Source organism: Myxocyprinus asiaticus, chromosome 30 (assembly GCF_019703515.2).
Source record: "Myxocyprinus asiaticus isolate MX2 ecotype Aquarium Trade chromosome 30, UBuf_Myxa_2, whole genome shotgun sequence".
In the NCBI taxonomy this organism is placed as follows: Eukaryota; Metazoa; Chordata; class Actinopteri; order Cypriniformes; family Catostomidae; genus Myxocyprinus; species Myxocyprinus asiaticus.
This window is the reverse complement of record NC_059373.1, coordinates 10,193,650-10,337,828: the sequence shown is the minus strand read 5'-3', so window position 1 is coordinate 10,337,828 and position 144,179 is coordinate 10,193,650. Positions and strand designations below refer to the sequence as shown.

Below are 144,179 nucleotides of genomic sequence, written 5' to 3'. Positions count from 1 at the left end.
CCCATTTCTTACGAAAGCAAGCTGCGACCGCAACGTTGCCACGGTCATGTTCTCGCAATGAAGACATGACTCATCTATGAACGATATCTCTGAGTGGGCAGTGCCCAGATATGTAAGACAGCGATCGTGTCCATCAGATGCAGAGAAATAACGACCGCCACCATGAATAACACACAAATGGAAAGGCATCTTTAAAAAGACATTCCGTGTGTGTGCCGCTCTTTTTTGTGAATGAAAATATACTCTTTTAGAATATACTCTCTTATTTTTGCTCTGCCGAAGCACCCAGGGGTGTTCTCTGCACTCCACGGGTGCAGAGGGGGAGAAGCCACTGAAATGCGCCGTAAATCCAGCAGTTTTGAGGTGCGTCTTTGGAGGGAATTGAATTCAGTGCACTGAATACAACCGCTCGGCTCCGAAGAGAAAATCTGAATGAGTGATTGCATACCTGTTCCTTTTATACCCGTATGTCCGGGTGAGTGTCATGCAAATTCCACTCGCCAATTCTCATTGGCCTTTTTTCAAAAAAGCAGAGGTGTTTGGGGCTCCCAAGAGTGACCCCTAGTGTCACTACATCGAACCACAGCTAACCCCCCTACCAATAGTCCTGGGGGAACTAAAAAAGTTACAACCAGTTGGAGAAAGTTCAGAGAGAGGGCTTAGCTCGCCAACATTAAGCCATGTTTCCGTGAGAAATAAGAAATCCAAATAAATAATTTAGAATAAAAGATTTGTTGGAAAGGAACCTTGCATTGTCCAGCCCCATCATCACAGAAGTTGAGTCCTGACTCTGGTGTAGAGATGTACCAGGTGTATCTGCCATGCTTCTGTGTCCCGGGGAGCATAAGATGTTCAAATTTACTCCTCTGTCACAATTCCATGATCTTGCCGGAATGATGTACGATGTTGGCACAGACAGAACCGGGAAGACAGACAACAGGCAAGAATGCCTAGAAGCCACAGCCATCTGAACACCATCCTCTACGAAGTTCTCAGGCTCTGCAAACACAGTTCTCAGGCTCATCTTTGCCCTCACTAAGGTGCTGGCTCGTTTACCATGTCTCCTGTGATGTTTTTTCTCTGGAGCGCAGACCCGACCAAGTGCCACACACTCGCCGGTATTGGTGACACAAACTCCGGACGAAAACACCATTCACCTCCAGGGTTCTGACCACATTGATCCACAACAGACGACCTAATATTAAGCAGTGTTTGGCGATCATAAACTAGGTTGGAACAAACTATGTAAGTGAAAAAAATGCAACAGAAGAATGAACAGGAACAGTAGCACTGGTAAGGAGCAATGGCATGCCAACACACCTGGCGCCATCTTTACTCCACTCATTGAACAAACTGAACATCTCTGGACATTGTAAGACGCAATTCTTGCTAAATTAATGTCTGTGTTGGAAGGTTGTTTTTATTGTGTAGCCGGTGGGTTGTAAAGAAACAACACAGGATACAAAAATATCTTTTGGGGTTTTATTCTGACGGCTGTTTATAAAAAAAAAAAGAAAAAAAAAGAAAAAAAAGTAAATGGGGCCATATAGAAAATGAGAATAATAATAAAAAAAATATATGAACTGTGGTTTTTGTACTTATTTGAAGAATGAAAAATTAGATTACAATCCAGGAGTTTTCTGACAATTTGTAAATGTGACTCAAAAAGAACAATGTCTCAAATGAGAGAAAAAATGATTCACTGAATTTCATCACAAAGAAAAATCATTAGAAAGAAATAGAGATGAAATACGGTTCAACAAAATACGGTAGAGGCTAACGTTAAATTACAACACAAACAGGGCATTAGCATACCCACATGCCTCAAAACATACTTAATACATGCTTATATAATTCACAGCTTTTTATGCATTTAAGTACTTGCTTAAATCACTCAAAGCATTTTATTTATTTTTAACCAGGCTTTAAGGACATGTATTGCAGTTCAAAACAATAGAATTCTCATTACACATGGTCTCATTACACGTTTCCCCATATAACACGTATTACACTGGACACGTAAACACTCTGGGCTACAAATCATTAAATAAGATATGATTCATTCTAATTTTGCATACCCAGTTCTTGCACGTGTGCACAAACTTGGTCAGACTACACACATGTAATCTATATGCATCCTTCAAAAATGATCCATAACAAACACTCAATTTCAAAATACAACTCTTCTGAACACATATTTAATGCAATTTATGAGCATTTTGTGTAAAATTTTATATTTGCCCAAATAATTCTCAACTGCTGAACAAAACCGTGCGCTCTCTTGCCCACCCTATGCTCTCAGGTTCTAACAGCACATGTGTGTAACACAGCCGGCGTCGTAAAACTCTTAAAGGGGCCACGTCCAATTTATGACCAAAGTTAAATTACATGAAATTTCTCCACTTGGCTACAATTGTAATAATTTTTAAATTATAATATGTCAGACAATAAATCACATTGCCTGTTGCTGTCAGCAGGGTTTCTCTCTCTAGTAATAATACTTCATAATCGGGTATGCTTTGCATTTTTACCCCTCAGAATCACATCCTCAGGAATCTACAAGAAAGGCCGTAAAATAGCAGAGCCCCTCACCCATGATGGGCATGTCTATTGATTTTCAATTAATGCAATTCATTCAACATGTTTACAGTGTATTTGCTGCATTGCAGCTGTCTGGCCCTATATGCAGGGTTGGGAGGTTTACTTTTGAAATGTATTCCACTACAGATTACAGAATACATGCTGTAAAATGCAGTTTGTAATTTATTTCGTTAGATTACTCAAGGTCAGTAAAGTATTCTAAATACTTTGGATTACTTCTTCAGCACTGGTAGATTTTTTCACTTGTTTTGACTATAAAAACTCTGCCAGTACAGTAAGACAAAATACACATGTTAAAAATACATTCTCTGAAAAACCTAAATATCTTATGCAATGTTGTTTCTAAAACAAGATAAATCAAACTGATCTTGTTTTAAGGATTTTTAAATATTTTTACAGGAAAACAATAAAAAAATTATTATCAAGAATACGATTTTTGCCCTAATATCAAAGGTCTTACTAGAAGAAAAGAAATTGAATTTTCTTGATAAAAAATATGATCGTGCCTGGTAACGTGCATGTAAAATGGCTAGAAATAGCATTTTAGCTTAGCATAAAGCTGGCAATTTACACAAGGTTTATTTCTATTTCTTCTGCTCCAAACTTACTTCAAACTTACTTCTCTGTCTGCTTGTATGAATGTAACACATCATAAGAAAGTGTTTCACCGCTGTTCAAATGCACTTTGGATCGCATCATTTATATGTATAAATATTTTCCATCTGAAAGGACTAAATATTAAATGAAACAAATGATAATAAAATGCAAAGTAATCTCTTCAGTAATCAAAATTCTTTTTGAATGTAACTGTATTCTAATTACCAATGATTTAAATTGTAACTGTAGTGGAATACAGTTACTTATATTCTGATTTTAAATACGTAATCCCGTTACATGTATTCCGTTACTCCCCAACCCTGCCTATATGGTACAAACTCAACAATATTATTTGATACTTAGAATTTTGGGAGGACTCTGTGGGAACTTCAAAGCATTATTTTATGATCGATGTAAGACATTTTTTTTATTAAACTGTGGAGGAAGGAACTACTAAGCCTCCGTGATAACACTGTAGATTTGAATGAGATCAGTGTTGCTGTGACGAAGAAAATTGTGATAAATTAAGTGGCCCTGTTTGATTTGCAATTAAATTAGAGTGGCATTACTTGGTATTTACAGAGTAAGCATGCTTAACCCCATTCAACAGCTGGTATAATCAGTGACAGTAAATATTCTACATACTGCACCACCGTTTCACGGCAGGATGAGTTACTTTACTGATGACAGTGATAGTGTTTCGATTTCATGGTAGGAAATGAAACCACAGAGTTGAAACTCCCTCTAGCAATACATAAGCAACTGTATGAGGTTGGTACACATCTGAGCATGTCAGTTCCCCACTGACGCCTGAAAAAAAAAAAAATCCAAGGAAATGGTCTCGAAAGCAAGACACAGATTTGGTTGAATGGAGAAGTGTGGAATAAAGGATTTTTTTTTTTCGAATAGCTGCTCCATTTGACAGTTCATTTGCACCTACGAAGTCGGCAATCTGATGGCTACCATGCGTTCCTTAGCTTTATTTCAAAACACTACCCAATGACCCACTTTAAGGATTACATTTGAATAGAAACGATAAGATATTGATCACGGAGTCAGCCCTTAGCAGATGAAAAAGGCAAAGCATTTGCAAAATGTGTCATTCTTAATGAACTAGAATGGACAGAAAATGTAAAACGTTGCCAGTATGCCCGTGGAAAAGCACAGACGCCTGCGAGGGTGACAAAATCTCCCATCAAACCATCACTGTACTCTCTTCACAAGATATCTGTACTGTTATCTGATAATGACAAAAGATATCGACCCATCAATCACAGCTAGGATGCCTCCAGCAACTGTCAAAGAGGAAGACTCAGTGAGAGAGAGCGGGAGGGGGGAAAACATTCTCAGGGACTGTGAGATGAGAGATGGCGGTGACACATGCATGATTCCGTTCTGCTCTGTTCCAGTCCCCTCACACAGCTACGGCCAGTCGGCCCTGCGAGGAGATGGAGATGTACTCGAATCGCAGGTGCACAGAGGTAGATGCTAATGAATCTGTTTCAGCATGATGTTAATTAAGATTAATGAGGGGAAAAGCCCTGGGAGCAAACAGTGTCCAACAATAGAAAATCATGTGAATCATGTGAATAACCATGAAGTTAAAAAAAGGAGGCTGAGGCACATAGGTTACACTGACTCAAAATAAGTGTAAAAAATGACATTGTAATGCGTGTTTGCCAGGCTTTACAATATGGCTGTTTGGACTAGGTTTAAAGGAATATTCTGCAAATTAACACAAGTTAAATTTGGTAAAGAGCGTTTGTGGCATAATGTTGATTGCCACGAAGATGAATTTCAAATCGTCCCTCCTTTTTTTAAATTATTATTTAATTTTTATATATAAAAAAAAAGGTTACAGTGAGGCACTTACAATGGAAGTGAGTGGGGCCAATTTTTGGAGGGTTTAAAGGCAGAAATGTAAAGCTTATAATTTTATAAAAGCACTTACATGAATTCTTCTGTTGAAATATTATTTGAGCTTTAAAATTGTTTAAATCATCATTTTTGTGAGATTAAGGGGTTTCCGGAGTTATGTCATCATCATGACAATAAAGTTGTAAAATTGGATATAAGATTACACAGAAAAGGTTAGTAAGCAATTTTAATCACACTAAAATCATGTTAACATGCATTATTGTTTACTTCTGGTGGCTTAACTTTTAAAACAGAGTATTTTAACATTTACAGACTGGCCCAAGTCACTTCCATTATAACACAGATTTTTTTTTTTTTTTAAGGAGGGACAATTAATTTTTGTGGTAATCAACATTATGCCACAAATGTTGTCGATTGAGCTTAACTTGTATTGAACCCGGAATATTCCTTTAAGATAAACCTACAGGGGAAACAAATATCAGGTGGATGGATGAAATGCACATTTCTAGGTGTGCATTTATTTTTGTTCGATGTCCAATTTAACAAATCTGAAAAGATTCCAGCGAATACTTTAAAATTGTCACTGTAAAACTGAAAAACTTGGAAACATTCCAAAGTTTACAGTGCAACATAGTGAAAAGTTACATTGAACTTGACTGAAACAGTGAATGGTGAATGCCTGGGAGAGATAATTAGATTTAAAAATCCAATTTTAGATTGGCCTCACAGAAACTGTATATGTGTATGTTTTTTTTATTTATTTTTTATCACAGGCAGATGCTAAAATGGACTCTGAGGAAAATGACTTCTCACTGAAGGGGTGAGCTGAAGGAAGGGATGTTGCTTTGAATATGAATTATTTCATTAAGGCATTCTGGCACTAACTGGCACTCCCCTAAGCACTGTAATCAATATAATAAATTTAATATGGGTTGACAAAACACACACTGGAGTGGCAACTAGATATTTGATAGCAAATTATTCTTGTAATGGCACCATTTCAGAGAAATATATCTTATATAGAGCAACTGTTTTGCAGTGTATAGTCAACAGTTCAGTAAAAAAGTAGCCTTTAAATGGCATTTTAAAATATGATTTTGATGTACTATTAAATGTATACAAGTTAATGTGGGACATGGTTACATATTAATGCCTATTCAGTATTCAGCAACCTGGTCCACCCTGATCAATAATGGTGTAGTTTTCACTTGCAAAAAGGTTAACCAATTAAAAGAGAGGGCATTTATACAGAAGTTGTAAAGGTGCAGTTGCAAAAACAGTATGTTTAATTCTAAGGGTCATGGAGAGGGTGCAAAACTACAACTATTTGGGGTACAAGAAACATTGACTAACATTATAGGCTTCAGGAAAAAAAAAAAAAAGCTAGAAATGTTTAGAATATGGCCCATTTAAGGGAATGTAAATTCTCTTAGTCACCTGTAAGAGTTTTTAGATAGAGTTTTCTTTGCCAAACTTTCTCTTTAGAATATATTTATCTGAAGGTTTCGCTCATGAACTTAAATGAGCACTCTCCTAATAGAAACCACTGCAGATGTTATTAAAAGATGAGCCCAAAGAAAAGAAAAAGGGAGAGATAGAGTAAGAGAGAAAACAGACAGGGAGTGGTGGGGGAGATTAAGCCGCATTCCCTAAGGGAGAAGGCCGGGTCTTCTGCTCAATGGGCTAATCATGAAGCCCATCAGTGCTACTACAGCATTCAGTTACAGGTTCAAGACCTTTGGGACTGCCTCTGATGCATAAAGCTGTGAACTCTTTGACAAATATGGCTGCCTAGCTCAGTGTTGATTTTGTAAGACAAATTATCAGGGCAAATCACTCTCTGCTGTGCCAAATTGCATTACACCAGAGCACTTGATTGCTCCTTTTCCGTGCTCAAATGTGATGATTGATAATTAGAACTGGGGTGGGGACAAATCAGAGCATTTCCCCAGGATATGTTTGGATGTGCAAGGAAATATATATATATATATATATATATATATATATATAGTTGAAGTCAGAAGTTTTTAACAATTCCTGACATCTCATCGTAGAAAACATTCCCTGTCTTAGGTCAGTTAGGATCACTACTTTATTTTAAGAATGTGAAATGTCAGAATAATAGTAGAGAGAATGATTTTATTTCAGCTTTTATATTCAGCTTTCATCACATTCCCAGTGGGTCAGACGTTTACATACAATTTGTTAGTATTTGGTAACATTGCCTTTAAATTGTTTAACTTGGGTCAAATGTTTTGGGTAGCCTTCCACAAGCTTCTCACAATAAGTTGCTGGAATTTTGGCCCATTCCTCCAGACAGAACTGGTGTAACTGAGTCAGGTTTATAGGCCTCCATGCTCGCACATGCTTTTTCAGTTCTGCCCACAAATTTTCTATCAGCTTGAGGGCAGGGCTTTGTGATGGCCACTCCAATATGTTGACTTTGTTGTCCTTAAGTCATTTTGCCACAACTTTGGAGGTATGCTTGGGGTCATTGTCCATTTGGAAGACCCATTTGCGCCCGAGCTTTAACTTCTTGGCTGATGTCTTGAGATGTTGCTTCAATATATCCACATAATTTTCCTTCCTCATGATACCATCTATTTTGTGAAGTGCACCAGTCCCTCCTGCAGCAAAGCACCCCCACAACATAATGCTGCCACCCCCATGCTTCACGGTTGGGATGGTGTTCTTCGGCTTGCAAGCCTCTCCCTTTTTCCTCCAAACATAACGATGGTCATTATGGACAAAAAGTTCCATTTTTGTTTTATCAGACCAGAGGAAATTTCTCCAAAAAGTAAGATCTTTGTCCCCATGTGCACTTGCAAACTGTAGTCTGGATTTTTTATGGTGGTTTTGGAGCATTGGCTTCTTCCTTGCTGAGCAGCCTTTCAGGTTATGTCAATATTAGAGCCCGACCGATATGGGATTTTTGAGACCGATACCGATACCGATTTTAGAGAGGGAAAATTCACTGATTACCGATATGGTGACCGATATAGCTAATTTTTGAGCTGGAATGAAAACAAACCTTTTCTATGTGGATTGTGCACCGATTTTGCACCGATATGACTATGCAAAGGTACTCAGAAGGCTGCTTTCTTAAACAAATATTTTTATCAAAGAACATTTGACATTATTATTATACATTGTCAACAAATTCTAGAAATGAACACTGAGAAAAGAAAGAATAAATAAAAATACAATAAATAGCTTAATAAACATCAGTACTGTTAGTATAAGTCAATTGCTGACCATTTAAATAAAGAATAAATAAAAATACAATAAATAGCTAAATAAAAATCAGTACTGTATGTTTAGTATGTCAATTGCTGACCATTTAAATAAAGAATAAAAATACAATAAATAGCTAAATAAACATCAGTACTGTTTAGTATAAGTCAAATGCTGACCATTAAAATAAAGAATAAATTAAAATAAAATAAATAGCTAAATAAACATCAGTATTACTGTTTAGTATCAATCAAATGCTGACCATTAAAATAATGAATATATAAAAATAAAATAAATAGCTAAATAAACATCAGTACTGTTTAGTATCAGTCAAATGCTGACCATTTAAATAAATAATAAATTAAAATAAAATAAATAGCTAAATAAACATCAGGGGCCGGTTGCACCAGCTATACGTACGTTACAAAGCCTAGTTGTGGCGTAAATGGGCACTAAGTCACAATTTACGCACTACTAAATATTTGAACATTGCACCATTAAATGTATGTAGGACATAACCCTACGTATAAACTAAATATTTACGGAAGCCTCCGACCAGGAGTAACTGATGGAATAAAAAAGCAGACTGATATTTAATGACATCAACGAGCTCATGTTTTGGTTGACAGGCATTAGTCCTTTCGAAATATATGATGGTGTTGGCATTTACACTCATTTACATTTAGGAGAGAGAGAAAAAAAACAACTTACTTTTAAGTGGCTCTTCAGCATGAAACCGATCTAACGGTGCCGTTTTTAGGGTGCGTCGTCTCGGTGTCAAGCTTCAACACATTCAAAATATATATATATAGGATATTAAAATGAATAAATGTCTATTTTTCCAGCCTGTTGTATTAGTATGTATCACCCCTCATTTATTTTGGATACAGTTCCTATATATAATTATTTACACAGGGCAAATATACTATTTATTTAATCTACTTTTATTACGTATCCTATTTTAATATCTGGGAAACCAGACTTCTAAATATTACATTTTGTAAATGCAACGACTGGAATTGTTCAGATGAAGGGGGTACCAAACTGTGAATCCTGAACAAAACATTTTGGTGAATACATGTTTACTCATTAGCTTCCACTCAGCTGACAAGCAATGAAAGTAGCTACGTGATTAGCTAGTTAGCTGTAAGCTCGTTGTCACGGAGAGTAAACGATGGACTTTATTTACTTTCAGGCATTGTGTCTCACTAACTAGGCAACAGCAAAGCATGAAATCAACACTCGCCACTCACAATCCACCACTGCACCGTTGTCTGCTGAGCTGCAAAAAGATGCTCTGATGTTTAACTTTCAATCTGCTACATTACTGACTGCACTGACAAACTATAGCTGGCTAACAGCAAACGGATGTGATAAACATGAGTGACATGGTTGTCAGGGACAGGGTTAACGTTAAATTAGTTATATAAAATGATGGGGTAATTTTTTATTAACTTTCCAGTATGTATTTCACAAACTAATTAGCAATTTAATGACAAGAGATCGCTCAAATCCACACCGTTTATCTCTGCCCTGTCTGCAGAGCCACCGTCAGCTCAGAGTCAGAATAAAAAGTAACAGTCAGTATCTGGTCTGGCCACCAGCTGCATTAAGTACTGCTGTGCATCTCCTCCTCATGAACTGCACCAGATTTGCCAGTTCTTGCTGTGAGATGTTACCCCACTCTTCCACAAAGGCACTTGCAAGTTCCCGGACATCCTGTACCTGTCCCGCAGGTGTGATATTCTGATGTACCGATCCTGTGCAGGTGTTGTTATACGTGGTCTGCCACTGCGAGGACGATCAGCTGTCCTTCCTGTCTCCCTGTAGCACTGTCTTAGGCGTCTCACAGTACAATCATTGCAATTTATTGCCCTGGCCACATCTGCAGTCCTTATGTCTCCATGCAACATGCCTAAGGCATGTTCACGCAGATGAGCAGGGACCCTGGGCAACTTTCTTTTGGTGTTTTTCAGAGTCAGTAGAAAGGTCTCTTTAGTGTCCTAAGTTTTTATAACTGTGACCTTAATTGCCTACCATCTGTAAGCTGTTAGCGTCTTAATGACTGTTCCACTGGTGCATGTTCATGAATTGTTTATGGTTCACTGAACAAGCATGGAAAACATTGTTTAAACCCTTTACAATAAAGATCTGTAAAGTTATTTGGATTTTTACAAAATTAACTTTAAATACAGTGTCCTGAAAAAAGCATCCCAGGGTGATACCTCAAGAAGTTGGTTGAGAAAATGTCAAGAGTACATGTCTGCAAATTCTAGGTAAAGGGTGACTACTTTGAAGATGCTAAAATATAACACAGTTCTGATTTATTTTGGATTTTGTTTAGTCACAACATAATTCCCATAGTTATTCCATAGTTTTGATGACTTTACTATTATTCTAAAATGTGAAGAAAAAAAAGAGTGAGTGGCCCGCAGAGACTTCAAGGTCTGCTGACTCCAAAGGAGGAGGCGGCGGGCGAGTTGCGACATGCAACGCAAGCATACACCGCCTTGGCGGTTTATGTATGCTACGGTCACTGTGTTGTTGGTTCGGACCAACACATGCTTGCCCTGATTCAATGGCCAGAGCCTCCTCAGGGCCAGCAATACTGCCAGCAACTCTAAGCAGTTTATGTGCCATTGGAGTCAGGGCCCCGTCCAGAGCCCCAACACTGCCAGCCCATTGCACACGGCGCCCCAGCCCGAGTTCGTCATGACCACGACGCACCTTGAGACCTGCTCTAGGGGAACACCTGCCCATAGAAACACCAGGTCCAACCAAGGTCTGAAAGTCTGACGGCACTGTGGCGTGATGGTCACACGCCGGGTGCCGTGGCGCCATGCCCACCTCGGGACTCGAGTCTGTAGCCAGTGCTGAAGCGGTCTCATATGCATAAACCCAAGGGGGAGAACCACCGCCGAGGATGCCATATGCCCCAGGAGCCTCTGAAATTGTTTCACTAGCACCGCTGCCTTCTGCCTGAAGACCGAGTCCAACTCCATGCTGAGAAAAGAGATTCTCTGCACAGGGGAGAGCTTGCTCTTCTCCCAGTTGACCTGAAGCCTGAGTCGGTCGAGGTGCTGAAGCACAAGGTCCCTGTGCGCACACAACAGATCTCGTGAGTGAGTTAGGATTAGCCAGTCGTCAAGATAATTGAGAATGCGAATGCCCTTCTCCCACAGCGGGGCCAGGGCAGCCTCTGCGACCTTGGTAAAGATGCAAGGAGACAGGGACAGACCGAAAGGGAGGACCTTGTACTGGTATGCTCGTCCCTCGAAGGCAAACCGAAGAAAGGGTCTGTGTCAAGGAAGGATCTATACATGAAAGTACGCGTCCTTCAGGTTGATGGCCGTGAACCAATCCTGATGTCGTACTGACACCAGGATGAGCTTCTGCGTTAACATCCTGAACGGAAGCCTGTGTAAAGCCTTGTTCAGGGCATGCAGGTCCAAGATTGGGCGCGACCCTCCCCCTCTTTTGGGCACGATAAAATAAGGGCTGTAGAAGCCCTTGCGCAACTCGGCTACGGGGATGGGCTCTATTACTCCCTTTGCCAGAAGGGTGGAAACTTCTGCCCGGAGGACGGAGGCACCCTCGCCCTGCACCATAGTGGAGAGGATGCCACTGAACCGGAGCAGGCGTTTGGTGAACTGGATCACGTAGCCGAGGTGAATCGTCCTGATGAGTCACCGTGAGGGGCTGGAGAGCTCTAACCAGGCCTCCAGTCTCCGTGACAGCAGCACCAGGGGGACAACTGGATTTACTATGCCCGGGCAGGGTGGTTCGTGGCAAGGCAAAGCAGGCGCCCCACCTGGAAGACAGCCCAGGGGGGACGTGCTGCACCGCAAGCCCACAATGGTGGCCGGTGACTGGGGCGGGTGAGCGGCCCCAGAGACCAGCACACTTACCAGATCGCTGGCTGTCTCTTGATGGAGAACGAAGGAACGGGAAGTACTCGCATTCACCTGATTGACTGGAAAGACTTCCAGCGCCTGGACGATGCGAGTACGCTGGCCCAGGGAATGAGGAAACTGCTCTTTTATTGACCATGTGGGTGCCGAGGCCCAGAGGGCACGCAGCGATGTTATACTCACCACGCTACATATCCCTTAGCCGCTCCGCCGTCGAGGGTAGTCAGAGTGGACGAGCCCGCGAAGCGTGTACGGGCAGTAAAAGTTGCCTTCCACAACTTCGATAGCTCCTCGTGCACTTTTGGGAAGAAAGGCATCGGGGCCAGAAACCAATCATCCAGCCACAAACGCTCAGGGCAGGGTGGAGGGTTCCACTTCATCCCGATGTTCGCAGCCACCCGGGCAAGCACGGCTGCCATCTCAGCGTCTGCCTCATCCTGTGCTCTACTGCCTGTGGGCGGGAGCTCAGAAGATTCATCTGCTTCCGATAGCAGAAGCCCACCCTCTGATGCCGTGACCGAAAGCTCATCCTCGTCACGAGCCACGAACGACACATTAAACCCGCCCTGAGGCAGACTGCCTGCATCGCTCGACAGCTCGTCCAGACAGAACGAGCATGCCGGGGGATGGGAGGTCCGCGGGGGCTGAGCCGGCGGAAACGCTCCCATGTCCACATCTGAGCGTCAGCCCAGGACGGACCAGGTTAGGGAGCAGCCGCGGTGGCTCCTTGCTTCACGAAGAAGGAAGTGAGCAGCGACCGCAATGTTCTCATGAGCATGTTCTCGCAATGAGAACACAACCCTTCCACAAATGCTGCCTCGGTATGCTGGCGCCCCAGACACTCGAGGCAGATTTCATGGGTATCCGGAGGGGAGAGATAATGGCCACATCCAGTAGCGCAATAGGTTGCGAGAGGCTGGACTGCGGGCTTGTAGGCCTGTTGTAAGGCAGGTCCTTACCAGACATTACCGGCAACAATGTCGCCTATGGGCACAAACCCACCTTTGCTGGACCAGACAGGACTGGCAAAAAGTGCTCTTCACTGACGAGTCGCAGTTTTGTCTCACCAGGGGTGATGGTCGGACTTGCGTTTATCGTCGAAGGAATGAGCATTACACCGAGGCCTGTACTCTGGAGCGGGATTGATTTGTAGGTGGAGGGTCCATTGTGGTCTGGGGCAGTGTGTCACAGCATCATCGGACTGAGCTTGTTGTCATTGCAGGCAATCTCAACATTGTGCATTACAGGGAAGACATCCTCCTCCCTCATGTGGTACCCTTCCTGCAGGCTGATCCTGACATGACCCTCCAGCATGACAATGCCACCAGCCATACTGCTCATTCTGTGCGTGATTCCCTGCCAGACAGGAATGTCAGTGTTCTACCATGGCCGGCGAAGAGCCCGGATCTCAATCCCATTGAGCACGTCTGGGACCTATTGGATCGGAGGATGAGGGCTAGGGCCATTCCCCCCAGAATTGTCAGGGAACTTGCAAGTGCCTTGGTGGAAGAGTGGGGTAACATCTCACAGCAAGAACTGGCAAATCTGGTGCAGTCCATGAGGAGGAAATGCACTGCAGTACTTAATGCAGCTGGTGGCCACACCAGATACTGACTATAACTTTTGATTTGGACCCCCCCCTTTGTTCAGGGACACATAATTCCATTTCTGTTAGTTACATGTCTGTGAAACTTGTTCAATTTATGTCTTAGTTGTTGAATCTTTTTATGTTCATACAAATATTTACACATGTTAAATTTGCTGAAAATAAAAGCAGTTGAAAGTTTTTGCTGAGTTTATTTACACCAGGCAAGTAAGCTATTGTTCTGAAAGCAGGCTGTCATCTGCTCAACCGCACAGCAAGACCAATGCAAAGCAGACACATTTACTCACGCGATCCTCCACTGCAGCGCTGCTAAGCCTGATGTGTGTCATGCATTGAGCGGCTCGTGATGAGCAGTGGTCGTGTGAACGGTTTGTACGGGCTGCGCGCTTCTGCTGACTAGCGCTGTTTAGTCACACTTGATTTGGCATGCAGCTGCGAAGGACTTCAACATGTCGATAGACTAAAATTCATACTCCTCTCTCTCGCTGTCGCTCGCATGCAAGTAAATGATTATTACAAATGCCAATGGTGGATCAAACAATATATACGTATTTATATATACACAAGGTTGGGGAGTAATGGAATACATGTAACGGGAATACTGTAACATCGGTGTCTAGGAGTGGAAGAGGAAGAGAGGAGACGCAGGAGTAGAATCTTTAAATCCTTTAATTATAAACGCTGAAGTGGAACAAACGATAGAGCTAACTTCACAAAATAACAAAACAAGGAAACACTTTATCAAAATAGCAATACACTTCTTAAACTCAACGCAACACTTCAGTAACTCAGCGTAACACTTCAAGAACTGACAACTGACTGAACAAAACTAGAGGGTATTTATACACAGAAAACTAATGAGGGAATGGAAGGCAGGTGAGGATGACGATGAACAGATGGAAGTGATTAGGGCAGTGAATTCTGGGAAATGTAGTGCAGGGGGAAACTTCAAAATAAGAGTCCTTGAAGAACATGATGGAGGCAGACTGTGACAAATATGTATTTAAAATACAAAATATAAGTAACCGTATTCCACTACAGTTACAATTTAAATCATTGATATTTAGAATACAGTTACATTCAAAAAGTATTTTGATTACTGAAGAGATTACTTTGCATTTTATTGTCATTTGTTTAATTTAATATTTAGTCCTTTCAGATGGAAAACATTTATACATATAAATGATGCGATCCAAAGAGTGTTTTGAGCAGCGGTGAAACACTTTCTTATGATGTGTTACATTCATACGAGCAGACAGAGAAGTAAGTTTGAAGTAAGTCTGGAGCAGAAGAAATAGAAATAAACCTTGTGTAAATTGTCAGCTTTACGCTAAGCTAAAATGCTATTTCTAACCATTTTACATGCACATTACCAGGCACGATCATATTTTTTATCAAGAAAATTCACGTTGGATCATAATTTCATTTTTTCTAGTAAGACCTTTGATATTAGGGCAAAAATCATATTCTTGATAATAAGTTTTGTATTGTTTTCCTGTAAAAATATCTAAAAATCCTTAAAACAAGATCAATTTGATTTATCATGTTTTAGAAACAACACTGCATAAGATATTTAGGTTTTTCAGAGAATGCATTTTTAACATGTGTATTTTATCTTACTGTACTGGCAGAGTTTTTATAGTCAAAACAAGTGAACAAATCTACCAGTGCTGAAGAAGTAATCCAAAGTATTTAGAATACATTACTGACCTTGAGTAATCTAACGAAATACATTACAAATTACATTTTACAGCATGTATTCTGTAATCTGTAGTGGAATGCATTTCAAAAGTAACCCTCCCAACCCTGTATGTATATATATATATATATATAGATAGATAGATAGATAGATAGATAGATAGATAGATATAGATATTAATATAGATATAGATAGATAGATAGATATTAGTTTTTACTTAACTAGAACTCTAGGGTTTTCTTTTAGAAACACACACTTCCATCATATGCAAAAGAGTTGACAAATATGAAAATGGTGTTATGCACAATATTTTTAATTAAATTAAAGATGCATCCATGACACCGTATTACTTAAAATGTTGACAAGTAGAAGCAGGATTTTTACAAATATTTATTGTAATTAAATGTATGTATGTGTTAAGTGTTTGTGCGTGTATGTGTGCATGAACTGAAAGATAATATTAGGAACCTATTCAAAGAAATCTGATGAGAAAATGAAGATATTATATGGCTCTGGGTTCAGCTGATGTTTTTTGTAGGTTAATATACTGTTACAGTATATACTTAATATTAACCTTTTAAAGAAACAAAACCTTTGGTTTAAGGATTTGTTTTTTTTAGTGAACCTTATGTTCTACTCTCATCTATAATCCTGATATCAGCTCTAAAGTCAATGTAAAATGCTATGCGTAAAACCAATTTTACTTCCGTAAATCTGACGTATTTTGTAGGTGAAATGGGATATTCAACGTCTATTATATCAAACGTTATTGGTTTTCATGTGATCATCGTGGGAACATGCACAAGCCACTCAAATCTTTTTGTTTAAATCTCAAAGCTCCAATCTTTTTTTTATTTTTATTTTTTTTTATCCTACGCACAACCTCAAACTGAATGTTTCAAGTGACAAGCTAATTTGTTACTGAACGTTTTTCTTCTGTACTTATAGTGACCATTTTATACTGGGGGAAACTAATTTAGAAACAGCACTCTCATTCTTTGCTTTAATGTGAAACAGCTAAGATGGTTCACCACGGTAATCCTATAAATGTGCTGATTTTGTTATTGGGCTTAAAATAATGACAAAAATGCCATTGATACAGACAGATGAACGCATAATCAAAATATAAAATATAGGGTGTGGGTGGGTGTTACATATCATAATGAAGGAGAATGTTTTCCCCAGGTGTTGGAAAATAAGAGGGATTTGTTGTTTCAAGGGAATATAACTGATAAAATATTACAAAAACAAACATTTTAAGTTGGAAAAACATGCACAGAATGAATCATGCACGATAAGTCCTTGAACGTACGGTATATTAAGAGAGTAAATTTGCCTTTTTGGTCAATTTAGATTTTATTTTGACTTTAAAGGGATAGTTCACCCAAAAATTAAACTTTTCTCATTATTTACTCACCCTCATGATATCCCAGGTGAGTATGACCAGAGACTATTTAGCAGAGATGGGCCACTTCTGTTTAAATGAATAGGAGAAATTGGAACGCCCAAACAAGAAGCTCTAGCGCCCAGTGGTCAAGGGATGTAGAAAGGAAGTCCTGCCTTACAAGTAAAAGAGCCAATCACCTTTTAGATACAGACATCACCTGTCAATCAACTCGCTAACGCACATGAGCATTAGCTATACAAGCCGAGAAAATTGCGTGTTTCAGCGTAATATGAGGTAAAGAATCAAAATTTATGATTCCAGTATTATCCAATTTTATTGCTGATTTGAAATATGTTCTTTGATCGTAATCTTGACCAACCATTTTTGAGATTTTGGTCTTTCACCATTCAAGTAGATAGGAGCTGCACTGGCATGACTGGAAATAGCCTACTGAGAGCATTCCAAATATGGCCAACAATGGACTGACTTGCTAGAAAGAATTTGGTATGACTTTCTTTCTTCACCAGAACACATTTGAAGAAAAACAGAAAAATATCTTAGCTCATTAGGTCCTTAAAATGCAAGTGAATGGAGATTTATCTTTTGAAGCTCCAAAAATTACAGACAGTCAGCATAAACATCATCGATATGACACCAGAGGTTAAATTAATGTCTTCTAAAGTGATACGATCACTTTTGGTGCAAAAAAGTTCAATATTTAAGTACAAACATTCCAATTCAATATTGGAATGTGGAAAAGGATAGCCTGCTTTGGCTTGCTGTCCATAATAGAGGTGCTTGACCATGAAACTTGACTCTCTGGAGATCCTCTCAGAAACAGTATACAGAGAATAATGGGAGTTAGTTAGGAGAAGGTTTGCTGGAGGAATAGTCAGAAAGACTGAAGTAACTGGGTGTTTAAAAGCCTTAGGAAATATGAATGAAAAGATTATTCAAACAAACTAAGATATTCTGAATAGGCTACCATAATAATGTGAATGCACCTTTACTGTAAAAACAGCAATGAATATAGAACATTGACACACTCGTAATATCCAACTCAAATCCTAATCTGGGTACTTTTTCTGTGATCGCAATCCCACGGTTCATAAATAATATACTCACTGTAAACAAAATAATATGCACAAGATTAGTGCAAAGCCCCAAAGCCCCCTAGCTGTTTGTATTTGTGTAAATCAATAACCTTGAAAATAAATTTCTGCTGTTTTTACTAATAAAAGATGTCAAAACTAATAAATAACTCAATCACTTAATTCCTGTCTGAGCCTGTAAAATAATAAAGCTAAACTGTAAAGTACAAGTAGTCTGAAGGAATGTCAGTACATATCTGCAAATGCCACTGTTTTCTATTAAGTATTATTAAGCATGTTACATGCACATTTGACACATCAGCATATTACTTTTCATTGTTCCTCCACTTGTGTGCCTTAAAGAAATAGTTCACCCAAAAATTAAAATTCTGTCATTATTACTATCATGCCATTCAAAACCTGTATTATTTTATTTCTTCCGTAAAAAAAATAAAAAAATGTAAAAAAAGTATTACACAGAATGTCTCGTGACAATGCACAATAAATACAATTCAAACGAGATGGTGAAATCATAAGATTACTTATACAAAAAGGTATTAGTTTTATTCTCATACAGACCAACCAGTCAACAAACAGTAATTCAAATCAATACAATACAGGCACCAAATTTTAGCAAGCCTCCTATTCATCAGTTTCTTTTTTAGAAATGTCAGTGAACTAATTCAGCTAGGGAACTCATTCTATCTTTATTTATGCAGCACAAATGACTGATTTATGTAAATAACATGTCCTATGCTTCCCTCGTCTCGTTCCAAACCCGGTGTTTTCTTTCTTTTGTGGTACACAAAAATCCTTTAGTTTAGGGATTGGGTAAGGGGTTACATTTTCTGGATATGTTTTGGTTTGGGTTAGGGGTTAAAAATCATGATAACATACTGTAGTTTATTGGTTTGTTTATTTTTCTCAATGGGAATGAAAGTTGTATGTTTTTGTACTAAAAAGGAAACATATTATGCATGCCATATTTGAAGTAATATACTATACAACTCTAATCTTCTATTCTATCATAATTTGTAAAATATGTATTCTGTTGTTTAGAACTGAAAAAACAAAGATATTTAAAAAACCAAAACAACACCCCCCCCCCCCCCCCATCAATCATCATGTTATCATATATATATATATATATTTTTTTTATTATCTTGTATTTCTATCTTAAAATTTGGTCTGCTATGTGTTCAACAGATCCAATCCATGTTCAATGGAAATTATTTAGGCATACTGTTAGCACAATAAAAATCTTTCTACATTTTTAAAGCATATTTCCTAAGCAAAACAGTGATCTGAAGACAAAATAATGTAAGTGCCAAAATATTGTTATTGGCCTATAATTTTTTGTTAAAATTGGTATCAGTATCGGCTAAAGATTTTCACTTTTGTGCATCCATAATTTCTATAAACATCCTCGAAGACTGCATGTTTCAAAATAAAATGATACTGATTTGGGATTAAATGGTTTTTCTCTGTACTCTGACTGTATTATTCTTCAGAAACAGCACACTCAGTCTTTGCTATAATGTAAGACTTTTGATAAGATGGTTCACCACTATAATCCTGGAAAGGTGCTGATTTTGCTGTCTGACTTAAAGTAATGACTTTAAGCATCAGAGATGAATAAGCCATTAATATACATAGATGGACATGTATTCACTATTTAACAAAAAATAAACAAGTGCCATATCATCTGTAGAGAATGAATATTATCGCACAATTCTTAACTATTTCAGAGACCCTTCTTACTTGCTTGACACTTGTTAAAATATTCACTTGTCTCAAACCAAAAAAAATTGTAGTAGGGAGACACTTAGAAAAGCTTCACATCCAAATTTTATGCAGGTAGTGTGCAATTTTCATCACATTCGCATTAGTTCTGCACAGTTCTTCTGCACAATCCCTTTTCCTGGAGCTGCGCTAGGGATTTCTTCTCAAAACTGTATACTGGGTCGGCTCAGATTCCATGTTCACTGATTTGTGTATCCTTGTAGTGACACGGATTGGGCTCTGTCTCCACTGTATAAAAATATTTTCAATGTTCATCATTCCACCACTGCCAACAGAGGTCACTGCCCTGTCCTCCAATTACCGGCTAAACCATAAACAAACGAGAATGTGAGTCCTGTGCTTTTTCAATTAATTAGGGCTATTTTTAATATTTGAAGGAAACTGAAGGCTGCTAGGTTTTTTTATGGACAAATCCAGACAGATGAAAATATGATCGTTTGTGGCTTTTTGGAATACACAAAATCACACCCACAATCAAGGGCGTAGATTTGGCTTGTACGCTGGGGGGATGCAGCAAGAAGCATTTACTTGGGGGGTTGCACTTACTTGTTATGATTATTAGGGGTTGTATTTACTTGTTTTGATTATGGGGGGGGGGGGGGGGGTAGGATGTTGTATTTACTTGTTTTGATTATGGTTGGGGGGGGTTACCTCCCCCTCACCCCGCCGGAATCTACGCCCCTGCCCAAAATCCCCCTCTCAGTCTTGTTTGTGCACACACCTAGACACAAACTCACACACACATTTGAATACAGTGTCAGTCTGTCACACAAACATGACACACAGACACACCTCTTTGCCTGTCTCTCTCTCTCTATTTCTTTCTCTGACACATACACACTTTCGAACTCTATCAACCGATTCTGTCAGTCACAATAAATAGCCTTGCACCAGACAAAACCCATTTGGTTTTCTCATAATGAACGATTTCTAACATGACTTTGATAGTATTTTATGAAAGAAAAGGACCAAGAATGGGAATTCAGCACCAGGAAAGTGGACAGCACAAATCTGTGGTGAAATTCAATGGTAATGCCGAGGTTAGATAACAAAATAACACACGTCTGGACGTAATTACGCCAGTTTTTTTTTTGTTTTGTTTTTGTTGTTGTTGTTTTTATTTTTATTTTTTTATACATAGCTATGTTGTTTCTCCTTTAAGCAGGCTAGATGCTAAGTTGTGTCTCAAGAATGCGGAAGCATTCCAGTTTGGAGTTTAATGACGGGAAGAGGTGAGGTTATAATAACTATCTTGATTGCCAAGTGATACGCTACAGAGCCGTGTACAGCCGCTTTTAAAAATATTCCAGCAACAGTCCACAACGACAAGTTTAGCATTCAACACGTGTCGCGCGAGTGATGGAGAGAGAGAGAGAGAGAGAGAGAGAGAGAGAGAGAGAGAGAGAGAGAGAGAGAGAGGTTGCTAGGTGACGGGGCGTATATACTGAATTTTAACAAAATAACTGGAGAGAGAGAGTGAGGGAGAAAGGGGGTTGGTAAGGAAGGTGAGAGAGAGCTAGTCAGCAACATGTAGGCAGGCTGAGTAAAGAGTGGTCGAGACTGTGTACGTACAATATTTTTTTCTTTTTTTTAACCTCACCGGTTGGAAACGTCGTGGAAATGTGCAGCTGTGGAATGGATGTACAGGGGACGAAGTGCCGCAGGGAGACCAGAGTATCAGGATCCTGAAAAACAGTGAGTAGGACGATTTTTGTCTTTCTTATGGGGTGTTTTCTGAAGTCCTCAACGGATTTTTTGCCCTTCAAATCGCTAAAGGCGGCAAGCGCGAGAGACGCGTCTGCGTCAGCGCCGGTTAGAAGACTCGTGCTTCTTGTGCGGATATCCACAGGATAGGAGACAACCGGCCGGTGCGCGAGGGGTTTGACCCCTCTGTCATTGATACGCGTGCACAGAACGCAAGGTCTCTCGCGCGCTCTCTCTTCTCTGGCTAGACACCCTAAACACACATAGGCTAGGAGTTACTCTCACAAATAGTGTCTCTGTGGGTCTCAACTTTACATCACTGACAAGGGTAGAGCCTAGTATGCTTCCTCAGGGAGAGAGAAAGAGAGTCAGCAGCAGTACACGGGGGAGAACACGTATGTACAGCCATTCCGTATTCTGAGACATGTATGTGTGACAAGTTGTCGCCCGAATTTCAGTGATAGACTTAATATAAAGAGAGATATATTTTCATTTAATTTTTTTCTCTCTCATTATAATCTTATATGGAAACACTGCAGTTTTAATGCAGTCATTCATTTCTCCTTGTGTGTTTTTGAGTTGCGATCAAATGATTAATCAGTTTTCGTCATGTTGTATGTAGGCAGCAAGTGCAAAAATAAACCGGTTTCAAACAGTTTATTCTCCCTCGTATTTATAATACATAAAAATTATGCCCTTGCCGAAACTCAAAGGTTTGCTTTGAGAGTTTAGCTTATTCAAACAGGGCACAGTATTGTTTATTGGCAAACATTTAAAGACACAAAATGTATATGAATTATATATAATACGAATTTCAAATTTATTTAAAATAGTATTTAATTTGAGTGCCAGTGCACTGAGTGTAGTAACTGATGTGGTTTTATTCTTGTAGCTCAGATTGCCTCCATTTCTGTGCCACTTGTTACTGGGCAATCAAGATTCAAGGAATCTGCATGTCACAGGCTTATTAAGAGGAATGAGCGGACTTTGATTGTTTAGTTGGCTTTTAAATTGCTACAAATGTCGTAATGCTTTGAATGTCTTGAATGTCATTATGCCATATTTGTGTCGTAGGTTTAATTACTTTTGGTGTGGCCGGCTTTCGACTTCCCTGTCACCGTGCTCTCCTCTGAAACACCCAGCTCTCAATGTTCAGACCTTGTTTAGGGTAAACACAGTATTTGACAGCCCTTCTCTAAGCGACCCCCATCTCTTCCCCAAACGTTGAAGTTGTGGTGGTGACCTGTCTGAGACAGAGTTGCCTTGACAGTCTTAGACGAGTCCCCATGGGAAAGCCGGCTTGTGCAGGAGCCACCTAAAGGCTCGTCTGACAGGTTTGAAGGTGGCAGGAAGGCAGTGGTGGTGGAACAGGAGGAGGGGGTGCGCTTGGGCTGTCTTTCAGATTGCTGCTTCAAAGTCCCCAGGTTACAGCTGTTGAGTCAGAGTACATAACCCCCCTCCTCACAAACACACACATACACAAATAAAAAGAAAAACTCACTTGCTACAGTTGAAACGGCACAGCTTGAGGGCATCTTGGGACGGCTGCCCTATAGGAAGCTGGCCTAGAGGTCTAGAAAAGGCACAAGGGGAGAGAGTAGCTAAATTGTGTCCTGTTTTCCCCTTGCCTTTTCAAGCCCCCTCCCCAAGGGATTCAGCACTTGCCAGACCCCAGCTGTTCTGAAGAGCCACCACCTACGTCGAGCCCTGTCATGTCTATGCATCAGAGCTGTGTTACATCACCCGACAAACAAGAGAGACTGACTGATATTTTTTACAAGACTTCAGAGCTGTTGAATATTGAATACATTATCCAACATGATGTAGCACTCACTGAATTGTTTGTGCTAGAACAATATCTAGTTCGGAAATACAGCCTGTACTAAATAGGGATAAATAGGTCCAGTCCGATCATATTAACCATTTTGACACATTTAGAACAATCACATTTCAAAATAATTTGAAACAGAACAAATTAACTTGCTTCTTGGACATGCTTGTATTTTGCAGAACATGGTTTACCACATCACTGCTGAATGAGGAAACCCGGTCACATGACAAGTCATAGTAGTATGAGATAGTGAAATCATATGAGTTAGCTTTTACAAAAACTTGTGACTTACAGTATACTTCCATAGAGAAAATATACAAACCAACAAACAATGTTACTAGGATTTTTTCTAAGTTTAAAGGGGCACTCAGTAATGTTTTTAAGTATGTCGAAGTGACTTACATTGGCTTACAGTGACACCTAGTAGCCTGGAAGCTGCATCATTCAAACACAGTAGTTTTCAGTTACCAGTGCCATTGTAGAAATTCACTATGCACAGTAAACCAGGATTAATTTAATCCATGAATGAAAGTGTCCAATAACAGGGCATTTACTGAGATAAAGTATGCAGCTGGTCATGTGATCCTAATATGGCTGCCCCCATGAGGGCACCCCCACCCCATGTAGAATAAAAGAGCTTTTATAAGGTTACTGATATGACTGAACTCTTCATCTCAAATGAGTGGTCATGATTTCATACATAGGTTTCAATATTACTATTCATTCATTTAAAAGTAAAACATTTTAAATGAGGAAGAAAATTGGCCTACTGAGTGCACCTTAAACTCCTAAATCAAACCTAAAACCTAACCATGATATTAAAAGGAAAATAATTCTTGTTTAACATGGAAGGAAAACACTGGTGTTTAGAATGAGACAAGGTACAGTAAAGTGTATAACAGATTTCAGCATTTCGTATGAATTAATACGGCTAACAGTTGTCATGAGACTATTTTGCAGTTAGAGTGTGGATAGTCTTTTCAATGCCTCTTAGACAGAATGCACCTCTATTGGCTCTTTAGTCAGTAGTATGTTAATACTGGTCACAATAGATTTTAGCCATAACCAAAAAAACCAAACAAAAAACAAAAAAATACCTAGAAGGACTTACCTTGCCCTTTAAATTTAATGTCAAAAAGAGATATAGGAGCAATTAGCCTCTCTATATTCCAAAGCATGTCTCAACAAGTGCCCAAAAATGGGCATCTAAAACCCACAAAGACGCTGGTTATTTCAGTATCCATTCTTTAACCACTGGAATAAGACTGGCAAAAGATTGTAAAAAGCAGAACCATTAAGGGTTTGCAAAGTTCAAGGAATATGTCGCATTCCATAGTCAGACCCTGGTTTCACCGTGACACATTTAAATAAAGCATATAGCTCTTTTCTTGCTGTCTGAAACTCATAGGGATAAAAACTAGCATTGAATCTAAATGAAGGGGATGGTAGCAGCCAGTTTCACTTTCACAGGTTAGCATAGGATTTGTCAACATCACTATCCAAAGTAAGACTTAAAATCTTGACAGTGTAGCTTCTTGGAGATCTAGAGTGCTTATGATCTTCAGCAGCTCTGCATCCTGCTTTTCCTGTTCCTCTGCTTGACGGTACGCATTTGTTGATATTGCCTTCTCATAGCTCGGCGGCGAGACCACTTTATGGAGTCTCAGACGCTGGTTGCATCTGAAAATAAAACATTTTAAAAACTCATTGCCGTATGTTTGCAACTGCGGAAGATGCTGAAACAGCAAAACTGGTGGCTTTGAAGCATGTAAAAGGCATATACTTACTGTATGAGAGTAGTATTTCTGTGATATGTTTGCCAAGATTTCTAAAGCCCAGGGCTCACAGCAAAATTGAAAATATTTGCCTTTCCTTTATAGGATTAGAGCAAAATTAAGCATCAAGCAGACCAGACATCGTCCACTTTTAGCTAATGAGAATAAATTAAGTCAGTGGTATTATGCACTACAACATGATGAACCAAACTGTTTTGGAAGCCCTCCAAAAGAGTAATTTCGTAGTTTAAATGTGTTGTTTAAATAAATGGGAACCATTGTCTCATTGGCTACGTTTACATGCACCCTCATAATGCGATTACAATGCGATTAAGGCAATACTGCGATTAAACTGTTTCTCATGTAAACAGACTATTGCGACTGTGATATTGTGATTACTCTAATGATAAGAGTAATGGTAAATCACAGTAAGATATGTGGAGTACTATTTTAAATCGCTTTATACTGGCATTTAAACGCTTTAATCACATTTCTTCCACTCTGACCGAAGTGCACCAGTGGTGCAGACGGATGTTATGCTAAAGTACAGGTTCAAAAACATCACGAAACAAAAGCTGCACTTCTCGGCCGCATGCGAAACTGCAGTTTCTTGCGCTGTTTTCCAGCTGTGGTGCTCCACAACTGCAGAATCGACAGCCACAAGGAAAAATAATTTTTTCCCAAGTTGTAAATGTCCGTTTGCAGTCTGAATGAAATGTTGGTGAGATAAAAAGACTGTATACCACAAAAAAAAATCTTTCAAATCATCTTTCCGCAGGCGGAACACAACAACATCCAGACGCTTATGAACCGATTCTTTTTAGTGTATCAAAACAGACAGCGCATCCAGTGTAGTTGAAAATGACGATTTTTAAAGTCATTCAAAAAGACTCACAAACTGACTAATTTTCCTTATACCAAGCTGTATTTAAAGATACATATTTGCAACAAGATGTTTTTTTGTAATAAGTTTATAAAATTGCATTAAAACATCACATTTCACAGCAAATAATCAGCGTATTGGCAAGTAGCATGTAAACTGGATTGAAGAGGTTTGCCCAAATCATAAACATCTTAATCTAATTATTCCTTATACTCTGATTATTGCAATGTAAATGTAGCCAATGACAATTTTAGACACAGTTTCACCTTACCTTTTCTTTTTTTCCCCTCTGTTTATAAACTCCTGTTCCCAGACAATCATGGTGCTGCTCACACTCCCAGGGTACTCTCAGAAAACAATGGATTCGACTTTCGATCCAACTTTGTCAAATCAGGGTTTCGACTCATCCGCAAGGTCGACCTCAAAGGCATGCGACAGGAAGTCAATGGTGCAATGAAGTCACAGTCCCAAATAACTTTAGCCTTCCATCATTTTATGTTATACTCTCAGTGACACCATTCTGATTGCCAGCACTGAAACATATTTGCTGTAACGTTGCTGGCACTGACGAAGACGTGAAGATGAGAACCCAAGTGCAGTTTATTTACAAAAGTGATAACCAATAACCCAAACTACAAATGTGAAACATGGGCTGGGCTGGGCTGGGCTGGGCTGGGCTGGGCTGGGCTGGGCTGGGCTGGGCACATACATTCACATTCAATACTTGACAAAGACACAATGGAAAACATGAGGCTTAAATACATGGACATGAGGGAACATAAACCAATGAACAGACAGAACTGATAACAAGCTAACAAGACAATTAACCAATAAACCAATGAAAACATGACACATGAACATGGAGGGAAAACATGAAATCACATGACAAGGGAACAGGAACTAAACTTTTCAAAATAAAAGACATGAATCAACAAAATACACATGACATATGCACAAAAAGTGCAAATATTATAACGTATAACCTTTAATGAAATCCCTATAAAATACAAAAGCTATACCCCTTCAGTTCTTTAACCAATGTCTCAAAAATCAAGGGGATAGTTTACACAAAAATGAAAACTTTGTCATAATTTGCTCACGCTCATGTTGTTTTAAACCCATACTAATGTGGAACACAAGAGATTTTAGACAGAATGAAAACCTCAGTCACAGTTTACTTTTATTGGATGGACAAAAAATGTAATGAAATGATGCTACAAGTCCTTTTGTGAACATGAGGGAGAGTATCATAAATGTTGAGAGAATTTTCATTTTTGGGTAAACTATCCCTATGGGTAACAATTTCACCCTTTTTAAATTTTATGAGGAAGTGATGATGTAGTGCAAAAGATGTAGCTTTATATACAATTTCTAGCTATTCTATATTCTGTTTTTGGTATATTTGGCAGTGAAAACACAGAGACCAGTTACTGTGTGCCTTGACAGAGTTGTATGATATTTAAACATAATCTCTCTCAATGTGCAACAGACATTTTCTGTCTAATGGCCCTGCACTATAGGCTGCCTGGCAGCCGGCATCATTCTGCACGCTTTCACCCACTGGTCTTTCCCCCCAAGCTGCTGAAGAATCGCACCCAACCCAGATGCGTTCAGATCACTGTAAATTCATAACTCTACATTTCTTTCTCAGTACCAACAGAGACTCCCCAGATGTATTTATTCATCTGTTACATTCAACCTAGTCTCATAGAATTACGTTTCAATATCTACATTTTTGCAAAATGATTTTTATATTTTTAAGTTAGTTTCCTGCTGAAAGAAACACTAGAGGCATTACAATGTCATTGACTTTTATTCACAGTCACACAAATCATGAGTAAAATGGCAGATTGTCAGTTCATAAACACTTATTTGTACGCCCTGTTCCTCACACAATGCCACCTTGACACCTGAACACTATAGGGCTTGATGTATTACATAACCAACTACATTTACAAGTTTGTTTGAGTTCGATCAAATTGCGCTGAAGCTGAACTGATTGAGCACTGCACTTGTGATGGAAAGGACAACAAAATGATGTTGCTTCAGCTTTCATGACACTATCGGTAAGGTTTCAGTTTAAGGTTTAGGGTAGGGAGGTCGGATTTGTTGATTAAAAACTTGATAGACCTTTAACCCTAAAACCCTCATCTATTTGGGAGAACATTTAACTTGCTTTTATCGCCACATAGTGGGCATCACACCTCTGAACAGCCGCGATGTATAATGAACCACCTAATATAATTTTGCAAAAATATTGCCACAGTCACGTAATTTTTATGAGATCTGGATGGCTCCAATTTCTAGTTTGATTCTAGTAGGTTTATTACCCTTATTTTATGGCTTTGTATGAACTTGATGCCCATTGATTTTGTCTCTAATTTTTAGCTTTTTGCTCAAGTTGTTTTTTGCAGTCTCAAGCAACATATAGTGGAATGAGGTCTTTGTCTTTTGACCGCTGGGGTTGATTGCTCATCATAATAAGTACCTTAGTGAAAAAGGAACAAAGGCGAAACTCTATTTCGCACTCTGTTAACAGTGGGGCTTGAAATCAGCCTGCAAATTATGGCTTCCTTATTGGTCAGGCATTAATGCTTTTTTTTTTCTCAGGCCATTAATTGTAAATCCCTTTTTGTTCCAATGTGAACTGTTGTTTCATACGCACACTTGACCTGATGAAGTTTGCGATTTGAACAGTGAAGCATGTCCTAAGCGGTGAAAATGAAGCTAGCCAGCCTCATCCTGGGTTCGAATTAATTCGACATGGAGTCTTGTAGGGGCGGGCAGATGGGGGTGGGGGGTTGTAGGGATTCCCTCCTTCTCTTTCCTCTAAGCGAGACAGACAGAAACCGGCTCCCTGCGAACATCCGAAATTAAATCTCAGGGGCCTCCACAGATGCAGGGCAATATGGCTTGCTGCCGCCACTGTCACTTTTACTCTTTGTTGCTCCTCTCTCTCTTCTCTCCCACTGGGCTTAAAGGTATGATTCAAATTAAGCTCCTCACCTTTGGAAGGTTTTTTTCTTTTTCTTGAGTGAGATACGGCTCTGTGTTTGATGAGATACATGAGGTTTTTTTTCTCCCTTTTTCTTGAGGAGACATTAACTTATTGTGGATTTACAGGAAGAGTGTTGTTTGATTTGGAAAAGGCTGTTTTCTGTTTCTTTTCTGACTGACAGTAAAGGAAAACGTATTGATCTCTATTGTCAGTTTACTGAGGTACAATCAAAGAAGGACTCCCAGATGAAAATAATATAGCTCAGAGGTTGCTCAGTCATAGCTTTCATAAAAATTGATAGCCAAAATTGTTCATACACACAAATTCAGCATATAGGAATTTACTCTACACTGTAATATTTGTTCTTCTTTCTCTTCCTTTTGCCCACCCAAAAATATTTTATTGTTATGAGATTGCTCTTCAATGCTCATGAGACTTAATGGAGATTTCAGTTTCATTTAAGTATCATGTTAAATGAAACTGTCTCAGATATTTCCCCTAAAATTCCTTAGAAGTAATTAAAATTCAAACAAATGGAGTTATACAGTGAGAGTATAGATAATTTGGTTTTGGAAGGTCAAGGAAGCTTATTCTAGACAAGAACAGACATGACGGGGCAGTCTGACCATCATGTAAAACGACCAATCACTGTTTGCTTGATTTTACGTGATGTTATAAAATCCATTATAATAATAGGGTTACCAAAATGTTGGCTTCGGGATGATACCAGCCCTGGTACCTTGGTATCGATACTAACTTGATACTTAGGCAACAAATGTTTGATGGAATTACAAAGAAACTCACTTGACTAAAAGAACTGCATAAAGTATTATAGATATAAAGTATGCCTTTTCCCTTAAATTTTTTTGGATTCCATGTAAAATGTTTTAATTAAATGTTATGCTCAAATTGTATTTAATCAAATACATACTGTACAGCTTTAATCAAATGAAAATAATCTATCTATCTATCTATCTATCTATCTATCTATCTATATCTATATATATATATATATATATATATATATATATATATATATATATATATATATATATATATATTTGTTAAAAAACAAAAAAGATGCACAACAGAGCTTGCTGATATTCAGTACACTTGCTTTTGTGATATTGCTTACAGATAATAATACTAATAATATAACCATTTAATATTATATTATTGTTATTGTTATTATGAATATTATTGTGACTACTTTGAATATTGCTCTTTTGTATAGTAGTAATATTTTGCTGTCATAATGTCTTCAATTTCACGAATCCAGTTGAATAGAGTTCAGTTGGACTTTTATTTTGAAAGACCTTTGAAGTTTTTCCTGTTTTTGAAGTGTTCGTTATATCAAGCTTCCCCTGACTCGCAAGCTGAAATCTCCGAGCTGCAATGGTGAAAAAGGTAATTTCAGAGTTCACAGCCGTTTATACACTAAACACTGCTCTGCAGATGGATACTATTGGACACTGCTTGAAAATCAAGTATTAGTAGTGTGTGCACGACTGTGTGCCTGTTTGTGTGAAGATGACAAAGCAGAGACTCTCATTCATTCTGTGGTGGGCATGTGACTATATTGTTTCATTGAATGACATCCTTCTGCTGTTTAATGATCACATCTGGCCATATCAAGACTTTATTTTATTATTATTATCAAATAGTCTTTGATTTCATCTTAGTATACCATGCAACCTTATATAACAATATCAATTATTATTATTACAATTATTAATGTTATTATCATTATAACAGTTATTATTATTATGTTTAAAACTGATAATCTTAACAAGAGTGAAATAAAAATAAACCATTTCAGTATTTATTGTCCATCCATCCATCCATCTTCTGTAGCCACTTGTCCTATATAGGGTTGTGGGTAATATTTATTGTGTGAAAATTATAAATATATATATATATATATATATATATATATATATATATATATATATTACACACACACACGCTGGTGGCCAGTAGTTTGGAATAATGTACAGTTTTTGCTGTTTCGGAAGAAATTGTTATTTATTTCACCAAAGTCAGGACATTACTGATGTAAAAAAACAGCACCATCACTATTTGAAGAAAGTCATTTTTGATCAAATCTAGACAGGCCCCATTTCCAGCAGCCATCACTCCAACACCTTATCCTTGAGTAATCATGCTAAATTGCTAATTTGGTACTAGAAAATCACTTGCCATTATATCAAACCCAGTTGAAAGCTATTTGGTTTATTAAATTAAGCTTAACATTGTCTTTGTGTTTGTTTTTGAGTTGCCACAGTATGCAATAGACTGGCATGTCTTAAGGTCAATATTAGGTCAAAAATAGAAAAAAAAGAAACAGCTTTCTCTAGAAACTCATCAGTCAATCATTCTTTTGAGGAATGAATGCTATACAGTGCTTTAAATTGCCAAAAAACTGAAGATTTCACACAAAGATGTACACTACAGTCTTCAAAGACAAAGGACAACTGGCTCTAACAAGGTCAGGAAGAGATGTGGAAGGACAGATGTACAACTAAACAAGAGGATAAGTACATCAGAGTCTCTAGTTTGAGAAATAGACGCCTCACATGTCCTCAGCTGACAGCTTCATTGAATTCTACCCACTCAACATCAGTTTCATGTACAACAGTAAAGAGAAGACTCAGGGGTACAGGCCTTATGGGAAGGATTGCAAAGAAAAAGCCACTTTTGAAAGAAAAACAAAAAGAAAAGGTTAGAGTGGGCAAAGAAACACAGACATTGGTCAACAGATAATTGGAAAAGAGTGTTATGGATCTTAATCCCATTGAGCTTTTGTGGGATCAGCTAGACTGTAAGGTGTGTGAGAAGTGCCCCACAAGACTACAGATTGTGCTACAGGAAGCGTGGGGTGAAATGTCACCTGAGTATCTGGACAAACTGACAGCTAGAATGCCAAGGATCTGCAAAGCTGTCATTGCTGCACGTGGAGGATTTTTTGATGAGAACTCTTTGAAGTAGTTTAAGAAGTTCTGAATTTTTTTTTTCAAATTGTAATAGTAATTGTTCACGTTATTAATGTCCTGACTATATATTGTGATCAGTTGAATGCCACTTTGGTGAATAAAAGTACCAATTTATTTTCAAAAGAGCAAAATCTGTACATTATTCCAAACTTTTGGCCACCAGTGTATATATATATATATATATATATATATATATATATTAAAACACTACCGGTCAAAAGTTTTGAAACACATGACTGAAATGTTTCTCATGATCTTAAAAATCTTTTGATCCGAAGTCATATGCTTAAATGTTTGAAATTAGTTTTGTAGACAAAAATATAATTGTGCCACCATATACATTTATTTCATTATAATAATAAAATTTAATAAAAATAAAAAAAAAGTTTTTGAAATTGATGACTTGGACCAAATAATAAAGAAAAGCGGCCAATAAGTCCTTCAATAATGTTTAAAAAGCATCCCAGGGTGATACCTCCAGAAGTTGGTTGAGAAAATGTCGAGTACATGTCTGCAAATTCTAGGCAAAAGGTGACTACTTTGAAGATGCTAAAATATAACACAGTTTTGATTTATCTTGGATTTTGTTTAATCACAACATAATTCCCATAGTTCCATTTATGTTATTCCATAGTTTTGATGGCTGTACTATTATTCTAAAATGTGAAAAAAAAAAAAATATATATATATATATATATATAAAATAAAGAATGAGTAAGTTTTTCAAAACTTTTGACTGGTAGTGTGTGTGTGTGTGTGTGTATGTGTATATATATATATATATATATATATATATATATATATATATATATATATATATAATATTATTATTATTATTATTATTATTATTATTTCAAATATAAAAATTATGACTGTCCCAAAGTGGTGGTGTCATTTCCACCACACCAAACAATTTTCCCCTAATAAGGTTTTTCAAAAGTTTGTGTACTTGTTACCTAAGCCGATAAAAGTGTTGATGAAGAGTACACTTGAGTGTTCATAAGTGAAGTGTTAAGAACCTAAAGTTAAATACAACTTAACTTAAGCAGAACATTATATATATATATTTTCAGTCATTCTGCAGTTTTGCCAAATTATGCAAAAAGTGTGAAAATAAAATGTTGTTGTGTGTGAATTTAGGATACATAAAATGTTTTGTCTGATATTAGCCTTAGGAAAAGAGTTAGCCATTTTATTTCAGCAACATTAAAAATGTAATTTCCATTTCGATTAAACACATATTAAATGCGGTGGAAATTACACTGTGGTGGAAGTTTTCTTGAATTTCAAATAATAATATTAATAATATTGCCACAAATGATTTTTTTTTTTTTAATGAGACTTTACTTTCTAGAAGTCCACAGTGATAAAAGTGCCTGAAGGTGAAGAACACATATGCAAATATGGGTGTACCTATTTTCCCCCCCACTCCGAGCACTGTCTAAACCTGAAATAGCTTGGAACAAATAGCAGGCTAGCATACAGAAACGAGTCAGGTTTACTCGTCAGATCCACACTTAAAGTGATTGTATTGAAGATGAAGGAACCTAGTTGACAGATAAATCCGATGACATCAGTATCAAAGGATGAGAAGAGTGACTACGAAGCATTCATCTGTAACACTCACCCCTGGATTGTTTCTCATTAGCTCTAATAAAGTGCAGGGTCCTTGTGTAATTAAATAAGCCTTCAGGTGTTGTTGTCAATGCTTTTCTGTTTATTATTTATCATCCCCCATTTTATTACTTTACTCCACTTCACACCAACAATGCTCTCAAAGTAGAGCATCACAGCCAGATGTTTCAGCCCAGTCCATTACTCACCATCTTCACTGAAGTGCATAGCACAACCACACCGTTCACGACATGGCTGAAACCTGTCTTTGTGTGTGCATTTTTTTTGTTCAATGCCTGAATGTTATCTCAGAGTCTGGGAATGCTATCTATAGTAGAGTCTGGGCAGGGACAGATATATCACAACAAACTGCAGGTGCCTGGAATATATAGTTTTGGAATATATAGTTTTTTAGTAGATGTACAGTATCTCCATAAACATTGTCCATATGCATTTTTAAAGTCAGGGTCTAAAGGTCGAGAGAAGATACAGTAACAGACTTCAGCAACACCAGTGTGATTGCACGATAAAAATTGAGATTAGAATGAAGGTTGAATTTACTTTAGTGTGAAGACACTGGGGTGCATACTGATTGTGCTGAATACTGTCTTACTCATTTTTAATGTCAATAGTACATGCTCTTTGACCCCATATACATGGAAAGTGGATTAGGCTATGTCAAGAATCCCTTTTAGTTGTCCCTACAAATATTTGGTTGAATTCTGAATATATCTGACTTCTTTTTTTATCCTCGCTATGTCGTTACCTTTCCTGAATCCTGATTGAGAATTTCTCAATTTGTACAAATCTCAATTTGTTGGGATTCTAGGTGAGCAGCTGCCAGTTTCATACGTCAGTGAGCGAGGTGACCCGCTCCACTGATGCTGGAAAAGTTATCGCTTCAGGTTGCCTGTCTGGACTGAGATTGTAAGCTAGTGGCAAGCCATAAATAAATTTAGTGATACATTCTAACATAAAGACCCCCATATCTGGGTATAATTTATTCATGAAGCATTCATAATTATCTAAATATCTGTAGCATGCATTTTCCATTTATTAGTAGATATTATGGACTGTATGCATGGAACGTATCCTACGTATTTCTGGTCAAATCTCGGGGGCCTAACAGTCTTCCGGTATCGTATCCTGCTAACGCAGAAGTGTCAAGATTTGTAGCAAACTACAATTCTTTCTAAAATTAAGCGATTTATCACAACAAATGTGATTTTATTTAGTAAAAGAATAAAAAAAGATCTCAGTAATGAGCTCCAATAGTGTAATATATTAGACCTGGAGCTTGCAGAACTGCCAAGCACTGCTATAGGGGTGTAGATTCCAGAGGGGATGGGGGGAGGTAACCCCCACAATAATCAAAACAAGAAAGTACAACCCCTCCACTATTTATACCATAATCAATGAAAACATGTAAATGCTTCACACTGCAACCCTCCCAATGTTCAAGCCAAATCTACACCCTTGGCTATACTGTTGTGCAAGGTTTCCTCTGTGTGCAAAGTATTTACATCCAGTGATTGTACAATGATTTACAAGTAAAAAATACAGCAACACAAGCGATTCAAGAGCACAAACAATCACCTGAAGACGATGTGGGACAATTGCTCCATTGCTCAACTGAGAACACTACACACAGTACTGATTTTTTTGTAAATTATTAAGCATGAGATTACACATGAGTAAAGCATTACTGAGAAGAAGAAAAAAACTTAAAGTTGAGGATTAATTCGTTTTTATTCATATAATCTGTAATATCACACCACAATATTCCTAAATAAAAGTAAAGATACAATTACACAGTTAGTAACACTTTACAATAAGGTTATTTGTTAACAACATTAGTTAACATGAATTAAAAATTATACTTTGACATAATTTATTAATCTTAGTAAATGTTAATTTCAACATACTCATACATTTTAAAATCAAAAGTTGTATATAACATTAGTTAATGCACTGTTAACTAACATAAACTAACAATGAACAATTCTATTTTTATTAACTATTTTTGACAAAGATGAATAAACACTGTAAAAATGTATTGTTAATTGTTTGTTCATGATACCCAATACATTAATGCATGTTAATGAATGGAACCTTATTGTAAAGTGTTAACACACAATTTAATCTATATTTAGGCTATTGTGTCAAATTACTGCATCAATTAACGTATATTATACTGAAAGTGAAAATGATATTATACTGCAAATAGAATACAATAAACTAATATTGACCACTATTAGACAAATTGTATGGTTAAAGTAAGAGTCAGTATGTTAAGAACTATATGATCGTTCACTCCAGCAATTGTCATATTATATTAACTTATAATATCACAGAGGGCCATACTTAATCTAGCAAAATGACTCAAAGTAATTACATGTGTAATACAGTCAGAAACAGGGACCTTGCTAAGCCAGTGCTGGTCTATGGCTTGTGAATATTCACCCTCATTGTGGTCGATATAACGTAAAATACATGTTGTTAAACCCCTTCTTCCTTTTACTGGATGGAGCAACAGTTCCGTGTCTCAATGTGTGATGGATATTGTACAATGTCATCCGCAGAAACTTGTGTAAATAACACGTGTGAAAATTAATTTCCAACCGAGTCGTCTCGACAGCATTAATAAGCGTAGAAAGACATAGTTTCCTGTGCTGCGCCAGAAGTAAGTGTGCCACCTGAGGCAAAACGTGGAAGTGACCGTGCATAGAGTCCATTAGTGAAGAGCAAGGCAATCAAAGTAGCAGTGCAGATTATGGATTAGACTAGTTTTAAAAGTGTCTAAGGGACATTTTGTGTTATTAAAAAGTTAATACAATGCTCAATAGGAGTCCAAATGTTGACTACGGGTCTGACTGTAGCCAACAGTAGAGAATGGAACAGATACAGTGTGTGGTTAAACTAAACAAACCACAATTATGGTAACAAACATGAAGATATGCTACAAACTTAGTAAAACTAAACTTTAAAATGAAGATATCAGAATAAACATACACTGATAAATATATATAAAAAAGCAGCTAACTGACCTAAAATCAGATTTAGCATGCAGTAATTAACTCTTCACTGGAATATTTTTTTTTTTACTTTTTCTCTTTCTTTGTTGTCTCAGAGGAAGATTTTTTTGCTTGGAGGTTGCTCTTCATAGCTCATGAGAATAAACATTTTCAGTTTTCAGTTAATGTTAAAATGTTTTAGTTTTAAGTAACTTAGTTGTCTCTCAGATTTTTCTCCTAAATTTCCTTACGAGAAATAAAAATAGTCAAAAATTAGTCAATTGTTGACATGCGGTAAACACAGTATATAGAAATATAACATTATTGTGGATAGCATAGCCCAGATAATTTATTTCTGAATAATTTGATGAAAAAATGTAGGTTCAAATTGAAAACTTTGGACTTTTAAATGCAGACTTGGTGAAATCTGAGCACAGTTTGAGACATTGTATCAAGCTGGGGTTTTCAAAGTATTTGAGGCCATGGACCCCTAAATATAATGATTCCTTTGAGAGGGACCCCTTCCAAATATATAAAGGCAGCTATATATTTTAATGTATAAAAACCCATTTATATTTATAAAATATTTATATGTGTGAGGAAAATAGTAAATGTGATATTATAAAGATGACATAGTTTGTAAAAGGAAATAACTGGTTTTTATAGTGTTCTAAAGCTAAAAGTAATTATTCAAATATTATATTAAACATATTTACTTTGTATTTAGTTGACTATGTATACCTACTGTACCTGTTTTCTACCAACTATTAATGTAATTTTTGATTGTAAACCATGAAGAAACATTTTTTAATTAATTTAAATTTATTTTAAGCCTTTTGCAAGCAGAATGAGACAGTAAGTAAAGTCAAATTTTGTAAATGATAATTTATAAATCTTTTTTCCTTTTACATTTTCTGTGGAAACCCCTAGCACCCTTTTCCACCACCCTGGGGTGTAAAAAACAAAATAGTTTGTAAAAACACCTGCTTTAGAGTTGTTGACTGGGTTTTTTTTTTTCAGAAGAAGAAAATCTGAGCAAAGTAGCAAAAAGTTCCTATCTGCTCTGAAATGGGCTACATTCACACAGTCAGTGTTTGGGATTGACGACCACATTTACTTACAGGTGTGAGTCTTGAAATGTCCTGTTCAAAGAATATCTTTCAGTAGCAGTTTGAATACTGTCTTTATGAACGATAAACTGAAGTCAAGCCTGTATTCTAACACCTGTAACCATAGTGACAGTAACTAAAATAAATATCAAAAGCTGCTTTTCCACCATCAGGCGAACAGTTCTCATCACAAAATCGTGCTTTTGCGTGCCGATCCAGGCCAGCTGGCGTGGTAACGGTTTCTTTTTCCACTGTGGTACAGTGAAATTAGGAGTATGTACGTTACAGATCCATCTTATGGTGACGGCATAAGAGGTAAACATTGGAGCAAGTGCACTATGGAGGATGATTGCATATTCCAGTTTTTAGGACTGGTTTTTCCCTGGTTTTTCCTCAGCTAATACACAAGAAAGACATGTCCCACGTTGAGAAAAAGTGAAAGGTTTATCATAATTTGCTGAGGGTTTGTGTATGCCACTGGACACGAACATGCACAAAGGTATAGTTCCCAGACTAGCTAAAAAGGATATTTATTGACAAATAATTATATAAGTATTATTTGAAAATAGTGTATGAGTATATATTGATACATTTTGGGTTTTAATGAGCTAGTAATTTACTTCCCTGACAAAAAGAGGCATGTTAAATAAATATAAGCTACAGTACTAAACCATCATCATAAAATCATGAAGATTCACTAAACATACACTATTTTTATTAACTTTTATTAAATTTCCCCAAATATTAGTGAACTTGGAGAGCTAGAAACAACTGAAAGAGCTATAAGTTACCTTGGTGTTCCACCAGTACGGTTGAGAAGAGTGGAGAACCATGCTGAGAATGGTGGAAAAGTGTCTAAAGATGGTGACAACAATAACACTGGTATGTCTTAGCACAATTGACGCCACGTTATTTAATAAGCAAGTCATTTATAAAACTTTCAGATCATAATTATCTGGCAGCAGCTTTGAATGCTTTGAATGTGGCTTTGAAACCGAGTGCAGAGTGCAGCATTTGTGTCCCACACAAGCAGCTGTGGTGGAAGACAGTGGCTGGAACTTTGAATGATATGCAGCTTAAATTTCCGTCACTGTGAGATTATGAAACCCGTCATGATTAATACGATGCTCTCTTACATTATATGATGTGACAGACAACTAGTTGTCCAGTACAGTTCCGTTCACACAGCACAGGTTTGCCGTAATGCAGTTGTGAGTCCTGAAAATTTGCAGGTGTCAGTTTGTTTATAGAATGCGGTTGTCACTCTTGTAAATAACTGTGTGAATGTAACCATATTAAGCACTCAAATACAAGACTGACAACCGTAATCTGCTGCTGTGTGAACACGGCCATAGTCTCATTAAGTGCGTTAACAGGCACGTTCTTATACCCCTTATTCTTAAAGCTGCGCTACGTGGGATTTTTTTGGTTACAATTACCAAAAGTTCATTATTGAGCGAGTGCATAAAAAAATCCATGTTCAAAACCCTGTCCTTGTTTTACCCTAAATCACTACGAAAGCCTTCAAAAATGAATTTTATTTAGAGCTGTCTGTTCAGATTTGCCACAAAATCGCGGGCATACATCATACATCCTAGCATGTTTACGTCATGTCCGTAAGCTCAGAAAGAAGGTCCGGTTGTGTCGCATGTGTATCTGGGAAGCAAGTGCGATGGTTGTTCAATCAGGGCAACAGTGACGTGACATCACTCCTAATTAATTTTTTAACTGTTTTTAACAGTTTGGCAAAGTTGTTTAACTGCTATTGCTTGGATATGTTTTCTGGTAGGGTTGTTGAAGCTTATATTGGTTGTCATGCTTTAATGAATCGCACATTACTCATGTGTATCAATCATGGTGTGTTTATAAGTTTCCCATTTTCAATCGGTGAATATACTGTAACATGTATACTAATATTCACGACTTTTTTAGAACTTTGTGCTGCTGTTTTCTTAGTGTTTTTGATTATTATTTGACCTCAGTCACAGAAAAGTTGTTGTAACTTTCCATTGTCCTTTTGCAGAAAAATGAAAAATTATTATTTTTCTTTCTTTCTTTTTTTTTTTTTTTTTTTTTTTGCCTGACGAAAACATAATGGTCTAAACGTTGCAAGCAAGTGTAAGCCAATAAAGTATTTTTGAAGCAATAAATCAGTGTGTGGACACTTACAATTTTTCCTCTTAGCAGACAGCCTGTTTTAACAGATCTAAAAGTCACTGTTGGTACAAGGTTGATCCCAATGAATGTATGCTCATCTCATGTTGTTTATAATGTACCAATTTTATAGCACAGTAATGTATATTCATTTGTTTAGTGTAACTATCTCTTTATTATAACTTTACTGCCATATAAACGATTAAACATTTATTACTGTAATTGTTATATTGCATATTTCTGCATATTATTTTCATGTTTATTAAAATATATTACATCATTATTGAATCCTCATTTTGCATTTTTAATATATTACAGTCATATTGTTTGCAATGCATAGGCCAATTAATGTAGTATTACTGTTCACTTGCATTGTCCACTTAGGCTGTAGATTGTAATTTAAAAATAAGTGTCTTCAATTGAACCTATATCAGCCATTTCACAAGTTACACCTCTTAGCCTAATTGATATGTGAAGTACAATCCAAACATTAATGTGTAATGTATTGTGCAGTGGATAAAACACTTGTAATTGAATAATCAATTAAGAGTGTTGTTTATCTTCCTCAAATTAAGTAATGTATCGGTTATAAATGTTGAAACAAATAACATAATATCAACATGAAAATAGCATGTCATGAATCTGGCTTTGCAGGTAAATATCTCAGAGTCCTCAAACCATGAGATTCGTCCGTGCAGAAGAGCAATGCCCAATCACAACTCACGTAAAATGTTTCTCCGCAAGTAACTTGCAGTTTTATGCTTCAACCACTAGACGGTCAAAAGCTAAATAAAATGGCATAAGAATAAACTGATATACACGGTTAGATTTTTGCCCATTACCCCGATTTTGCGTGGCATATAAACAATTTAACTGGAGATTCTTACCCGCTTATCCAATGTACGCATGGGTTTTGTGCATGCCTCTTCACGTTTTGACGTCAAAAGCAAAGAATAACGTGATTACTTAAGTTTCAATTAAAAGTTACTAATTCTTAAAAGTGTAATGGCCATAATAACATTTTGTTTGATACATTTTGTTTGATTAAGGGTGTGTTCACACTTGTAGTTCGGTTCTCTTGGTCCTCTTCGTCCGGACCAAAAAAGAAAATGATACATTTAGTCCTGGTTCGCTTAGCATTCACACTGACATTTTTAACACCGAACCTAACGATACAAAACCAAAGGCATCAGGAAAAAGTCACAACCTGATTGGACAGCTTTTATGACGTTTATTTTTTTACAGAACTTGCCAATCATCCCAAACAATGCTGGCTGCTGGGCGAAATGCGCTTGTTATATTTATATTTGTATATATGGTGGTATTTTTACCAGCTGAGAACAAATGAAGAGCTAATAAAATGTGTAAAGGAGTCAAAACAGTGCCAGAAATTCCTCCGTTGCACACACAAACGAAGATATGCTGCAAGGACGGCTGACGGCGGTTCTGACGCCTGTACCGAACTGTAATGGGCAACATAGCTCCTATGATGAGAAGAACCAGGTATGCTTGAGGTCAGTATTAGGCAAATTACTTCCTGTTTTTGGTCCGTTTAGACGTCTTTGGTCCATGTTGCGTTCATATATCAATCGAACCGCACCAGAGTTCATTTGGAAGCGGACCGAGACCCACTATCCAGGCGGTCTCGGTCTGCTTGTTTGGTGCGCACCAAGGTTCCGATGGCAGCGTTCACACTTGTTCAAATGAACCGCACCAACAGAGCAATCGCACCAGAGTTCGTTTTAATCTAACCAAACCTGCCAAGTGTGAACACACCCTAAGTCCATTTTTATGATTCCAGGTATGGCGGTGAACTTAACATGTGCCTGTTTGCTGTTTACCTTGACTGCAGAATTTCATTAAATTTGAAATAGTCGAGTGTGGTTGTAAATCGGCATTGCAGGTACTGACCCCACTTAAGTGTGAGAGTTACATCTGCATGTTGAAGTGGGCCCCGAAGCCCCGCTCGGCCTGCAATTCCCAGCAGCTCTCCTTAAGAGCATGTGTCTGAGCCAGCTAAAAATCAACTCATTAGCTCAGGCAAATGGGACAGCAATAAAAAAAGAAAAGAAAAAGAAAGAATACTGATTTCATTGAAACCCTGATGAGAAGCAGAGAAAACATGTGAGAGGCAGAAGATTGGAAAGAGAGTTTTTTAGTCTTTCTTCCCACAAGTTTTGCTTGTTTTTCCTGTCTCAGACCATTCTGTCCTTATTCTGTCCTCATATCTCTTCCTCATCCCGTTCCTCCCCTCTCTCTCTACCTGATTTTTCGTGCCTTTGTCCCTCTCTGTTTGTGGCCTATATCTGTTGCTTTCCTTCTTTTGTTCCATTTGTAACCTTTCACCTTTGCAATCTGTAATTTCCTGGAAAATACAGCTGTGCTGAATTTTGCCCCCATCTCCTCAAGCCTCTTTTTAAATCTAATTAAGTAAATGGTTGTTAAGAATACTGGAAACAAGGTCATGACAAGACTGTTGATTACCTTCCCCTTGTTAAATAAAGTAGGGCTGGACATTATGTGGGGATGCACGCCATATGTACACGGAGATGCTTGGAGGAAAGAAAGTTTAACAAAGGCCATAACACTCTTTTTCCTTTCCATTTTTTCCTAAGAACTTATTTATAACATCAATATGCATTGCATCACATCATCCTTTTGTTGATGCAGACGACTGTACCAGTGACCCACCAACTGAGACATTCTTGTACCCACAGTGTATCATATTGTATTTCTTCTGCTTTGACTTTGACTTTCTCTCACAGCGGCACGCTCGCAAAGAATATGCATGAAGTAATGCGTCTGTGGTGAAATAAATTGCAATGTCGTGCTCCTCATGCTGGTGGAGAGATGCCAAACCTTGTGGAAGACCAAATGAAGATAGAACCGATTTTGCCATTTGGTTCTCCAAAAGAGAAATGGAAGTTTGCACGGAGGAACTAATGATGTTGTAGGTATATGTGATTAGATAATAATTAAACACTTGAGTGTCTAGGCACACTTGAAACTTAGTGGCTGTTGCCTCAGGAATGGAGGTGCCCTGAAGCGGACTGGAATATTGGCATATGAATTAGTGTTTTAGGTGTGTGTAGTGCACAGAGTGTCATCCCTCTTGCGAGGAATAAGGCTAGGCCTGAGTAAGAGGAAGCCATCTTTAGTTGTATGACATTTCATCTCTGTCAGAACTGGGTCCCTGCAGTGCCATGGAAAGCAGTTCGGTCTTGACAGAATTTATTTAGTTTTTCTTTACTTTTCTCTAATTTTCTTTTGGGTTGAGGCTGTACAATATGTTGCTAAGAGGATGGTTTTGTTGAGAGGGGATCTTCAGCTTGATTGTGAATCCAAATGTAATACATCGTTATAGAAGGTTTTTTCCTTTTTTTCCAAGAGAATGTAATTGCACAGTGTTAGAGAGCACTTGTGTGTTCTTTTGCAAGACCTAAGGGGATGACAGCTTACGTCAAGTTTCCGGTCTGTAATGTATTCAGTGAATAGGTCCATGCTCTGTTAATTATCCAAAGTAATTAACAGCAGGTTTTCAAGGTATTGCATATTATTATGTCATTAAAACTCTCCTTTGTGGAAGCGTATGAGACGGTGGTTGACTGCGCGACCTCTGGACATCTGGATTGATCGTGGGTGGACATTTTCTTGGTGGACAATAATATAACTCTGAACTCTATGTAGTAATCACATATAGCCTAGCCTTCTACTTTGGTAAAAAAAAAAAAAAAAAAAAAAGGAACGTTTTGAAAAGGAGGAAAAAGAATGCATCTTGTTGATCCAAGTCAACATGAAATCAAAATTGCCCCATATACTTTCTCAAAACACGTTCCTGATATTTTTCTCTAGGGCTGGGTATCGATACAGATTTTCTGATTCAATTTGATTAGATTCCAATTAATTTGAGTATATTTCTGTTATAATTTCCATTTTGCTTACATATGAAAGTAATCTAAAGATTCCCAATACTAAATTCTTAGGTATAATACAAATCAACTTAGAGCTCGAGCCGAGCCACATGCTCAAGACCTTTATGCTCGAGCCCTTCCTTTATGGACAGCAAACCAAATTTGTTTACCCTTAACAATCTGTTTACCACTTCAAGGTGGACATGCAAACTTATGAAAATTTTAATTCATATTCACAACAGCGGCAGGTCAGTTAGACTGCATTACACCTCAAGTCCAATATTTTGATCCGTTTACTTTCACTTTAGACACAACTGACTGTGTTTACATTAATAATTTCACCAAGACAGACATTTTGCACATTTTAATTTTTTTTACATTTTTTTTTTTTACTGTTTAAGTGCATATACGCATTACTGCAACTCTGTAGATGCTCTCAGAGCACACACAGATTGGTCGATCGTGATCAACATAATGAGCATCCCTGGCATAGAGTAACAGATCGATGTTGTGATTTTAAGAATCAATATATGGATCATTCAAATAAAGATTGCAATTAATCAGAAAATCATATTTTTTACCCAGCCCTACTTTGTCCGATTCATTAGTGCACATATTCCAAAGGAAAAAACATATCTGTAGTCTTTCATCAAAATGTAAAATCTTGCTCCGTCTCTCAAACAACATTAATTATTATCTGACATCACCAATCCCTCCTATTTCCCCTCAACCCTTCCCTTCCAACCACCTGGCTCCATTCTGGTATTTACCAACCACTTTTCATGAGCCAGTCAATTGACTCTTGAATGCATGCTGTGGATTGAACTACTGTATGTGTCAGCCTTTATTCATGATTATGTATAACATCAGTAAGTACCCCTGTATTTGTTCTATGAAAATTCATGTTAATAAGGTTGATTCATTTACATATTCATTCAGGTCATAGTAGAGGTGATAGTAACTGCAGTTAGAGTATCATAGTGTCTATGTTTTAGAAACATTATTAAGGACAGTACTGTTCACTTACACTAATGCAATCAGTTTTAATCGCTATCAAATGAGACTCATCTCTTCTCAGTTGACTGATAAGCTTTTGCCATGATTCTAATTCTCAGTCTCCGCAGATAATCATGGTTGTGCATAATTTAACAATTCCTTTAAAGAAATATGGCAGACAAAAAGCTTTGCAATATTACACTTTATTCCATCCTACATAAGAATAATATCCATTCAGTTTTTATGAGCACATAGTGAAAATTGCACTCATTACTACTGGACCTTTGTAAACCTTGCCTGAGTGAGTACAATGGGGGCAAAGCTTAGTGAATGGTTATTTCCCAACCTGGTTTCAAAGAATCACATTACTATAAAAATCATTTTACATATGATTTTAACGTGCCTTGGTGCTTCAGTTTACTGGTGAAATAAACCCTAGAGATGCTACAGTATTACTTCTATTCACTTTCACACAAATCATGAGTAAAATGTCATATTATCAGCCTGTTCACCCTGTTCCTCACACAATGCTAATTTATGACATCAGAATCAGATTGAGCTTTAGTGCCAAGTGTTCTCACGTACACAAGGAATTAAATTTTTTGGTAATAGGAGAAACAAGCGCACACGGAACATAACAGTGAGACAGAATATAAAACAAGGTAAGAGTATAAATAGACATACAAATAAAAGGACATATAACATAGAATGGTATTATGTACATGTGCAAGTATTGCACTATGGGGGAGTCCTGAAGGCAGTTTAATTGTTCATGTGGAAAATGGTCTGAGGGTAAAAAATGACATCAAAATACTTTTACTATAGCGAATGACTTGTAAAGTGATGCATTTTAATATTTGCATTACATAACCAACTACATTTACAAGCTTATTCGGGCAGTGATGTCAAAAGTATCGGCACTTCGGTACCAAGTCGGTACCGACTCAATCCGATACCCGCAAGCAAATTTTGGGGAAAAAATAAAATGCACAGTTAATCAAATTAAAATCATGACATGTCCTTGTGCAACTGATACATGGCATAAGAACGCAATTTAAGTCTACATGAGCTGCGTGCTTAAAAGTGAATGTGTGAAGCAGCCTGCTCATAACACCAAACTCCACAGAATCAATGCGCGCTGTGTGTTGAACGAAATGACAGCAAAGCAGCTATCCACCGTGCAGCGCAGGCAAACTATATATTTATATAATTAGATCACAGCATTTGTGCATTAATGATCACACTGGGCCATGTAGCGAACCGTTTATCCGGACAAGTAAAGCTTCCGTCAAAACACGTCAACATAAAAGCTTGCATCAAAATAAAAGCTAGACGCCTGAAATTGAAGAAATTGCAACAGAAATATATTACAAGTGTATAGTAAAATGTAATATTCACTGTAGTAGTAGTAGTAATAATAATAATAATAATAATAATGATTAATAATTATAATTATAATAGAAAAAATTAAGCAATACATCACAAGCAAAAGTGCTGTTGTACTGAAAAAAAAAATGCAATGATATTTTGAAAAGTAATTTTTCTATATGCATCGGTTAAACATTTTAGGAATTAATTTGATTAGACACTATTTTGATGAAGAAATTAAATTAGACTTTAAAACAAAAAATAAAATAAAATGGAAAACACTGAATTTAGGAAAAAATAAAACAGATTTCAGTAGGGCCCTTCTTAAAAACACTTAAGCAATGCATACTTCATATGAGAAACACTTAAAGGACATATGCATATGTTTTAATTTATTATTTACATTGAAATGTAACATTTTAAAAAGGCTAAAGGAGTGTGATCAATAACACATTACCATATTAGCATATTTTTGCTGTGGTATCGATATTGGTATCGAGAACCATGAAACTTTACTGGTATCGGTACAGACTTCTGAAATTTTGGTAAAGAAGCCCCACAAAATGACATGGTTGCTTCAGCAATTGCGTTTTTCATCTCACATTTGCTTTTATGACTCTATTTGTTAGGTTTAGGTTTAAGTTAGGGTGGTTGGTTTTGTTCATTTAAAACTCGATAGAACATTAAATTAAAAACCTCATCTGTTCAAAAAAAAAAAAAATTTTACTTTTATGACACTATCGATTTGGTTTAAGTTTAAGGTTTAGGTAGTGAGGTAGGTTTTGTTGATTTGAAACTCGATAGAGCATTAACCTTAAAGGTCCATTCAGTTATTTTTTTCTTCATTAAATAGTTTACTTCTCAAGAAATTAATCATAACTTTGAAACATACAGTATGTTTAAAATCATGACCACAAACATATGATGAAGACTACAGTCACATCAGTAACCTTATTAAAGCTGTTTTATTTTACACGTAGAGGGTCCCCTCATGGGGGCTGCCATCTTAGGATCACACGAACAGCCAAATACTACTCGCTTAATCTCAGTAATCAGCCTGATTTTGGACCAAAAATTAAATTAACCATGGCTGACTGTGAATAGTGAATTTCTACAATGGTATCAGTAACTGATAACTATGAGTTTAAATGATGTTGCATCCAAGTCCCAGACAACATGAACCAAAAAATTACTGAGTGCACCTTTAAAAACATTAGGGGAGGAATTCATAAGTTGTGCCCGGCAAAAGTGCTGGTAATTTTATGCACTGTCTGTGCTGGTTTAGCACCTGATTCTCTAAAGGAATTATGCAGATCAGGCAAGGGCGTAAACGCGTCTAAAAAATCATTGCTGAACACAGTTTCCAAACACAATTCCAATTTTGCGTCCCGATTCTGAACGCTAGGCCTATTAAGGAAATACTGCTGATATGATTGATAAAAATGTACACAAACATCTCTTTTAAATAAAATTCTGTGAACCGCCTGCAGCCGTCTGCCAGTAACAGTGCGATGTAAACTGCAGCGGGAAATTTTTGTGAATGATGCACAATTAATAAGCCTAAATGACATACAAAGGAGGTGTGTTTTAGCAGAAAGGACTTAATGACTTAATTTGAATACACAAGACGCAGTGCAGTTTCAGTGCTGATTGTGTCAGCTTAAACTAGATTGCAGGTGGTTAGTTAGTGAATTAGATGCAGGTTTTTGCTCTGTAATACCATGCGCAGAAGTCTCAACTGTTTAGTGAATTCGCTCCCAGCTGTATGGGAGAAAATTTGGCTCGCTTTTAGCACCACACAGTGGACATTTCACCTCAGAACTGCTGTGTAACGTACAATAAACCATGTAATATTATTTTGCAAAAATGGTGCCACAGTCACATAATTTTTATGAGGTCCGGTTGTTAATAGAGCTGTTCAGGTTGTAGTCCAAAAACTGGGAAGAGAATTCGCCCTGGGTTCCCTCTGGATTTTATTTTGAGTTTTATTTATGGCAGTTTTGGATTTATGAGTTAAACAAGGTTGCCTACAAATTGACATCACAGCTGAACATTTAAGTTGGATAATATTAAGTACCGCCCTAAATCAGGGCTCTGCAGTGTGACCATTTTAGTCGTATTTGCGACTGAAAATGACTGTGTGTAACTGTGAAAATATATTTAGGTTTACCGGTGCGAGTGACCTGATTGAAGCAGGGGTGGGAGAAAAAATCTATAATCCGATGAATCAATTCTGAGAACGTAGCAGCGCAGTGGCGCTTATGCACGCACCAAAGACAGATGTGAGAAACACGCGCATATCCTAAAGCCAAGCGTTTCCTACAAAACTGATCGCAGACTGGATGTATCAACCACACACCATTCGTCTCCTAATGAAACTACGATCCCGAAATTAATTCACAAACTTGCGCACATGGCAACGGGAGAGTTGATTTTGTGATTACATGTCAACAAAGAACATGAAATACGAACATGCGCCTGTTACTGCACTAATTTGCACAATACGGGGGAAAAAAACACCTGAAAATAATGATGAGACAGCGGTTCGGGAGACGTGGGTGACGTTTTTATTTTCTAATTATTTTTTGTCTGCTGCTTTCCAATGTCTTTTACTCCTCTTGCGCTCTTTCATTTGCTGCACATTGCCGGTCTCTCACTCGTCGGAAAGAGTGCGTAAACCTGACGGCTCGTTAGACAACCGTTAAGCAGGTGAGACTTCTACTCGCAGAGCAAACAGATGGAACAAGATGCTTGATAGATTTTTTAAATAATAATCCCACTATCTGTGCCTTTTATCCGAGGAAAGGAGAAGCTGACATCTGCACTCTCACAGAAGCAGATATCTCATGTAATCAACCTGGAGCACCAACCTGTAGTTATAGTTCAAATAAAACATAAAAAGTCCTCGGATAGATTTATTCTAATTAAAAATGTAATACTATTAAATAAAAATGATTAGCAATGCATTAAACATATAAAAGTTATTTAACATAATCAGTTTAATTATTTAATTGAATATTATTGTGTTTTTAAAACCAGTTTCTTTATTTTCTTGTGTAAAGAGGTCAGTGTTCACTTTTTATGTTGACAATACTGTCATACAAAGGCTGTAAATACACTGTACAGTACACCAACAAAACAGTAACTTGGTTTGAGTGTGGATTTTGTAGTTACTGCAGTTTTCTCAAAACCTGCTTATAGTTGAGCGAGCATGTTGTATAGTACCATCGGAATAAAAATTGCAGCTCCCAAATGCATCTACACCACGCAATGGTAATGTTTCACACTGCAACTGGCTGCTTTTCATCCCTTCAGTCAACCGAGCAAGCGCGAAAAAGTTGGGTGAGATGGTTTAGTCAGCTTGAATGAAATGAAAATCATCAAATTTTACTTTAAAAGTTACATGTTTACAAGGCCTGGCCAACTGAAATACACAGCATCTGATTGTTGTTCATTGTGTGATTAGAGCCCTGCCCTAAATGTTTCTGTTTTTCACATGTGACAGATTTTTTTTGGTGGACCTCAGCATTTAATATGATCATCCTAGATCTATTAGTGAGCAAACTCTCTGACATGGATGTTGAACAGTCCATTTGTAAATGGATTTTCAGCTTCCTGACTATTTGGAAACAGTTTATCTTGTGGGCCCCCACCTCTCCAAATGTCAAACTAGGTTTATCCCCATTACTTTATTCCCTGTATACAAATGGTGGCACTTCCATTGACACTTCGATCAAACTACTGAAGTTTGCAAATGACACCACTCTCATTGGTCTAATTGGGGATGAAAGTTCTACAGAAGAGAAGTGGAGATACTTACTGTGTGGTGTGGCACCAACAACCTGGACCTCATCATCACTAAGAGTGTTAAGATGATCATCAGCTTCAGGAAACACACCCCAGCACATCCCCCTCAGCTAATCAAAGACTCTAGGGTTAGGCTAATCTGGTGGAATCTTGCAAATTTTTAGGCATTATCACCTCTAAAACTCTCAAATGGGGCAACAATATCACATTCAGCAGTGCATGCTCTTTCTAAGAGAGCTGAGTAACATGGACAGTTCACTCGTACAGTTTTACTGAGCCATCATTGTTAATGTGATTCCTTCTTCTGTTAATTTCTGGTTTGGCTCTGATGATGATCAATCAAAGAAACAGCTACAACGCATTATGAAGTGTGCAGTGAAAGAATCATTGGCTGCAATCTTCCATCACTTGCTGAGCTCTACAAGTCCAGAACAGTTAATCGGGTGACAAAGACTGTTAAAGATACTTCTCTCCCGGGTTATGGCTTGTTCCAAATGCTTCCATCTGGCAGACGTTTTAAGGCTGTCCAAACCAGGACCAAAAGACACAGCTTCTTTCCCAGTGCTTCTCTCTCCCTCTCTCTCTCTCACACACACACCTTGCACTTTAATCACTCTATACTTAGATTTGTTATACTAATAGATATGTGAATTGTATAGGCCTATGTATTGTGTATATTGTATAGAAATGTGTATATTGTTTTGTAATGGGTATGTTGTGATGTCTTTTGTGTTCATGGTAACCATTTTTTGTTGCATGTTGGGCAGATGTCAAATGTGACCAAAGTAAATGCCTGTACCTTACAAGTGCAAGCGAATAAAAGAGATTTTGACTCTGATTCTGATAAAAAAAGAAATGTTGAGTCCATCTAGAGAAGCACTTGTAAAGCCTGTGCCATGAGCTGTGAATGATTCATCGCTAGATGAAGCGTTTTGGAGTCCACCATAACTCATCTCCATGACCAAACCACCGACAACCGCATGTTAGACAGCGCTGCACAACACAGAGACAGTGATACCCTCATCTATTGCAACAGCAATAACAACAAAAAAAGATGAGCAGGACTGGTGGCTAAAAATCATCCAGGGCTTTCATAAAAAATAAATAAATAAAAAACACTCAGAAGATTATTTGATAGAAATGTTGAAGAAGGGTTATGGTAGGCTTTTCAGATGCTGATGCATGACATGGGGCTACCCGCATTAACATCACTGACATATTTATTTATTTATTTTTCAGTGTGAGAGAGAGAGAGAGAGAGAGAGAGAGAGTCATTTCAGATTAGTGGTTCTCTCTGGGGAACACTGCACTGCAGACCTATGATCTGAACAAGTGACCATCTGTTAAGCCCTTCATTTTTCCCCAACAAGCAACTTGCACATGTAAAAAGAAATTTGCATGCCACTCAAAATCCAGCACACAGATGCTACAGTACCACACTAGAATATTTATAGGGGTTCATTCAAGATCACTGAAAGAGTTTTACAGCTAAAGTTCATTCAAGATGAAATGAAAGTGTGCCACTGTAAATTTACCTGCAGTCAAATCCTTGGGGATGGGGACAGCTGAAAAGTGAATGATCCCACATTTTAGACATGAGGGGATTGAAAAAAGATTTGAATGTTATTTATAGTGCATTATTAGCATAAAAATGCCTCAAAGAGCCAGCATTTTCCAAAGCATCCTTTGAAGAAATTAAGGTTGCTCCATGCAAAGCACAACTAGTGCTTGTACTTGCAGAACACAAAATTGCTGTTTTGAAAAGAGTGCAGTTTTGGATGTAGAATACCTGTGGCTAAAAGAGCAATAAATTCTTGTTAGCTTTATGAAAAAATAGGCTGCTTTGCCAGAATATGCCAAGTCATACTCATGTAGGCAAGTCTTGAGGACTAGGAAAACAGATTCCCAAGCCAGTCAATTTCTCAGAGTCAGTCAGTCGGATACAGAGCCCCTCGAATTTACTGCTGCACATGCTTGTACCTCGAGCTGAACCATGCTGAAAAGAACCTGCTTGTTGAGCAGTGAGTATCTCTTATTTGATTTTCGCCCTTCAGTTACCTTGACAAGTTCCACAGTTTAGCTTGTTTGATGTCGTTCGGAAAGATTAACTAAGTGTTGCCAATGATTGCCGTCAGCTAGCAACAATTATTATTGAAATTCTAATTTTGCTCACTTTGCTGAAGATTATTGGTTCAGCTTCATGTGCCTCGTAGAGCTCTTTCTCTACAGGACTTATTGGAAAGCAGCGGTGTGTTAAGATGTGGTCACCCTGCAGAAAACGCATATTGCCTTTACAGTCCGTCAAAGGATTCTCGAGTCTTTCTTTCTTTGGCTCATTTCATCATGAGGTCACTCACCCCAGAATCTGTCAGTTCTACTTATCAACCCTGAACGGATTTGCACTGTGCAACCTCTGTGTTGAAACTAAAATATTTATTGCCATCATACTCATGGGAAAACAACAGGAACTCACACCACAGTACCCCCACAGGAGAAGGAAAATTGCATTTACTGTCCATTTAACATTTACTGTCAAATGTACAATTGTTATTAGCAGAATTTAAATGTTGCATATTACATTGCTCGTTTTACATGACTCGTATTGCAGCATTTCCGGGGTGAAATGTCCACTGAGTGTCGCTAAAAGCGAGTTATATTTTCTCTCAAACAGATGAGTTTTTGTAGGTTGATGCTCTATCGAGTTTTAAATTAACGAAACCTACATTCCTACCCTAAACTTTAAACCTAAACCTAACCGATAGTGTCATAAAAAGCAAATGTGACATGAAAAATGCAATTGCTAAAGCAACCTAATCATTTTGTGATGCTTCTATGACACTTTCAGCTCATTGCGTGCTCTTCTGGACTCGTACCTTTGCATCGCTTTACATATACAGTATGTATATATCGCCTAACAATTCATGCACAAAAGTGTTTAGATGTCATAAGATAGCATTATGTGAGGAACAGGGTGAAAAGTATCAGTGTTTATGAACTAATAATCTGCCCTCTTATTTGTGATTTGTGTTAAAGGGACTAAAAGTCATGTTGTTGTAGTGCTTCTAGTGTTCATTCACCAGGAAAGTGCCGGCAAATGTAGATCGAGCCATCAAAAAAATCATTTTGCAGAAATGTAGGTATAGTAATGTGTTTCTATGAGACAAAGTTGAACATTCTGCTTAACATCTCCTTTTGTGTTCCACGGAAGAAAACAAATCATAAGGGTTTGGAACAACATGAAAGTGAGTAAATGATGACATAATTGTAATTTTTGGGTAATCTACCTCTTTAAATTGTACTAGTACTAAAGTAATATAAATTACAGTTCTATGACACATTAATTTTGTAACGTACAATTGAAAAACCATCAAATATTTAATAAAATCATTGTGAAAATGTGAACCTGAAGTTATTGCTTGGTGGTGTTCTCATGCTCCTAGGCAAGCTCAGTCACCAATGTGCTTTCATGGAGGTTACTTATCATTTAGCAGATGCTTTCTACACTGGTACACAAATGGCAGCAGCAGTTTCCCTTGAGCAACATGGAATTAAGTGCCTTGCTGAAAGACCTGATTGTGTTAGGCTTCACTTAGAAACTCCCCAGTTTATGTGTCAATCCTACCTAGGATCACATTTGTGACGTCTGTGTTATCAGCCCAGAGTCTTAATCACCATACGGCTACTCACAGAGGCAATGAGTGACCAAATTGTCCAACTTTGTGTTTTCACACTTTGTACAATTGCTTCAGTCTATACCCCAGTTCAATTGTACCCCTCTGGTGTGCTTTCACACTGTGTTCCGTTATGCCAAACCACTTTCGTCATCAGCATGACCTACTACCGGCAGTTGTTTATTGTTGTCACTTGGCAACAAGCCTTGAAGGCTCATAAAAATGGGGGAAAATGTTTGCATCACCTTTTTGGTTGTTTTTATTTATATAAGACCACTACACAAATGCTGGTGCACAACACTTGCACCTGTCAGTTTGAGGGGCTTGCTTAAATGCAGTTAGTTATCCAAAAATGAAAGTTCTGGCATCATTTACTCACCAAGCTCTATTTTCGTGAGTGTGCTAATTCTAAGGGCAATTTTCGTGCCAGTGCAATGCGCAAGTGGATGTGGGTGGGAGTGTTTGAGAACTCTGTGGGTGTATGCGCGCAAGCTGTGGGTGTAGTGTATGTTAATGAAGTGGTGCAAAAAGCAATTTGCTATATTCCTGAGAAATAGGTCATTGCCCTAAGTCGTTTCAGATTCACATCTGTTTTTAGTGCAAAGTCTAAATTAGTTTCCTGCATTTGCAGTTTGGAGATTCCACCAGCAGGTGGTAATAAAGTTCATGTCCATACTTTGAAAATATAGTGGAACAACAAATTATGTCCCTGACATCAGTTATAGCCGTTTTATGAAACAACATTTTATGAGATTTGTGTTAAACCATCTATTATTATGTTTATATTCACAACTGTATTTATGATCTAATTTATATTGGTATTTTTCCACCTGTTGTCGTAGAGTGATTTTTAAGTTACTGCAAAACGGGCCGGTGGAAGAAGTTGGAGTAAGATGTTTGGATTTGGTATTATTTTTCTGACCACTTCATTATTTTGATTATATTTTCATTTAGTTTGAAGTGTAATTTGAATTTAGAAATATTTTTGGTTAAATTTTTTGTTTTTGTTTCAATAAATAAATGTAATTTTTCAAAATCGAAATCGACCACTAGAAGTGAAGTGTGTTCCGATACAATCACTGGTCGCCAGACCCACTTGCACCTAGACTTAGCGCATACTTGCACAAAAATACCAAAACGTGTGTGGCCACATGCCCATTGATTAGCACTCTTAAAATAGAGTCCACCGTCTTGTTGCTCTTATGACTTTCTTTCTTCTGTTGAACACAAAAGATGGATGCCAAGAAAGTGAATGATGACTGAGTATAACATTCCACCTAACATCTCCTTTTGTGTTCTAGGAAAGAAAGAAAGTCATTTGGGTTAGGAAGGGTGAGTGAATGATTTTCATTTTTGGGTGAACTATATCTTTAACTGAGGTTAAACATTTGTGTCCCTTGCATTCTTGCCCTTAAAATGGAAAATATTATTATTGAAATGTTTCAGCCTGGCATAAAATATTTTCTAGGAAAAATCTATATTAACTATAGATATTTTTAGTTAGCAAATAGTCATTTTAACTCCCTGCTTTGCAACAAGTTCCATTTCATTGACTGGATTATTATAAGCAAGTCTGATGATTTTGCCTGAGATGTGGGTTGGACTTCTTATTCTACTGTGTTTAAAAGAAGTAATTTTCATACTCTTTCACTTATAGCCCATTTGAAGCAAACATAAGGAGCTTTAAGCCTCCACTGCTTAATTTACAATCATAGCTAACTATCCAGAAAAGATGTTCCTATCTAGACTCTGTCTACTGTATGGGGTATTGCTTTCCTATCCATCCGTTACTTCATATTTCTTTCAAGCGGAATGATAATTTTAATGGATTTTTTATGCTTGGTGCGCAAAGAAGTCACCTTTTCTGGTCCTTAATTCCTTTGGATTTCAACTTGCAGAATGAATGATGAAATGTATAACCCTTTTCGAAAGCCTTGAGTAGGCTTTCCAACCCTCCACTTGAAGCGCTGTGCACAAAACAACAAAACAAGAGTCAAATAAATTTTATTTTGTGTTCTTCCATTTAAACCACAGTATTCCCCACTACTCGCCACTGCAGTCTTCACCCATAGGCCAGTGTGGATGCAGTAATGATGTGCTGAATAATGCAGCACACTGCTTTGATTGGGCCTTTTGCCTTTACTCAAAACAAACTCAAAGGCATCTGTTCTTTGCGTTATTAAACTCGCTCTTAAATATTTCTCTTACCGCTTCGGTTCCATCAATCCCCATCCTCCCTCGTTTTCTTCATTTTCTCTGGATCCATCCACATGTCCACTTCCCTTTTATTTTTTCTTCCCTCTCCTCTTCCAATTGGTCTTTTTCAAATGGATCTTGCTTTAGCATGTCTTAATCCCCCATTCTGTGTGTCAAAAGAACTACAAGGAGAATTAATAGGGGAGAGAGAATGACTGAAATGAGAGAAGATATTATGACGTCAGCATGCCTTCTGTTTCAAAGCTATGACATTAGCAGCTCCAGCTTTGAAAAGCGGCCAGTATGACGAAGAGATAGATATGCATTTGTGTGGGTGTGTCTGTGAGCGCTGCCAAGCCCTGAGTCAGTGCTTTATAATTAATATGCATGTTACTGTGAGAACAGGTACAGTTATGAAATATATCATGCAATACATCACCATCTCTGCGTGTACGTCTGCATTGTTTGTGTGTAAATAAGTGTGTTTAGTAGGAGGTTAATTAAAGAGAGTGTGTATGTGTACGTCTAGGGCGAGGGAGGAGGGAAAGGTGGGTGGGTAGGTTTAGATGGCTGGCGTACAAAGTGACTTGAAAATGATTCATGGTGTTGCTGGCACTTATACGGCCTGCCATTTGTATCAGCACAACTGTGCCATCTCTCCCTCCCTCTCTCTCACTCACTGTCTTGCTCATTGTAAGAGGAACACAAACAAAAGTGTCCCCTCATCCCCTCTGTTCTTCTGTGTTCTTTATTTTCATTTTATTTACTCAGTGTGTTCTGGATCTACCCAAGCAAAGAAGGACACTTTGTGGCTTGGCAGATTTATAGTGAAGATTCAGAACTGTCTCATGCTTTGAAGGGACTAATGCATGAATCAGTGCAGAGGGAGTAATGATTTCCCATCTACCCTGGGGAATGGTGGGGTTCAAGGAGATGAGATGTGTTAGCTTTTCTTCCCCAATTCCTGCTCAGGAACTTAACTACCTCTGCCAGGTTAATGTATCTTGATGTCTGATGGCGTCCTAATTGAGGTTGATGGACTGTATGCTGACAGCTTGGCCCTGCGTGTTTTTCTTTGGCTCTGCCAGAGCTTTGATTTTGCGGCATTGCTCTGTTGTTTTATGTACTTGCTACATTTATGATCCGTGCCTCCATCCTTTTTTAATGACAGCAGTAATTTTTTATTTTTAACCCAGTTCTTTAGTTCACATTCAGTCTGCTCTCAATAAAACTTCTTCTGTAGAGCTGTACACTTACTTTTTTAGGTGTTAGCACTGGTGCTAGTGAGCTAAAAAAAAAAAAAAAATCTATCAACACACAGAAGAGTTTGGTTGAAATAGTTTTATTGTTATTTTTTTTTACAATATTTACTACAGTTTGTATTATTTACTACTACAACTACAATTTTGTCATATGGCATATTTTTAATGAAATAATTGATATGATGATATATTTTTTGTTGTTATAAATATTCAACAAAAGATAAAATCATGGTGCTGCAATTTACATGACTTGTAATGGTTTAAGAACAGACCACTAAAAAACCCATATACAACAACCATTAATCTGAAATGCCTATTAGAGGAATGCATCGCACTAAGGTGTTTCTCTAAAACTCAGAAACATGCCGAATCCAGTGTTTCAGAGTTAAAAGCAACACTGTTGTGTTGTGTTCATTTTGTGCTAACATATTTTGTGTTCCCAGTCAAATATGTCTGTTCCACTAAAATTGTTTATAAATCTCTTATATTGCATACATTATCACAAGATATTGCATTAGATCTTTTTCAAGTTATTTTTTAGTAATTATGACAGGTTTTGTACTAGTCTTTTTTTTTTTTACATATTTAAATTTTTTTATTTTTTTTTATTGACAGAAGAATTAATTGAACTAAGCTTATGGGCCAGTGGGGGGCACTCCCAGCGGAAAATAATAATAATAATAATAATAATAATAATAATAATAATAATAATAATAATAAATTAATAACCAATTGCTTGATCTGAACTAAATAGGTATCATTTTAAAGCTTAGAATCTGGATTTTACAATGCATATAGCTGATCCTACTAATTCTTAAATAATGCTTTTTAATTTGCTGACAAATAAGAACTGTTTCGTTCTTATCATTTGCAAATTTGTTATCACAACATTTACATTCAGAGTTTGTAAAACCATTAAAAGATTAGATAGCCATGTGTTATATATCGTTGGAAAGGTCTCAATTAGTAGAATGCAATGTGCAAATTTATTTCACTCAGAGGCTAAACTGCAGTGAGTTAGTGTATGAAATTCCCACTGACACACATAAATGTAATAAACAGGAGTGGCTTTTTGTCACGTTTTTCCTTATTACTTCCTGAAACATACATATAACATAGATACAGTAATGACATATTGTAACTTACAGCAGACTATCCCGATTCATGAGCCCAAACACAACATAATAAGTAGATCTTGAAATATTCCTCAAAAAATTGACATGGAATTACGATGCACATCACACATTGTGTGTGTATGAGAGAGAGAGAGTGTTTGTGTTGTGTGTTTGCACATGTCTGAGAAGTCTGACTTTGTGTGTGCAAACACACATCCTTATATGTGCTCATCTAAATGATTGGGATGCTCCTGAACACTTAATATTTCTGTATTTTGTAGTCTAATCAATTCATTTCCAATGGCTGGTCATTTTTTTTTTACCAGGAACACGTGTAACAAAGTTAAATAAAACCAAAAAATTTAAAGAAAATGGTCCATTTTTTGTGTTTTCAGATACCACATGTGAATAAAGTCAAGAATTTTTATTCCAGTTGGATTAAGCAAAAATAAAAATAAATAAAATATTGTAAGAGAAAAAATAAGTTATCCGGGTCAAAATGACCGGAACACAACATAAGGGTTAAGCTCTTCCTCTGGAAATAAAGCAACTAGATGCTCACAGAATTTAAGGGAAAATTACTTACTTGGCTTTCAACCATCTATGGACACGTTGGAGAAAGAATCGCCATTGGCTAGAAAATGTTAGTTTTTACTTGCCAGACTTTTGACGACATGTAGGCATAATGCAACTGAAAACTGAAATTTTTTTTAAAGGGATAGTTCACCCACAAATGAAAATTTTCTCATCATTTACTCACCCTCATGCCATCCCATTTGTGTATGACTTTATTTCTTCTGCAGAACACAAATGAAGATTTTTAGAAGAATATTTAAGCTCCGTAGGTCCATTCAATGCAAGTGAATGGGTGCCAAAATTTTGAAGCTCCAAAATCCACATAAAGGGAGCATAAAAGTAATCCATATGACTCTAGTGTTTTAATTAATATCTTCAGAAGCTATATAATAGGTGTGGGTGAGAAAGAGATCAAAATTTAAGTCATTTTTTGCTAGAAATTCTTTTCCGTGCCCAGTAGGGGGCAGTATGCGTGAAAAATGTGAATCACCGAAAATGTGATCTGTTTCTCACCCACACCTATCATATAGCTTCTGAAGACATTGTTTTAACCACTGGAGTCTTATGGACTACTTTTATGCTGACTTATGTGATTTTTTTAGTTTAAGATTTTTTGGCACCCATTCACTTGGATTATATGGACCAAAACAGCTGAGAAATTCTTCTAAAAACCTTCATTTGAGTTCAGCAGATGAAAGAAAGTCACATATGGGATGGCATAAGGGTGAGTAAATGATGAAAGAATTTTCATTTGTGGGTGAATGATTCCTTTAAGCAAACAGAGAATGGGGCATCTTCACATACAGTATATATATATATATATATATATATATGTGTGTGTGTGTATATATATATATAGTGTTTATATACTGTATATAATTTCATGCAATGTAGTTTGCAAGATTGTACATTTTATTTTCATATTTTGCTTTTGATCATTTTAATCACATTTGAACCTGTGTACAAATTACTAATTTACATTCTATAAATTTATATGATGACACATTTTTCAAAAAATATTCACAAGGTTGAAACCTCAGGACCCACTGCAGCCAAATACTGTAAGATTAATTTCCTTAAGAGTGTGTGCTCACAAGACACAACACGCTGTAAAAGATGAGGCTGAATCCAGCTTCTTAATCGCCAGCTTCTTTTTTAGTAAAAGGATCGCGGTGCTTATGTTCTTCTTCGCCACTACACAACTCAATCTCTGGTGAGTAAAATCGGAATATTTACTAGCCAGTGGCTAATACCAGACATATTTTTGTCACATAGTGGCAAAATGTAGTCACATATGCGAGTGATTTACTTGCAATGTAGAGGGCTATAAAAGACACATTTGTAGCTAATAATATAACTATTAAAATATATTATTTATTTCTACTATAAATTCTACACAATTTATCTGGCACAAAAACAACGATGACTTCAATTAGGGTGACATTAAACAAATAGGGTGGCAACATTAAATTGAACAAATACATTTATTCTAAAGACCACATTGAACAATACATTAATTTTAACTGAATACAACTAATAAAACACACTATTTAATATTACTGAGTCAAAAACATAGTGATTAACAGCTGAAATTAAACATTCCACTTCAAAACAGAAGATGCAATGGCTTCTACGCATGGGCTGAAGTTAAACAGTGTATAATTTATTTGAACTGGTTAATGTACATGAACTGTCCAAACGAATCAATTAGCTAAAATGACTGAAACAACACTAATTGCAGACAACTAGTAGCCTGAGACTGAGTTTAAAATGAACAAGTTGGACTCATATTAGCTAGGCGACTTTTATGAGTTACTAGACCGGTTATTGAACCAAATAACCTGTTCGAAATGAATGAATCAAACCATCACGCTGAATCGGACATCAGTGTTTTTGGTCGTGTTAGACTAAAAAAGAACCAAAAACCGAAGAAAGAGCCAATCCCAGAAGCATGATCATGCTTGTAATGAGAACTTGAATGAGTCTGGGGCAAAGTTTTTTTAATAACAAACAAAATGTACTGAAAAAGTTGTTGTAAGGTGAATCATGGTTTCTGGTGAGTTGATTAACACTAGTTTATTCTCTTTATATGCTTTAGACATGTAGAACACATCTGCGTTTGTGCATCGATGTCTATATTGTGTGTTTTACATGCAAAATTTGTATATAGGAAACTTATCCAAGACATAATCAATATTTGTCAATCGTATTCAAAATGCAGGATCACAGAATGAAACATTGATGACAATAAACACCCTTATTGTTAAAACTTAATTATGCATTTACATATGGCTTTATTTAAATGTTTCGGTGTGAATACCATGACACCGGGATGTTAGATTTATGTACTAGTTACGTTATTACATGATGACATAACAGAACTGTTGAATCATTTTTTTTATTTAACCGGTTCATTGCAACGAACCATCCGAAAGAACCGGTTTGTGGAAATATGTTGGACTTCCCATCACTGCTCGTCAAGGTGCCCCAGAGAACACTGTTACCCTAGGTGACTGCCTGTATCAACTAATCCAATATCCTCCACTGCTCGAGAGTAGTCAGGCAATTACCGCACAGAAGGAACATTCTGCGTCTATGGCAACCTCCTCTTTGTACATGTTCTTTGTTTGCAGTACTTTTTGTAGGCAGAAATTATACTTTGCTTGTGTGCAAATGGATTACATTTTGTTGTAGCATTTTAGAATTTTGAATCGCAAATGCAAGCAAAATTGTTGCACTGTATGGACTTGTACTCTTTCTAACATTCTTTCTTTTCTCCTTTAAGGTTTTGTTCCTGTTTACAACGCTACTCACCCAAGTGACTCTTTGCCCTTGTCATGGCGGCAAGGCCCGTTCTTTCATTCTTATTGGCTGTGCTGGCATGCACTGGGCCGGCTCAGCCCTCCCCCCCACTGCTGCTCCGTCCTCGGGAGAGAGAGAGGGACTCGGGAGGGGCTTCGGGCGGAGTCAACATTGCTGTGGTCCACTCCGGCTCCTCCCACCTCCCGGAAACGAGCGCTGGGGTGGGGGGTGTGGTCGGCTCTTCTGCGGCGGGCTCTGGCTCTGGTGCCGGGCCAAGTGGCAGCTCGGGGACAGGCGTTCTGAGTCGGGCCTGGTCAGGACAGGTGGGTGAGAGCGTTATGACACCATGGGGGCCAGCTAATGTCATCTGGCTGGCTGTGAACGAGAGCAGTCCAGGGAGCCTGTTGCTACAGTTGTGTGAGTTGTTGGCAACCACTCCACTGCAAGGCCTTGTGTTTGAAGAAGAGAAGCCACCTCCGCCCAACCGTGCACCATTAGCACCGATGCTGGAGTTTGTCTCGGCCCAAACAGGAGTGCCTGTCATTGCAGTGGGGGGAGGGGCCGGCTTGGGGAGGGAGCCACAGGTAAGAGTTAACATTCATTCATAATTATCTGCCAGATTCTTTTTAAATGCGTCCTAACTGGGAGCGACAATATAATGCCACATTTATTAAATCTCTTCATGGAAGAGAATATATGTTATATATATTTATTGTAGGAAATATGTTGTTGTCTATACCAGCTGTGACATGGACAAGTGATGATCAACAGGACATCTTGTTGTTTGCTTGGTTTCTATTTTTTGCCCCAGGTAGTCCAGCCCACTGTAAAATCTCATTGGTCCAAAATTCCGCTCCAAACTACTTTAGAGCACAACAGTCGGGTTCCAGAAGTAATATACCATTTATTTCCTCTATTGGGAAATTAATTATTGTCAATAACTTATAAACCTTTAAAGACATTCCTACTGAGAGCTCTGAAGTTATTAATCATTGGTAAACAGTATGCTTCTGTTGAAGCCACCAGTACATGTTATTTCATCTTCAGTTTGAAAAAACAAATTCCTCCCATGTGGGGGAATTATCAGCATTGAAATCATAGGCTACTGTATACTATACTTGCTATGTAAAATATCGTCTTTTCAGTAAATATATCCTTTATATTAAATATATCCCCCCAAATATTTCAAATAAACAGTACATATTGCCATCTATATTTAATTAACAACCTAAATCTCTCTCTCCTGCATGCAAGCACAAACTGCGTGGGCACGTTTGGACTTAACGTCATCTTATCAGAATAATTTTATTTGAATTCTTTAATAATTGTTAATTTATTTGGTTTTATTTTAATTATTTGTTTTAATTACAGATCTGCTCATTCAAAACCTGGCAGCATCAAATCTGTATTAATGCATAATATCTAACATTAATTCAGTGAAGACTTGGAAACAACTGAGAAATGTACTTTTTACCCCTTCAGGATCAAAGCACATGCTTATGTTCTACTAAAGAGTGAAGTCCCATTTTTTGGGAAACAGAAAGTGTAACCAAAAATGTACTGTGATAAACTCATTGGTCTTTGGTTTCACCCTAAAATGACTGGAACTGGTTACCAGCATTTTAAAATAAAGTTTTTACTCTGGAACAATTGAAAGGGACTTTGTTTTCCGTTTTCAGTTACGTTCTGCAGAGAATTTCGTTCGTTTTTGGTTTTGGTTTTCGTTCCTTGAACCACGTTGAGTCTCTGTTTTCAAATACGTTTTAGCTTCATATCAAAGTTTGTATTGTTGTGATTCACCCTGGTGCTGGTTGTTTTGTTTCATGGCTTAAAACTCTTTTATGAAGGATTTTATTAAATACCTATGGAGAAAATTAATGGTAAAAATACTTCTGGGCAGCTGAAAAAGTGGGCAGGCACTGTTGTTCTCTATTAAACATCAAATATGTTCTGATTGGCCTTGATTGTGTCAAGTAGCACAGCAGTTTCACATTCAGTGTGGACGAACAAATTGCAAGAAACTTGTCGCATCACACCTGGTTAGAATGCAGTGTTAGGTTTAAAATTCATAAAACTGATAGAATGGAAGTATACGTTCTGCAGACAAGAGTCTGTACAGATTGTGAATTGAAATGGAGTAAAGTTAATTTCCATTTCCTTTAGACCCCTAGACTTATTTTATTATAGATGGTACTATAACACTTTTCCCCAGAGATTTAATATTCCAGTATTTGGAAATTTTTCAGTGATAAACTCAGTTATCCTCACTATCCATACTGCAATGACTTGGAACAGCAGAGATGGCTCCCAGATATGCATCTTCCAATTTTATTCAAACAGTGCCAAATTATTTAAATGAATAAGCATTAGTCAACAATAAAGGTCAGCTGGGTTTTCTTTTCTTTTTTTTTTTTTTTTTTAAGAGTGAATGGCCAGGGCTCTTGTAGAATAAACAGAGCAAAATATTTTGTAAGAGGTTTGTGGAAATAAAGTAAATGTTTGCAATGTCATAAACTACTTTGTGGATTTTTGCATGATGCTGTGTTCTGAAATTATTCTGAATACACAAACAGTATAAATTTGGAAGAATAATCCATCATAATGGTGTCTATATCAAATCAATGCACAACATGTTGACTTGACTTAGCAGACACTTTTAGCTAATGTATAATGGTAATAGATCATGGACTGTTCTGTACAGAGTTTGACCTCACATCCTTTAGGTTACTAGCCCATCTACAACTAGGCCACAAATCCTCTATTTGAAGTTAAGATTTAGCATTGGTGGTTGAGTTGTATCCTGAGATATAGGTAAAAGAATTTACTTGAAATACCTTTGCCTACAATGATCATAGTGTTTAAAGGTGCTAGAAGCTATTTCAGGCATTTTGCTAAGTTCTACTTAAAGTAACATTTCGGGTTCAATACAAGTTAAGCTCAGTCGACAGCATTTGTGCCATTACAGGTGCATCTCAATAAATTAGAATGTCATGGAAAAGTTCATGTATTTCAGTAATTCAACTCAAATTGTGAAACTCGTGTATTAAATAAATTCAATGCACACAGACTGAAGTAGTTTAAGTCTTTGGTTCTTTTAATTGTGATGATTTTGGCTCACATTTAACAAAAACCCACCAATTCACTATCTCAAAAAATTTGAATACATCATAAGACCAATAAAAAAAACATTTTTAGTGAATTGTTGGCCTTCTGGAAAGTATGTTCATTTACTGTATATGTACTCAATACTTGGTAGGGGCTCCTTTTGCTTTAATTACTGCCTCAATTCGGCGTGGCATGGAGGTGATCAGTTTGTGGCACTGCTGAGGTGGTATGGAAGCCCAGGTTTCTTTGACAGTGGCCTTCAGCTCATCTGCATTTTTTGGTCTCTTGTTTCTCATTTTCCTCTTGACAATACCCCATAGATTCTCTATGGGGTTCAGGTCTGGTGAGTTTGCTGGCCAGTCAAGCACACCAACACCATGGTCATTTAACCAACTTTTGGTGCTTTTGGCAGTGTGGGCAGGTGCCAAATCCTGCTGGAAAATGAAATCAGCATCTTTAAAAAGCTGGTCATCAGAAGGAAGCATGAAGTGCTCCAAAATTTCTTGGTAAACGGGTGCAGTGACTTTGCTTTTCAAAAAAACACAATGGACCAACACCAGCAGATGACATTGCACCCCAAATCATCACAGACTGTGGAAACTTAACACTGGACTTCAAGCAACTTGGGCTATGAGCTTCTCCACCCTTCCTCCAGACTCTAGGACCTTGGTTTCCAAATGAAATACAAAACTTGCTCTCATCTGAAAAGAGGACTTTGGACCACTGGGCAACAGTCCAGTTCTTCTTCTCCTTAGCCCAGGTAAGATGCCTCTGACGTTGTCTGTGGTTCAGGAGTGGCTTAACAAGAGGAATACGACAACTGTAGCCAAATTCCTTGACACGTCTGTGTGTGGTGGCTCTTGATGCCTTGACCCCAGCCTCAGTCCGTTCCTTGTGAAGTTCACCCAAATTCTTGAATCGATTTTGCTGGACAATCATAAGGCTGCGGTTCTCTCGGTTGGTTGTGCATCTTTTTCTTCCACACTTTTTCCTTCCACTCAACTTTCTGTTAACATGCTTGGATACAGCACTCTGTGAACAGCCAGCTTCTTTGGCAATGAATGTTTGTGGCTTACCCTCCTTGTGAAGGGTGTCAATGATTGTCTTCTGGACAACTGTCAGGTCAGCAGTCTTCCCCATGATTGTGTAGCCTAGTGAACCAAACTGAGAGACCATTTTGAAGGCTCAGGAATTTTTTTTTGAGTTGATTAGCTGATTGGCATGTCACCATATTCTAATTTTTTGAGATAGTGAATTGGTGGGTTTTTGTTAAATGTGAGCCAAAATCATCACAATTAAAAGAACCAAAGACTTAAACTACTTCAGTCTGTGTGCATTGAATTTATTTAATACACGAGTTTCACAATTTGAGTTGAATTACTGAAATAAATGAACTTTTCCACAACATTCTAATTTATTGAGATGCACCTGTATATTTATAACCACAAAAATAAATTTTGACTTCTTTTCTTTAAAAATTGCAAAAATCTGGGTTACAGTGAGACACTTGCAATAGAAGTGAATGGGGACAATCCGTAAATGTTTAAAAACGTACTGTTTTAAAAGTATAACCACAAGATGTAAACAATATGCTGTTATCATGATTTAAGTGTGATAAAATTGCTTACAAACCTTTTCTGTGTAAAGTTAAATGACAATTTTACAACTTATGAGGATGTAATGCTGTAAACCCTACAATGACATTAAAATGACACTTTAAACAACTTTACAGCACAATTTATTTATTTATTTTTGAAGGAAGGGCCAGGTTGAAGTAAATTTTTTGTGCTAATCAACATGCTACAAATGCTGTTTATTGAGCTTTACTTGTACTGAACCCAGAATATTCCGGAATTAAACTGCCACCATCACCTCAACCACACCCTCTCTCCAAACCCTCTTTACAATGACCCAAATGCACAAAATTATTCACAGGTAGATAGCTAAGTTTTCTGATTGATGTAAAGATGGAAGGATGCTCCCAGATTCTATTTAGCTGTTTACAGAGTGTTTAGGGCAGTCACAGAGATAATTATGATTTCTACGGACACCAACGTCAGTGTTTTCTGTCAGGTAATGGGGACGTTTTATGCATGCAATAAATAAATAAATAAATAAATAAATAAAAATAAACAAATTGCATAACTCACCTTTAATCTAAATGCAATGAATATGTATTAAGATGACTTTGTATTTTCAGAGTAAGGTGCCATCAGCAACTGAAAATTATACTGTGTGTAGAAGGGGTGTGGGATTTCTGTTTTGTATCTGCTCAGTGATTACAGTGTGCAAGTGTTATTCTTCCACAAACACATCCGGTATATCTATTATGTTCAGAATTGACTCAGTCAGAGGCCTTTTGAAGGTCTCTTTTGTCACTTAAGCTTTGTGTTGTCAACACATGCCCTGGCTTTAAAAAATATTCAAAATCTCTGTCTATTTTACACATTTTTTCTGCTCCTGTGAACAAACACTATCTGGGCTTGTTTGGTAAAATCCTTTTTTAAATTATTCATTCTGCAGTAACCAAGATCTACTGCTTGCATGTGACGGTGGACTCAAAAATGTACAGTGTCATACCACTTAATAAGATTCCAGCATAATTAAGATGACCAATTAAACTCAAATAAGTTTCAGGCTACCTGTGAGCCTCTCTGGTGTCATTCTCTCCTGTGGAAAAATATTACTACATTTTCATTTGCTTGCTTAGACTTTAATTAACTGCACTTAGAAACGCTCGTGTGTTGTGGACTGGCGAGAGCATGTGCTTGGAGCCATGCAGTTAACTCACTTTCGCAGGCCATCTCTTCAGTGACATCCGTTACCTCTCCACGAACCCACCAACCAGAGCACGACACAAAGGGGTAATTTAAGTGGTTTAATTAAGACAATCATTTATTACATCATCTGTTTATATTTTGGTTTGAGAAGAGAGAAGATAGTTGAGCTACAAGTCTAATGCTACAAATCCAGTTTCAATTGTTTGAAGGTGATTGATTTAAAGCAAATTAAAGCTGCGGAATCAGAGTAGACTGAAGTCTGTTAGTATTGTGATTCTTTTGAAAACACAAACACCTCTGGCACTTGTTCTTCCCCCCCCCAAAAATAAAAAACAAACTGTAAAATTGCATATATTGCTCGTATTTAGGCTGATTTTATAGAAATAGCCTTCCAGTGTACATTTTATTCTCCAAAAGCTTTTGATTGCTTAAAATTAATAATTTTGTCCATCTGAGCCTCAGTATGGCACTCAGTGAAGAACAAAATAAAATTTGTGTCTCAGGGGCAAGAGCTAGCAAATGCACAACTTCTGGTTCAAGTCTTTTGCAATGAATATGAAATGTTTCACAACACTGGTGCCGAGCTCAATACTACAAAACATAGCTTATGACATTTCAATGCAATTCTGCAATATTAAATGTCTTGAAGTCTTTCAAATCTCCATAGCAGCAGCACCAACTGTGTCATTGTGGAGTCCAGTCATTATAAAGACTGTGACCTCTGATTGCAAGTGGGCAAATATTAAAAAGTATATATTGAGAGCTTTTGATATGTTCCATGAGGAAGACAAATTTTTAGACCACTGAGCTCTTATTGTTTCTATATTTGATAGGTATGTTTGAGAAATTGGCACAAAAGCTTCTGAACCTCCACTTCTAAAGCAATAGAGTTCAGCTCAAAAATATATGTTCAAGAAGTTTCCTGTAAAATTAAATGGGTCATTTTTTTGAAATAAATAAATAAATAAAAGAAGAAAGAAAAAAAGACAATTGATTTTGATACACTAACTAATATAGCTTTGATCGATACATTTCCAAAAATATGATACGCATTTTTGGGTGCTGAAAGGCTGCAGAACAGGTTGTTCCATTTTTTATGTGTTATGCCTTCAGAAGGTACTTCATTTTACCTAAAGCCATTTAGATGTGGCATTTTGACAAATGTTTTATATGTATTATGTTTATATATCTCTTGTAGTTTAGAATGTTTTAGAAGGAGGAACAAATAATGTTTTGACAGAAAAATGTGAAAAAGTCATTATCCTGAAACCATAAATTAGTTTTATTTTTAATATACAGTACAGTACATATGTCAGGCAGTTATCTGAGATTAATTTTTTCTCTCTCTCTTTCTCTTATAATACAGTTGTGCTCAAAAGTTTGCATACTTTGGCAGAAATTGTGAAATGTTGGCATTGATTTTGAAAATATGACTGATCATGTCTTTTATTTAAGGATAGCGATCATATGAAGCCATTTATCATCACATAGTTGTTTGGCTCCTTTTTAAATTATAATGGTAACAGAAATCACCCAAATGGCCCTGATCAAAATTTACATACCCTTGAATGTTTGGCCTTGTTACAGACACACAAGGTGACACACACAGGTTTAAATGGAAATTAAAGGTTAATTTCCCACACCTGTGGCTTTTTTAAATTGCAATTAGTGTCTTTGTATAAATAGTCAATGAGTTTGTAAGCTCACATGGGTGCACTGAGCAGGCTAGATACTGAGCCATGGGGAGCAGAAAAGAACTGTCAAAAGACCTGCATAACAAGGTAATGGAACTTTATAAAGATGGAAAAGGATATAAAAAGATATCCAAAGCCTTGAAAGTGCCAGTCAGTACTGTTCAATCACTTATTAAGAAGTGGAAAATTCAGGGGATCTCTTGATACCAAGCCAAGGTCAGGTAGACCAAGAAAGATTTCAGCCAGAACTGCCAGAAGAATTGTTCGGGATACAAAGAAAAACCCACAAGTAACCTCAGGAGAAATACAGGCTGCTCTGGAAAAAGATGGTGTGGTTGTTTCAAGGAGAACAATATGACGATACTTGAACAAAAATGAGCTGCATGGTCAAGTTACCAGAAAGAAGCCACTGCCACAAAAAAGCCTGGTTACAATATGCCTGACATGCCTCACAGCTTCTGGCACACTGTAATTTAGAGTGACAAGAACAAAATAGAGCTTTATGGTCACAACCATAAGCGCTAGGTTTAGAGAGGGGTCAACAAGTATTGTGCTCCTTGAAACAACCACACCGTCTTTTTCCAGAGCAGCCTGTATTTCTCCTGAGGTTGCCTGAGGTGATTTCTGTTATCATTATGATTTAAAAAGGAGCCAAACAACTATGTGATAATAAATGGCTTCATATGATCACTATCCTTAAATAAAAGACCATGATCAGTCATATTTTCAAAATCAATGCCAAAATTTCACATTTCTGCCAGGGTATGCAAACTTTTGAGCACAACTGTAAATATAATAAAGTCAAAATTATACACCTGCTCCAATTTTGGTGTATCAAATATATCATTGTATTTGTTTCAAATACTCCGTTGAAGTGCCTGTGAAAAATAAAACCTGACCCATTTTAGTGCCACATTGCTGCAAGTTACAGTACTACTTTAAGCTCTTTGAGCTTTACAAGCGATTCTTCATTTAAATGGAGAGCGGAGGTGAGCCTTTATGCCTGGTTAATGCTACTCTGCAGTCATGCCATTTTCTCCTCACCAGGTTTGCGGCTTCTCTGTCAGGTTATTATTTGAAAGACCCGACATAGTAGCCAAGCTTCATCCTTTGGTCACACAGTGTGAACACATGTAATATTGTAGTAAGCATTTAACAAGCATGCTATTACACATGACGAGTGCGTTGAATTTTAAATTCCACTGCTTACATTTTAAATATGTATCATAAACATGCTATTATTCAGTGTGTAATTATATATATATATAAATAATAAAAAATCAGCCAGATTGTCAAGGTAACGCCTAAGGGGAAATTATACATAAGGGAAAAGCACCATGGATTTAACTGAGTCTTCATTTCCACAGGAAATGTTTGTGATTTGAAAAAGCTGTTCTAGTTTAAGACAAACTTAACGTCATTGAGTTTAACAGCCAATAGTTTCTTGTTGTCATTATCGCTGTTTTGTTGTGATCATTGTGTCAGGTGTCTACAGACACAAATACTCCCTTCTCCTAAGCACTACTCTGAGAACACATATATTTTAGTATGTAAACTTCTCTGCAGGCATAAATACACTTGACATTTTTCTATAAGCAAATCTTTTTCAGAATAAGCTGTTTACTTGCATATGTAGGTAATCTGACATCAAAACGAATGATTTGTCTCTACGTAATTGTAACGCCGCAATTACAATATTTACTCTAATGTGTTGTCTTAGCAGCTGCAGTATGCACAAAACATCTGTACGCAAATGATTCTTCAAAGCACTATAGAGGTCATACTTAGATCGGCTGAATTTGTAAGGAAATATAGCCAATTATAAAGATGGCACTCTTCTCGTTTAATGGTCAGTGTCACCAGCAGGCACAAAACAGGTGTCATGCCACATTCATGATGTATTTGATCATGATTATGATACATTAGCAAGTGTCAGCCTAAGCATTGTTATTTTTCACCATCAAAAAATACGGCTTCATGTCAAAGTCATAAATCTCTCCAGTTGTACAGGGGAATGGTCACCTTCCTGTATATATATATATATATATATATATATATATATATATATATATATATATATATATATAAAGAGCTGAGCGAAGCTGAACAGAATGTTTCAAATCCTAAAGAATCCAAGGACACTAATGTCACCTGAAACACAGGCTTATGAATAGCAATGAATGCTTTACGTCACGCTGTGTGGGTATTAAGAATGACTGTATTGATCTGAATGAGAAAGAAGCAGTAGACTTGGAGGAAAAAAGGAGGGAATGTTTATATATATATATATATATATATATATATATATATATATATATATATATATATATATATATATATATATATATATTTTTTTTTTTTGTGTGTGTGTGTGTGTGTGTGTGTGCTTGTGTGAGTGTGTGTATTATTATATGTGACCACAGGGGTGTTCCTTGGGGGTCAGGGTGGGGTTGGTGATTGGGGAGGGATATTAGTGGGGGTTAAATGTTAAATGTTGATTCGATGTGTATGTGTTTCTCTGTTGTGTATTTTTGAATCAATACAAAAATGTTAATTGAAAAAAAAAAGAAATGGTGAAACAAAGCGAGAGGTAGAAGATGACTGAAGATGACTAGAGTGGGGATTTCTTAATCTATTTTTGAGAAAATTAATGATCATTAACCGTTAACATTAATTGAATTGGTTACTTACTGTTAATTAATTACTGTTAATAACAACTTGTTTAGAAGATACATATTTGAGTTCATTATACTTCACGTTGCGATCGTCGTGCGATATTTGGACCTTTGAACTTATTTATTTATTTGAAATCAAGTCAAATCATAACATGCTGCATAAACACCAGCGATCTTCTTTACTAAGATAACAACCTCTGCATTTTTACCATCGGAGAGAGCCTAACGGTCAACTAGCGTGTTACGACAGTAGTTCACCATTTGCGGATACCATACAAATGAATGAGGAGAGTCATAAACTTACACCTAACTGTCTCAAAATTGTCTGTCTTTTCCTCTTATAAAACAGCAATTTTATATTTACTTCCAATAAGATTTTCTAGTGTAAAACATGTTGAAGATTAGCAGACAGTCAGTCAATTCATTAAGTGATAAGCTGTTTCCTCTCAAAAACAGTTGATTCAGCACACTCAAGCATCTCCTCCATAGACAGCTATTAAAAATAAAAAAAGGCCTCTGCTCGCCACCCATACCACCCATAGAATGTATGTGGGACTGCCGCGGTGTGCATTTTGGTGCTAACCTTGTAGGCACCCTTGTAGAAGGGCTGTGGTAAACACAGTACATAACATACCACTTCACTGTTTAGATGTAAGGTGAATGTGCCATTTGTGAGTCTGTTAAGTTCTTCTGTGTTGCAGACAAGACATGACATGTAGCGCGCAATTGGCAGTACGCCCTCTAGGGGCAGATGACTGCATGAACAGTCCTATCGACGTCTGCTAGCATGATTACTGAACGTATTTGGTCTGAAATTAATTAATCGTCAATCGATAAGAGTTAATTGAATTATTAATGAAAATGTATCAATTATCGATTAAGCATTGACATCCCTAAACTAGACACTCAGAGAAAATTAAGGCTGCTAACAAGAGAAGTGGAATCCGCCCATGTTGCCTTAGACCTTTTTTGAAGTGTCACTCTCTATGCATTAATTAAATTGACAAAGTTTTTTATTTTACCATGCTGCATGTTTTCTTCTCATTTTCAGGAGAGTGGCTCCGTCTACTTGCAGTTCTCCTGTGCTACTGCCTTGCAACTGGAGGTCATTTTTGAAGTTCTGGAGGAGTTTGATTGGACTGCATTCTCTGTGGTTACCACACGCCACCATGGCTACGAGGACTTCATGGCTATGGTTGAGGGCATGATAGATGGCTCCTTCATCGGTTGGGAGAGAAAGAGCGTGGTGATGCTCAACCTGACCGATGACCCAGGAGGTGTTCGTACCCGCAGGCTACTGAAGGAGAATGAAGCACAGGTCAGGAGAGGGAGTATATAGATACAGTATATGTACAGGGGAGTTCAAAATCTGAGACCACATTTAAAATCTGGGATTCAAAATGGCTATATCTCAGTAGATTGGAGTCATAAGTCCAATTGCTCAAATGTGTTTTCATTAGCAGAGGTTTTGTATTTTAGTTTCAAACACCTAGTGCAAAACCCTCTTGTTTTTTGTGAATTATATCATACAAAGTAAATATTCACTATCATCATATTTTTGTAATAGCTCTTGGGTAAACGAATGGTCATAATCAAACTGGCATACATAATGGCAAGGGTCACCTATATTAAGAAGGCATATTTTTACCAAAAGGTTTAAATTTGATCTCAGAACAAAGGAATTTTCATGAAAATCAGGATGTTTAGTACATGTGTTTTAAATGTCATAAATATATACAACTTACAAATTACAATAATTGTTGGCTAAAAACTGTTTTGCTTTTTTGTATGTAATCTCATCTGTTTTTTGTTCATTGTGCCTCAAAATTGTTTTAATTCTTTTAATTTGTTGAACAACCTAGGCTGTTAAATGCAAGTGTAGATTTAAAGAGAGGCGTAGATTTGGTCAATGTTCACATGAAACTTGCACCACTGGTTTAAAGGGATAGTTCACGCAAAAATGAAAATTCTCTAATCATTTACTCACCCTCATACCATCCCAGATATGTGTATGACTTTCTTTATTCTGCAGAACACAAATTATGATTTTTAGAATATTTCAGCTCTGCAGGTCCATATAATGCAAGTGAAGGGGTGCCAAAATTTTGACACTCCATAAAGCACATAAAGGCATCCTAACAGTAATCCATATGACACCAGTAGTTACATCCATAACTGTGAGAAACAGATCAATATCAGTAATTTTTTGCCAGAAATTCTTCTCCCTGCCCAGTAGGGGGCGACGCATGAAGAACGTGAATCACCAAAAACACAAGAAGAAGAATGTGGAAGTGATCTGTTTCTCACCCACACCTATCACATCGCTTCTGAAGATACTGATTTAACCACTGGAGTCTTCTGGAATACTTTTATACTGGCTTATGTGATTTTTGAGCTTCAAAATTTTGGCACCCATTCATTTGCATTGTATGGGCCAAAAGAGCTGAAATATTCTTCTAAAAAACTAAATTTGTGTTCAGCAGATGATAGAAAGTCAAACACACCTGGGATGGCATGAGGGTGAGTAAATGATGAGAGAATTATCATTTCTGGGTAAACTATTCCTTTAATGGCAGGTTCCATTGTGACAACTTTCCCCATATAGTGTGACAACATGACCTGCTATTGGGGCATATTGTCACAAAAGGTCAAAATATGTTCTTTTTTCCTGGGCAATAATGGTGAAAATGCTAAATAGCTTTTTTGTTAAGTAGTCAGATTTCCTTGCTTCCAATGAAGCACACATGATGCTCTTTGGAACATTCTTAAATCATGCTGGATAATTTTGGATCATCAGGTTGTTTATGGATCATGATCCCATACTAGCTCTTCTAAAATTAATTTTTCATTTAAACTTTTCACTCAAATTGTTAGGAAAAACAAATAAACTGTATTAAACTAGGAAAATGCAAAATAGACACATTTACATGAGTGGACTCAGACTTTTGAACCCCGCTGTATATCTGTCTTTATTATTACTTTGATAATCGACAAAAATTACATTTTATGGCTAATATCCACATAATTCCAAAGGACACAAATAACATTCCATCTTATTTTTAATCTCTTCTCTTTTCCAAATCTTCATGTGAACTCTTCTCCAAATCGTACCCTTTTGTGGACTGCATTGGAAGCTCTCAGTCTTTCTCTATTGCACTTGTCAAGTTCATTCTTTTCCTCTGTTTCTTTTCCTTTCAACGAACTGCCGCTCCCCCCTGCTTCGGCTCCTATTTCAGTTTTTTCATTTCAATTCAAAGTGGCTTCACTGGAAGTGCAATTAACAATTGTATTACCAAATCATTCTTGGTTAATTATAGAAGTATGAAGATGACAATGAAAAAGGGAAAGGCAGCTCTAATTCCTCTAGAGCAATTATTTTGTAGTGTTCCAAAATCAGCACCATATGGTCAAGCTCCTCATGTGTTCTATATGTCGCTTCCACCATAGCTTGCTTTCTCGATTAACCTTCCCACTCAGCCCCTGTATCCATTCCACTCTTTTCTTCTTTCCTTTTCTCCACCCTCCCTTCCTTTCTTCTTTTTCCTTCTTTCGTACTGTGGCCTTTACGTGAAGGCTCCCAAAGAGAAGGAGGTCGTGTGACCTACGAAAGGGGAGACGGCATCTGTAATGTTACTGAGCAGCGTGACATTAAATGACAGTTTCCATCTGACCCAAAGGTGGCCAACTCAATTCCCCACAGGACTGGCCATGCCAGCAGACATTCTCTGCATTCAACAACTTGACTGATTAATTCTCCACAGTGTCCAAGCACCAAGACTTTCAGACCCTAATCAGTGGCTGAAATAGGACCACATTCAAAGTGCCTGTCATGGTCCCCGCATGGTTAAAGAAGAAGTAAACAAATTGGGGTCACTTGACGCTATGTGATAGGAAGTTTTCATGTTTTCTCACAGTGATTAAAACGTCTGTTCTGTTTTTGTAAGGGCCCAACAGACACTTAATACATCAAAGTACAGATGCTATCATTGAGCTTTGTTATAGATGTAAAACCCTGCCTCTGGTGATTTGCTCTGTTTCACTTTGGAACATAAGCCTAGTAGCTATTTTTTCTTTTAATAAGCTTAACCAAAAAAGACCAGCATGTTGATAAATTGTAAACTGCCCCATTATCAGTATTGCTGTCAGAATAAATAATCCAGTAAACCCCAGCCAAAAAATTCGACCTCCTTACCATGAGTTAAGTGGAAAGTTTACCCAAAAATGATAATTTACTCACTCTCACGTTGTTCCAAACCTGTATTACTTTATGTGTTCCATGGAAGACTAAGGTGGTTTTCACACTGGGCACGTTTGCTGCGGTCCGAATCCGAGTGCGATTGTTCCTGGTGCCACCCGCAGCGTTGGTCTGGTTTCAGACTCATGTATGATCCTGTCGAACCCCGGTGCTTTTCCATCATCAGCTTGCGTCACCACAAACGTGCACATGATGCAAAGCACAACGCGGGTCACTACATTTGTGTGTTTTTTATTAATTTTGTGTCAATATTCACACCAGAGTGAATGACACTTGCTCCTGTGTGCTTCGCATGTCGTAATTCAGCAGTTGTCCCAGTGGTGTAGTCGGGGCCATACGCACGTATACGCTGTATGCTTTTTTCCCAGGGCTGTTTGCATATAATGACTTGTAAGGATCAAAATTTGCATATACCCTCTGTATCCCCACTTGCTTTGTTGCTTCAGAAGTCCATAATCTACTGTCATGTTAGTCTCCCTTTAACTGTATTCGATGGTGTTTTGTGAAATCTGCTATTCTTTGTTATAATTGGTGCATTATCACTTGTCACTTATCAATAGTGAATTCTACTATTTCCCACCACTGATAGCCACTGTCACCACCGCCCGTCATCGACTGAGGGAATTCATGACAGTGAGTGGAGAGAGAGAGAGAAACTCTAACACTGAAGCAGTATCAGGTAACATTAATAAGCAAAATATATGTTGCAAAACATCCCTTAAAATAAGGAATCACGTAATTAAGGGAAAAAAATTGCGTTCCGTATGAAATCCATGCCATTTGTCCTGTATTTTAGCGCCTCACACCCAAACTACTGAGAATGTTTCACAAATCGAGAGAAATGGACCTGAAACAAACACACCTTTCATGTGAGTTGTGTGAGATATCAACTGGTGCTTTACATGGACACTTGACTGAAAATTTTCTTACATTTCCCTTGTGATAAACTCTAGTAATCCACAATAGTACGATAGTAATCCACAGAGAAATACACGATTTTCATGTTAAGCCTTTCCTCTCCCTTTCTTCTTCCTGGTCGTTTTATTAAAGCGTTTTTCAGTTTTAGTTTAGGGGACGTTCACACAGCACGTTTTTGCGTCCGTCCGCATTGTTTTTTCAATGTAAAGCAACGTCTCGCACAGGAGCGTCTGTATATAATTAAAATAATTAAAATAATAGCATTCAACACCATAATGCCCTCCAAGCTTGATGTGAAACTCTGGGCTTAAACAGCTCGCTGTGCAGCTGGTTCCTGGACTTCCTGTCAAGCATCACACCAGGTGTTTAGAATGGGCAGCAACATCTCCTTATCACTGACCCTCAACACTGGAGCCCCACAGGGCTGTGTTCTCAGTCCACTCCTGTATTCTCTGTACACACATGACTGTGTGGCAACACACAGCTCCAATGCCATCATTAAGTTTGCTGATGATACGATGGTGGTAGGTCTGATCACTGACAATGATGAAACAGCCTACAGAGAGGAGGTGCACACTCTGACATGCTGGTGTCAGGAGCACGACCTCTCCCTCAACGTCAGCAAGACAAAGGAGCTTGTGGTGGACATCAGGAGAAAAGACAGAGAACACAGCCCCATCACCATCAATGGAGCACCGATGGAGAGAGTCAGCAGCTTCAAGTTCCTCGGTGTCCACATCACTGAGGAACTCACTTCGTTGTGAAGAAGGCTCATCAGCGCCTCTTCTTCCTGAGACGGCTGAGGAAGTTTGGAATGAACCGCCACATCCTCACACGGTTCTACACCAGCACTGTAGAGAGCATCCTGACTGGATGCATCACTGCCTGGTATGGCAATAGCACCGCCCACAACTGCAAATCCTGCAAAGTGTGGTGCGAACTGCCAGACACATCATCGGCGTGAGCTTCCCTCCCTCCAGGACATATATAACAGGCGGTTTGTGAAAAAAGCTCGGAGGATCATCAGAGACTCCAGCCACCCGAGCCATGGGCTGCTCTCACTGCTACCATCAGGCAGGTGGTATTGCAGCATCAGGACCCGCACCAGCCGACTTCATGACAGCTTCTTCCCCCAAGCAATCAAACTTTTGAACTCTTGATCTCTCACGATCAATATACATCAGCACTGCACTTTATTAATTTTATTATCTCACACTGGCAACTGACTATCAACCAACAAAAAAGAATAAAGACTATTTATAATGTTACACATTTCTGTGAGCTTAAAAGTTAAATTTTAAATAATTGAAATCCTTTTCAACAATTGCACTGTCATTTCCTCATGTCCCTAAAACAGCATGTCAAACATCTTTGACAAAAATAAGTGCTAAATCATTGGATTTCTATTCCCCCCATACAATGAATAGTTTTACATCCTCTCACTAACATATTCATTTGTGGTAGCCTAAATGTCTAACATTAATTGTTAAACTTTTTGATTTTTTGTGTGTCCCCTGATTTAATGCCCACCCTGTTATGTCATGATACTATGATCTTTCATTGAAGATATACAGTATGTTATGAAATGACATCACACACACTGGAGGTGGACATCAGCCATTCTGCAAAATTATTTTGAGTTCTTTGAAGTTTGTTACTCTTTTGCTTTATTTATGTTTTCCTTTATTTTGTAGTGTTAATCATATGTGGTCAAGCATAACATGTCCATGTTATGGGAAGATATATGGGAAATTAATATAATTTTTTACATTTCAATATACAGTATTTATTTTAACAGAAATAAAATAATCAATATAAGTTTACAAATATGTTTGCTAGATATCAATCACAGACCAAGTGGCTAGTTTATCCACTGAATGTCCACCCTGTTATTTTCCAACCTGATATTGCCCATTGAACTGGATGGACATCTGCATTTTTTAGTCATTTAGCTTGACCAGCATGACTACTACTGTAATGATAAAATATGAAGGTAGTTGTAAAAGTATGTTTTATTTTTCAAAAGTTTCAAATCCGGAATGTCACCGAATTGTTGGAATGCTACATTTACGATATGCAGAACTCTCAAATCCTCACAGCTGAAAATGCATATCAGAGCAAAAACCAAGCCAAGAGGTCAAAGGAACTGCCTGCAGAGCTCAGAGACAGGATTGTGTTGAGGCAAAGATCAGGGGAAGGCTACAAAAAAATTTCGGCTGCATTGAAGGTTCCCACGAGCACAGTGGCCTCCATAATTCTTAAATTATAGAAGTTTGGAACAACCAGGACTCTCCCTACTGCTGGCCGCCAGGCCAAACTGATAAATCGGGGAAAAAGGGCCTTGGTACGAGAGGTGACCAAGAACCCGATGGTCACTTTGGTTGAGCTCAAGAGATCATGTGTGGAGATGGAAGAAACTTGCAGAAGGACAACCATCACTGCAACACTCCTCCAGTCTGGGCTTAATGGCAGGTTGGCCAGACGGAAGCATCTCCTCAGTGCAAGACACATGAAAGCCTGCTTTGAATTTGCAAAAAAGCACCTAAAGGACTCTCAGACTGTGAGAAACAAGATTCTCTAGTCTGATGAAACGAAGATTGAACTGTTTGGCCTCAATTCCAAGCGCTTAAATAAAAAAAAAAACACATTTTATTTTACTTCCTGAACAAGAGCAGACGAGTACAGTTTGCTTTCTCACTCATGCGAACCATGCCACAGTTCCACTGCAGCTGAACTCAGACCACCTCCTACAGGTAGTCCCGGGCTCGGTACTGTGGTCCGCTACCCGGTCCATAAAACAGCTTTCACATTACCAACTTTTCTTGTGAACTGTGCTCTGTTTCGGACTTATGTTGCATCTTTTTCCATACAAAGAAAGGGAATGGTGATTGAGGTTGTTAGTCCCTAACATCTCCTTTTATTTTCCGTGTAAGAAAGAGTCATACAGGTTTGGAACGACATAAGAGTAAGTAAATGAAGGCAGAATTTTCCTTTTACCCTCCAGATTACAAAACACTGCAGCCTTTAAACTTTGGCTCTCTGACAAACATTCATAAACTACAAAAAGCAACCTCTCAGGTGAGTGACTATAAATAGTCTATTGATTCCGCACCGCTTCTTTTGCAACAATTGTTATAGAATTGTTGGATGGGTGCAGGTCACCAGTCAACAACTCACCTCTCAAGAGTAGTTTTATCTCCCTGTCAGGAGCCTGTGGCTACTTGTCAACAAGTGGGATAAGCAACCCATCTCCAGAATGAAAAACAACACCTCTACATGTCTAAGCACATTTAAGAAGTCTGACATATCTGACCTTTTCTTTGATTTTTGGAAACGTGTGAGAAATCCTTGAGAAAAAGCCTAGTACAACACTTTTTCCATGGTTTGGGGGTTTGAAACACTCTGTTCTTTTACAATTTTGTAGTTTTATTTCCTACAGATAAGATAATAAAAGGAGTATTGTGAAGAGCCAGAAGAAGCTTATTTGATTTGACTTATTTTTGATGAGGTTTGAATCACATATTGTCACCTAACACACCACTGTAAGGGAAACCAAACACGTTTTGTGTCCACCTGTGCTATTTTTCAGTTTTTTTTCTACTTAAACATGCACTAGACGGATGTCTTTGACCATTGTGTCTCACTGTTCCCTTTCGATTTCGGTCACTTACATCGCTGACGCTTATGGGAAAAACTCCTTTTCTCCGATTTCTGAACTCCTATTGGATCATGCCAATTCAGATGCATCTGAACTGAGCCAATAGCCTAGTTTCCATCTACTTTTCGCGCTATTTTGTTATCGACAAAGTGAAAATGTATCAAAAAAAAAATTATTGCGAAATTTGCCGTCTTCTGCCTGTCTCCATTCAAATAGCCTTTTATCGATAAAAATGGTGTGCGTGATGACGTCATGCCTAAAAAAACACTTTGTCGCATACGTTTTGGTTTAGCGCAAAAGAAATCTGCCCTGAAGGTGTTTCCATTCAGAAATGTGTGTTTATCGATAATTCGCCTCCCAGATGTCCCTAATTTTGTTCCTCCGAAGTTTTGGTAAAATGGGGAGAGTATTGAGACAATTCATTTAAATTAACCAGCTAACTGTCATTTTAATTTCACAAATAAACGCAATCAGAAGATGATGAATAGCAATCAAAAGGGAACAGTTGCCCTTCTGATAGGACTGTAATATTGGTCCTGATGATGCGCCTATCGCAGGTTACCACCGGTTCCGACCTAAAAGCGAATCATCATGGCCCTGTTCAAACTGGCACCTGCACCAAGTAGTGGGGACATTTTCGGTCTTAGTATAAGGACCGTCCATGGATGTCTATATGCTGTGTGCACAGCTTTTAAAGAAAAACTGATGCTGTGTAATTTCAGGGTTTACATATGATACATTCCTGATATTCAGTAGGCTATTTTGAACAATCATCTAAAGCATTGCCATCACAACTGCATTATGTCCCGCAACTTTTAACGACCAACTGAACTTCATTGTCATCTCAAATTATTTTTAGTGTCATAATGCAATTTACATTTTCTGAAGAAGCTCAGCAAATGCGATCCGAGGTAAAGAGGGTTAGATTTAAAATATTTAAATGTTTTAAAATGTTCAAAAGCTTGTTTTCTGAAAATGAACTCCGCATTGGACAAATAGTTCTGAAGTGTAGAAAATGTCATTCAGCTGACTTTATTAGTCTGCAGAACAGGGTAAGGCTAATTTAAGTTTGTGTAAAGAAAAGGCATATATAGGTCTAAAAATATATATTTTGTTTTCATTTGGTAATTTTTTTTTATTTATTTTGTTTTATGCGTTTTTCGTTTGGAAATTTATTTAATTTAATATAGGGAATTTTGCCAGCATTTTTTCAAAAGTATAAACAATAATTTAATAAAATTGGGCTATATGTTAGTGTTCCAAAAAAGCACACTGAAGCTTTTCTTCTAGTATTGTGTATTTATTTTTTATTTAAAACATCTTTGTGCACAGAAATTATATGTTTTTTGTATTGTGGGCTAATTCTGTGACTGCTGTCTATTATTTTGAATGGTGTGAAAAAGAAACTTTAATAAATAAACGGATGGCTACCATGATTAAATTAATCACAAACAGTGGCCATTCATTTGTGCACTTGTCAGAGTGTGCATGTCTTGAAACAAGATATTTGTATTGGCACTCCTGGAAGTGTCATGTTTGCAGTGATCTGATTTTATGCCGTTCAGATCAATCCATAATCACGTACAATAAACTGGCTTTCAAGGATCCTATACCTTGTCGTCATGATTAACATAGGCTAACGATTGGGGTAAATTCTGTCATGTGACACTACATTTTTGCGTTAATGCCAATTTTCTCGACAAAAAGTGTTTCCAAACCAGTTTTTCACGACATTTGATGTATCGACATAGAGTTTATGTGCTAGAGTTAAACGGAAAAATATTATGTCGACAATTTTAGTGATAATTTGCATTTCCATCAGCTTTATTGTGATGCGCTAAAACTATTTTCGCAAAAAATCCTTGGATGGAAACGTAGTTAATGATGTTTGCGCCCGCTCAGCCAATGACATTGAGTGCACAGCGCTCAGTTCTCTATGTAAGTGGGTGGCATAAAGCCATAAGTCAGAATTTATCTCTTTCACTCCAGAATTTGGCTCACCGTTGAATCACATTTACCTGCAGTTGACGGCACTTCCCTTCCTGAAGACGGCCGCTCACCTGCCGTGCTCTAATGATCTAAAAGAGTAAAACATTTCCACACTTGCGCTGACTGGACCGTCTTTTTCAAGATGCCGTCGCGTAAGTGCAGATGTGGGAAACCTGTTACCACGTCTGACAGCCACAAGAGCTGTGTGTTCTGTCTAGGCTGTGCCCACGCAGAAGCAGTGCTGGTCGAGGCTGAATGACTGCACTGTGAGGCAATGTGCCTCAAAATGCTCCGTGCTCGGATAGTGCTGTTTAAGCGCAATGACCTGACCGCTCTCGCTCCCCCGTTGCCTCCCGTCCCTCGAGGACCTGGGGAATGACAATGCTTATGGCGAGGACATGGAGCATATGTATTGTGAGGCTGTACTGCCGGCTCAGGTCCCGCATGCACCTACACCCCCACACTCTTCTTCCCCCGTCCTGTTCACTAAAAGTCTTTGCCCGCTTGATGGTGCTTCAGCCCTCATGCAGTTCGGCAGCGGTAAACATGGAGAGAAGAGGAGAATGATGACGCCTTGTCTCTCATGGCTTCAGACACTGTCGCCTCGTCCGCATCAATGGAGGATGCTGCTTCTCTCCTAAAAGGTGGAGACTGTTCTTCGATGGCGGATGCGGAGCTTGTCCGCATTCTCACTAAGGCTATGGACGAGCTGGAGCTCGAATGGTCACCTCTGTTAGAGCCAACTTGTACTTGGCTGGACGAGTGGTTTTTGCCAAACTAAGACCGCCCCGCATAGACCTGGCCCATTCTTCCTCGAGGTCCATGCTGAACTCTCCAAATCGTGGAGTTCACCATACTCGGTGAGGCTGCACCTCTCCAATACAGCAGCCTTCACGTCCGTCAACCACAGAAACCAAATGGGATATGGCTCGCTTCCCCCCGTTGAACAGGCGGTAGCAGCCCACTTATGTCTCTTGGCTTAAACTGGCCTGAGATCCCACCTACTGCTCCCGTCTAAGCCATGCTGGATTACTTCTACACTAGCAGGACGTGCGTATAATACAGCTGGGCAAGCTGGTTCCGCCTTGCACACGATGGCAGTGCTCCAGGTATACCAGGCTAAAATTCTAAAAACAATGGATGAATCCGGTCCCGACCCGACCATGTTTAAAGAATTTCTAGTCGCGACCGATTTGGTGCTAAGAGCAACAAAGGCCATGGCCAGAGCGATTGGGTGCTTCATGGGAAATATGGTTGTCCTAGACGTCACCTTTGGCTGACACTGTGCAACATGCGCGATGGGGACAATTCGGCCCTCCTTGACGCGCAGGTATCCCCCGCTGGTCTCTTCGGCAACGCAGTGGAAGCCCTATCGGAGTGCAAAAACAGCAGCAGGCTATGAAGCATTTCATGCCTAAACGAGGCAGTGATGCCACTCAACCCAGCCGCTTATGCTCCACTTCAGTGCAGCACCCCTCAAAATGGCAGCACTCTACTCTCCAGGCCCCTCCGTCCATCTGAGCCAGCCGTTCACCCGAAAAAGCCTTGGCCGAAGCTTCGCTATCCACAGCCACCACGCCAAGGGCCCCGCCCATCTGGGAAACCTTCCTCTGATCAGCCTCAGCATTCCTGACAGCTTCAGCAGCGTGAAGAGTCTGTGTTGTTCACCGCGGGGAAGCCCCACCCCCAAGCGGACTTGCACAGAATCCCTGTTCTCTCCCACCATTCCTGTTCGGGAGATTGTTCATAATTGTTTGTCTGTGCCAACAAAATGTATAAAAGATGTGCACTCTGCCCACCTTGTCAGCAGTGCGAAAAGAAAAAAATACACAAACACTCACAAAAAAGAGCTATATTCCTCTCCATGCACCCACACACATCCCACAAACTGTCAGCCCCAACCCTGGGCTGGGCACCATGTTAAGCTCTTCAGTGATCTCTCTATCCCCGCTGTCCGAGTGATTAAAGGCATGGAAATCCCTTCCCGACATATCAAATTTGATGTTAACAACTCTAAAGCATGCTTACACACTTCAGTTTGCGAAACGGCCACCACACTTCAGTGGCATGATGCCGTCCACAATGTCATCTCAAAATGCTCACATTCTGCGTGCAGAAATTGACAGCCTGCTAGCAGTACAGGCAATAGAACTTTTAGAGCTTAGCGAGCGTCAAAAGGGCCTTTACAGCCATTATTTTCTTGTCCCGAAAAAAGACGGTGGGCTGCGTCCAATTTTGTACTTAAGGCTCCTGAAACGTGCACTGTCAAAGCGCCCCTTCAAAATGTTGACACAAAAGCAGATCATAGCACACATCCGTCAGAATGACTGGTTTGTCTCAGTAGATCTGAAAGATGCCTATTTTCATATCCCGATCGTTCCTCATCACAAATGCTTGAGGTTCGCATTCGAGGAGATGGCATATCAATTCAAAGTCCTGCCATTTGGCCTTTCCCTCGCTTTGCGCACATTCACAAAATGTTTGGATGCAGCTTTAGCCCCTCTGAATGTGGAGGGGATGGCTCATTTTAGCACAGTCAGAGACTGTGGCGCACTCACACAGGGACAGGTTACTCGCACGTTTGAATACATTTGGTCTATGGCTCTATGTAGAGAAGAGCTCATTCATTCCCAGTCAGGAAATATCCTTCCTGGGGTTTCGTTTGAACTCTGTAAGAATGTGTGCTTCGCTCTCGGCCGAGAGAATACACTCGATATGCAGCATGGCAGCGAGTTTCAAATTGGACAGGGCTCTGCCTCTGAAATGCTTTCAGAAACTCCTAGGGCTTATGGCAGCCGCAGCGGCGGTCACTCCCCTTAGTCTGTTACACATGGGACCTTTGCAATGCTGGCTCAACTGCCAAGTTAATCAACGGGCATGGTGCTATGGGCACCATCACGTTGTAGTCACCAACCACTGTCTGTCTGTGATAGCACCATGGACAGCTTCGGGGTCATGCGTCGGCCGCCCGGCATTCGGGGAATGGACGAATGTGAAACAGACCTGGCACATCAACCGCTTGGAAATGTTGGTGGTTACTTTAGCCCTAAAAGCATTCGAGTCAGAAGTGACGGGGCATCATATTCTGATTCGCACTGACAACAAGTCAGTAGTGGCATACATCAATCACCAGGGCGGTGTGCGATCTCCAGCAATGATGACACTTGCGCTATAGCTCTTCAAATGGAGCGGCGAGCATCTCCTGTCATTACGGGCAAACCATATACCCGGAGCCCTGAATTTCGGTGCAGACATGCTCTCTCGACTGGGATTGATCACAGGGGAGTGGAAACTCCACCCCCTGACGTTCACGGAGATCTGGAACAGGTTTGGGAGGGCGACGATAGATCAGTTCGCCTCCCAGGAGACCTCTCATTGTTCCCTGTGGTATTCCATGACAGGACAAGCCCTGATGGGGGTGGATGCGCTAGCTCAGAAATGGCCAGCGGGTCAAAAGTATGCATTCCCCCGCTGTGCCTCATTCCTCCACTCCTTTCCAAAATCAGGGAGGAAATGTAAACAGTACTACTGATCGTGCCATGATGGCCAAATCAACCGTGGTTTCCAGAAATAGTGGAGCTCCTATATGCACATCTGTGGGAAATCCCACTGAGACAGGACCTTCTTTCTAAGGCTTATGGCTCAATTTGGCTCCCGTGGCCGGAGTTATGGAATCTACATATGTGGCCGTTGAGCGGTTTGTGTCGGATGACGAAGACCTCTCACAGGCGATAAAGAATACAATTTTGCATGCTAGAGCCCCATCTATGACACGGCCCTATGCCTACAAATGGAATGTGTTTGTTAAATGCTGCAAAATGCGACGTGACAATCCCGTTAATTGTCATTTTGGAATTTTTACAGGATCCATTAGACACAGGTCTTACTCCGTCTACGCTAAAAGTATATGTAGCCGCTATTTCAGCAAATCATGCAGTTGTATGGGTCTTGCCAGTAGGTAGACACTGTTTCGTGGTCAGCTTTCTAAGAGGCGTGAGGCGATTGAATCCTCCCCGCCCAGCTACAATCCCTACATGGGACCTGGCCTTGGTGCTGAATGCGCTGACTAAAGCCCCTTTGAACTGATCGAGAGCTTCTTATTCGCCCTGGCATCCGTTAAGATGGTGAGTGATCTGCAGGCATTTTCAATGCACAGCTCCTGTCTGGAATTCGGTCCGAGCAAATCTAGAGCCACGCTGAGACCGAAAAAGTTATATTCCCAAAGTGCTCTCTACCCCCTAGAGGTAAAGGTAGTCACTTTACAAGCCTTTTACCCCCCTCCCTTCCAGTCGGAAGACCAATGCTCCCTTCATACGGTCTGTCCAGTCAGAGCACTAAACACCTATGTGCCCTGTCTGTTTCGGAGATCGCTCGAAAGGCATGCCAGTCTCAAAGCAGAGACTGTCACATTGGATTGTCGATGCTATAACACTGGCGTACAAATCTCAGAGAACCCAATGCCCTATTGGCATTAAGGCCCACTCAACAAGAGTTATGGCCACCTCTTGTCCATGGGAAAATGGTGTTTCCATACAAGAAATCTGCCTGGCGGCAGGTTGGGCTTCGCCCAGCAACTTTGCACGATTTTACAACCTCGACGTGCATTAGGTGGCTTCACAGATATTGTCTGTGCAACAGCATTAATTCATTGTGTTCTAAGGTCTGCTTCGAGAACTCGATGAATTCACCTCGCTCCCGGATTGCACGCGTCTGTGCTCTCCTAGGTCCGCTTAGCGTTTTCTGTTCAACAATGCAATACTCGACCCTTCATGTTAAGTGTCATCATACCTCGTTTACACTGCCTAATTACACTACATGCAATATCTCTTATGTCTCGGCTGTGCTTTAGACATTTGAATGTAAAGGGGTGCCACACTCAGGCCATACCGCTTGAATATATATTTACTGTGTTTTCCACACAAATACATTAATATACTTGTGTCTCGGCCATGCCTTAGACACTCATTCTCTGATTAAAGAAAGATGTGTGCTGTTTCCTTTAGTGGAACTCAGCTATTTGTTTCACTTCCGGACCGTGCACCTGGTTGTGCTCTACTAGGTCTGTTTGGGGCCCTCTTAAAGGCAAAGCATCCCGCTACTGAGCGATGCGAATGTGCTTGTTACCTCGCCCCCTCACAACTGTCAGGGCGAGGTTGATTTCTTTATACGCTTCCTATAAGCTAAGCGTTGTATATGTATGACACAATTTCATGCCCTGCCCCTTCTATAGACTCGGGGTAGTTACAACGAGGTACACTCTTGAGTGTTATGTGTTACGTGTCATTTGTCCAGTAGCGCGGCATGATTGTACACATTCCCATAAGCATCAGCGATGCGATGTAAAGGACCGAAATCGAAAGGGAACGTCTCCGGTTACGTATGTAACCTCAGTTCCATGAGATGTAGGGAATGAGACATCGCGTAGCTAGCCGCGCTACTGGAATTCACTATCGAGTGGCTCAGCCGGCGATTTCAGTCGATAAATTCTGACTGATGGCGTTATGCCGCCCGCTTATATAGAGAGCTGAGTGCCGCGCGAGTTTAGAAATCGGAGAAAAGGAGTTTTTACCATAAACATCAGCAACGCGATGTCTCGTTCCCTACATCTCAGGGAACTGAGGTTACATACGTAACCGGAGACATTTTTTCAGCATCGTGTGCAGTAGTGCGCATTTTTTACATGCTGTGTCAGGTTAAAGGAATATTCCAATTTCAATACAAGTTCAGCTCCATCGACAGCATTTGCAGCATTATGTTGATTTCCACAAAAAAATAAAAAAATCATTAAATAATTTCGATTTGTCCCTACTTTATAAAAAAAAAAAAAAAAAAAAGATGGAAGTGAATGGTGCAGTCCATAAACTTTCAAATACACACCGTTTCAAAATTATAACCACAAGGCATAAACACTCTACGTTTATGTCTATGTTTATGTAACTTTACACAGATATGGTTAGTAGGCAATTTTATCACACTAAAATCATGTTAACATGTATAATGTTTACATCCTGTAGCTATACTTTTGAAACAGCATGTATTTGAGCTTTTATAAACTGGCCATTTTGAGTGCATTATTGTAAAAAAAAAAAAATTATAAACGAGGGGCGAGTTGAAATAATTTTTTTGTGGTAATCAACATTATGCCACAAATGCTGCTGATTGAGCTTAACATCATGTCTACACCAGATGAGAGCAGCGCATTGCATTAAAATCCATAGAACCCATTATAATCAATAATGCTGTCTACACTGGATGCGTCTGTTGCGGCGTATCCGTCATGGTGACAGTAAACAGGTGTCCCGTTCCATTTTGCGCTGCATGCGCTGGTGCTACTACACAATGGTTTAGAATGTTCATGTTGATGCGTCTAGTGTAGACAGCCTCAAGCCGTTGCGTTGCACCGCGTCAACGGACGTGCCCGGTGTAGACAGGGTGTAACTTGTATTGAAACCGAAACGTCAACTTTTAAAAACACGTCTAGAGACATCTGCATTGTTGCATTCGCTTTTTTAATGCAAGAACGCATTTGGCCTTATAGTGTTTATCTTTTGTGTTAGAGCCTTTTAAAATGAAAAAAGAAACCCTTTGAAAAAATTTTCCGTTTTTGCTCTACCAACCCCTATAGGTGCGACTCCTATATTGCTCGCAAGAAGAGGCGGAGCACATTTTTAAAGCAGCATGGGCATCAGGGCAGGCCACACCTTCACACATGTGGTTTGCAGTGGGCCCCGCTCTATTAGGACTTGGTCTAGAGGGTCTGCCCAAGGCCGTGTTTGCAGTACGACCCCAGGGATGGAGAGACGAGCCACGTCGAAGAATTGCAAAGGGTGTGTCGGTACTGACGCATGGAGCCATGGCTTTACGCAGGGAGTATGGTGGGGCTCGCGGTACAAGCTTCGCCGGGAACTGCATGATGGATGGAAACCAAACTCAGAGGGTGCCAGACAGGATCAGGTGAGAAACTTAAATTGCTTAGATAAGTTAAAGTGTTAGTTCACCCAAGAATTTTAATTCTGTCATCATTTTCTGTAGGATATAGACCCTTTTGTTGTTCCAAACCTTTTTGACTTTCTTCCACTGAACCAAAGAGGAGAAATTATTAAGAATGTTGATGCTGCTCTTTGTTCCATTCAACATGTTGCCTAACATCCCCAATTTGTGTTCCATGGAATAAAAAAGTCATACGGGTTTGGAACAACATGAGGGTGAGTAAATGAAGACAGAATTTTAATTTTTGGGTGAAATTTTCTTTTTACACCTTTGTTTGATGCATAGTTCTGTTTCATCCATCAAAAAGGGGAAAGGAAAACAATACATGTCTAAAATAGTCATGCAAGTCTTTTGTGACCATGATCTACCCATGATTATGAGAAAAAAAAAAAAAAACAACAGTCAAATGCATTTAAAATCATTACAGTACTGAACGAATGCAGTCTAAACACGCTCTATTAAAAATTACACCAAACAATTTTGAAGCGTTCATTTAATAAATATTCATAACATTTTTGTTTTTTATAATCTATAACCCTACACACTCCTGACACAAACTGAAATCTTTTTATTTCAAGTTTTGCATTGCTGGTGTTAAATATGCATGAATACTACATTGACTTTGTACTTTTAGAAGAAATGGCCTCAAACTGGGTGCATCAGGAAAATTTCTGTTTTATCTCTTGCAATGCAATGTTCAGAGCTGCAATAAAGAACAATGCCAGACAACGCAAATGTGATGACTATATCAAAACCTTGTGTTGTCTGTTTTCTGGGTTTTCTCTGTCTCTTCTTTAGCCATCACCCCCATGAGCCCACACGTTTTCTCACACACACACCCTCAACCTGCATTTTATTTGTGTATGACAGCCCATACTGCAGGGATTTGTTGCCTGTCAATCATACTTCCTACAAATCACTCAATCTCCAAAAAACTGTGGCCCTTAAACTGCACCATTGACTTGTCTTTTATAAGGGTGGAGCCCTCCCTAAAGTGTTCATGTCACTCAGACATGAACTGAGAGAATCATAAATCTCTTAACCACCTTCTAAAGTCAATCACTGAAACATGCATTCAGGTGACAAAAAGGATTGGTTAACCGACCCCGCCAAGTTCGCTTCCATATTAAGCATTCACCCAGCCCACTTTACTAGCACGATTATCAACCATCAGATTTGACTTGATGTGAGTTCTGCATACTACATCACAAATGTAACAAATTCATTTAATACATTCAAAACCATGATTGTAATACAATATTTATAAGTGAAAAAAGACATGCTCCTGACAGGTTTCTTGAGATTCACCCAGATGATTGTAACTCTCAGTTCTGGTTGGATGAGTGTTCGAAGCCATTGTAAAATAGGCGATATGCACTCAACTTTGACCCGTTTAATTCTGTATCAATGTACAAAGTTGTTATAATTCATGACAACCTACAGTTATGCTAATGAACTACATTCATTTGGTAGAGGAATACTGATGAAGCATGTCTTATCTATGAAGAACCAATGTTTAAAACTTGGGAGTTGATAATCATTTTATTAGGGTATTATATTATAGGTCAACAGCAAAAAAAAAAAAAAAAAATTTCACAAATCTGTTACAAAGCTGATTATAAAATAAGCTTTATTTAAAAACAATCTATACAAATTAAAGTCTGCTATATATACACTGGCAGCCAAAAGTTTGGAATAATGTACAGATATTGCTGTTTTGGAAGGAAATTGGTACTTTAATTCACCAAAGTGAATTTTTGATCAAATCTAGACAGGCCCCATTTCCAGCAGCCATCACTCCAACACCTTATCCATGAGTAATCATGCTAAATTGCTAATTTGGTACTAAAAAAATCACTTGCCATTACATCAAACACAGCTGAAAGCTATATGGTTCGTTAAATGAAGTTTAACATTGTCTTTGTGTTTGTTTTTGAGTTGCCACAGTATGCAATAGACTGGCATGTCTTGAGGCCAATATTAGGTCAATACAGGAAGCGTGGGGTGAAATGTCACCTGAGTATCTGGACAAACTGACAGCTAGAATGCCAAGGATCTGTAAAGCTGTCATTGCTGCACGTGGAGGATTTTTTGATGAGAACTCTTTGAAGTAGTTTAAGAAGTTGTGAACATTTTTTTCAAAATGTAATAGTCATTTTTCACGTTATTAATGTCCTGACTATACATTGTGATCAGATGAATGCCACTTTGGTGAATAAAAGTACCAATTTCTTTCAATCTGTACATTATTCCAAACTTTTGGCTGCCAGTGTATGTAGGAATCAAACTGTGCCACAATTAACAGCACATATTTACACATTTATATTATTTAGAAATATCTCTGACCATATGCACGTCTGATCTAGGAACAGGATTTAATCTCTCCAGATGAAATATAGGGGCAGATGTGCTGAGCACCGTTCATAAATCGGTCATCAGGGGCAGGCGCTGGGCCTAACATTGTGTAAGTGTATTGCTACAGACTTGTTGCCCCCTACACCTAACTTTTTGTTACTGCCTAAGTTAATGGAGTGTGATGAATGCTTACCTGCATTCTTGTCCAGATTGCAACATTGTTATTCACCCTTCAACACCTCTCTTTTTTCAGCCTTATTTTGTTCAGCACTTTTGTTTGTTTTCTGTCTCTTCACATTATTTCTCTCTCTCTCCCTCCCTCTCCTCTCTCTCTCTCTCTCTCTCTCTCATTTAAAAACAACAACAAAAAATCCATTCTCCTTTCTCATCTTCCTTTACATTTTTCCCTTTCTTTTTGTGCAGTCTTTTCCTCTCTCATTTCACATCCTACCACTCTCTCTTTCTCTCTTTTTGCCTGTGCATTCCTCCAACCCTCAATGTTTCATAATAACTCTGCTCTCTCATCATGTCAACATTACTGTCTCCACTTGAATTCAATCTCTTTATCTCATACTCTATCATTTTTGGCCCCCTCCTCTTCCCCAACCTTTTTGTTGACCCCCACTGTTTCATTCCTTCATTTCTCCTCTCCTCTCCTGTTTTTTCCCTGCAGGCAGCTCTAAAGAGGCATGCATGCAGTGTCATTTTGCATGTAAATAGGATAATTGGTTATGGTGCGCGGAGTGCAGGGGGAAATATCACAGGCTGTCACCAATGGAACAGATCTCCCAGCCACCCTGGTCTTAACCCACACACACACTCAAACTCAATCATACTCAGACTTACTCACTGCCCAGTGTTATTTACTTGCACACTCATTCATTCATTCATTCATTCATTCATTCACAGTCTGCTCCATCCTTCATTCACTTTCTCTTATGCTCACTTCCTCTTATTATCTCATGCTGTCAGGAAGATGCAGTATTGAAAAATCTTTAGCATACTTCCTCTTTCTCTCTCTTTGCAGCTCACAAGAGTTTGGGCAGGGTCGAATGATCCTACCTAGACAGCATTTTTGGGCATCATAGGCACGTTTGAATTCTCCTGGCCAGACAGCATTTTTGGGTACGAAAGATGGCATGTTTCGAATGTTCCTACCTAAACAGCTAGTTTGAGCATCATAGGTATATTCAAACGTTTCTACCTATTATAGTTCATATTTTTGGGGGGCATGATAGGTGCATTTGAACGTTCCTACCTTTTTTGGGCATCAAATGTGTTTTCAACATTCCTTCCTAGACAGTATTTTAGGCATCATAGGCATTTTCCTACTTATATAGAATTTTAGGCATCATAAGGGCATTGGAACATTCCTAACTAAACATAATTTTTGAGCATCATAGGCATGTTTCTTACTGAAAAAAGTCGGCCATACGTGTCAAAGTTGCTACTGAGGTAAATATGTGTTAGATTTCCATGGAAACAGGGAAATATTCACAAGTTGGTTGATAGCACTATTAGTAACTGAATCACATGCTTTAGATTGAACTCTGAAATTTATAATCTGACACTTGCTAAAAAAGTAGTGAGAGCGATTTAAATCAAACTGTCTGTTACAGTCCCCCTTGAAAAATGCTGTTTTTATTTATTTTTTTATGTGTTAACGCATTTCCTACTGAAACTTACATTTTTGAAGCCCCTGCCTTTTTGAAAACAGCCAATAGGCTTTAGTTTACATTGCAGCCCTTGGCAAAGCAACAAACACACACACACACACACACACTGGCTGCTTCTCATGCCAGAGACATTGTTCAGCCCAGGAAGTGCTCTGCCGAGGTCTGACCACTTTTCCTCTGACTTGAGGATCAAACTGATCTGTTTACAAAACCAGGCTACAAACAAACACAGTGTATTGTGGGATTTGCTAACGATGAGGCTCGATCCATTGTACACGTCAGTGCAGATGAATGAGAAACAAGAATTGAAAACATTGAAATTTACATTTATGCATTTGCCAGATGCTTTTATCCCAAGCGACTTACAGTGCACTTATTACAGGGACAGTCCCCCCGGAGCAATCTGGAGTTAAGTGCCTTGCTCAAGGACACAATGGTGGTGGCTGTGGGGATTGAACATAACTGATTACCAGTTATGTGCTTTAGCCCACTATGCCACCACCACCAAAAACAAGGAAATATATCCTTGTTTTAAATTACAAAACACTAAACAAAGAATAAAGAATGTCCTGGTTACTTTCGTAACCTCCGTTCCCTGATGGAGGGAATGAGATGTTGTGCTGATGTAGTGACACTAGGGGTCACTCTTGGGAGCCCCAAACACCTCTGATTTTGAAAAAAGGCCAATGGGAATTGGCAAGTGGAATTTGCATGCCACTCCCCCGAACATACGGGTATAAAAGGAGCTGGCTCGCAACCACTCATTCAGGTGTTGTGCTGAGGAGCCGAGACAAGGTCCCGGCCATTTCAGTGGGTAGTTCAGTATTGTGGCAAGAGGGACACAATGTCTCGTTCCCTCCATCAGGGAATGGAGGTTACGAAAGTAAGCAGGACATTCCCTATCTGTCACTCACTCGACGTTGTGTCGATATAGTGACACTAGGGGTCCCTATACGAAACGCCACAATAAGCTGAACTGTGTTACGTGGACTGGCGGTGCGAGATGGGCAGACCACTGTGTGCCTTGTAGCCAGCGCACCAGGCCATCATGTAACCTCCTCCAATGCTCTTATGAGCGTCAAACGGTCCTTTGGGAACAAGTCGACTTGCCCAACAAATAGGGACAGGCTAGCCCAGCCGTGGCCTCTTTTCCTCTTTTTTTTCTCCACAAAAAGAGTGGAATTTTGTTTACCGGCTGGGGGCCATAAGTGTCTACGTCGGGGGGGGGGTGTCACTCCCAAGGGGAAGACACCGTGGAGACCACACGGGGGGGGGGACTTGTGGAGAAGTCCCATGGTAGGTCCTACCCGAGAGGGGAGGAACTCTACAAACATGGTGACCTGGAGGACCCTCTGCCCAAGGTAGACGCAGTTTACTGACAGGGAAACAATTTAGCGGCACATATATCACATGGGGTCACCTATGGGGAACCAGCGCATGTGGAGCACCTACCCCTGTACAGGGCTTAGTTAGCACATGTACCGGGCCGGCAACGAGTTTCTCCACAAACTCGCCTGCCACAGGGCTAAGGAGGAAAGTCATCCAGGGATCACAACTTGTGAACACGACTGGGAGTCAAAAGCGCACATCTTCACCTCAGGGGAGGGGAAAGGCACTATGCGCAAGCGGTACACCCGGCCAGCTGTCCCGGAACTCACCTGCTCGTACCTGACAATATACGGGATGAGACCGGCTCAACCCAGAGATTGTAGAACCTCTCAAAGGTGTTGGGTGTTGCCCAGCCCGCTGCTCTGCTGATGTCTGCCAAAGAGGCGCCATTGGTCAGGGCCCAGGAGGCCGCCACACTCCTTGTAGCGTGGGCTCATAGCCCCACGGGGGGCAGCACGTCCTGAGCGTGGTATGCCATCACGATGGTGTCAATGACCCAATGGGCGATCCTCTGTTTGGAGACAGCGCTCTCTTTCCGCTGTCCACCAAAGCAGACAAAGAGCTGCTCGGAGCTCTGCGTGCAATCCAAATAGATGCTTAAAGCAACAACCAAGATGTGGGGACAGCAACACCAAGGCTGGGTCTACCTCCTCCCGGGGAAGCGCTTGCAGGTTCACCACCTGATCCCTAAATGGGGTCGTGGGAACCTTGGGCACATAGCCCGGTTGTGGTCTCAGGATCACATGAGAGTAGACCGAACTCCAGGCACGTTTCACTGACAGAGAATGCCTGCAGGTCCCCTACCCTCTTGATGGAAGTGAGTGCAGTCAGGAGGGCAGTCTTCAAAGAGAATGCCTTAAGCTCAACTGACTCCAGGGGCTCGAAGGGAGCTCCCCGTAGACCCCGAAGGACTACAGAGAGGTCCCACAAGGGGATGAGGTGCGGTCTGGAGGGATTCAACCTCCTAGCACCTCTCAGGAACCTGATGATCAAGTCGTGCTTCCCCAAATACTTACCATCTACTGCATCGTGATTTGCCGAAACTGTGGCTACATACACCTTCAAGGTGGAGGTGCGCGTCTCTGGGGGTCTTCGCGTCAAGAAGAACACCACTTAGCAAACAGACACCACTTCAAGGCATACAGGCGCCTCGGTGAGGGAGCCCTAGCCTGAGTGATCGTGTCTACCACCGCGGGTGTTAGGCCACTTAGGTCTTCCGCATCCCGTCCAAGGGCAAGACGTGGAGATTCCTCAAATCAGCCCGTTTTGGAGGAGTCTGTTGTAACCACTATATGCCTGAGACCTGCTCCAGGGGAACCCCTGCCCGCAGAAATGCAAGGTCGGTCCAAGGGCTGAAGAGGTGGCGACAGATCGGTGTGACAACCACACGATGTGTCCCGTAGTGCCATGCCCATCTCAGGACTCGAGTCTGAAGCCAGTGCTGAAGCGGTCTCATATGCATCAACCCAAGCGGTGTGGCCAACGCTGAGGATGCCATATACCCCAGGAGCCTCCGAAAAAGTTTCAATGGAACCACTGTCCTCCATCTGAACACCTTAAGACAGTTCACCACCGACTGTGCGCGCTCGTTCGTGAGGCACGCCGACATCAAGACCGAGTCCAACTCCAAGCCGAGAAAAAAGATGCTCTGAACCGGGGAGAGCTTGCTCTTTTCCCAGTTGCATGAGCACCAGGCTCCTGTGCACACACAACACATCCCAAGAGTGAGCTAGGATTAGCCAATCATCGAGATAGTTGAGAATGCGGACACCCACTACCCTTAGCGGGGCAAGGGCTGCCTCTGTGACCTTCGTAAAGACACGAGGGGACAAGGACAGGCCGAAGGGGAGGACCTTGTACTGGTATGCCCGGCCCTTGAAAGCAAACCGCAGGAAGGGTCTGTGACGAGGTAAAACCGAGACGTGGAAGTACGCGTCCTTCAGGTCTACCGCCGCAAACTAATCTTGATGCTGGATGCTCGATAGAATGCGCTTTTGCATCAGCATCTTAACGGGAGTCTGTGCAAAGCCTGGTTCAGTAGTCGCAGGTCCAATATTGGCCGCAACCCTCTGCCTTTCTTTGGTACAATTAAGTAGGGGCGCCTGGGTGGGCGCCTGGCAAACTGAATTGCGTAGCCGAGTCGGACGATCCTGATCAATCACTGCGACGGGTTGGGGAGCATGAGCCACGGCCCTAAGCTCCGAGCGAGGGGGACCAAGGGGACAATCGTGTCAGATGTACCGGTGGGTGGGGCATCGTGATGGGGTGGAGCCTGAGGTGCCACGTCGAGGGGGCTGGAGCCCTGACTTCGTGGTCGTGCTGAGTCTGGGAACATCGAAGCACTTACCTGGCTCCGGATACCCACCAAAGGGCCGGTCAGGGAGGGGGGAGTCAGTCGTCCCTGCAGTCTGTCAGAACCGGCCTGGCATGGAGGTTTGTGCCACAGCTGGGCTCGCAGGGGCAGGGGGGCCGCCCCTGGAGCGCCATACCTGCCATAAAGGAACGGTGGCAGGTGGTCATGATAACAATGGCCGTGAGAACCGGATATGTGACCCAGGGAATGTGGAATGAGGTGTGAGCCCAGTCAAGTCCTTAACGTCAGACTGGACAGCCCGCTCTCCGATGCTGCAATCGAGAGCTCATCCACTTCATGAGCGCTGAAACGAGATCGCAAACTCACCCTGAGATGAGCCGACGTTCTCATCCCAGCGGGGCAAACGAGCGTACTGGGGAATGGGAAGTTCGTGGGGAGTTATCCGGCGGAGTGGCTCCCATTGGGGTCCCCAAATCGCCCCCAGTGCTAACCGATGCGGCCTCAAACCCGTCGGTAGAAGGACAGAGGCGGGGAGCCACTGGGGTGGTCTTTCCCTCTAACGAAGGAAAAACCGCAACCGCAACGTTGCCATGGTCACGCTCTCACAGTGAGAACATGACCCGTCCACGAATGCTGTCTCTGCATGGGCAGGGCCCAAGCACGTAAGACTGCGATCGTGGCCATCAGAAGCGGAGAGGTAATGACCGCAACCAGGAAATACACACAAACGGAGAGGCCCTTTCTTCCCAGAGGTGCATGAGGAGCTCACAAGGTCATGGCGGGCACCTTTCACTGCCCGGACCCGGTCTCTGAGCTCCTCTGCTCTCACTACCCTTGATGGTGGGGCTGCCAGGGGGGTACTCAGCGATTCCCTAGGTGGATAAGGCAGTTAAAAACGCCACCACCTGGCGGGGCCGCCTGAGACCTCCGTCCAGCACCTGTAGGGTTCCTGGCGACTAAGGCCTGCAGTGCGCCTGGACAGGCCACCTCCACCCTGCACGCCATGGCTCTCCTGCAAGTGCACCAAGGCAAGGCACTAAGAGAACTGCACGAGGGTAGTTCTGACCCAGAATTGATGCAGGAGCTGTGCTTGGCGACCGACCTCACTCTCTGGGCGACGTGTGCACTCTCGGGCAGGCGATGTTCACCCTGGTGGTCCAGGAGCGCCACCTTATGGCTCAACCGCACGGCTCCGAATAGAAAATCTGAATGAGTGGTTGCGAGCCAGCTCCTTTTATACCCGTATGTTCGGGGGAGTGGCATGCAAATTCCACTTGCCAATTCCCTTTGGCCTTTTTTCAAAATCAGAGGTGTTTGGGGCTCCCAAGAGTGACCCCTAGTGTCACTACATCGACACAATGTCGAGTGAGTGACAGATAGGGAACACTGTATGTCCAAAGAAACCTCAGAAAAATGGCTGCATTAAACATGAAGAAACTCCAGCGAGTTTCCTCACATCCAATTCCTGTTTTGGTGCATCCCTTTCAGCAGTGATCATCCCTGTGCCCTATTCCCTTCAAAGACAATTAGCCTCCACTGTGAGTGCTTCAGAGGGCTGAAAGGTGATAACAGTCATTTAAATTAAATTTTTAAGTGATACTTATTGGAAAATCTGTTTGGAATGACACTACATCATGGATTGTGCACCCTTTAAAGTGTCCTGTGAAGTCATGATCAGCGCAAGTTAGAACACAGCCATACACACTGATCAAATTGAGGGGGTGGGGACATTCTCGTTCTATAAAGCATTTGATTGGTCAAAAGTAATGCAGTACATTTTGAGTCATAATGTACATTTCTGGGTCTTTCCTGCCGTAAGAGAGAGACTGCAGATTTTAAATATTAAAATATATATCTAATATATTCTGAAAATGAATTTTGTCAACGTTTAGAAGTACACTAGCATATAGATGGCCTTAAAGCTAATAGATATGATTTAAAAGCAGCAAAACTTTCATTTGGATTTCACAGGGTCTTTAAAGGATACATCGGCTGCGACTCTCAGATCTATAATTATCTTTTACATTTGGAAGTTTATCTATGATACCTAAGAATTTTTATTTTATTTTGTGGAGTTTTACTTACATTAAGTCACTGAGAGAATATGAGATCTTATTTTTTAGTCTCTTACTGGCAGTACTTTTTCTTTCAGTAGCATGTTGCACCAACATTCTGTACAGAAAGTTTGAACAAACATACTTTTAAATGACTTCTTTTTGGTGTTTAACGGCGATTGACTACCACCATTTGGAGCATTATCGCCACCTATCAGAACTACTACTTCTTACTTTCTTCTTTAACAGTGTCCGCAACTTAAAGTAATGCCTTCTTCTCTTAACATGGACCAGACTCTCCTTTCTTTTAACCCCCACCTCCCCCCGGACCTCTCAGGACCCAGTATCCACCGGCGCTGTGTGTTCAGCTCCTCTGGTGTACACACCAGGCGCCTCCCAGCCCAACAGATTTTATTTTTTTATTTTAATTTTTTAATTTATTTCCTATTTAGTTTTTATTTATTTTGGATTTTGTTTAGACACAACATAATTCCCATAGTTCCATTTATGTTATTCCATAGTTTTGATGACTTTACTATTATTCTAAAATGTGAAAAAAAAAAAAAAAATATTATAAAGAATGAGTGTTTCAAAACTTTTGAAAGGTAGTATGTATATATATGTATATATATATATATATATTCACAGCCAAGAATAATGTTTGCATGAAAAAGATTTTCTATTGATTGCCCATCCCTGTTTTCCTGATATGTTTCTAACACTGACAGATCTACTTCTGGAGCTTACCATATCCATGGAGGATTAATTGGCCAAATAACAGTTTGACTAAATTCTCTTCCACACAGACCTAGTTCTTCTGCCAACCTGTTCCCCATCCATCCGAAACATGATATTCCTCTGAGCTCTCTTTCCCAACTATTTCTTAATACCTCCTTTGTTGTGTGCGAGTCACCATGACCTTTTAAATTAATCCAGTTTGTTCCAGCAATCTGATTTCTTCTTAATTTCAAAGGCATCTCTCCCATCAATACTTCTAATGCTGCTACTGGGGACATCTCTTTTAAATGACTGAAAGTAGGCTCACACCTAGCTCATGGGAACACAAATCTCACCCATGGTAACTGTAAATAACCCATTGTCGTAACATAAAACAATATTATTAACATTAAACGGAACTTTAAACATAATTATAACCCCCAATTACTTTTAAATGTTAATTTAAAACACCCTCAAACAGTCCCCAAAACCTGCACAGGCCTACCTCATTATTTATGTGAACACAACAGCCAATAGAAAGTCCCCAAGCAAAAACCACAACAGATGTTACAATATTTTTTCTATGAGGTTCAGTTTCAATTTACTGACAGAACTGATTACCTGTTGTTTGTTACTGATTTGCAAGGGAAAAAAAATAGCTAAATAATTCCACTGTCACAGTGGCAAAAAATACATATAAATAAAAATAATGCAAAATTCAATTGCATGGCTTGTAAGATTTTTTTCAATAAATAATTTCATTATAAATAAATTATACGTTTTATAATTAGTTTAATAATATTTTAAGTTTATATTATATACAGTTAGCAAGTTATGATTTACTAAATCTACCCGAGAGCAGAAAAGCCTCAGGATAGACTGAACAACCTGGCACCAGCCCTCTCATTTCAGAGATCTTATGGTAACTTTGCCAATGCAAGAACTTCTACGTGTATAATTATTTTTGTTTGTATGCATGTTTTTTTTTTTTTTTTACTAATTTATTGCTTGATTCAAATATTTGATTTAAAATTGCATATTAATGTCAAGGCTTCTTAAAGTCACATAAAATTCACTCCAAATGAAAGTATTCCTTAAAATGCAAGATTTCTCCATTGACTGCCAGTTTTTTTTTTTTTAAGTCCCACATAATTTACCCCAAAACTAAATATGCTTAAAAATCAAGACCTTTATAATCAGTGGTTCCATAAAACACTTTTAAGGAGGCAAAAAGAAAGTACATCATCAATGTTAATGTTTGGGTCTTTAAGAGCTTGACTGAATGTTTGGGCATTATAGGCATGTACAAATAGTTCTACCTAGATTGCATTTTCGAGCATATAAAAGTTTGTGCATGCCTTGGATCCCAAAAATGCTGTCTACGTAGGCAGCTTGCTAGGCTTTGAAACACAGCCTCTCTCACACTTTTTCTGACCTTCATCTATAGGGTAACCATATTGCTAGTGTATACAGCCATAATTTGAAAGTGTTTTGAGAAGTCTCTCTCACACACACATACACAGCTGCAGTAGAGAGCAATGCCTCTGCTCATCACCATACTAATGCCGCTGTAATGGACACATTAAAATCCATCAAATGTTACTGATGTTCAAACACCCCCTATCTGTTCCCTCTTTCATATGTCTCTGTCTCTTTCTCTGTCTCTTTCTCCATCCCTGTTCTGTCTATCAGTGTGTGCTAACTCTCACAACATCACTTCCTTCTCATATCCTCTGGCTTTGTATCCCTTTCTTTCCACATCTCTCCTTATCCTGTGATGGTATGTGTGTCTCACACTTTTTCTGTTTTCTCCTTGTGTCTCCGGGCTTTTTTATTTCACTTTCTGTATGTCAGTACATCTCTGCTATGTTTCCAATGTGTCGTGCCTTCACTCTCTCTTTTTCTGCCTCTCTTTTTCTCTCGTCTCCATTGTGATGACACGAGTGACATCTGTTTTCCGCTACGTGCTGTGCTTTAGGTTGTTTGTTCACCCCACAATATATGGCATGAGCGGAACACATGTAATGTCAATGGCTGTGTCGCTATGACAACCTTGCAGGGGTCTAGAGCGAGTGAATGAGAGATCGGGCAAAGCGAGAGTGCTGGTATTGCAGAGTCGAGGTTGTTAAGACTGTCACACTCTCCATTGCACTCTTAAAATGTGTGTGAGATAAATTAAATATGTTGTATCTAACTTTTTATTGGGCATCCAGATAAGATATTAATGTGTGACAGACTGAAGAAAAGCTAAACTGAATTACATTTTGCATATTAGTGCTTTGGTTTAATTACAAAAACAATACCTTAAAGGGATAGTTAATTCGAAAATTAAAATTTTGTAATAATTCACCTGCGAGTTGTTCCAAACATGTATGACTTTCTTTCTTCTGTATGTAAAACAAAAGGAGATGTTTGGCTGAATGTCAAACTCAGTCACCATTTACTTTCAATGTATGAAAGTAAAGTGAATTGTGACTGAGACCATCAGTTCCTAACATTTGACCTAAGATTTTTTGTTTGTTTGTGTTATACTTGTAATTAAGAAAGTGATATGGTTTTGAAACAACATGGATGTGAGTAAATGAAGACAGAATTTTTATTTTGGAGTGAACTATCCCTTGTAACGTTGATTATGCTTCCCCTTTAAGTATTAAGTAGAGTATGTACAGTATGTTTTTCATGTGAACTAATGAGCAGTGTCACTCATAATCTTCATTTCATATACCTCAAAGCATATAGTGTGCCATTCCAAGATGGAGGAACTAAGTTTGGCTGAGCAATACAGCTCGCAATCTATTAAATGGGGCATTAAATCCAAAGCTCGTGCTACCCGTCATCCCAACCAACACTTTGAAATGAACGTAATCTCTTATATAGAGCCTGGCATAAATTATGGATCAGATATCAAATACAATTTCTTCCAAAGACAGAAGCAGCAAGACTTATGAGACAAATCTCATAAAATGAGCCAAGCGTCCCGTAAAATGACTGGCTTAAATAAAAATGAAAAACGAGCCAGTGAAAGAGTCTTTTTCTCTAGCCATTACTGCTCCGCCTCTGAAAAGAAAACCGCTGACAAATCTGAGATAAGAGAAGTAGCACCCATGTGTGGATGGGAAAAGATTGTCTGTTGCGATGTTCACGTTTAGCGTCCTTGTCTTTCCAGAGTTTCAGTGCTATTCTCAGGCACCTTGTTGTCATGGCGACTAACAAGAGCATCTCAGCGGCATCCTTAGAGCTCAGAACGCTGAATATTGAAAACAAGGTGCTGGCGAGATGAGTGCCACGTCCTGCCTCCGATGTGGAAGTGCGATAAAAGCGCAGTCGGAGCAATGGCTGCAGTGCCTTTGGGCAGGTCTTTCATCCTCCATCTGCCCACTTCTTCATTCTTACATTCTTCATTGGATCATTCCTTCATGAAGTTCAGATTTTACACTATCCATCCATCCATCCATCCATTATTCATTCACCAATTGACACATTCATTATTTCATTAAGTTTCTTTCAAGTTTATTCTTCAAGTTGACATTATTTATTTATTTATATTTATACTTTGGTAATTCATTCTTTCATTCATTCAAGTTCATCCTTTAAACTGACATAAACATTTTTTTTTATCAATCCATCCATCCATCCATCCACATTTTCTCTTATTACTTGTTTCCTAATTCATTACTTCATTCATGAAGTTCCTCCTTTAAACTGACATACATTTATATCCATCCATCCATCCATCCATACATATTTGTTCATTCATTTATGCAATTCATTGTTAAAACTCCTTCATTTTTTGTTTTTTATCCATCCACAAATCCATCTTTCCATTCATAATTTTTTTTATGGCCATTCATTCATTAATTCAGTGGCTACGTTCACACAGCATTTGAATGTGACCCAAATCTGATTTTCTGCTCAAATTAGATTTTTTTTTGTAAGGTCGTTCACATGACATTTTAAATGTAGCCCATATCAGATACTGGTATGAACAGCCGACGCTTGTTAACTGGTCTGCATGCGTATAACCCTCCCTGATTATGTGTATCAAACTCTGGCGTGTTCAATATTATTTAAAAATGTAATTAGCTGCGAGTTTTTTTAGTGGATAAGACACTTAATGCCTACTGTATATAATAATATGTCTGCAAGTGATGGAGAAAAACCATCTTGATGGATAAAGTATTTTTAAATAAAGTAATTTGCTTTTGTATGGTACAATTTAATTATCAGAGTGTAATATAACTTAAGAGCAAAACACATCATAAAATCGAAGGACCACAAAAAAACAGCATAAGGAGTCGCGTGGCGGATGTTGAGAAACAGATCAACTATCTGAGAGGGAATTAGCTGCTAACCCACTAGCGACCAAGGTAGACTTGGAGCGCAACTGGGAAAAGTTGGAAGACCTTGAGAATCGTAACCGGTGAAACAACGTCCGATGTGTTGGAATTCCTGAAGATGAAGAAGGCAGAGATATGGTGAAATTCCTAGACAGGCTCTTCCCGAGTCTGCTCGACATAACAGGCCATAAGCTGGAAATCGAACGAGCTCACAGAGTTCCGGCTCAGAGATCCATGGAGGGAGACAGACCCCGATCAATTCTGGCCAAATTTCTGAGATCATCCGATAAAGATCTTGTGTTACGTGAGGTGAGGAATAAAGGAAGAATATCTTGGAAGAACCACAGCATTTTCTTTTTCCCAGACTTTGCGAATTCAACAAGAGAGAAACGTGATAGATTCAAGGAATGCAAGAAACTCTTACATCAACGGAAGATATATATATATATATATATATATATATATATATATATATACAGGTGCATCTCAATAAATTAGAATGTTGTGGAAAAGTTCATTTATTTCAGTAATTCAACTCAAATTGTGAAACTCGTGTATTAAATAAATTCAATGCACACAGACTGAAGTAGTTTAAGTCTTTGGTTCTTTTAATTGTGATGATTTTGGCTCACATTTAACAAAAACCCACCAATTCACTATCTCAAAAAATTAGAATACATCATAAGACCAATAAAAAAATCATTTTTAGTGAATTGTTGGCCTTCTGGAAAGTATGTTCATTTACTGTATATGTACTCAATACTTGGTAGGGGCTCCTTTTGCTTTAATTACTGCCTCAATTCGGCATGGCATGGAGGTGATCAGTTTGTGGCACTGCTGAGGTGGTGTGGAAGCCCAGGTTTCTTTGACAGTGGCCTTCAGCTCATCTGCATTTTTTGGTCTCTTGTTTCTCATTTTCCTCTTGACAATACCCCATAGATTCTCTATGGGGTTCAGGTCTGGTGAGTTTGCTGGCCAGTCAAGCACACCAACACCATGGTCATTTAACCAACTTTTGGTGCTTTTGGCAGTGTGGGCAGGTGCCAAATCCTGCTGGAAAATGAAATCAGCATCTTTAAAAAGCTGGTCAGCAGAAGGAAGCATGAAGTGCTCCAAAATTTCTTGGTAAATGGGTGCAGTGACTTTGGTTTTTCAAAAAACACAATGGACCAACACCAGCAGATGACAATGCAGCCCAAATCATCACAGACTGTGGAAACTTAACACTGGACTTCAAGCAACTTGGGCTATGAGCTTCTCCACCCTTCCTCCAGACTCTAGGACCTTGGTTTCCAAATGAAATACAAAACTTGCTCTCATCTGAAAAGAGGACTTTGGACCACTGGGCAACAGTCCAGTTCTTCTCCTTAGCCCAGGTAAGACGCCTCTGACGTTGTCTGTGGTTCAGGAGTGACTTGACAAGAGGGATACGACAACTGTAGCCAAATTCCTTGACACGTCTGTGTGTGGTGGCTCTTGATGCCTTGACCCCAGCCTCAGTCCATTCCTTGTGAAGTTCACCCAAATTCTTGAATCGATTTGCTTGACAATCATAAGGCTGCGGTTCTCTTGGTTGGTTGTGCATCTTTTTCTTCCACACTTTTTCCTTCCACTCAACTTTCTGTTAACATGCTTGGATACAGCACTCTGTGAACAGCCAGCTTCTTTGGCAATGAATGTTTGTGGCTTACCCTCCTTGTGAAGGGTGTCAATGATTGTCTTCTGGACAACTGTCAGATCAGCAGTCTTCCCCATGATTGTGTAGCCTAGTGAACCAAACTGAGAGACCATTTTGAAGGCTCAGGAAAACTTTGCAGGTGTTTTGAGTTGATTAGCTGATTGGCATGTCACCATATTCTAATTTTTTGAGATAGTGAATTGGTGGGTTTTTGTTAAATGTGAGCCAAAATCATCACAATTAAAAGAACCAAAGACTTAAACTACTTCAGTCTGTGTGCACTGAATTTATTTAATACACAAGTTTCACAATTTGAGTTGAATTACTGAAATAAATGAACTTTTCCACGACATTCTAATTTATTGAGATGCACCTGTATATATATATATATATATATATATATATATATATATATATATATATATATATATATATATATATATATACTGTATATATATATATATATTATAGTTAATGAGATTCAGTGTTGTCATTTATGTTTAATGTTCAACAGAAGAGGTTTACTTAAGAGTCCCTTAAGCATTCAGCACAAATCACACACACTAGCCTGAGTGGAGAGGTGACTAATGGAAGTCCCATCTATCACTCTTTATCTCTCTGCTCTCTCTCCTTCTCTTTATCACTTTCACTCAGACTCCTTCTTTATCATCCTGCTCTTTTTTTCCTCTTCTCCACCTGCAGGTTCTTCAGTAATATAACTCTATCTGGACGGGACTATTCCTTTAATAATGACGGTTATCTGGCAAATCCACTCCTGGATGTTATCTCCTATACTGCAGGAAGAGGCTGGGAGGAGGTAGGGGAGGAGCCATTAGTATGCTTAAATGCATTTAGATATTCACAATTTTAAATGCTGTTCACAAGTGAGCTTACATTTTGCCCTGTCATTTAAATACAATATAAATGGAATGTGAAGAATGCATTAATGAAATTGTGTGTCGTATGCAGAAGGGTCTGAAATAAATCAAAGAATGAATATATGCAATTTTACATTACATTACAAAAATTTTTGTTCTAAGTCACATTAATTTCATTCTTTAAATGTATAAAATGTCTTATAAGCCGCCAAAATGTGCAAAAGCCCACTCTTTTACTTTTTTGTGGAACTGTATCTGCAAAGCTTTTTGATAAAAGCCTTGTATTCATTAATCTAGGTATCTTTATTTGTTCATGTTCTCTTATAGATTTTGTACATGACAACATTGACTACTGATTTTCATATTCAGTACTCTAAAGGGTTAATTCACCCATCATTTACTCACCCTTATGCCATCCCAGATGTGGATGACTTTCTCTCATCTGCTAAACACAAATTAAGATTTTTAGAAGAATTTTTCTGCTCTGTAGGTGAATAGGTGCAAAAAATTTGAAGCTCCAGAATCCACATAAGGGCAACATAAAAGTACTCCAGACGACTCTGGTGGTTAAATCAATGTCTTCTGAAGCAAAATGATATGTATGGGTGAGAAACAGATCAATATTTGTCATTTTTTTTTTCTTTCTATAAATTCTCCTCCCTGCTCAGTTAATCTCCACTTTCACTTTCTCATTCTTCTTCTGTTTTTGGTGATTCACATTCTTCGTGCAAATCGCCCCCTACTGGGCAGGGAGGAGAATTTATAATTTTAAAAAATTACTTAAATCTGACCTGTTTCTCACCCACACCTATAATATCATGTCTGAACACATGGATTTAACCACTGGAGTCATATGGATTACTTTTATGCTGTCTTTATGTGGATTTTGCAGCATCAATATTTTGGCACCCATTCACTTACATTGTGATGACTTACAGAACAGAGATATTCTTCTAAAAATTTCAGTTTATGTTCTGCAGAATAAAGAAAGTCATACAAATCTGGGATGCCAGGAGGGTGAGTAAATGATGAGAGAATTTTCATTTTTTGGGTGAACTATCCCTTTAAGTTCATATATTGGGCTCTTGTGATGTTGTGCAGCAAAATGATCAACTCTCCCCTGTTTAAAACTCTAAATCCATGGTGAAATGAATTATAAAAATGACTCATCTGCAGTTCGTAGCTAATGTTTTTAATGTCAGATGCTTTTAATGTTTTACTATTTAATACTTCAGTGTCCCTGTTTTTCCAATAACTTGTCCGTTATTGTAAATTACACTCAAAAGAGAAATTGTACACTTGAATGAAATTGACTGGCAATCGCAAATGATTGCACATGAAGCATTGTCTTGGCATATGTCAATAAGCCATAGGAAGAAATAGATTTATGCATTTTTTGGCATTGATTATTCAGCCATTGTTTGTCAGTTTGGAATAGCAGTTTAAGAACTGTTCTAAAGCAGTAAAGAAAACAGTAAATCACTCATTGGTGTGCCAGTTTTATTTTTTTTTATAATTTTCTTTAGAATTTAAGTTAGTTTGAAACAGTATTTGTAAACTATTTTACTTTTGTATTTACAAGTTAAAGTTTCAGCATTTTATGGGTGATTGGACTGTGAAAATCACTGTTCTATACTAGACTGTAGCCAGGTGGTTGAAGGGGAGGGTTTGACAAATAAGAGGGATTGGTGATGTCATCAGATGTGTAATGTCGTTTCAGGGGCAAAGCAATTTACTACATTTTGACTAAAGATTATGAAGATAAATATTTTCTTTGTAATAACATATAAATCATTCACAAATGACCTGGAATGAGGATTAAGAAAGAATACAGACTTAATTTTGATGTCATGTTGACCTTAATTGTTGACATTAAATGGTTAACCATTGGGATCGGGAACCATTAGAATTAACAATGGTGCCATGTTGCTGAAACTTTGAAATGTTTGGATTCACATGTCTTGTTCTAAGGCAAAATGGCTTTGGTCACTGTAAAGTGATGTTGGTATTTGGTATTTTAGACAGTCTGCAGCTCCAAGGTTCTAACTTAATAAAGCGGGGACCACATCCAGGTACTGTCTTATGAATGCCAGGTAGAAATGCTCTGCTATAGCACTAATCCCTCACTGTCTGTAAGATTTAACTTCTTCAAAAAACCATCATGATACACTTTGTATCCATCTATGGTCTCTGAAACATTTCTGTACCATTTTAATGCCATCTCAATACTGTTGTAGGTAGGTTGGTGGGAAAACGGAGTGCTGCGTCTGCGTTACCCACCCTGGTCACGATATGGCCCTTTCCTCAAGCCTTTGGACGATTCCCAGCACTTGCGTGTGGTCACGCTGGAGGAGAGGCCATTTGTCATCGTAGAGCCTGCTGAACCTGGAACAGGCTCCTGCATCAGAGACTCCGTGCCGTGTCGTCTCCCACTCAACAACAGGTCAAGGTTCAGTCCTTAGATTTTTAGACTGGAAATGTTTGACCTTTTGGTTTATCACTTTGGTAAATGTGGCAGTGAATATGCAGATGATGCAAATTACATTTACATTACCCCAGGGGCATTCATTCCCCTTCCTGTCGCTAGTACTGATGCAATTTAAATAAATTAGATGTGCACATAGAAATGGAAGTGGTTGATCAATGATAGGTCGGTATTAGGCACTTTACTTAATTTACCTAATTAAAAAGGAGAATTTTCAGAATTCCAGAATTTCTCCTGGTCTACGGTACAGCCCCTGGGTAAATCTCACTAATACTTTGAAGACGTGTCTGGGGAAAAAAATATTATATTTTGCAAATTATATTTTGCATTAAGAAAATTAAGCCTATTTTTAATACCATTAATGAAGAGTTTTTTTGTTTTTTTTACATTGTAACATGATTTACATGACATTTAAACACATTTCAATGCCCTCCTTAAATTCTCAGTAGCCTACTGTAATGCAAAGAAATGTCAAAGTACTGAATTACATTTATTTTTATAAACAATATTTATTTTATTTATTTATTTAAAATAATAGAATTGTGTCCAATTACTGTGTTACTATAAACTGTATATACAGTTGTATATATATATATATATATATATATATATATATATATATATATATAGGTGGTGGGGTGCTTCATTGTAAAAATATTGTCTTAAAAAAGTTTTTTTTTATTTTAGCAAAATATTATTTCTTATTTTTCTCTTTTCAATTTGGGCTCAAATATGACCCAGATATTTCTTTTTGAGATTCACCGATCAACTATATTTAGAATAATAACCTATTCCTGTTTGATCACAGCTCCAGTTTCTCTCAAATAAAAAAGCAACTTATGAAACTTATGCTATTATAATGATAGATTAAGTTTAGGTTATGTGTGGCAGCCTTGGGTAACAAGACATTGAATTCTATGCATGGATGTTCATTTCATTTCTTTTGCTTGGTTTCTCCTAATTATTTCTTTCTTTTGTTGCTGTCCCTTTACTGTTTCTCTTTCTTTTAGTCTGTCTCTCTTCTTTTCATTTACAGCATGGTTGTTGAGGGCATTCTATCCATGAAGCATTGCTGCAAAGGCTTCTGTATTGATGTTCTCAAGCGGCTGGCTAAAATAGTGGGCTTCACCTATGACCTCTATCTGGTGACCAATGGCAGGCATGGAAAGAACATAAATGGAGAGTGGAACGGGATGGTCGGAGAGGTCAGGGCCTCATTTTATCTCTCAACTATTTGTTGACCTTGAATTCACTATCACAAATTCTACTGAATTCAGTTGCACACGTTTTTTCTTGAATTGTGTCGCTGATAAAGCTCCAGGCTCATGCAAACTTTATTTTGAGGTATTCTTTCTTCAGTATCTGTTATAAATATTTGGAACATAGCTGTTTTTTAGCTAGATGTAATTTGTTTGTTTATGTTATGCTATCCGATATGGCCATCGTCTTGGACTTATACTGACACCTTCGGGTGCGGTTGCCCAGTCGCAGGCCGACGCTGAGCTGGCGGCCATGCTTGCTAAGGCAGCTGCGAGCATCGGGCTGGAGTGGAACCCATCCTCATTCCCTCATAGGATCTCTCCGTGGTCCTGCGGGGAGCCCCGTTTGAGCCCTGGAGTCAGTTGAGCTAAAGGCAGTCTCTTGAAGACTGCCCTCCTGACTCACGTCCATCAAGAGGGTAGGGGACCTGCAGGCGTTCTCTGTCAGCAACATGTGCCTGGAGTTCGGTCCGGAATACTCTCACATGGTCCTGAGGCCCCGACCGAGCTATATGCCCAAGGTTCCCATGACCCACGACGTTTAGGGATCAGTTGGTGAACCTGCAAGCAAAGCTGCCACAGGAGGAGGCAGACTCAGCCTTTTCGTTGCTGTGTCCAGTGCGTGCTTTGTGCATCTACTTGGATTGCACGCAGAGCTTTAGATGCTCTGAGCAGATTTTTGTCTGCTTCGGAGGACAGCGGAATGGGAGCGCTGTCTCCAAACAGAGGATCGCCCACTGGGTCGTTGAAGCCATCGTTTTGGCATACCACGCCCAGGACGTGCCACTCCCCTTGGGGCTTCAGGCACACTCCACCAGGAGTGTGGCGGCCTCCTGGGCCCTGACCAATGGCGCCTCTTTGGCAGACATCGGTAGAGCAGCGGGCTGGGTAACACCCAATACCTTCGAGAGGTTCCTCAATCTCCGGGTTGAGCTGGTTCATCCTATGTGTTGTCAGGTATGAACAGGTAAGTAACTGGCCGGGTGTTCCGCTTGCGTATAGTGCCTTTCCCCTCCTGGAGGGGGAGACATGTGCTTTTTATCCCCCAGCCGTGTTCACGAGGTCGTGGACCCTGGATGTCCTTCCTCCTTAGCCCTGTGGCAGGTGAGTTCACGGAGAAACTTGATGCCGGCACAGTATGTGTGCTATTAGGCCCTGTACTGGGGTAGGTGCTCCACATGCGCTGGTTGCCTGTTTGTAACCCTGTGTGATGTATCTTCTGCGAGACGGTTTCCCTGTTGGTAAACCCGTGTCTTCCTTGGGCAGAGTTTCCCTCTGCCACCGGTCGGCGTGTTTGTAGAGCTCCGTCCCCTCTGGGTAGGACCTACCATGGGGACTTCTCCAAATGCGACACTGCCAACAAGACTCGGTAAGACCATGTGAAGTATTTCCACACAATTGCCTCCCCTCTGGGCAGGCTGTGGTCTCCGCGGTGTCTTCCCCTTGGGAATGGACACCCCCCCGACGCGGACACTTATGGATCCCAGCTGAACGATTTCCATTCTTCTTTGGGGAGAAAAGAAGAAGAGAAGAGGCCATGGCTGGGACGGCCTGTCCCCATTTTGGGCAGTCGACTTATCCCCGAGGTGCGGGGGACCGTATGACACTGGGGGAGGTTACGTAACGGCCAGGTGCGCTGGCTACGAGGCACACAATGGTTTGCCCATCTCGCACTGCCAGTCCACTTAACACAGTTCAGCTAGATGTGGCGTTTCGTATAGGGACCACTAGTGTCACTACATCGACACAATGTCAAGTGAGTGACAGATAGGGAATGTCCTGGTTACTTTCGTAACCTCTGTTCCCTGATATGGGGAATGAGATGTTGTGTCCCTCCTGCCACAACGCTGAACTACATGCTGAAATTGCCGGGATCCTGTCTCGGCTCCTCAGCACAAAACCTGAATGAGTGGTTGCGAGCCAGCTCCTTTTATACCCGTATGTCTGGGGGAGTGGCTTGCAAATTCTCAAAGATCAGTGGTGTCTGGGGGTGTCTGGGGCTCCCAAGAGCGTCCCCTAGTGTCACTACATCGACACAATGTCTCGTTCCCTCCATCAGGGAACGGAGGTTACGAAAGTAACCAGGACATTTTCAGTTACCAGTGTTATTTTAGAAATGCACTATTTGCAGTCAGCCATGATTAATTTATTCCGCGAGCAAAAGTGTTTGATAATAGGTGGGTTACTAAAATTAAATTAGTAGTAGTCTGCTGGTGATGTGATCACAACATGTGATCTCAGCTCTATGTAAAATAAAACTTCTTCATCTCATTTTTTTTTAGGGGTAAAACTATTATAATGAGGATAAAATTAGTGAGTGCTCATTAATGTCACATAAATGTCCGATCTAAAGTTTTGAAAATTCTAAAAAACTTTCATGTAGACTAATTCGTTTTTACTAAAGGTCAGCTATTACACTAAGCTACTTTGACATCCACTCAACTGTTGGAGGCAGTACGATTTCACTATGTCTAATGTCATTAGCCTTTTTCCCCACCAGGTAGTATCCAAGCGTGCTGACATGGCGATCGGCTCCCTGACTATCAATGAAGAAAGGTCAGAGGTTGTGGAGTTCTCTGTTCCGTTTGTGGAGACTGGCATCAGTGTCATGGTCTCTCGTAGCAATGGCACTGTGTCACCATCTGCTTTCCTTGGTAAGGGAATAGTAGGGAATGTCACAGGCTTCATGTAACTTTCAGATTTAGAGTTACTCTAATCATGTTGTTCCATGTATCAAATAGTACATCTTTTTAATTCAAAGTTGACCATACACTTGCAAGTCTTCAAAAGTCATCTTTTTGTCAAAGCTGTGCCCTGACATTTAGTGCATGTGATATGTTGTGGGTGACGCAAGTTTTCATCTGGCATGTGTCATTTCTTGATTCTGCCTCCCTACCCCCTTCTCCCCATCATTTCCTGTCCTCTACTGCCACTCTCAATAAAAGTAAAGTAAAATGCAAAAAACTTCAGTGATTCTGTTTAGATTTTCTTATGCATAGACAAATTATACTGTTTTTTGAGACTTATCCTCTAGTTAATAGTTCACCCAAAAACAATTATCTCATAATTTACTCACCCTCTTGCCATCCCATATGTGTATGACTTTCTTTCTTCTACAGAACACAAATGAAGATTTTTAGAAGACTATCTCAGCTCTGTAGGTCCTCACAATGCAAGTGAATGGTGACCAGAAGCACATAAATGCAGCATAAAAGTAATCCATAAGACTCCAGTGGTTGAATCCATATCTTCTGAAATGATAGGTGTGGGTGAGAAACAGACCAATATTTAAGTCCTTTTTTACTATAAATCTGCACTTTCACATTCAGCCACCTACTGGTTGGAGCTGGCCAAAGGTGGAGATTTATATTAAAAAGGAATTAAATATTGATCTGTTTCTCACCCATACCTATCAAAACTCTTCTGAAGATGTGGATTTAACCACTGGAGACTTATGGATTACTTTAATGCTGCCTTTATGAGATTTTAGACCTTCTGAGCTTTGGTCACCATTCATTTGCATTGTATGGACCTATAGAGCTGAGATATTCATCTAAAAATCTTTGAAGGTGTTTAGCAGAAGAAAGAAAGTCATGCATCTGGAATGGCATGAAGGTGAGTAAATGATGAGAGAACTCTCATTTTTGGGTGAACTTTCCCTTTAGCAATGAGAATTGTCAGATTCATTTTTCATAAATGTTGCTTTCACTATTGTAGAACCGTACAGTCCAGCCGTGTGGGTGATGATGTTCGTCATGTGCCTGACGGTTGTGGCGGTGACTGTCTTCATATTCGAGTTCTTCAGCCCTGTTGGATATAACCGAAGCTTACAAAGCGGCAAGAGTAAGTTGCTTAATATCTATCTTAATAGTTTCACCCTATAGGCACTTTTATGAATGCAATCAGTGATGAAGGACTCTATTATGACTGAATGAATGAATGAACATTACACTTTTAGCGCTTTTCTGACACTACACTCAAAGCGATTTATATAGTGAACAGGGGACTCTCCTCAACCACTACCAGTGTGCAGTATCCACCTGGATGATGTGACGGCAGACATAGTGCGTCAGTATGCTCACCACACACCAACTGTTGGTGGAGACTAGGAGATATTAAACTCATTAAACTCAATTAAACTCAAACTTATTGTTGTTTTCTTTACACTTCCTGTTATCACCATCTATGTTATAATAAGTCACGTCTCATTTAGCTTGTTTTCCAACCCCAGAGGCAGGAGGTTCAAAGTTCACCATAGGGAAGTCTGTTTGGCTGCTGTGGGCTCTGGTGTTTAATAACTCGGTTCCAGTGGAGAACCCAAGAGGCACCACCAGTAAGATTATGGTGCTGGTCTGGGCTTTCTTTGCTGTCATCTTCCTGGCCAGCTACACTGCTAATCTGGCTGCCTTCATGATCCAAGAAGAGTACATCGACACTGTCTCTGGCCTCAGTGATAAGAAGGTAAACAAGGATATGAGTATTTTGATTAGTTGTGTTATATTTGTCTATTGCAAGACTTGCAATTTAGAATTTCACTATTTTAGATATTATTGAGCCAAACTGAGTGAAGATATTGCATGTGGTTGCACTTTACTTGTGTTAGAATAAGGCATGATGGGTGATTCATGTCTGATAAATATTAATAAAGTACAATATGAAATAATAATAATACTGTAAATGTATCTCTGAAAATATTTCACTTAATTGTTATATTGAAGTTTTCCAGAAAGCATACGATTCAGCATATGCTTATGCTGTCTTCGCATGCTATTGTAATTATCGTAAATACGAGTTTCCTACTTGGAAGTTGGACCTGGGATGCTCTTACTTCCGAGTCAGGCATTTGTTATGATGACATATCACGTATTCAAGTAGAAAACAAAATACAGAAGACGCCAGACTTAAATACACAATAAACAATTGCAAAAGCTGTTGTTTCTGTTGTACCAGTGAATAAGCATAACTGAACACACCTGCATCAATTTTACACAACCTATATAATGTATTAATGAAAATGTCATCTAAAAAATTATTAATTAATTTCCTTAAAACAAACCGCGAAGTGCGAGTCATTAGTTAACTATCACATGTAACACATTAATAGTATTGAAATAATGCACTGAAATTGAATTAACTTTGCAAAATCATTGCCTTCCATAATCTTTCATGTAGACATGCTCCTTCCAATGTCACAACTCGGCAACTCGGGTATCATCTAAAATTCCCACTTGTAAATAAGACTTTGCTGGGACATTTATGTGCTGGGAACTCGTAATTACAATACCACTTGAAAGGGCACATAATTTTGATACCCGGGTTTCTGAGTTGAGAGTAGACGTAAACTTTCAACATGGCGGAGAAAAGTACAGTTTCTGTACTAAATGAAAGGTTTAAATTTTTTCTAAATGCAAATACCTTGTTATCACTGGCCTTTTCAGTCATATATGTTTATGTATAGCTGTAGCCATTTGATGCATGTTGTACAGTATATTTTTATACAGAAAATAGCATCAAAATTCCATTATCGTCAGCAAGGCAAGTTGACTAACACTTATTACTGTGTCAAAACAAGAGTTCCTCAAAAAATATGCAAGAATGAAGCTGGCGTCCTTCATCTTTCCTTTTCTTTCCAACAACAAAGCACTTGAACATGAAAATGGGAAGTAAGATTATTCTGATAGCACATGAAGCCAACAGTAGTCTTGAAGAGCCAGACTTTTAATTACTGGCATAAGTCTGGTCCACCTTTTCAGTTTATGGTCAAGAAATGCCAATTTAGACAGGAAAAAATCACCTAAATTTTTATGTTCAGTTTAGTGGTCAGTAAATCTGACAGCTCAAAATGTGTGTTGACTTTGTGATCAGACTTTGCATCTGCTCAGAAGTAGTAAGCATTAATTATTTTAGATAATACTCAGAATATAGCTATGCTTGTGGATATCTAGCCTAGTTAATTTGTTTTTAATTGTGTCAAACAAAAAAGAAACATTTTCAGAGATTTGATGTTATGAACTTTGCAAACTTTCAGTGATTAGTTCTTCCTCAAAGGTGCTCATTACAGCTGCCTGGTACCTTATTTTCCTGGCAGACTGATAAAAACCTCTGCACCCTGACTCACGTATGTTGCGTAGCATCTTTCATGTAATCAGATTGGAACCGTTGATTTCAGCGAGCACTTGTCATTTTTGTGTGAATATTGTATGAGACGGTCAGTGAACAGACTGTGGGCATGCTGTTTGAGGCTGAGACTAGCACATGCTGGACAAAACTGATCTAAGGCGAGGCATTCGTGCTTATAAATTGCTTTTTGCAAGAGATGAAATGATAGTTTTGTAACAATAAACAACAACATGGTTATCTGGATGCACGCCATTAATCTTTTCAAATGTGTTTGAACCGGATCTTTGTTTATGCGGGACAGTGTAGGCCAAATTATGCAAATAAATCACTGGTCTATAATTGTAGAACAATGATTAAATTTTCCTTCTTTTACTCTTTATTTGGGGGGGGGGGGGGGGGGGGGGTCCACATCATAGTTAGCCAAATTAATAATAAGCTGAATTTCAGTGCCCTAAACTGTAATAAAATTTTTCAGAAGCCTAATGAAGTATCTCCCACTGGTGCTTCTCTGTTGTTTTCAGTTCCAGCAGCCCACAGAGCAGTATCCTCCTTTACACTTCGGCACTGTCCCGAATGGGAGTACAGAGGAAAACATACGAAGCAACTACCCCAACATGCATCAGTTCATGGTGCGGAACAATCAGAGAGGTGTAGAAGAGGCCATTGACAACCTTAAGACTGGGTGAGTAAATGGTGACTATTGTTGCTATGTAAAACAGAACGTTACAATGTACATTAGCTGATGTATGCACAACTGTGGCTGCACATCAGTTTAATTCTATATTAATGCACCAAGTTGCTTTGCGGAACAAATGATCACAGAATTTTCATTTTTATGTGAACTATCCCTTTAGATACTGATCTGAGAATAGACCTACCGCATCCTCATTTTAATTCCAAAACACTCTATAGCTTGAGTAAGGCTATCCGCCACTTTTTTTTTTATACATATTTGCATAACTTTTATACATTTATACATTTATATATGTACTGTGTAGCTACATTGGTAAATAAAAAAAGCTCTCAAAAAATTAGCTTTAATGCTGGCCCAAAATCAGAAAACAAATGTGTTATGTCCCAGAGAATCAAGATGTTCTTTTAAGTAGTGGGAAAAACAGATGTGCTTACAAGAAATTGACAGATGTGGGTGACATGATGGATCAAAACAGAGGCGTTAATTATTTTGTTGGCTGTTGCTTTTCATCTCCATTTCGAAGAAAGGTGTGAAGAATAACTTCCCTCCATTGGTGCGATGTCACTGCATGGAAATTGTATTGGGTTTAGAAAATGCTTACTGGTTCCAAACTGAACAAAGATATTATTTTTTTGAAAAGTCCTGTTCCAACCCATGATTGGAATCATACTTCACCTCTGACTCTCTTCTCTGCTGCGGTCCCTGGTACCTTGCAGGAAGAACCAGACCTGTTGCAAACAGCATGTAAACACTCTTGCTTAGATGAGAGTTGAAAGAAACTTCTTGCAATACAACTTGAAGAAAATATTGATGTCTGCACCAATGTATTGGGTCAAACAAGTGTTTTGAAACATAAAATCTATGCCACTCAAAGTGTTCCCATAAAACCAAAACCTATGCTCCTTCTCCTTTAGGCTGGCTAAAGGGGGGAGTGTGACGCTGTCATTCACAATCATAAAACCATTGCACATATTTAAATAATATATTCAAATGAAACATTATTCCATGTCAATGTCATTTTGAAAACCAATGAGAAGATGCCACTCACCATCATCCATTGGAAACAGACTGTCAGCCTGACTGTTAATATGAATAAAACTTATATTTTCCATACTTTTCCTAAGTCACATTATGACTGCTTCAGGAATTGAGGCCAACCCAGACAAAACCAAAGCTGTTCAGGAATTCCCTGTGCCAAATAACATCAGGGAGGTTCAGAGTTCTTGGGAATGGCTGGATGGTACCACCGGTTTGTCCCACATTTTCCCCAAGTGGCCGAACCCCTTAACGTGTCTCTTCCTCCAAACAGTTAGCTGCTGATGTCATCGAGCCTTCCTCTTCAACATGGGCCTACCGGAAGGTAAATTCCATCACCGAATCAGATGCCTATCACCTTCCTACCATCCAGGAAATCTTGGAATTGCTAAATGGTGCTGTAGTATTCTCCACCTTGGATCTGAATAGTGGCTATTGGCAGGTACAAATGGGTGAAGACAGTCAAGAAAAACTGCTTTCATATGTAGTCAGGGGTTATTTCAATTTAATGTCATGGCCTTTGGTCTCAAAAATGCCCCAGCCACCTTCCAACGGCTCATGGAAAAAGTCCTGGGAGAGAGCTACGTGGAAAGAACTGTTTCGTATATTTGGACGATAAAATCATCTACTCTCCATCTTGGGAACAACACTTCCAGGACATCCAAGCTATTTTGGATAAACTGAGAGAAGCCAACCTGACTGTTAATATGAATAAAACTCACATTTTCCATACTTTTCCTAAGTCACATTATGACTGCTTCAGGAATTGAGGCCAACCCAGACAAAACCAAAGCTGTTCAGGAATTCCCTGTGCCAAATAACATCAGGGAGGTTCAGAGGTTCTTGGGAATGGCTGGATGGTACCACCGGTTCGTCCCACATTTTCCCCAACTGGCCGAACCCTTTAATGCTTTAAAAAGGAAAGGAGCTAAATTTCTGTGGAGTCTGCAATTTCAAGCAGGTATCTCCACCTGTGCTGGGACATCCTAATCTTAATCTCCACTTCATCGTCTACACTAATGCCAGTGAGGCTGGCTTAGGAGCTGTCCTGGTGCAGCAAATTGGACTAGGCACAGAGGAAGTCTTGGCTTTTGCCAGTCATACCTTAAATTCTGCTGAAAGAAATTACACCACCCCAGAGCAAGAATGCTTAGCAGTTGTGTGGGCTCTAGAAAAATGGAGGGGGAATTTTCTTTACTGTGGTCACTGATCATTCTTCCTTGGTATAGGTCTTTAAGACTCCGAAGCCTAACACTCGCCTAATTCGGTGGGCACTTCATCTCCAGGAATTTACCTTTAGAGTGGAGTACAGGAAAGGTAAATTTAACACAGTTTCAGATGCCTTGTCCAGAGCACCTTTGGACTGCCCTGAAACTCCAGTACTGACCTGTTCCACCATGATATCCCTGAAGACTGAGGAGAAGCCAGAGAAAAGGGAACTCTGCCTATCACAGATCATGACCTCTGGAAAGTACAGCAGGCTGATCCCGACATTCAACACCTGTATGAGAAAATAGTAAAATCAGGAGAAGTCATGGTCAATCCGACGATTAAATTCAGTATATTAGAAGACAAAGTCTATAAATTTTACAGTTTCCACACAAAACTGTGTATGCAATGTACATAGCCGTAGCTTTTCGTCTTTAACTGCTTCAGTTCTTCCACAAAGACCCTTTAACTGGACATCTTGGCTGATTTAAGACCTTTAAAAGATTGCAAACTTTGGTGTTCTGGCTGAATCTAAACCAAGATGTCAAGTTATTTGTACATAACTGTTGCACATGCCAACGTTATAAATCTGAATGCTTCCGACTACCTGATTCATTGCAACAGACTATTGTGCAACAACCTTGGGAAATGTTAGGAGTAGACTTGGTGGGTCCATTTCCAAGGAGTACATCTGGGAATGTGTATCTGCTAGTATTTGTGGACTACTATTCCAGATTGGTGGAGCTCTTCGGTCTACGAATACAAGAGACAAAGAGAAGTTATGTTTGAGTAGAACAACAGTGTGTTTACGCACTCACCCTTACTCTAAGGCAGAGAAATCTTTTACTGCTAAACTTGCTCCAAAATGGCAAGGACCCTTTAGGATAGTGCAGAAGTTAGGACCTTTTAACTATGAGATTGTTCTAGAGGAAAGCGGAGAGGATTTAAGAGAGGATTTAAGGATTTCCTTCGGCTCAGGAAGTTGAGGCACAACAAAGACGTTGTGTGCTAAAAATATTCCAGGAGGACAGTGAAGAGGAAGAATTTCTTGGATTCACTGAGCAAGACCTCAAACAAAAGTAATGTGTATTTATGCGCCTTCTCCTTTAGGCTGGCTAAAGGGGGGAGTGTGACGCTGTCATTCACAATCATAAAACCATTGCAAATATTTAAATAATATATTCAAATGAAATATTATTTCATGTCAATGTCATTTTGAAAACCAATGAGAAGATGCAACTCACCGTCATCCATTGGAAACTTGCTTTAGTGGCAGGAGAACAAGATGGAGTTGATCTTAGCTCCGCCTCTACTTTCACTTTTAAAACCAGAAAGTGTTGAAAATCAAGATGGCGGCCGTAAGAGTGTGAAAGATAAGCAGCACATGTTAAATGCCAGCTAACTAGTGTTTTTGGACCCTAACAAAAACAGTGTTTTGTAGTTTTTCAGATTAAGTACTCTGTCGTTGAATATAGTGGAAGTTACTTCTCTAACCTGTTGATGCAATGGAGTTACTGTTGTGAAAATAGAGCTTTCCGAGCTTAAAGGATTGGAGTTGTAAACCTGGGGACTGCAAATATTGGGTGTTTTGAACTTTTATTTCTTTATTTCCTGTTTATTGTGGAGAGTAATACCTTTTTTCCAAGGCTAGGTGTTTAAATTTCCTTATACTTTGTGCATTTTAAACTATTCCTATGTAACTGAAATAATGACTTGACTGACAGACAGAACCTGACAGTCACACAATCGACAGCTGGTCACTGTCTGGCACCCCTAATTCAGCAAAAAACAAAGTTAAGGAAAAGTGAGAAGCGTTACAATATGTTTAAAAGAAATGATAGCATGTTAGTATTTTAGCTGTTCAAAATCGACCAACAGGGATTATTGTCATATTTGTTATTTTCATATTTGCAAAATGATTTGTGATTGGTTTTCTTTTGCTGCATTTTTCAAGCACTGATATTTCCTTGTCTAGGTTGTGCCTCAATTCTCATATTTATTATGTTATACTGTATTATGTTAAATTAAAAAATGTACTTTCCTGGTGCAAATGTAATTTAGCATTTGCATGTAAGCAACAGCATAATGCTGTGGATAATATTTACACTTTTAATATACAGCACTATGATTTCAGATGCACTAATTTTAATCCTGCATAATATTCAGAATTGATAGTAAGTGATTTTGGACACAGGGTTAGTTTAGTTTTCTGTTTGCAGCAACAGAGTTGGTGGTATTACCCTTAGATTAGGATACAAGGCAAACTGTAACACCTGCTTTAAAGTAGAGCCAAATAATTTTTTAATTAGTAGTGACATATTCTGAGCACAGGTCTAGTGGCATCAGATTTGAGACATGGCAGAAGTTTTTCAGTCAAGTGTAGAACGTTCCTGTGACGTTGCTTTTATGTGCCAATTCTAGTCACTTGACACCATTTTGTATGACAGTGGTTAAGAAGCAAAACTTTCAAAAAGCTTTGCTAGACTTTGTCATCATCAAGCAAAGAGCATGTGATTTCCTATTATTCCATTTTCATCTGGTAGCATTTAATCACAGAATCAAGCAATTCTAGGGTTGTGTATTGTTCATTCACTTTTCTGCATCATAAAACGCAGTGATAGGTCCAGAATTATTAAATAGCACTGTGATGTCATTAACACTGCCTCACTGTCCTTGAATCGGCGTTCAGACAGCCTGTGTGCACGAGAGAGAGAGTGTGTGTGTGTCTATGATCATACTATCTAAAGCTCAATTCACTGCATTATGCATTCAAAGAGCATGAATATTCATTGCATATTCTTAAAGTGGTTATGCTTCCTGACTTGAATGTAGAATCCCAGGGTTTTGTCTTTGTAATTTCTCGTAAAGAATCTGGCATGAGCATTTGGTTTGTGTAACAATAGTCGCCTCCCTTTGCAATGACTGAGACTTTAACTGAATTTGAGTTAGGCCCAGTGGCCCATAAGTTAACAAGCCAGGTTTCAAACTCACTGTTAGTTAGTTTTTACCTCTCCAGCTTACCTACTGCTTTTACTGCCTCCCTATTTCAGATGTGTTAAACTGTGGGGCAGCATTCTACACTATCAAACACCTGTCTTTGTGTTTCCTGTTCTTTTGGCTTTACCCTCACTGAAATGTATGATTCATTTTCCCCCAAGGGCTCTATTTTGTTGGATATAACACTTTACCTGGAATGCTAATGTGGTTCTGGCTGGTCTTCGAGGGCTAAATTGAGCTTGTTAATAACCTCAAGGTGTGCTTAGCAAGGGCTTCAAGAGTAGCCAAATGAAAAGTCAGCAATAAGCCATCAGTATGGGATTTGGCTGCAAAGATGTTAGTATGTTACAAGGTGGCAAAAATATGATCAAAGAAAAGAGACATATTGGTGCACATACTTCAAGCTTGAACTATTATATGGCATAAACAACATGCTTCCTTCTAACTTCTGAAAAAGAATTGCAGCTTACCTTTATTGTAAATGTCTCATCTAGTAAATAATTCAATATATTTTGAGTGTAGTAATACGATGAAACTTGCCTGTGTAAAATACTGGTGCTTGCCTGTGCAAAACGATTCCTTACAATGCTAGGGTTAGTGCTACGTGATTATGTACTGGACAAAATTTAGAAAGGGATTTTTCCGCCATTTCATCCCCAGGCAAAGATTTTAAGTTCAATCGCCAGATTTGTCGAAATTCCTAATAGCACATTAAGCTAATGTGCCTATGCTGGTGGCACAGTTTCAAGTCTGGCCTGCAACATTGTCCCCTAATCCCATGCCTCTTCTCTTTCTCCAATAATTTCCTGTCAGTTTCTACTATGTTTGTTTGTCTAATAAACAAAGAGGCAAAAATCACAGTTTAGTTACAATGCATCTGCATAATGCATTCCACCTAAACATTTTCCCTCTGAGGGCCAAAATGTAATTTAAAATACAGAAGGTATAAAGACACATGATACCAACAATCACACCTCAAATTGTCACTCAATAACTAATCTTTACCATGGAAGTAACTTAGATTTTTTAAAAGAACTAAACCTCTGCAGCAAGCCAATCCAATCACTGCTACAGTATTGGCCAATCTCAGGTGGTTTTGCTCAAAACAGTGCTCATTTGAAGACCAATGCTTGCACAAATTAGTCCTCCTTTTTTACGGTGCTCATTTCAACCAAGTGAGCAGCCAAACAATACCAGCATTCTCTGCAGAGATTCTGCAAAGTGCTTGTGCTTGTATATTATCACATTTATGGCAAGGAAACAAGACGTGCTCTAGAAATCACCAGAGGTTTTTGATTATCTGCCTGCAAATAAAGAAAGAGTATGCATGCATGAAGTAGCTGTGTACCAGTGGCGGTCTGTGACAGAATTTTCCATAGACGTTAATATATAAATCAGTATTGAAAGATCAAAGCAATAAAAGACTGCAGTGGTTCAAAATATCATGTTTTATTATATGTTTTTTTCTGGTAATTATGCTCCAGTACACAGATGATCTCATTTCCCTGATATCTTAAAATAGTCTTGATAACTACTGTTGAGTTATAATCTTTCCAATCACCAACTCAACACTTTTCAATACAACAAATGAATGAAACAAATGGTGCAGCGCCAGTTACAGACTACGATCAATGCAAACATTTATAATTGAATGGGGGGCACCATTCTATGTAGTAATATCTACTCACCTAATACAGTATGTGCAGACGAACACCATCCTCCACTGCTTCATTGTGTCTAATTTATTTACTGTATGATCCTGTCGTTCAGGTTTTTAGTTCTTCCAATACATTTTATTCCATCATCTTTGGCATATTTTGAAAGTTTCTCTTCACACTGATAATTTAAACTCACCTGGCTACCACGCAAGAAAGAATAATAATGAAAAATGTTTCCATTAAAGGCATCTGAGTTGTGTATGTTAGCAGGTAAATTGGTAAAAACAAAATAAAAACAGATAACTGTATCACTATTGTTGTTATTTATGAATAATTTTTTGAGGAGGCTTAGCCTCTTCTGACAAGTCGCCACTGCTGTGTACCTTAACCTAATTTATGCTAGTAGTTCAGATTGTCTATTTGCACCCCGGTGTAAATAGCATCTGCCACACAGGGCAGCTATTTGCACCCCAATAGTACCACAGAAAAATGTGACAAACTAGCCAATAGATGTCACTGCAGTGGTGTGTGGTGTAAAGACGGTGTGTGAATGTGTACCGTTGTCCTAGCAACCACGGTTCATATCCGCATTTTGTCCCACTCTTTTTTCCATCCGTTTTCCTGTTTCCATTCTTAATATTTCCTTTAATACTAATTAAAATAATAGATAAAAATGAATATAAATGTCAATTTCATCACAATAGTTTGGTCATGGTGAATGTTGGGGAGTGCAGAGAATATGGAGGCGGGGTCTGTCGATTGCACTCGTTCCCACAGGTCGTCATCGCTTGTGTGTAGATTGCATCACTGTAGTACTAATATTGTAGTAACCATGTTTTTTTGGCAGAAACCATAGTTTTAATGCAATTAACCATGGTGTTAGTACAGCAGTATGGTGGTAATATAGTAACCATGGTTCATTTTGTGGTTACTGTAAATTAAAAAAACAAAAAACAAAAACATGGTAAACCATAGTTACGGTCTCTTTTATGGGGATTCGGTAAAAAATACTGATGAATTGCAGTATGCTGCAGTTATTCATTTTGTCCAATAAAATGCTCTCTAAGATGAGAATGTCCCTCCCTCTAACAATACCTTCTTTACATTAGCAAGTAGTAAATCTTGTTCATTACTGTAACATGAACTTAACTCTATTTATATATATATATATATATATATATATATATATAAAACTTCAATATGTTCTATCCCAACTTCCTGTCAACACAGAAAAGAAAACCTTGCTTTGCAAACCAGTTCATGGGGACTTTAATTGGCTTCACTGAGTAACCATTACTTACTGTTTAGTTTAAGAACTGGATTTCCCTAAAGATCATTAATGTTTTTCATTCATCTGTGTAACATGTAACAATCAATAAAGTGAGAATTGGTCTCTCAAACAAATTTTCCCCCATGCCTTGATATTTTGTTTCCCATTTCCTTTCTCTCTCTGCAGCAAACTGGATGCATTTATATATGATGCGGCTGTCTTGAACTACATGGCTCGTAAGGATGAGGGCTGCAAAGTGATGACCATAGGCTCCGGCAAAGTGTTCGCCACAACAGGATATGGCATTGCTTTACACAAGAACTCGCGCTTGAAGCGGCCACTAGATCTTGCCCTACTACAGTTAGTTGGAGACGGTGAGAGAATTCCTATATGTATTGGTAACCAGTAGCCTTTTACACAAGGACAGTGGTTCAAATGGGTTCTGATGGACTTGGAAGCATAATTACATGTAGAACACTATACTAGTGTATAGTTCACCCAAAAATAAAAATTCTGTCATCATTTACTCACCCTCATATTGTTACAAACCCTTCTTCCATGGAAAACAACAGGAGATGACTGCCTCCATCAACTTTCACTTTCACTGTATGGAAAACTGAATTGCGACTGATACTAACATACTGCCTAACATCTCCTTTTGTGTTCCACAGAAGAAAGAAAGTCATATAGGTTTGGAACAACATGAGGGTGTGTAAATAATTTTTCTGTGAACTGTCCCTTTATCACTTCAGGTCAGCATGAATTACAGGTTGTAATTTTCAAATACAAAGACTCGTACCCATTTTATTTCACTATGACAAACACTCTCACTCCTATACAGTATAAGATGGTAAACCAACATCTAAATTCTTTGAAATAAGGCACCTTTTTGAGTTGTGTGACACTCACATGCTTTTTTTTTTTTTTTGTGGAGACACTTTGATTAGGGAACTAGTGAGCCACATCGTGATTAAAGACTAAATATGAAAGGGAGCTGAAAGAATTGAAATATGATAAATAAAATTAGGAAAATTGTCACAGCAAATGAGCACAAAAATGATTAGCCAAAGGGTCACTTCGGTAAACACTGCAGTAGTCGAACCGACTCTGGTTCTGGACTAATTTGGACGTGTATTTGGATTGGAATTCTCATTAGAACTGATTTTGCCTGTTTGAATAAATTTGATGAAACAAATTATGATTTTAGTTCCCATGATTCCATTTCCTATTATCATTACCTGAGCCACAGTTCAAGGCCATGCATTCATAAAGTATTCAGACCACTTAATTTTTTTTCACATTTTGTTATGTTGCAACCTTATGCTAAAATGCTTTAAAAAAAAAAACACATTTTTCACATCAATCTACTCTCCATACCCCATAGTGACAAAGCAAAAACCATTCATTGACATAAGTATTCAGACCCTTTGCTATGACACTTGAAATTTAGCTCAGGTGTATCCCAATTCTCTGGATCATGTTTGAGATGTTTCTACACTTTGATTGGAGTTCACCTGTGGCAAATTCAGTTGATTGGACATGATTTGGAAAGGCACATACCTGTCTATATACTGTAAGTTCTCACAGCTGAAAATACATATCAGAGCAAAAACCAAGCCATGAGGTCAAAGGAACTGCCTGCAGTTCTGGGGAAGGCTACAAAAAATTTGGCTGCATTGAAGGTACCCAAGAAAACAGTGGCCTCCATAATTCTTAAATGGAAGAAGTTTGGAACAACCAGGTCTCTTCCTGGGGAGAAGGGCCTTGGTAAGAGAGGTGACCAAGAACCCGATGGTCACTCTGGTTGAGCTCCAGAGATCATGTGTGGAGATGGGAGAAACTTGCAGAAGGACAACAATCACTGCAACACTCCACCCATCTGGGCTTTATGGCAAGACACATGAAAGCCCGCTTGGAATTTGCAAAATAGCACCTAAAGGACTCTTAGGCTGTGAGAAACAAGATTCTCTGGTCTGATGAAATGAAGATTTAACTGTTTGGCCTCAATTCCAAGCGTCATGTCTGTAGTAAACCAGGCACCGCTTGACACTTGCGCAATACCATCCCAGCGGTGAAGCATGGTGGTGGTAGCATCATGCTGTGGGGGTGTTTTTCAGTGGTAGGGACTGGGGTCTGGTCAGGGTTGAAGGAAACCTGAATGCAGCAAAACACAGAGATATCCTTAATGAAAACCTGGCCCAGAGTGCTCAGGACCTCAGACTGGGCTGAAGGTTCACCTTCCAACAGGACAATGCCCCTAAGCACACAGCCAAGGCAATGCAAGAGTGGCTTAGGGACAACTCTGTGAATGTCCTTGAGTGGCTCAGCCAGAGCCCAGACTTGAACCCAATCGAACATCTCTGGAGAGACCTGAAAATGGCTGTCCACCGATGGTCCCCATCCAACCTGACAGAGCTTGAGAGGATCTGCAGAGAAGAATGGCAGAAAATCCCCAAATCCAGGTGAGCAAAGCATGTTGCATCTTACCCAAAAAGACTTGAGGTTGTAATCGCTGCCAAAGGTTCTACTAAGTACTGAGTTAAGAGTCTGAATACTTATGTCAATGTGATATTTAAGTTTTTTCTTTTTAATAAATTTTGATAATAAGTTATAAAAAATCTGGTTTTTGCTTTGTCATATGGGGTATGGAGTGTAGATTGATGTGAAAAAAATATATAATTTAAAGCATTTTAGCATAATGCTGCAACATAACAAAATGTGAAAAAAAATGAAGGGGTCTGAATACTTTATGAATGCACTGTAATTTCCCTGGAGTTTAATGGAGTTAGTGTTTTTATGTGTTGTTTCATATAAAATTAGTATTTAGACTTATCTCACTTCCTCCAATCTTCAATATATATATATATAATCCTCAAAATAAAGCAGACGTCTAAATGCATACCATTTTTTTCACCAAAAATATGCCCTTGTCATGCCTTCATTTTTTCCACAGTGACATTTTCACTCTGATAAATGCACTAATGGCTATTGTTGGGAGGTAGGCCCATCAGTCTAGAGCTTTCATCTCCAAACTACTCTGGGTCTGTCTTACCACAAGAACCTTGAAACCAGGCTATTTCAGACCTCCATCAAAGCTGTTATTATCCTCCTCAGTCTCTCTTTCTCTGCCTCTCTCTTTCCTCTTCTTTGCCTTTCATGATTCTTTTCCTTGCTCTGTTTTTTGCTTTTCAATTTTCACCTTTTTGTGAACATCGTGTTATTATAACCGAAGCTGAATCAAAATCTTCACTGCCTGGAGATTTGAATTAAAGACTCACTTTGACCAACAATAGGTTTTGAATACTTTCCTCTTTCACCTCCTTTTGCTCTTTCTTCTATCCTCCTCTTTTCTTTTTGTATCACTCTCTACCTTCACTCCAATTTTCTTTCTAATGCCCTATTTTTAGGCCTGCTTATCTTTCATGTTTCTTATCTTCTGTCATTGTGCCCATTTTTTACCTTCTTTTCAGATGAGATCGACATGCTTGAACGACTCTGGCTCTCTGGCATCTGCCATAATGATAAGATCGAGGTGATGAGTTCCAAGCTGGACATAGACAACATGGCGGGAGTATTTTATATGCTTCTTGTGGCCATGGGCCTAAGTCTGCTGGTGTTTGCATGGGAGCATCTTGTCTACTGGAAGCTCCGCCACTGTTTGGGCCGTTCTGGAGGACTGGACTTCCTACTGGCTTTCAGTCGTGTGAGTGACCTAACTGAAAGCCCCAATAATATATACTGTACTCATCTCCAAATAAATGTTTTTTGAATTTCTCCCTATGGACTCATTTCACAGACTGTGTTGACAAGTTTCTGCCTTATTTAGCAGCGTACATCTTGCAAAGTTTTTATATTTTAAATGTATAATTAATTTTGAATTTTAATAGTTACCACTGCTGCAATGGGGTTCCTAATACAGCTGCTTTCTTTTTTTCCTTTTGTGGAAAGTTATGGAAACATTTTCTTTTGCTGTTTGCACATATGGGAACACAAAAATAATATTTGTTGTGTTCTCCCATTCTCTCCTATAGAAGTTTATCCCGCTATAGTTTACTTGCTTTTTCTAAACCCGAAAATGTGAAAATGTTCCATATTTGAGACAAATATACACCAAGAAACACAAGAAATTGTGTGCTCTATTTTATAGTGTACATTAAACTTTGCAAACTAAAATCAGTAAAGCAAAAATCACAAACTGAAATAAACTGAAATTGTTTAAATTATAAGTGAAAGGCAAGATTAATCTTTTTGCAATATATGATTAAAGTCTTGTTGCCTGCTAGTTCAAGGTTAGAGTACAAAGAGTGACAGTAATCTGTAACAATCAGGCATTAAATCCATAGAAGGGGACTTTGCAGCACACTTGTATAATTCCTGTCTAGTTGCAGTGTGATGGGCCATTCAGTATTCCCACTAAATACACAGAGGGATTTTGCAAAAGCCCTCCACTTCTCCCATAGTGATGAATAACAGAGAAGCGGATGACAGAAGATGGATCATTTATTAATTCTGTATTATCACTGTCAGTCTTCTTTGCTTACATTGTGGAAGGAATGAGGATAACCCTAAATCCCCCTTGCAAGCAAACACCATTTTTATCAGTGAACTGTAAGGCTGTTAAGTTAGATGGCACACTCAAATAGTGAGGTCAGCATTGCCATTACCTGAGATAAAGGTTACCTGAGCTTACAGTGTTTACTCTTGCATCATCAAAGCACAGGGAGCTTTAGTATTTCATTATTATGGTAATGTTTCAAGTCTTTACCGAGACATTTTCCAAGTGCTAAATCTGTGTTTATGTCTCCAAGGGGGATATTATGATATCCTGCTGATATGTAACTGTTTGCTAAACAAATCTTTTACTTGTTATCTGTTATAGGGAATGTACAGCTGCTGCAATTTCGAGGATGAAACAGCTCCAGGAGGTTCCCAAAGCACACTTCCTCAATACCATCATGTCTCCACAGTTCCTCCTCCTCCCCCACCTCATGTGATCTCTACAGTTGTGGCCAATCCCCCCATCACTATGGCACAACAACAACAGCAGCAACAACAAAAACAACACCACCAGCAGCTGCCAGTTTACAATGCCTTTCTTCCTGGCTCACCTCCGTCAGATGGACATTCTGGCATGGCTCTAGGGCCATCGAACAGTCCCATTCTTGGAGCACCTATGCCATGCTCTACATTCCTACCACGCCATGATCGCAGATTAGCAGTGGTTGATCGGTGGACACGTCCAAAGGTGGGGCCTGAAAAGCCCAGTGGTGTGAGCAGTGGAATTACAGACTTGTCACAATTACAGGGAATTGGGGCACACTGGGCCACAGGAGTAAGTGGAGGAGAGGGGGGTCTGGATGAATACAAAAGATACTATGGCCCAATTGATCCAGAGGGCCTAGGTGTCTCTGCAGAGCAACAAAATGTAGGCGCCCTAACTCCAAAAACTAAGCATCGTGGGACAAAATCCTCTGGAAACCCAAGGTTACTTCCAAAAAGTCAGGGCTCTGGACACTTATCCATTAACCCTGCATTGCCACATCCCTCTTCACCTCAGCAATCCTTCTGGAGGAGAAGCAGCCTCTCAAAAAGGAAGGGCTTAGGGGGCCCACTGTATGAAAACATTCTTCCCCTCGGTAGGAGAGGTGGTGGCAGGTATGGAGTGAGGGATGGAGGTGGCAGAAGAGGATGCCGTCCTCCTCCCCTTCCTCTACCTGTACCTGTGCCCATCTCTTCCCCGACCCAAACTCCCCCCTCACCTTCTCCATCCATATGCTACACAACCACTTCCTCCAGAAGCTCCAGCACCTCTAGTTCATCCTCTTCTTCAGAATCAATCTCCCTATCCAATTCTCCGACCTCCTCATCATCTTACACATCATTACAAAGCTTCAGGTACTGGGCAGATGTAAGAGACATATATGAGGACTATGACACAGATGAGCTTACAGAGGAGTCCAGCTTGCTTTTGGATAGGAGAAAAAGTCGTTCATGCATGTCCTCTCGATCCTTGCCCAGTAGTCCTCCTCCACCACCTATACCACCACGCAAACCTTGTGCACAGAGGGCGCAGATGAGAGACAGAGCAGGCAGTCAGCTTGCACAACTTCAAGAGTGGTGGGCATCTTGGGGAGAGAAAGAAAAAGACAGAAGAGCAGTTGGCAACAGAGATGATAAAGAGGAGAAACAACATCACAAAGGGAGAGAAAGAGAGAGAAAGAGGAGGAAGAAGGGTAGAAAGAAAAAGAAGCGAGAACAGCGTGAAAGGGAAAGGGAGCGTAAAGGACGTAAAGTCAAAAAGAAAAAGAAAAAAGAGGAGAAATCCAGGAGAAGGGAGAGGGAAAAGAGGTCTGAACAAGAGGAAGGTAATACTGATAGGAAAGATGTTTTTGAAAAAGGAATAGGACAGGAATACTCTTCTTATCCTGCACTGAGGCGGAGCTCTTTCCGAAAGAAAAGTGAAAGCTCTACAAGGAGTTATGAGTGGGATATTCCCATAAAAGGAGTAAAGAGAGAAAGGGATGATCAAGTAGGCGATGATGAAGAGAGAAGTAGAGGAAAGGAAAGGCATCACAGAAGCCCTAAGTCACATCACCACTCCAGACCAAGGTTTAACAATAAGCATTATTCCACCTCATACAAGCCTTCTTCAACTGTCAAATTTTGGGGTAGTGGGAACCCAACTTCAGAATCTCCATCGTCTTTTGTACCCCTGCTTCCACTGTCCTCCAAAAGACAAAAGTCTGTAGGAGCCGAGAGAGATGAGCGAGGAAGAGGTGGAGAGAGTCGCCCCCTTTTGGGAAAGAATGGAAGAGGTAAGGCCCGCTCGAGAGAAGGCCTGTCTTTTAATGAATGGGATTCTGAGGAGGAAGAGGATGTAGAGTCAGATGTGGAAAGAAGTAGACCAGAAGAACAGGGGAGACTGAGAGAAAGCAGAGAAGAGGACTCAGAGTCAGAAAGGGAAAGAGAAAAAACGGTTGAGATATACACAGATGATGAAGGTTCCTCAGGAGAGTTTGGTAAGTTTGAGAGATATTGGGAGGGCCACGAAGGAAGGGCGGTTGGAGGCATTGGGGGAGGAGGATGGTTTTTTGACACCTACCCTTCCAGAGAAAGAGCAGGCAGCATAAACAGTAGAGATGAATCATTTTTGGGATGGGGTGGTGGAGAAAGCAGCTTGGGGTTCAGAGCAGTTACAGGATGGGGATCAGGGGGGTTTGGATCAAACCAGTGGCCTCCAACTCCATTGACTCCCCCACCCCCGCGAAGATATTGGTCTGTAGACAAATTACCACTGAAGACTGAAAAGAGGTCTAAAAGCAGGTCCCAAGAAAAGAGTCGAGGCCACACATCCTGTTCCTGCCAGTCACCCCATCACTTCACCAGCACTGACTCCAAATGGAATCGAGTGACTTCTCAGAGTCAGGAGGAGCTACACCCCCATTGCCACAGTTTTAGCAGCAGTGTAAGACCCAAGTGGCAATCATCAAAACCGGACCGGGCTCAGAGCCAGGCTAAATCTGGAAGCCAATCCAACCTCAATGTACAAAGATTACAGCGCTCAGACCGATCCCGGCAACAGTCCTCCCCACCTCAGAGTCTACCACCATCTTTACCCCCTCCAATGGTCCCTGCACTCCCAGCACCACCATCTTCCTCTCATCATATACATGTTCCTCCACCTACCTCCTCCTCCTCATTTTCCTCCCCTTCAGTTGTTTCATGTACACCTGGTGCCCCACAGCCCTCCTCTTTGTCCTCCTCTAGTGCAAAACTCCAATACCAGAAACTTTGTTCGGGACCCCAACCCCAAAGGTATCAATCCCCACACGTTCCCCTCAAAACCAAGAGCCTGTGCTCGCGTCGAGGTTCTGCCCACTTTTCCAGTGTTGAAAGTGAGGTCTAAGAGACATAATTAAATGAGGAACATCAGCAGGTAGCCTTCATGGGCAATCAAGTCACCTACTCATGCCAACTGTTCATGACGGACGGGTTAGGTTGCTTTAGCTGGCACCCTCTTTCTCTTGCACAAACCTATTATACTTCTAAGAAAAAAAATTGGATTGGGATGTCACATAAACTGGAGCCCTCTCTCTTACTTGTGTAAGAATGGTACTGCCATGCTGACAAATCTTGTTGATGTTAGCGAGGCTGTTCATATGGGATTAACTTTGCTTCTCTTACTTCTTGGGGACTTTTAGGTGGAGCATCGAAGTTATGGGTAAATGTGATTTTCTTGGGAGTGTTTTGCTCCTGGATGGCTCAGGAATGTTTTTCAAGGCAAGATTCAGAGGTCAAAATACAAAGCCCTAACACCCCACCAGTGTAATTGTTGTGTATATTTATTGAATATATCTCAAGGGAAGTGTTCACAAAGGAAAGTAGCAATCCATTTTTTTCTTCTTCGAGCATATACAGTACCTTGACCTCCACCTTCTTTCACAAACTGGCATCTAGCATTCTGTGTGTTGTTGTCAGTGTTTGTAATCCTAGCAACAGGGTAAGTTAGCCATGACTGATCACATATTAGCTTACTGAAGATGAATGCCAAACTTAAGTGGAGCTGATGTACAGTCCTGTTACACTGAAGTCATTTCACAGGTCATCATGTTTCATTCTCCTCCCTTGAGCAATACATAATTAACTACAAACAACATTCAATACATATATTTTATATTTAAAAATTATTTTATTATATATGATATAAATGTTTTGTGATCTGGTTTGAAACAGTTGTGTTGAGTTATTAAAAATAATATAAGCACTTTGCTGTATTACAGTAGGGCACATGCAATGTTTCAACTACCTATTATCGGTGGCAGCCCTTCCCATCTCAACTGAATGTACATGTTGCCATGACAACACAGTGTGCTGCAACCAAGAAGACACTTTTAAGATCGTAGCTTTCTCGGGGGAGGCCTTCTTGTCAGAGCCAGTTATGGTAGCATTAATGCTGATGTTTGGAGTGTAAGGATGACAGGGCTAGCCATACTGCAGCACTGTACTCGCTAACTGAGATGTCAGTGATTGACATGTCATTATTCGGAGAGCGATAAGTGAAAGAGAGCACTGTTTACAGTTTAACACTGTGTTTTTACACCTTTTTTTACAAGCTGCTCTGTTCTGCCATTTATTAGCTTCTAACATTGTATTTATACTTGCTTAGCAAGTTTGCTTAAGATGTACAAGTAGCAGCAAGGAAAACCTGGGTAAATGAGAGGAAATTAGATTTACAAATTTATGTTTTCACTAGACATATCTGTTAAGTAAAAAAGCCGGATCAAGTTTTCGCTCAACTGTGAGAAAGACTGATTATTAAAACAGTCATGTAGATCTTTTGTTTTATTTCGCTTTTACCATTAGGCAAGCTAGCATCTTTGAAGTGATTGCTATAATTGACTGTGAATATTGCTAAGGGCAAATGCATGTTGGCAGCAGGTCTGAGTCAACTATGTGTGTGTGTGTGTGTGTGTTTGTGTGTGTGTGTATGTTTAAAAAAATTCAACATGTGCAAACATTTTATTGTCTTACATTCTGTGTTTCTTTTTGTTGAGATTACTGGGTTGGTTGTTGAATTATGTTATTATGTTGGCTTGACAAATCCAACTTGCTGTTATTGAACAAAATTGAGTTAAGGTTTTTTCACAATTCCTAACTCAGTTTTGACTTTAACGGCTCCTAGAGCTTTGAAACTAGAGTATATGTCCTCCAAACTTGGCACAGACCTTCAGGCTGTTCTGACTTGGTATGCTTTTTTTTATTGAACTCACGGTTTTCTAGTAGTGGGGGGAACAATCCCCAACATCTCTAAACTGTATAGATGTTAACATTTTTAAACTACATAAGGCCTAAATATCCTTAAAATTTTAATGCTTGTGGAACTTGTTGAACACCAAATTTGTCTCGCCAAACATTTTTTTTTTTTCATTTTCAAGTTTTTATTTATGAATAATATTAATTTTTAAGTGCATATTTGACAGAACTATGTACAGTCCAACAGGCTAAATGTTTTTTGTATGTGCTTGTAACTGCATCTGAGCCATATCAAGCTTATTTGTTGTATGCTGAGCTTTATTTAAGTAGTACTAATTAATCTGGCTATATTTTGTTGTCAATGGGCTAAACAGTAATGTCAAGCGATACAGTAATTTAAACTAGAAACATAATCAGTGATATTTTTTATCAACACTGATTACTTGTGTTTGGAAAAACAGAAGAGCAGTTACACAAATTGTGTCAATCCTGAACAGAATCATAATACACTGCCTCACTATGACAGATTTCCAAGTCATTCTGACTAGTTTATCTTGACATTAACATTTAGAATATTTGGCAGCTATGTATGTATATCCTTTTACTCCAACTTTGTTGTGTAATACTTGTCTGGGTTACTTTATATTTAGATGTACCTCATGTATGTATTTGTGAAGTTTAGATAGCAATAGAGAAATAGCTGTTCAGCATAGTATAGCTAAATACAAAAGTATTGTTTTCAAACACTTCTGTCAGCAGACTAAATTCCATTTGTTTCATGAATTACCTACAATTACCTGTGTAATTTTGAATCCTCTTTCCATTCCATTGCGCACAGAAATTGACAACATTGATCAAATATTTTGGCTGAACCAGCAAGGACCTTAAGATCATGCTTTTTGTCCCTTTTGATTTTCAAATTGAATAAAATATCAGGAATATTGCACAACGTTTAGTAGGAACCACCGCTACCAAGAATCTTAAAAAGGCCTTTCTCTAGACATGTGTCTTGTTGTATTGATAGTGTCTTTGACAGTGAATGTTTTGTTTGTTTGCTCATTTATTTATTACTCTAAGGATAAGTCTTTTATTGAAGCAGCAGCATATAATATATAGAAATATATATATATATATATATATATATATATATATATATATATATATATCATACATATATATCATACATGTATATAGTTCAACAAATATCATGCATGTGTATATATATATATATATATATATATATATATATATATATATACAGTGTATAATGTTTATCTTCTACATTTATTCTCTTTGAATTGGTCTTCTTTTGTCTCTATGTCCTCTCTTGTCTCATAACAGCATCAGAGACCAGTCTCCAACTGTGTTTTTATAAATAACACGGCCGACCATTGACTACAATTAATTTATGTTGCAAATAACCAATGCTGTGATTGAGGTGTGTATGTGTCACTGTCCCTGTAGTGAAAGTTTTGGACGTGGTGATACAACTTTAGAAGATAAAACTCTTAGAGCAGCTGTAGGCTCCTCACTGGGCTCACTTTGAGGTGGCAAGTAGGTCTGAAGCAGACAGCTGCTCTTCTGAAGTCAACAGCTACGCCGTTTGCAGCATTCTGTCCATGTGTGTCACATGGGCCTGGCTTTGGAAATGGTATGTGTGTGTGCTCTTGTCTGTGCCAAGCTGCATAATGCTGAAAACACATTCAAACACATGCAATGCTGCTCTGTAATACTTTATGATAATGTAGCTGAGCAGAGCTAGTTATGTTTTATGCCACTCTGTGCCAGGACAGTAGTGCCCCCCGGTACCACTGTGTTAGGTTCTTGTGCCATACTTCCCTCAGTAAGGGAGCCTCACAGGGGGGCCACTCGCTGGGCTGCTCAACCATGGGAGACTATACTATGCTGTGCTGCAAGCAGAACAGAATAAAAGACTTTTAATACAACTGTATTTTGTCTGTTTTGTTGGGATCAGCATGTGTTCAGCAGAGATTGTTTTTTTTTTAATTAGTAAGCCTTTTGTTTTCTAACTTACTGGGGAGATGGGGAATTGAAAAGAAAACATCTTTTGGAAATCGTTGGCGAGGAGGACACCCTTTTTAGAGAGGCCTTTAACATAACAGAGTTTGGACTTACTTATCTAAAGACTATAGTGAAGAAAAATCAACAAAGAGATCTCATTAATGTCTCAAATGTTTCTCATAACAGAAAATAGATTAAATAGGATTTAGGTCTCCTGCTTCTCGGATATTTCTCCTGAAAAAAGACCCCAGTGATCTCACTTGTCCCGCCTAGAGTTTTAAAAGTGATCTCAACAATGTCACAAATTGTGCACAGATTTGATTACATACCAAATCTCAGAGTTCAAATGAACTTATTCTTACAGTACCAAATTACCTGAGTTATGCTATCCATGTTAATTTTATTGCATTTATACTATTAATCCTACTGCACATCAACTATTCATTTATTTTTGTCTCTTTTTGTTCCTCCTAAGAAATGTTAGGAAAAACATTGCAAAGTTGATACTTCAATGAAACATCATAGTAGCCTATTGTGATGTCCAATTCGCGAACAATTTTTTTTTTAACCAATTAGCAAAGCTTTGGATTTCTTTGTTTAGGAGTAAAACTGAAATGGGAACAAAGTTGTTAATAAATTGGGAATAATAGGCAATTATTAATAATTAACATCAACAGCACTATTGTTAGTGATGTTACTGTAACAATAATGAACAATAAACAAGACCTGATGTAATTTATAAAACCTAATTGTGAAAGTACTGTGATAAAGAGCCATTTTAATACAAAATATTACAAAAAACTGCTGCACAGGGACTTTAGAGAACACTTTAGAGGGATGACTTGAGTTGTTTTTTGAACTGGTTTAATGAAACTAAACCATTTGCACGAACCAATTGCTAAGATGAATCAGACTTCCCAACACTACTTCTGCAAAAACTCTGGAATAAATTGAGGCTTATAAATGCAGCAAAACATCAACTCATAGAAAGAAAAATCCATGGCCTTGGCCATATTAAATGTCATGACATCCACAGCATTGCATTCAATTCACTATGCTTGCTATTGCATTTCTAATGAATCTACAGTTTATCACCCAATGCCAAAAACAGTATTCCAACATTTGCAGTACTCACTCAGAACCAGCATGTGAGCTCAGTGTGAGCGAGAGAATCCAATGAGAAATATTGGAAGTAGGAGATACAGTAAGAGAGCTATTGGTCACCGTGCTGTTGGTTTGCAGGAACATTCGAAATTGTACAACCCATGAGAAATATAAGCATGTAAAACGTCCTGGTTACTTACGTAACCTCTGTTCCCTGATGGAGGGAACAAGAAGTTGTGTCGAAGTAGTGACACTAGGGTTCACTCTTGGGAGCCCAAGACACCTCTGGTCTTTGATAAAAGGCCAATGAAAATTGGCGAGTGGTATTTGCATGCCACTCCCCCAGACATACGGGTATAAAAGGAGCTGGTATGCAACCACTCATTCAGGTTTTATGCTGAGGAGCCGAGACAAGCTCCGGCCATTTCAGCGGGTAGTTCAGCAGAGACTCAACGTCTCGTTCCCTCCATCAGGGAACGGAGGTTACGCAAGTAACCAGGACGTTCCCTATCTGTCACTCACTTGACGTTGTGTCGATGTAGTGACACTAGTGGTCCCTATACGAAACGCCACAACTGGCTGAACTGTGTTACGTGAGCTGGTGGTGTGTGACGCGCAGACCACTGTGTGTCTTGTAGCCAGTACACCAGGTTGACGTAACCTCCCCCAACATAGTTATGAGTGTCGAACGGCCCTTTGGCGACAAGTCGACTACACAAAAGATAGAGACAGGCTAACCCAGTCGTGGCCTCTTTTCCCCTTCTTTTTTTCCACTCCCTAAAAAAGAAGGGGGATTATCCGACTGGGCCGCCAGGTCTAGTCCGCAGAGACCACACATCGCCCAAAGAGAGGGGGGAATATTTAAGTGGAAAAATATGTCACATGGTATTGCCGACCATGTGGAGAGTCTTCAAGGTAGATCCTGCCCAAGGGGGGAGGAGTTACTACAAACATGGAGACTGGGGCAGAAGGAATGCCTGTAGCCGAGTCGGACGGTCCGGATCAGCCATCGCGATGGACTGGAAAGCGCAAGCCACGCATCCAAGTTCCGCGCAAGGGGGACCAAGGGGACAACGTTGTCAGACGTACCGGCAGGTGGGGCCTCGTGGCAAGGCGGAGCTCGAGGTGCCACACCACGTCGTGGCGGTGGCGGTTGTGTGCCACAGCTGGGCACTCAGGGGCTGGAAGACCTTCGCTGCAGTGCCAATCCTGCAAGGAAAAACCGTGGACGGTTGTCATGATGATGACAGTGCACACCGGGTATGTGACCCAGGGAAGAAGGAAACCGCTCTTTTGCTGAACTGTTGGGTACCGCAGCCATTTGGGCATGCGGCGAAATCAAACGAAAAGGCAACAAAAGATTCTCCACCCAGCCCTCCACCGGGGGATGGAGTGGTCTTCTTACCAGTTCCAGGTGAGTGAGTTTCTTCATCCCTGGGTCGCCCATTTCAGGGGCGCTTTGACGACCTCCGTGGGTTCTTAGCGGCTGACTGTGAGACGGGTGGCATCTGCTTCCTGCAGCAGGCTCCATGCTGTGGCCAGGCCGAAGGGGCGGGCTGCGGCAGAGCCGGTGCAGTCACCGCAGGGGGATGCCCTTGGGGATGAGCAGACGGGGTGCGGGATCTCGAACCGTGCTGGGGCAGGATATGCTGGATAGCCTCCGTCTGCTGCTTTACCGCCGAGAACTGCTGGGCAAAGTCCTTGACAGTGTCGCCGAATAGGCCAGTCTGGGAAATGGGGGCAAGCAAGGAACCGTGTCTTGTCGGCCTCACCCATCTCGACCAGTTTGAGCCAAAGGTGGCGCTCCTGGACCACTAATGTGGCCATCGTCTGCCCGAGAGACCGCGCCGTGACCTACGTTGCTCGGAGAGCGAGGTCGGTCGCCGAGCGCAGTTCCTGCATCAAATCTGGGGCGGAACTACCCTCGTGCAGTTCTTTCAACGCCTTGGCTTGGTGGACCTGCAGGAGAGCCATGGCGTGCAGGGCAGAGGCGGCTTGTCCAGCAGCACTGTAGGCTTTAGCCGTCAGGGATGACGTGAACCTACAGGGCTTGGACGGGAGCTTAGGGCGTCCACGCCAGGTGGCGGCGCTCTGCGGGCATAGGTGCACCGCGAGCGCCTTATCCACTGGGGGAATCGCCGTATAGCCCCAGGCCGCCCCGCCATCGAGGATAGTGAGGGCGGGGGAACTGCGGAATCGGGGCCGGGCAGTAAAAGGTGCCCCTCACTATTTCGTCAGCTCCTCGTGCACTTCCGGGAAGAAAGGCACTGGAGCAGGGCGTGGCTGCTTTGAGCGGGAAAAGCATGTCCGTCATTTCTGCATCAGCCTCTGACTGGGCAATCGTCCTCGGGGGGAGCCCAGCTGAGGCTTCTGCATCCGACTGGACAAGCCCGCTCTCCGATGCTGCGCTCGAGAGCTCATCATCTTCACGGGCTCCGAACAAGAGGCCAGACTCGCTGTGAGACGAGCCGGCGGACTCATCCGGAAGCCCGACTGGGGCAGACGAGCGTGCTGGGGAATGGGAGGTCCACGGGGGGATACCTGGCGGAGGCAATCCCACTGGGGTCCCCAAATCGCCCCCAGTGCTAGCCACGCTGGCCTCATACCCGTAGGTAGAAGGACTGAGAAAACGAAAGCAAGCCGTGACCACAACGTTGCCATGGTCATGTTCTCGCAGTGAGAACATGAACCATCCACGAACGCTGCCTCCGTGTGGTCGCACCCAGACATGAAAGACAGCGATCATGACCATCCGAAGTTGAGAGATAACGACCGCAACCAGGAATAACACACAATTGGAATGGCATCTTTAAAAAGACGCTTCCGTGTGTGCCGCTCTTTTAGAGGAATATACTCTTTTAGAGAAGTAAACTCTTTCAGAAAATATACTCTCCTTTTTCTGCCGGGAGTGGCATGCAGGAGCGTTCTCTGCAGTGCACCAGTGCAGAGGAGGGAGAAGCCGCTGAAATGCGCTGTCAGATCCAGCAGAGGTGAATGAACAGTAGTAGTTCAGCTCAGTGAGCATGACCGTTCAGCTCCGAAGAGAAAATCTGAATGAGTGGTTGCATACCAGCTCCTTTTATACCCGTATGTCCGGGGGAGTGGCATGCAAATACCACGCACCAATTTTCATTGGCCTTTTATCAAAGACCAGAGGTGTCTCGGGCTCCCAAGAGTGACTCCTAGTGCCACTACATCGACACAACGCCGAGTGAGTGACAGATAGGGAATGCAGGTGACAGCAAGTTTATAGGGAGCACTATTACTTCCTTATCTGAACAGAAACTGAGGTGAAGGTCTAAACTAGTAATACTCATTGGCCAGACATAGAAAAATGAGAACAAGAGGTTAGTCTGGGATACCAAAGTAATAGATTGAGCATGTATCAAACATCAGACATTTGGAACAAATTGTGCTACTGCATTTAAAAAAAAAAATGGTATCATATGTCCATGAACCCTTTCTCCTGTTCTTAAATTAGAAAGTTAGAAATGAAAGATTTATGTTACCATGCTGTTTCTATGCCACCACAGAGGAAATTTAATTAACCAATGGGGTCCATTTACCAGAGATTAATGGAGGAAATAAGAGGCGAGCTGTAAGAAAAATCTTTACCCTTCAATGTAAATTTACTAATGGGATTATACCTATATCTCTTTCTTTTTTTTTTTTTTTTGTATTAAATATGAGTCACTATCAGTGTTCCATGCTGATTTGTACGGATACTTTCTTCGCATCTGCTGTTACCCTATAAACAGCAATTCTTGTGATGGATGGTAATTCAAACAAACACTGGTTCTGAGTCACATTTGACTCTTTCAATTACTTCTTATCATCAAACCAATTCTGTTTGATGTTGTGCCAGTGGAGGACCCAATCTATCTCTCTCTCTTTCTAAACTTCGAAAGATTTTTCTGTAGAGAATGTAGAGCAGAAATCAGGCCAAGGAAAAAGCAGATAAGAGATGGACGAATCATAAAGGAGGGTTTGAGATGGAGTGGAAGACAAAAGAAAGAGAGAAATCGCGGTTTAGGGGGACTGAAAGAGCCAGATAAAAAGATAAACATTCATTTGAAATTAATTTAACGGTATGATTGAGAAAATGTGGTGATAAACGGTTGCCTCTGGTGAAATGCACTCAGGAATATCTTGATAGTGCCCCTATAAGCCAATGGCTGACTTTGTGCAGAAGTTGGATTACAGCATCACAGGAAACAGATGCCTGCAGTGAGATTATCCTGAGAGGTGCAAAGCAGACACTTGCTAATTAATGGCAAGTTATAACACCAATGATAAAACATTTTCTGTTGTCTTCATTCACAAAGAGTCTTTAAAGCTCTCTCAGGTATCAAAATGACATTGTTTTTTCTAGCAAGTTAAGGTTAGGTTAGCTAGGTTGTTCGATGCATACAGTTGCTCCAGAACAGTTTTGGACAATTTCCACCAAAAAATAAATCCACTTGATTTTATATTTTGTTACATAATGCAGTCACAATCATGCATTTTTAAGTGAGGCTTAAAGGGATAGTTTACCCAAAAATGAAAATGATCTCAGCCTCCTGGCATCCCAGATGTGTATGACTTTTTTTCTTCTGCCGAACACAAACGGAGATGTTTTAAATAATATCTCAGCTCTGTAGGTCCATGCAATGCAAATAAATGGTGGCCAGAACTTTGAATCTCCAAAAAATAACATAAAGTCAACATAAAAGAAATCAATATGACTCCAGTGGTTAAATCCATATCTTCTGAAGCAAAATGATCGGTTTGGGTGAGGTACAGATCAATATTTAAGTCCTTTTTACAAAAAATCTCCACTTTCATTCGTTCCACTTTTTTTTTTTTTTTTTTTTTTTTCTTTTTTTTTGTGATTCGCATTCTTCTTGCATATCGCCACCTACTGGGCAAGGAGGAGAATTTATAGTAAAAAAGGAATTAAATACTGATCTGTTCTGCACCCACACCTATCATATTGCTTCTGAAAATGGATTACTTTATGTTGCCTTTATGTGCATTTTGGAGTTAAAAATTTTGGTACACATACCAAGCTGAAAAATTATCCTAAAAATCTTTGTTTGTGTTTTTCAGACGAAAGAAAGTCATACACATCTGCGATGGCACGAGGGTGAGTAAAAGATGAGAGCATTTAAATTTTTGAGTGAACTATCCTTTAAAGTGTTCAAATACACACTATACTTGACTAACGTTTTGGCCCATTGGTTTATGTGTGAAATGAATAATAAACCATGCATATATTTGTTTAGTTATTTCTACCCGTTCTTCTATTTAATAAAGTGTAATTAAGATAAATATTTAATAAATAATGAAAAACGACCACAATTCGCGGCATTCTCGGACCATGCCACAAGAGGACAGCATTTTCATACTTCCAGGAAATTCCCTCACAGAGACATTCAACACGGCCACAGCTCGTAAATCGGAATGTCAACCAGTTACACAGACTTCTGCCTATTACATCCACTACAGTCATATTTATGTCAATAACCTCTGTGGCACATGATATA

General features: G+C 39.3%; 1 protein-coding gene across 1 annotated transcript; it reads left to right on the top strand.

Annotated features, from left to right (window-relative positions):
* Window positions 1–61,621: 61,621 nt before the first annotated feature.
* grin2da (glutamate receptor, ionotropic, N-methyl D-aspartate 2D, a) lies at window positions 61,622–135,180 on the top strand. The gene is made up of 14 exons (XM_051664769.1): window positions 61,622–61,819; window positions 61,910–62,170; window positions 72,892–73,158; window positions 89,286–89,614; window positions 106,873–106,987; window positions 109,286–109,491; window positions 110,570–110,738; window positions 113,293–113,446; window positions 114,510–114,635; window positions 115,024–115,253; window positions 117,434–117,594; window positions 125,962–126,149; window positions 129,246–129,478; window positions 130,655–135,180. The coding sequence occupies exons 1-14, from the start codon at window positions 61,622–61,624 to the stop codon at window positions 133,679–133,681; spliced, it is 5,664 nt and encodes a 1,887-aa protein (XP_051520729.1). The 3' UTR covers window positions 133,682–135,180.
* The last annotated feature ends 8,999 nt before the right edge of the window (window positions 135,181–144,179 follow it).

Coding starts and splice junctions, on each gene's coding strand:
- grin2da (XM_051664769.1), top strand. CDS start 61,622: ATGGCGGCAAGGCCCGTTCTTTCATTCTTATTGGCTGTGCTGGCATGC. Junction 115,254..117,433: donor CTGGCCTCAGTGATAAGAAG/GTAAACAAGGAT, acceptor TGTTGTTTTCAG/TTCCAGCAGCCCACAGAGCA. Junction 126,150..129,245: donor ACTACAGTTAGTTGGAGACG/GTGAGAGAATTC, acceptor CCTTCTTTTCAG/ATGAGATCGACATGCTTGAA.